We start from the raw sequence: 136,652 nt of genomic DNA on the forward strand, positions 1-136,652 counted from the left end.
ACTTTTGGGATGGGTTAGGAGGTAGTATTGATTCACTTGATCTTCTAGGAGGTTAAAACAGTCTTGGAGTAAAGATGCTGGGGTGTCTGTTAGAGCTGGGACCACTAGCGTCAACATACACATTGACACTAGCAATGTGTCCAATATACTGTTGTAGCACAAGTTAGTGTTGTAATTAACAGGTATCACCTGTTTGCAAGTTGGCCTTCAAAATTTCATCACAGTCCGGAAGAACGGCAAATACATTCTCAATCATAAACTAGGCTGCTGAATCAACTGACATATTGCCGCTTTAAGAGCACTAACGGCCACGACAGGCCTCGCACGTGTCATTATGTACATAGAGACAAGGCCACAAGTGAGAGGTCATTCACAAGGTCAAAAAAGAGAAGAAGGTGGTCAATGCAATAATAGGTCTTGCAGCAACTTCAACTAACATGTTTTGCTTTCTCAAACTGGTGAAGCCTTGCTGTAACAAACTATATACCATACATACTGTAACAAAAGAGTTGTTGTAAGAGTGGGGGACTGAACTGAACACCTCCATACATTTTCAAATATAGCCGTAGCCATTTACTTATGAATGTATTAATGTCTGTGCTGTAGTAGGGGTCATATTAGAATAGGAACACAGAACATGGTCATTTATGATACCCCAGCCCCATCACACCCACCGCCATCTAATTCTCTCTCTCTCTCTCCACCACGCTGAGACCCTTGATTACAGTGTTCCCAGGGGTTGAGATCAACTCCTCAGAGATAGGAACCATTGAAGGTACCAATCACTTAAGATAAAAAAATGGGGGGAAGAAATCACGGCGGACATAAAGCTAAATATATAATTCCTCTCGTGCCGGTAATCACGACGTCCAGACGATTTGGAATGACAGTTTAAACGCTTCAGATTAAAGCAACGCTCTGTTAGAAGGGGATCAGTCTTTCCTTACTGCGATGGGTGCACGGGCAGCCAAGCCCGCGGCGAGACGTGCATGGACCCGCCCAGGGACCCCCCAAACAAGCGCACGTTCCACCTGTGACACTGAAATGGCTCAAAGGCCACAAGGCCAGGTCAACACAGTCATCACAGGCCACAAGGCCAGGTCAACACAGTCATCACAGGCCACAAGGCCAGGTCAACACAGTCATCACAGGCCACAAGGCCAGGTCAACACAGTCATCACAGACCACAAGGCCAGGTCAACACAGTCATCACAGGCCACAAGGCCAGGTCAACACAGTCATCACAGGCCACAAGGCCAGGTCAACACAGTCATCACAGGCCACAAGGCCAGGTCAACACAGTTATCACAGGCCACAAGGCCAGGTCAACACAGTCATCACAGGCCACAAGGCCAGGTCAACACAGTTATCACAGACCACAAGGCCAGGTCAACACAGTCATCACAGGCCACAAGGCCAGGTCAACACAGTCATCACAGGCCACAAGGCCAGATCAATATAGAGGAAAGAAATGAAGCCGTTTTCTTCCCCAGTATTAGTTACCTGATGATTAAGATGACCCACCTCCTGCTAATGGTGTTTCGTATACACAATAACAATTTCCATACTATAATAACTATTTCTGAGTGGGTGGAAAGGCTTACAAGGCCTAGATTTCACCCAGTACAGCATCATATAGGCTCAAAACCCTCTGCATTAATGTATATCAGTCATCCTACATACTCATTTGACCCTATGACCCCAAAGTCACACATTACAGTCTTCAGGTAGACCTCACATGACATTCCATTAGCCCTGAACTGAATGCATAGCAGGCCATCAAGATTGTAGCCTATCACAGTAGACCTACAAGGGCACTCGTTCTTATCTGAGAACCAACTTATTTGTACTGAACAGAAATATAAAAAAAACACAACATGCAACAACTTCAATGATTTTACAGAGTTACAGTTCATATAAGGAAATCAGTAAATTGAAATAAATGAATTAGGCCTATGGCCTAAATCTACGGATTTCACATGAGGGGACAGGAGAGCAGCCATTGGTGGGCCTGGGAGGACATAGGCCCACCCAACCAGAATGAGTTTTCCACACAAAAGGGCTTTATTATAGACAGAAATACTCCTCAGTTTCATCAGCTGTCCAGGTGGCTGGTCTCAGACGATCCCGCAGGTGAAGAAGTTGGATGTGGAGGTCCTGGGCTGGCGTGGTTACGCGTGGTCTGCGGTTGTGAGGCCGGCTGGACGTACCACCAAATTCTCTAAAACAAAGTTAGAGGCGGCTTATGGTAGAGAATTGAACATTAAATTCTCTGGCAGCAACTCTGGTGGACATTCCTGCAGTCAGCTGTGGCATTGTTTTATGTGACAAAACTGCACATTTTAATGGCCTTTTGCCCACAGCACAAGGTGCACCTTTGTAATGATCATGCGGTTTAATCAACTTGTTGATATGCCACACCGGTCAGGTGGATGGATTATCTCGGCAAAGGAGAAATCCTCACTAACAGGGATGTAAACAAATTTGTAAACAATATGAGAGAAATAAGCTTTTTGTGAGTACGGAACATTTCTGGTGATCTTTAAATTCAGCTCATGAAACATGGGACCAACACTTTACATGTTGCGTTTCTATTTTTGTTCAGTATATTTCAAACACCATCACCAAATATGAATTACAGATCAGAAACTGTACAGACCCTATTCTTTTCAGCCCATCTCATGAAAAAGGTCTCCCTCTGTTCCCCCTCCTAACACCTTAAATCTTTCTGAACATCAAATCCATGATAACTTAGTCTGATTTACATAGGGGAAGATTCACTGCATATGACACAAACTGCCGGGCTGAAAGTCTTCCCATCACACCAGAGGTTCTACATCACTGATTGGATTCTGGATGAGATCGTCGGGTGGCTCGTACACTTCACAGGGTGAGGACGCGACAGGCATATGGGACGCATTTCTATGGTCTCTCTCTCTCTCACTCTCTCTCACTCACTCACTCTCTCACTCACCTCTCTCACACACTCACTCTCTCTCACACTCACTCTCTCTCACACTCACTCTCTCTCACCTCTCTCTCTCTCACTCTCTCTCTCTCTCACTCTCTCTCACCGTTCAGGAACATGGGCTGGGTGTTGGGTGTGTAATCAGAGCGGCACTGGCAGGGAGGTTTGATAACTGCACGACCCCTCTGCCAGGCTTTAGTGAAGTACTCTCACCAAACCTAACCGGTATAGCAATGTTACACCATTGTCACAAGCATCTTACAAGACTCCAAAAAAGTATAATTCAAACATGCAAAATCTGCATGTAAAGTACAAAGACAAGGCCCCTGCGAGATACTTACAGTTCCTTGCTCCAACTGAAATAATATGTAACATCAATTCACTACAGGGACTACAGCCAGGTAGTTACAGTACGTCTTACTTTATCCTCCCAGACAGATGGTGTCCAAAGGGAGTGCACCAACACTGTCAATTCAAAAGTTTACTGAGCCAATTTAGACTTGTGCCTCTGGTAAAAATGTACAAGAACATCCACTTCCTCTCTCCTCACCGTCCCTCTATTCCATGGCAGCAGTAGTAAAACAGAGCGAGGCTGCGAGCAGAAGACCAGTAATTCAGTTGATAAATGTCAAATGAAATAAAAGTATTCAGCTGAAAGCAATTTCCAGAGCTGAGTTCGGGGCCAGGGACTTGAGTCTTTCACTCCTCCATCGATCATGTTCTGGGCCAAGGTACACAATGCCCCCAAATTACTGACATATGGACCCAGACTCACAAGAAACACTGCCAGGTACCTCATCTGTGCACTCCTCCTCTAAACTGTTGTTTATCCAATGACCATCTGTGTGTGTGTGTGTGTGTGTGTGTGTAGCGTCTCAGGGTAGGGCCAAGCAAACCCTGCCTAATAGATGAATGGTGTGATACATTATAATTTAGTACAGAGGAAGAAAGTAGACCATTATCACTCACTAATCTAACATCAAAGGTAAAGAAAAAAACTAAACAGATGATGTACAAAGCAGTGTTTCAGTTAATGGCATCCATAAATAATGGTAGTAGCCACTTTATTGTGTTTGCATTGGTAGCTGTAGGATTAATCCTGGACATACTGACAGAACTAATCAGTGAGTTTGGAGTGGCGTTAAAGGGTTGCAGTCACTCAATGTCGAGAGGCTGCTTCCAAGTGTAAGGAAACAAAAATGTAATGTGTAAAATGGCTGAACTATCCCTTTAAGGGTGAATCTGAAACAAATGCTGGCACCACGAACATCTCTTCTTCCTGTCCTCTGGGAGAGTGTCTCGGTGTCTCAGACCAGAAAAGCCACTCCGTTTACATCGAGTGTGGTGCTTTCTACATAAACACAGCTCTCTAGCATCAGTTTGATTAGGAGGAGGCTCCCAGAAGCCATTAAAAGTCAATTTCTCCCCTCTGTGTTTGTTTGAAGACGAGAGTGAGTGAGGAACCCAGCAGCGTCTGTTGTACGATGCTAACTTCTGGAACACACAAACAAGCCCCCAACGAGCGCCAAACAAATCTACAGCGCAGTACGAGACCTCCATATCAACTAGTGTCCAGTACCGTGTCCAGTCATATATACAGGAGGAACCGTTGAAAACGTGACAGTATCAAAATAAAGGTGTGGTGCTGTTCGTCGTCATCACCCCAGCAGCTCTTTTGTCTTGGTAGTTAACTGCTTGTCTACATCTGCTGCAAAGCTGTCTGCCATCTGCCCAATCTGAGAGAGCAGAGAACAGACACATTCTTAGACAACTATTACAGAAATACTGTAAAAGGATAGTGGTTCCACAAAAAACAGTAAGGATTCATCTGAACAATTGTAGCCTTCTGACTATTATAACCATTGTATTTCTGTCCTCCGACAGGACAAGTTGAGGTATCTCAGTACCTGTTTCTCCACCAATCGGATGGTGTCCTCGGAGACAGTGTCCTTGGCCTTCTTCACCTGAGTGATAGCGTTGGACCTCACCTTCCTCAGAGACTCCTTGGCCTTGTTACTGAACTGCTTAGCTAGCTTAGCCAGGTTCTCCCTGTGTTCCCGCGTCACCCTGCATGGACACATTAGCACACAGTGTTACGAGCGATAACACAGTCGCACGCACAAAGCATGAAAACACACACGCACAAACACATTGTTTAATAGAGATAATATGGGAGAAAGAAGGAACAATTCATATTAATGCCCAAAGCATTAAATTCCTTAAAACAATACCTGGCTAAATGCCTGGCTCTGTGCCACAAAAAAAATGTACAAAAATAAAAAAAATTCTCATGGTCACAGAACAGGCAACAACTTTATTTTCTGTAATTGGTATTTCTGCCTGGGACTATTTACAAACAATCCAAGAGTGGTGTCTATTTACTGCAAACAATAATGTGTAATTACTGATTCTGGGCCAATCAAGACGCTCGCTCACTTTGGAAATGCAAATGTTGTTGCGTGCTGAGACTGATTGCAGAGGAAGAAGGCGTCCGTCCGTCTGTCCGTCCCCCTAGCCTGCGCTGCCAGACAAGCACCTGCTGCTGGGCGTACTTATTAATCACACAGCCTGCATCCCAAATGTATTCACTACAGGGTCAAAGCAGCGCACTACATAGGGAGTAGTGTGCCATTTGTGATGTAGCCACATGTTTTTGTGGTTAAGCGAGTGACGGCTGCACGTCAAGCTATTTGATTTGGCAGGGAGCAGAAGACTTCTGACCAAGGTTGGTGTTGTTGAACTGTTACAGTTGGGTGACAGCCAGATAAATGTGTCAAACTCCTAGAAACCACATACAGATCCATGCATTTCTTATCTGTGGCACTTTACAAAGACACGGATGGTCAGGGAAAGGACTGACAAGAGCAAAAGTAGGAGAGGATAAAATATAAAGACATGGAGAGAAAGGTTAAAACAGAGAGATGAGAGAGAGGGAGTGTTCTGGCCCAGCCTGGTTGACTCACTTGGGAATGGCCACCCTGATTATGGTCCCGTCCACCTCAGGGTTGAGTTTCATGCTGCTCTCTCGTAGGGAGCGGGTGGCAGCACCCACGGCCTGAGGACATAAACACACATTAGACCTGTACCTAATGACTGCCAGCTGGGACTGGGGCAGTAGTAGTCTCAGTGCAGACACCGGCGGTCTTAGTCATGCTGGCTTTGATCCATGGCGAGCTGGGTGAACTGTGTAGAATCTCTGGTAGAGGGGGTTGGGGGGACTAGGGGGTGTGTGTATGTGTTGGGGGGGAGCACATGCAGTGGGGAAGTGCTGCGGGGTGCTGTCAGGACGGGGTCTCCTGGGAACAGGGGGGGGGGGGGGGTCTGGCCTGGTACTCACTATGCATTGGAAAAGGATATTCTGAGTAAAGTTTTGTTCCACTATAGAATATATTTCATACAGCACAACGGTCTGGTAGACAACAGTCATTATCTAGGAGATGTATGTTAGAACTAACAGTCTGGTAGACAACAGAGTCATTATCTAGGAGATGTTAAAACTAACGGTCTGGTAGACAACAGTCATTATCTAGGAGATGTATGTTACAACTAACGGTCTGGCAGACAACAGTCATTATCTAGGAGATGTATGTTACAACTAACGGTCTGGTAGACAACAGAGTCATTATCTAGGAGATGTATGTTACAACTAACGGTCTGGTAGACAACAGTCATTATCTAGGAGATGTATGTTAGAACTAAGGGTCTGGTAGACAACAGTCATTATCTAGGAGATGTATGTTAGAACTAACGGTCTGGTAGACAACAGTCATTATCTAGGAGATGTATGTTAGAACTAACGGTCTGGTAGACAACAGAGTCATTATCTAGGAGATGTATGTTACAACTAACGGTCTGGTAGACAACAGAGTCATTATCTAGGAGATGTATGTTACAACTAACGGTCTGGTAGACAACAGAGTCATTATCTAGATTAGAACAGGTCTGGTAGACAACAGTCATCTAGGAGATGTATGTTAGAACTAACGGTCTGGTAGACAACAGTCATTATCTAGGAGATGTATGTTACAACTAACGGTCTGGTAGACAACAGAGTCATTATCTAGGAGATGTATGTTACAACTAACGGTCTGGTAGACAACAGTCATTATCTAGGAGATGTATGTTACAACTAACAGTGGTTGAACTCCAATAGACAATTAATGAGAAGGCTGTAATCTGGATATGTGATTTGTCTGTGGTGGTGGGAGAGGTGCCTGAGGGAGAGCATCAGAAACAGGGAAGACAGAAAGGAGAGGTGCCCGAGGGAGAGCATCAGAAACAGGGAAGACAGAAAGGAGAGGTGCCCGAGGGAGAGCATCAGAAACAGGGAAGACAGAAAGGAGAGGTGCCCGAGGGAGAGCATCAGAAACAGGGAAGACAGAAAGGAGAGGTGCCCGAGGGAGAGCGTCAGAAACAGGGAAGACAGAAAGGAGAGGTGCCCGAGGGAGAGCGTCAGAAACAGGGAAGACAGAAAGGAGAGGTGCCCGAGGGAGAGCGTCAGAAACAGGGAAGACAGAAAGGAGAGGTGCCCGAGGGAGAGCGTCAGAAACAGGGAAGACAGAAAGGAGAGGTGCCCGAGGGAGAGCGTCAGAAACAGGGAAGACAGAAAGGAGAGGTGCCCGAGGGAGAGCATCAGAAACAGGGAAGACAGAAAGGAGAGGTGCCCGAGGGAGAGCGTCAGAAACAGGGAAGACAGAAAGGAGAGGTGCCCGAGGGAGAGCGTCAGAAACAGGGAAGACAGAAAGGAGAGGTGCCTGAGAGTCCGAGACTGGGCCTGTGAAGCTTCCAGTACATGGAGCCTGTTAGACTAACTGACAGTACAGGCCGTGTGGGAACACACTAACGCTGAGTACACCGAATTCAGGTTCAACACTGAGAACCAGTTTGAAACTCAGCACTAAGAGCAACATCACCAGATATGACCATGGAGCGAGAAAGTTCATACAGGAACTCCAAATAGTACATAATGAAATGGACCAAATCCCACTGGTACCAGAGAGAGTTACTGTATATCACACATTCACAAATCTCTGCTGCTGCAACATGACAACTGCTTCAGTCCAAAAGTGTGAATGTGTAATGTGGGAGGAGAGCAGGGCTTTAACCTTTCTTATGGTCTTAACCACCGAGGGGAGAAAGAATTGGCAGCGAGATTGTGAATTAATACAAACAAATAAATCCTTCAGTCTCTTGCCTTGCAAGTTAAATATATAAATAAAAACAGCTTGGGCCTCCCGAGTGGCAGAGCGGTCTGAGGCACAGCGGTCTGAGGCACAGCAGTCTGAGGCACAGCGGTCTGAGGCACAGCGGTCTGAGGCACAGCGGTCTGAGGCACAGCGGTCTGAGGCACAGCGGTCTGAGGCACAGCGGTCTGAGGCACAGCATCTCAGTGTTGCAGCAACACCACAGCCCGGTATTCCCATCCCATGACCGGTATTCCCATCCCATGACCGGTATTCCCATCCCATGACCGGTATTCCCATCCCATGACCGGTATTCCCATCCCATGACCGGTATTCCCATCCCATGACCGGTATTCCCATATGGCGGAGCACAATTGGCCCAGCGTCGTCCGGGTAAGGGGAGGGTTTGGTCGGGGGGGGCTTTACTTGGCTCCCCGCGCTCTAGCGACTCCTTGTGGCGGGCCGGGCGCCTGCAGGCTGACTTCGGTTGCCAGTTGAACGGTATTTCCTCCGACACATTGATGCAGCTGGCTTCCAGGTAAAGTGGTCGGGTGTTAAGAAGCACAACTAGGCGGGTCATGTTTCGGAGGCCTCTCCCGAGCCCGTTGGGGAGTTGCAGCGATGGGACAAGATCGTAATCACGAAATTGGGGAGAAAAAGGGGGTTAAAAATGAATTATTAAATAAACAGCTTCTCCCATTCTCTGGTTCTCTCCTATTCTCTAGGAACTCCAGAGAATCATCCCATAGCTATGTTTGATTGTTCTCAGCATTGAATTCATTACTTCCTACAGCTCTAGCCGTTAGGGAAAAGTGGGGGAATGCTGTGCTCTGTTCTGGCCAGCTCTGTAAACACCAGGCATGTTCTGGTTAATATGTTAAATTGTGGAATTACACTGAGGTTTATGAATAAACAGCCAGTTCAAAGCCACAGCCCAACCCGAGAGGAACGAACAGAGCTAAAGAAAACAGCTGGTTAATGATGTTGAGAATCCCCCACAGACCTTTTACATCCCCTTCTTCCTTCAGATCCAAGTGGTTTAATTCATGCTGCCATCACCACTGCACAACAGCCACTGGGGGTTTGCAGTAACACTGTACTGCAGTACTGAATGGCTGGAAAACAATGGCCTCATTAGGATCATGGGTAATTGATGTGAATAATTATAATCCTATTTGCTCTGGGTGCTGTGCAGTCATCCCTGTGTTGCCTTAGCAGGGCAGTTAAGACTATTAGGTAATGGAAGGTTAGTAACGGGCTGTTAAGACTATTAGGTAATGGGAGGTTAGTAACGGGCTGTTAAGACTATTAGGTAATGGGAGGTTAGTAACGGGCTGTTAAGACTATTAGGTAATGGGAGGTTAGTAACGGGCTGTTAAGACTATTAGGTAATGGGAGTGCTTTTGTCACTTCTAGGTTAGACTACTGCAATGCTCTACTTTCCAGCTATCCGAATAAAGCACTAAATAAACTTCAGTTAGTGCTAACCACGGCTGCTAGAATCTTGACTAGAACCAAAAAATGTGATCATATTACTCCAGTGCTAGCCTCTCTACACTGGCTTCCTGTTAAGGCAAGGGCTGATTAAGGTTTTACTGCTAACCTACAAAGCATTACATGGGCCTGCTCCTACCCATCTTCCCAATTTGGTCCTGCCGTACATACCCTGGGTTCGTGCCATGGGGGAGATCTTCGGCCTCGTCTCAGGATGGTAAGTTGGTGGTTGAAGATATCCCTCTAGTGGTGTGGGGGCTGTGCTTTGGCAAAGTGGGTGGGGTTATAGCCTGCCTGTTTGGCCCTGTCCGGGGGTATCGTCGGACGGGGCCACAGTGTCTCCCGACCCCTCCCGTCAGCCTCCAGTATTTATGCTGCAATAGTTTGTGTGTCGGTGGGGCTCTCTGATAATGACAATATGCTTATCCGTATGAGTTTCACAAAAAAAAGGCTGTGATCTCTCATGAATAATGTATTAGTACACCTACAGTGACAAGAGTACTACGTTCCAGGTTCAGCTGCTCATGTTGAAAAAACAGTACTCTGCAGTACTAAACGGTTCTGAGCCAAGGCCAAAGAGCATCAACCTCCCTTTAAAACTGATCCCAGAATTAGACAGGGACAACCCTCATTAACAACATAGGACACTGGAGGGAGAAAAGACCAGGGGAAGGAGAAACAACAGGGAGAAGAGAAGAATGAAGAGGGAAAGAGTTGTTCCCTTTCAGTGTGTCTGTGAGAAAGAGAGAATCTATTGGCACAGTTAGCTCTCCTCCTTCCCAGAGGGCAAAGCGCGGTCACTTCCTGCTGATGACAGCTGACCAGAGTCTTGGCATTTGTTTCAATCTTATCCCAGAACAAAGAGCTTCCCTGAACCATCAATCACTAACCAACTCAAGTTTCAGACAGAGAAGGAGAAAGGAGTAAGAGAGAGATCGATGGAAGTTGTGTGTCGACACTTGACACTGTTCAACCTTCCATGCACTGGATGAGACAAGAGTAGGAGATTTCAGTCCAGGTTTCTAAAATGACGTGCCAATTTCACAATGTGTTGCCATCAGCCCAGAGTGTGGTTCATACAGTGTGTGTCTGTACTGTGCATATGTGAGCTCACCTCTGGGAAAGCGGTCATGTTGACCATGATGAGCTGAGGGGACTTCATAGAGATCTGACCCAGCTGGTTCAGTGGGAACTTGCCATCTGCCGTGGACACCACGATGTGATCCAGAGCTCCTGAAAACCAAAAGGACCAGGGCCCATATTCATACAGCGTGTCAGAGTAGGAGTGCTGATCTAGGATCAGGTCCCCACTGTCCATGTCTTGTTACTCCTAGTCTGAGATGCCTTATGAACAGAATATAAAAACAAATATAATTCTTGAGTCCCAGCATAAAATAAGACATGACCAAGACAACTGAAGCGTTGTGTGATTACTCAGACTGTTGGCAGAGAGTGAGCTGAAGGTTTTGGCTGGGGTGCAGGAGGTCCCCCCCCCAACCCTCATCTCTCTGGGTCACCCGCAAACAGTGCAGACTGCAGAGCTTCAACATGAGTCTCCTCTCTCATCTGGCTTACCTCAGACGCTGCCGTTTCCTCCCTCGTCGTCCTCTGGCTTACATCACCAACTCTATCCCTCGCTAGTGGAGAAGTGTGGAGGGTGGGGCCATAGAGTAATCTACCTTTTGTAGCCTGCGTTACTCAAGCCCTAACCTCGTCCCCGGGCTAACTGCTCGAGCCGGCTGGTAGACCACAGAGACTACCTGGCTGCCTGGACATCTGCTAGCGCTTCCAGAGGGCACACAGGCATTTCCTAAACGGCATGAGGGATGAGGATCAACTGGAAAGCCATTAGCCAAATGGGCTCTTCCTGGTCAGGGCATGGGCAGCTGACCCAACATGGCAGAAGGTAGACTACGTCAACAATACAGGCCTTCTCCAAAAAACACACATTTACCATGGGTTTTGTTCAGTAGGGCACACTGTAGAAAAACGTTTTCTTACAGGACATATTCAGGTAAGAGCTACCTCCCCTTTTCTCTCTCTAGTTGTCGACCCAACCCTGGGTTCCTCATGATAAAGTCCCATCAGACTTCACACTGGTGATGTTTAGTGGGTGGCTGCCCGCCTGGGCCACCTTATGATCGTGAGGATGACATTAACTAGTTGTTTTGAACTACGGAAGCTAATGCTCTGACCCGTCTCTGGGAGACAGACTGGGGTTGGAAATGTATGTGTGTGGGTTGAGGGTGACTGTTTTCATCTGAATCAGTATACAGAGCTGTTCACGGAGGACTGGATAGTTCCCGTGGACAAGAGAGGTTAGTCTTCTAGCAGAGGAACTGAGAGGTACAGCCTGTAATAGCTCCTCGCTGTCTGTGTGCCCAGATGCCCGGTTCACTGTATTAACCCGTCCAATACAACAGCCCTTCCTTCAGCTAAGCTGACTTTCCTTACAACAAAACACACCACATAATGAGACCCAGATGAGACTATCGAACACACACACACACACAAGAACAAAATGATGTCATGATTCCCCCCATTCCAGAATGTCTCCAGTCAGATTCCCTGTCAGCTCTAAATCCTGCTGCTTCCACAGATTACTGTGCATCTGGACAGAGGGGCAAAGAGGGGGAGGAGGGGGGAAGAGGGTAAGGATGAGGAATGGAAAGAGAATGTAAGAAGGGAGGGAGGGAGAAGGTGAGAGTGGGGGTCAGGGAGGGGTATTTAATCTGTGTATAAATCCTGGTATTACAGTTTCCTCCCCCTGGGGCCCTCCCTTCAGCCCCCCTCTCAGGGTTGGTCTGCCCCGAGGGGAGAGGGGGAGGCTTTGAACTGGATGTAGTTCAGGAAACAGGGTCAACAGGGGTCAAGGTAAAGGGCAGGGATCACTCTTCCCCCCCCCAGGCCATTTGTCAGGGAGAAGGTAAACAGATGGAGATGCACTTTTTCCTCATCTTTTGACCAACAATCAATAGTGAAAACCAACAGTTGACTTTGGTCTTTTAAAGCTTACAAAGAACACTTAAACTTCAGGCCTTCGGAGCTTTGCATCCCGCACTGAGCGGCGGCTACCCTCTACTGACGGGGCTGAGCGGCGGCTACCCTCTACTGACCGGGCTGAGCGGCGGCTACCCTCTACTGACCGGGCTGAGCGGCGGCTACCCTCTACTGACCGGGCTGAGCGGCGGCTACCCTCTACTGACCGGGCTGAGCGGCGGCTACCCTCTACTGACCGGGCTGAGCGGCGGCTACCCTCTACTGACCGGGCTGAGCGGCGGCTACCCTCTACTGACCGGGCTGAGCGGCGGCTACCCTCTACTGACCGGGCTGAGCGGCGGCTACCCTCTACTGACGGGGCTGAGCGGCGGCTACCCTCTACTGACGGGGCTGAGCGGCGGCTACCCTCTACTGACCGGGCTGAGCGGCGGCTACCCTCTACTGACCGGGCTGAGCGGCGGCTACCCTCTACTGACCGGGCTGAGCGCGGCTACCCTCTGCAGACCGGGCTGGCGGCTACCCTCTACTGACCGGGCTGAGCGGCGGCTACCCTCTACTGACCGGGCTGAGCGGCGGCTACCCTCTACTGACCGGGCTGAGCGGCGGCTACCCTCTACTGACCGGGCTGAGCGGCGGCTACCCTCTACTGACCGGGCTGAGCGGCGGCTACCCTCTACTGACCGGGCTGAGCGGCGGCTACCCTCTACTGACCGGGCTGAGCGGCGGCTACCCTCTACTGACCGGGCTGAGCGGCGGCTACCCTCTACTGACCGGGCTGAGCGGCGGCTACCCTCTACTGACCGGGCTGAGCGGCGGCTACCCTCTACTGACCGGGCTGAGCGGGCGGCTACCCTCTACTGACCGGGCTGAGCGGCGGCTACCCTCTACTGACCGGGCTGAGCGGCGGCTACCCTCTACTGACCGGGCTGAGCGGCGGCTACCCTCTACTGACCGGGCTGAGCGGCGGCTACCCTCTACTGACCGGGCTGAGCGGCGGCTACCCTCTACTGACCGGGCTGAGCGGCGGCTACCCTCTACTGACCGGGCTGAGCGGCGGCTACCCTCTACTGACCGGGCTGAGCGGCGGCTACCCTCTACTGACCGGGCTGAGCGGCGGCTACCCTCTACTGACCGGGCTGAGCGGCGGCTACCCTCTACTGACCGGGCTGAGCGGCGGCTACCCTCTACTGACCGGGCTGAGCGGCGGCTACCCTCTACTGACCGGGCTGAGCGGCGGCTACCCTCTACTGACGGGGCTGAGCGGCGGCTACCCTCTACTGACGGGGCTGAGCGGCGGGTACCCTCTACTGACGGGGCTGAGCGGCGGGTACCCTCTACTGACGGGGCTGAGCGGCGGGTACCCTCTACTGACCGGGCTGAGCGGCGGGTACCCTCTACTGACGGGGCTGAGCGGCGGCTACCCTCTACTGACCGGGCTGAGCGGCGGGTACCCTCTACTGACGGGGCTGAGCGGCGGCTACCCTCTACTGACCGGGCTGAGCGGGCGGCTACCCTCTACTGACCGGGCTGAGCGGCGGCTACCCTCTACTGACCGGGCTGAGCGGCGGCTACCCTCTACTGACCGGGCTGAGCGGCGGCTACCCTCTACTGACCGGGACTGAGCGGCGGGTACCCTCTACTGACGGGGCTGAGCGGCGGTACCCTCTACTGACGGGACTGAGCGGCGGTACCCTCTACTGACGGGACTGAGCGGCGGGTACCCTCTACTGACGGGACTGAGCGGCGGGTACCCTCTACTGACGGGACTGAGCGGCGGGTACCCTCTACTGACGGGACTGAGCGGCGGGTACCCTCTACTGACGGGACTGAGCGGCGGGTACCCTCTACTGACGGGACTGAGCGGCGGTACCCTCTACTGACGGGACTGAGCGGCGGGTACCCTCTACTGACGGGACTGAGCGGCGGGTACCCTCTACTGACGGGACTGAGCGGCGGGTACCCTCTACTGACGGGACTGAGCGGCGGGTACCCTCTACTGACGGGACTGAGCGGCGGGTACCCTCTACTGACGGGACTGAGCGGCGGGTACCCTCTACTGACGGGACTGAGCGGCGGGTACCCTCTACTGACCGGGCTGAGCGGCGGGTACCCTCTACTGACGGGACTGAGCGGCGGCTACCCTCTTCATAATCTCAGCACCCAGAACCGAGCGCACTGGCCAGATAATCAACAGTCGGTCATGAGAGACTATCCTCTCCATGGAAACAGCCCCTACCTTACAGTTCAAGTCCCCTACGCACCTGGAGAGGTTCTGATGCTCAGGTTGCGGCTGAAGTCGTCCTTCAGGGTGGTGAGGACGGCGGCCATATCCTCCTTCACTTCCTCCAGACTGATGATGTCCTCCACCAGCGAGGAGTTGATGTTCACTTTGGAAGCCTGGCCCTTTGCTGCCTTAGCTGAGGGAAAAATATAAAAGCAGGCGTTCTTCAGAAAGACTTCAAAAGGGGAAGAACAGAAGGAGAGGATGGAGGGGAGAGGGAGGCCTGCATGCTGGTAGTCTTGTCTATCACTGCTATTACAAATAAAAGCAAGATGAGAAAACACAGCAAAGTGGGGTTTTCAACCTCCTGAATGTTCTGACCACTTCAGTAGGTCTTGATTCCAACCACTATATTTCCTTTGAGGGTAACACTACTAGCTAAATCCTTCAGCTAAAATTAAAAGCTGCTGAGGCAAGCAGCCCTCCACTCACCTTTACTCTTCTTGGTGGCATAGAAGCGTACGCAGGAGGCAGCAGGGGGGACCATGTTTTGATGAAAGATATTTGGGAGCAGCAGTTGGACCCTGGAGATGACTACCAGCTGAGGAGACCTCACCATGGGGACCAGGGCGACGAGGGATCGGCACAAAGCCGGCCGCATTAGGCCCAGCAGACTCAGTGTCATAGCTGTCAGACAGTGACATGGAGAAATAAAAAAAAACCATCAAAGATGAATGGACAAGACATGATTACTGTCTGACGATAAAACATGACTGTCAAGCTAATAAAAACACTAAAGCTATGAAGTGATCATATATCAGTTTGTAGATCTGGTTACAATTCTCTTTTCATAGTGCAGCGATCCTATCGAAGTACTGTACCACGCATACCCAACATCAGTAGTAGCATCTGTAATACTAACCAGCAGGGGGGATACATATGTCTGTCTATCTACATACTGTATGCTACTGCTTCAATTACAACAGTATAAGTCTCAACTAGGGTTGCACATTTTGGGGAATATTCAGAGGTGGAAACTTTCCGTGGGAATTAACGGGAATATGCAAATTAATATTAATATAATTTAAAATGTAGATGTTTCTTGCATTGGACAAATGTCCCATATCATATGGAGACAGAAACCTTTTACCTTGTCTACTTATGATAATCGCAAATGATGAAATCCTTCCAATAGAAATAAAAATGTAGTAACAAACTGAACTTTAAATGAATCAACTCTTCACATGGGATGATTTCACTGAACAAAAGGGAATATGGAATGATCCCCTCGCATCTCCCAAAAATGTTTTCAACATCAGAAATGACAGTCTAGAAACTAAACCTTTGGTTGTCTTCCTCTCAGGCTTCCATGTCTTCTCCCTGCACCTCCTCAATGTCCACCTCTTGAACATCAGACTGAGGCCTCATCTTCACTGTCACTTTCCAACCTTGAGGGTGGCTCGTTGTCAGGCTCCAAAAGCCTCACATTTGCCTGGATGGCCACCAATTTTTCAACCCTCGTATTGGTCAGCCTGTTGCGTGCTTTGGTGTGTGTTCCCAAACAAGGACCAGTTGCGCTCTGAGGCGGTGGGATTTGGAGACAACAGGGGAAAGAGCCTCAGATTCACAAAGTCCCTTCCACCAGGTGGCTGATGAGATATGTTGGCACGACTGCCATATTGCATCTCCATCCCAAAGCCCTTGCTTGGAAGTGTCCTTCGCCAGACTGCCAAGAACCTTGCCCTCATCCAGGCCAAGGTGGCGAGACACGGTAGTGATGACACCATAGGCCTTGTTGAGCTCTGCACCAGACAGGATGCTCTTGCCAACATACTTGGGGTCCAACATGTACGCTGCAGCATGTGTGGGCTTCAGGCAGAAGTCTTCATGCTTTTTGATGCATTTCAGAACTGCAGTTTACTCTGCTTGGAGCAACAGTGAAGTGGGCAGGGCAGTACGGATTTCTTCTCTTACATCTGCAAGCAGAGTCTGAACATCAGACAGGATGGCATTGTCTCCCTCAATCCGTGCAATGGCTACTGCTATAGGTTTCAGGAGTTTCAGGCTGCTTCCCACTCTCTCCCAAAACACATCATCCAGGAGGATCCTCTTGATGGGGCTGTCCATATCGGCAGACTGTGATATGGCCTTTTCTTGGAGAGACTCCTTCCCCTCCAGGAGACTGTCAAACATGATGACAACACCCCCCCAACGGGTGTTGCTGGGCAGCTTCAATGTGGTGCTCTTATTCTTCTCACTTTGCTTGGTGAGGTAGATTGCTGCTATAACTTGATGACCCTTCACATACCTAACCATTTCCTTGGCTCTCTTGTAGAGTGTATTCATTGTTTTCAGTGCCATGATGTCATTGAGGAGCAGATTCAATGCATGAGCAGCACAGCCAATTGGTGTGACGTGAGGGTAGGACTCCTCCGCCAAGCAGCATTGTCGGTCACCAGTGCAAATCCCTTCTGTGGTCCAAGGTCATTGATGACTGTAGTCTTGCATGACGTCTACTTTAATGCTAATTAGCATTTTCGAATCAGAGTAAATAGAGCCGAATATTGATACACGTCCGACAGAAATTCACAGGGTTATCAAAACGTCACGCCAGGGTAAGTCTACACAAACACAGCCTTTATTTTAAATGTTTCTAACATTCCCTATGGTAAAAATGAATTGTGGAAAAATGATTGGAACCATTTCCCTGTTTGACCGCTAGGTTTTATGGGTATGACACCTCCACTGTGGGGCTCTAAACAGTCAAATCAATCTGTTAGGAATTCCCTCCCAGGGACTCTTAAGGGCTATTTATACCCTACGGAGACGGACCCTACAGAGAGTAGCGTCGCAATGTCATTTTTCATCACAAAAGGGGCGGCCCCCAAGTACAGCACTCCAACAATCTACGTACTGCTGTGCCATATTAAAGGTGCAACAAGCCGTATAATGGGGGCAGTGTTGTGTTGGCAATGAAGCTTGCTTGGTTCCTTGATCTGATCTATAGGCTATGCATCAAAGTAACCCATTTTGCAGGTTTCCACACACTTATAAGTGTGTGGAAACCTTAAGCACACCCTCTCATTCTAACAGCCTCTCTCTGGGACACAAACTCTGGAACTTTTCTAACTCCTGCAGTAGGCTCCCCTCCTCCGCTGGAGCTTAGCAGGTTAGGCTATGGGTCGTAAACTGGCCCTTCACACCTCTGGCCATAGCCAAATCGATTGGTCGCTAGGGGTCATGGTTGTCAGGAGCCTTATCACGCCGAGGGGTCAGCCAATCATAGGCAGTCATCTTGGGTCCCAGATCCCAAACTCCTGTCTCCTTTTTATTTCTCCTTTATTTAACCAGGTAGGCTAGTTGAGAACAAGTTCTCATTTACAACTGTGACCTGGCCAAGATAAAGCAAAGTAGTTCGACACATACAACACAGAGTTACATATGGAATAAACAAACATACAGTCAATCAACAGTAGAAAAGGTCTATATACAGTGAGTGCAAATAAGTTAAGATGAGGGAGCTAAGGCAATAAATAGGCCATGGTGGCGAAGTAATTACAATATACCAATTAAACAATGAGGTGGTTGATGTGCAGAAGATGAATGTGCAAGTAGAGATACTGGGGGGCAAAGGAGCAAGATAAATACAAAAATACAGTATGGGGATGAGGTAGTTGGATGGGCTATTTACAGATGAGCTATGTACAGGGGCAGTGATCTGTGAGCTGCTCTGACAGCTGGTGCTTAAAGCTAGTGAGGGAGATATGAATCTCCAGCTTCAGTGATTTTTGCAGTTCGTTCCAGTCATTGGCAGCAAAGAACTGGAAAGAAAGGCAGCCAAAGGAGGAATTGGCTTTGGGGGTGACTAGTGAACTATACCTGCTGGAGCGCATGCTACAGGTGGGTGCTGCTATGGTGACCAGTGAGCTGAGATAAGGCGGGGCTTTACCTAGCAGAGACTTGTAGGTGACCTGGAGCCAGTGGGTTTGTCGATGAATATGTAGCGAGGGCCAGCCAACGAGAGCATACAGGTCGCAATGGTGGGTAGTATATGGGGCTTTGGTGACAAAACAGATGGCACTGTGATAGACTGCATCCAATTTGTTGAGTAGAGTGTTGGAGGCTATTTTGTAAATGACATCGCCGAAGTCGAGGATCGGTAGGATGGTCAGTCCTTCAAGCAGTCAGAGAGAGCAGCAAACTCATCTCTGTCCAGCACAACAACAGCTGGACTCATCTCTCTGGACTTGTGGGATGGTATGCATGCACAAAAACCACTACCTTTCCATGTCCATTTCACCCGTGTGCATGTCTATAAAGTATCCTTGTGTGCAACTTTGAGTTTGCCTTATTCCCCTCTGACGGGGGGAGGTGCTAGTCAGTGGGGCACAGATCAGCCCAAACAAAGAGTCCCCATCTTTCACAACAACAAAAAACCTTAGTTCTGAAAATGGCTCTTTCAAATCTTTAACACACTTCCTGACACAGGGGATCTCCATTCCAGGGTGCAGAACAGAAGAGCCCAGCAGCCACCCACCAAAACTCCCTCAAACTCTACTCATCCATGAGGGTCTTTCTGAACCGTGCCTTTCATTGGCAACGGGTGTGAACAACCAGCCGTGTATCATACCCTGGACGATTTCCTCCATTGTGTGTGATGAACACACCGTTAAGAGAAATGGGGCACTACACTATCACGCAGGTGGATAGACACTGTCAACATCACCCTCGTAAATCACCTCAACAGAATGTTTGCGTCCCATTTCCTACATAGGACTCTGGTTAAAAGTAGTGCACTATATAAGGAATAGGGTGTCATTTGGGACACATCCTGCATCTGGGTGAGGGGCTTGGCTTCTAGTCATAATACCACCTTGCTTTGTGTGTGTGTGTGTGTGTGTGTGTGTGTGTGTATAGAGACTGCCCCTTAAGCAGGCAGGGGGATCCAGCACAGCCTGACCTGAAACGTCTGTGTTGTGTACAGTCTGTAGTTCTTTACTCTATCAATAATATCTGGGCCAGAAGGCAGAGACCATACATGTGCTTTATTCCCTAAACAAACCCAGGTTGGCTGTGATTATATCACTCCCTTCACAAAGCCAGCAGCCGGCCACCTCCCTGAAAAACACGGCTAGCAGTAACACTACAGGAAAATATATATATTTTTTAAACATTACTCTTTTGTGTCTCCACTGAGCCTCAGTGTTTATCATAGATGTAACCATTGGCCGTGCCTCTGAGTCCAGTGGAAGGGATAGAGAGGGATGATGGTTGTCTTTACACGTTAAGTGAAGCAGAAAAACTGTAGCACAGGTGTTCAGTGAGATTTTGTATCTCTTTGATATTTCAGAAACGGCAAGGGGCCAGCTGGCATGCCCACGTTGTATGACACTTCTGAATAATTCAGGTTTATGTTGTTTTAACAGTTTAATTCTGCTTGTAAAAACAATGCACTGTTACACTGGACGGAAGACCTTAAATTCAGAACAACAAAGAACATAAGTGCAGTTAGAATTCTTCCCTTTCATTAAAGGGCACGCCATCTGTCTACTTCCCTAAGGGAACTATTTGGTTAACTTATTATTTAACCTTCATTTGACTAGGCAGTTAATTAAGAACAAATTCTGATTTACAATGACGGCCTACTTCAGTTGGTGATATATCGATAATATCAATATCACTCATGCATGTTACACAATGTTAAACAAAAGCAAGCTAGCTAATGATAGCAATGCCTCCATAGTCTTTGATGTTATTTAACTCAAGTTAGCTAGCTAAACAGTGGTGGCATTTAGCTATAACGTATGAAAGGTCGTTGCGTACGCAGGCGAACTAAAACATAAATAATGGATCGATAAAGGAGCATATTTGGGATTGGAACATGTTTACATTGTAACTACTAGCTATATCAAGAACAATTGTGCTACATTTTAAAGTAGTTACTTACTTATATCTTGTCAAATGTGTCTATTTGCACATGGCTGTGAAGAGCGTAGGAAAAAGCTGAACCTGACGCTTGTGTTCGTCGTCATCATAAATCAAATGCTATGTGTATACTGTCATTAATTTGTGTGCTCTCAATGGGGTGAGGTTGTGCATAACGTCATTGAATAGCGCCTTTGTTTTGCAATCTCGCGGCTAGCAGCTAGCAGCTAGCTTCCCGGTGTACTGTGTACCAAAGTATTTTAACGAAATGATAGATGTCTATTGGCGTACTATATGTACAGTAATCACCAGACGTGGAGTAGTTGAACTGTTCGCTGTCAGGCGAAAGTTTCTACCGAACAGGGTAAGTTAAACGTTTGATACAAACACTTTAGCTCTATGGCAAAGGCTCATGGCAAATCCATATTGTAAAGCGAGCATAAACATCATACTAACAACTGTTTTTTATAGTTTATCGTTAGTCATCTAGTTCGATCCCTTGCTAATAATAGTTAGCTGAATTGCTAACGTCAACTAGCTAGCTAGCGAATGTTTCTGGCCAAACAATGCAGTGACAAGTAGGTTATGATTGCAAAAATTGATAACTTGTGGTTAGGCTACTTGATAGCTGTTTTTATTTTCATAGGGATTTATCAGTATTTATTCTTGTTTTGGGTCACATTATTTTGCCAACGGCTTTGTGAGTATTACTAAAATGTGTGCTCCATCTCTTAGGAGACCCATGGAGTCTGCAGTGGAGAGTTCCCGCATTGGTACAGAAAACAAAGACATCACACTGCCTGAAGTGGAGAGTGCGTCCATTGTTTCAGAAAGCGAGAAACCTGTTCTCTCTGCAGTAGAGACCGTGGAGAGTCCCTCAACCATTTCAGAATGCAAGGAATTCACACCATCAGCAGTGAAGGACAAGGATGTCTCCATAGTTTCAGAATGCAAGAAAACTACCCCTTGTGCAGTGGAGACTAAAGACAATGAGGATGTCACCATTATTTCAGAACGCAAGAAACCCACGAAAGCACCGTCAGCAGTGGAAAATGCCTCTCATTTCAGAAAGTTCGTCACACGAGGGCCATCGCCTGTGGATCGGTAACATCGATCCCAAAATCACAGAGTGAGTGAATCCCTGTGGCCCATGAATCCTGGGCTCACTCTCAATTAGTCTTTCTAATTGTCATTTACATCATTGTCCTTGCATTCTATCTCCTCACATCCTTCTACAATGCGTTTTTGAAAAGGTGAGGAGAGAGGATGCGAAGAATCAAGAAAAGATTGATTGAGACGGAGCACGTCTTGCTTCTTACTCTTCCCAGCCCAGCGGAGTGGCCGCTGTGACTAGCCTGTATGATTGATTAGCTATGTGTCTGTGAGGGCTGGAGAATGAGCAGATGACGTTGGGCGTGTGAAAGAGAGGCACTCGGGCATGGCGACCTGTTCTGCTGAGGGGCTGCCATCATTTCTCACTCATCTGGCCTGTTTACTCTGTCAACCTGTAGCTCGCTGGCTGCTCTCTTTTGTTCAGGCGCAGGGTAGAGGAGGTGTGTGGAGGGGCAGCACAAGGTGGGATTGGCTGGTGGGCTCCTGGAAAATGTACAGCTTGCTTGGGCTGGTGTCTAGACAGGCGTTTCCTTCCAAACTACCTTCTGTTTTTCTTTAAATAACCTGTTGTACCTCCCCAATGGCTACCTATTCCCATAGGGCGCTAGACAAAAGTAGTGCACTGGATTGGGAATAGGGTACCATTTGGGATGCACGCTGCCTGGTAGAAGAAAAACAACAGAATATTCCCACAGGCTGGTGATTGGTAAGATTCATTAGCTCACATGCTCCCAGTGTTTGTTGTAGCAAGACCCACTTCAGGGCTCTCCCTCAGAAAATTAGCGTGTGTGTGTGTGTGTGTGTGTGTGTGTGTGTGTGTGTGTGTGTGTGTGTGTGTGTGTGTGTGTGTGTGTGTGTGTGTGTGTGTGTGTGTTAATCTCGAGCCGGGAGCCCAAATAAGTGGGTAATTGAGATGTGAGGTAAAAAGCTGTGCTGTAATTTCTTATTTTTCTGTATATTCTCTGTCAGAGATTGATTGTGGTGGTGATAAGGAGATGGGTAGGGGCTTAGTCTGCCTCCCAGATCTGTGGTGGGCCCAGGTTAAATATAGGGTGCCATTTGGGACAAAGACTCAGAGCCATTGATCACTCATTTCTCTAAGGAAAGTCCAAACTGGAAGATTCCCCCAGGGCTTCTGGAGCTACAGTAGCACTCAGAAACCTGGCAGGAAATGTTAACTCTTTTAAAACCACCACATGGTTCCTACAACTGCTGCTAAGCTATGTTCTCTTCTGTTTCTCTCTCTGTTTCTCTCTCTGTTTCTCTCTCTACCTCTCTCTTTCTCTCTACCTCTCTCTATCTCCCTACCTCTCTCTTTCTCTCTGTTTCTCTCTCTACCTCTCTCTTTCTCTCTACCTCTCTCTATCTCCCTACCTCTCTCTTTCTCTCTGTTTCTCTCTCTACCTCTCTCTTTCTTTCTGTTTCTCTCTACCTCTCTCTTTCTCTGTTTCTCTCTCTACCTCTCTGTTTCTCTCTCTACCTCTCTGTTTCTCTCTCTACCTCTCTGTTTCTCTCTCTACCTCTCTGTTTCTCTCTGTTTCTCTCTCTACCTCTCTGTTTCTCTCTCTACCTCTCTGTTTCTCTCTCTACCTCTCTGTTTCTCTCTACCTCTCTCTTTCTCTGTTTCTCTCTCTACCTCTCTGTTTCTCTCTCTACCTCTCTGTTTCTCTCTCTGTTTCTCTATGCAATTTTTTATTTTCTCTTGTTATTTTCCATCTGAATGAATCCAGGTCTTAATGATGTCAGACCCTCAGCACCATCACCAGTCATGTTCCCAAGCCCTCCAGATCTCTGAAATGATCGAGTCTCGGGACACAACGCTGAGAGATTGCTCATTTTCTCCTTTTCTCATTCTTTTTGGAGAAACTAAGAGTGGTGGAAAAGCTCAGCTGAAGTTGGGAGATCATCTCAGTTTTACTAGTATCATTCCCAGGTCGCAGTCTGCGTTCTGTCCACACCTTTGAATGACATGGGCTGCATTTCATCCGCGTGTGCTACCTCCCGCTATCTCAGGGAGGTGCATCACAATAGCGTACAGGGCACTACAGTGTGACCATTTTACTCGCATATGCGTCTAAATATTTTGCTCTGCGACCTAGAATTATAATTTAGGAGCACCAGTGCGGCTAGAAAAACATCACCCAGATGATAATGGTTGCAATGATTACTTCACTGTACTGCAGCCCCTGAGTGCCATGGAGAATACACTGAGTGCCATGGAGAATACACTGAGTGCCATGGAGAATACACTGAGTGCCATGGAGAATACACTGAGTGCCATGGAGAATACACTGAGTGCCATGGAGAATACACTGAGTGCCATGGAGAATACACTGAGTGCCATGGAGAATACACTGAGTGCCATGGAGAATACACTGAGTGCCATGGAGAATACACTGAGTGCCATGGAGAATACACTGAGTGCCATGGAGAATACACTGAGTGCCATGGAGAATACACTGAGTGCCATGGAGAATACACTGAGTGCCATGGAGAATACACTGAGTGCAGATTCATGACCGTCATGTTTCACCATTACTATAAAGAAAACGGCTTGTTACCTGCTCCTAAATCTCTTTGTGCTTCTACATTTATCAACTTAAAGGACAATTACACCCAAAACTATATTTTGTTATTTTTTTCATTAGTCCATTGTTGACATAGTCCCAAAATGTTTTGCTTGTCAACAATCACGTTTTCAAAATATGTAACCTTCCAAAATCATCCCTGTATGATGCAAAATACATCATATGAGGCAAAATACATCATACAGGGATGATTTCTCTATTTTGAAAGTTACATATGTTGAAAACTTGATTGCTGACAAGCAAAACATTTTGGGACTATGTCAACAATGGACTAATGAAACAAATACCAAAAGATAGTTTTGGGTTGTGAAAAAGGTCATTTGTTTTTGGAGAGGAAGCTGAGCTGTTGAGCAGCAGATCTGATAGCATATGAAACATGTTGTGCACTGGTCTCCAGCCACCAGCTGCCTTAGCTTCAGCAGTGTGTCTTTACAGATGGTGTCAGTCAACAGGTGACAGAAACAATGAAGAGACCATTCAACAACATCAACACCCCGAGCCGCCTGCTCGAGCCACATGCCCAGGCAGGTTTCCCTCAGACACACACACGGCTCCACCCACTCCATTCACACAATGAGAGTGGCTGCTGCTGCAGTCTTGATTATGCGCTGACATGTTGACCTGTCAGTCCATGCTCTATTGGGGCCCATTCACGGCCAGTGATGGATTCAGCATGTGCTGTCTGAGCTGCAGGTTGTTTGTGGTACTAGACTGGGGGGGGCTACAGACCGGACACAGGGCCATGCCCACACGGTGGAGGTGGAAGTGGAAAAGAAGGAAGGACCTGGCAGTGAGACATCACTGCCCTCTTTAACTTACCCTTTACCAGGAAAGACGTGCTTGGAAAGACTGCCTCTTTTACCTCATGTCCACATGAGATAACCATGAAGCATGGCCTCTGGGTCATGTCAGACATTGGACCAGTGTAACGGATGTTTCGTCCTATCCTTGTCTTGCTTTTCCCCCTGTTTCTTTCTGGTGCCCAGTTTGAGAGTGAGTATTCAGATCCTGCCTTAATGACTCACTCCTCAGTCCTCAAATAGATGGCCTTAGAGTGGAGGATCTGCAAGTGCTGGGCCCTTTGTTGTTCTTTAGACATTTAACAGATGTCTTGCTTGGCTCAGCTTCATGCTTTCACAGAAGAGCACCCTCAAGCAAGGAAATCACTCTTCCCCTCAGCGGACCTATACTCCCCTCCACCTCCCCCTACCACCACCTCCTCCCGCCGGCCGGCACGCTTTATAGCCCCCAGGAGAAGTGCATTGTGGTCTTGTTAAAGGCCAGAAGTGGTCCGTCCCCTCCCGTGGTCCTTCCCGGTGTATCAGTCCACTATCAATTCCTCAATCTGTGCCAGCAGCAGGTCGCAGGAAGACCCACCATTCCAGCCTGCAGAGGGTGGAGTCTGGGAAAGTGAGAAATTCTCCTTGGAGAGAAATCTCCAGGGAGGCTAAGGGAAGACATTAATACATCCAGGGCTGTGGCCCAAATGGCATCCTATACCTTATATAGTGCACTACTTTTGACCAGAGTGGTCCCTGGACAAAGGTAGTGCACTATATAGGGAACCATTTGGGATGCAACCCAGGACCCCCTGTACTCCCCCTCCTAGGCTACATACCTTTCTAGAATTAAATATAACAGTGCTGGACAAAACTATAAAAGTAACTTTGGCCCAAGCTTCTCTGTTGTACACAACACAATTCCCAGGCTGTCTCTCCGGGGGGATTAAGGCTTTTTTATATATATATATATATATATATATATATATCTGTATCTGTGGCTATCAAAGAAACTAAGTGATTAGTCTTCAAAAGGGAACATGTTGTGACATATCAGACTTTGGGTCTAAGCTTGAGATCAATAAATACCTAATGTTAGACCTAGGCTAATGTTAGACCTAGGCTAATGTTAGACCTAGGCTAATGTTAGACCTAGGCTAAGGTTTGACCTAGGCTAATGCCTGACCTGAGGCTCTATTGCACTGTGCGGAATTCAACTTCTGCCAATGTACAGGGAACTTCCAAAATAATGGAAACACTTGAGTAAATGAGGGATACAAAGTATATTGAAAGCAGGTGCTTCCACACAGGTGTGGAGTCAATTAACAAATCATTAGGGCCGTGTATTAAAATGCTGGGCAGGCCATTGTTTTGGCTACCATGGCTATGCCCACATAGGATGACAATGCCCCATCCACAGGGCACAAGTGGTAACTGAATGGTGTCTGGAACTCTATTGTAGGGATGCGACACCATTCTTCCAAAATAAATTCCATCATTTGGTGTTTTGTTGATGGTGGTGGAAAACTCTGTCTCAGGTGCTGCTCCAGAATCTCCCATAAGAGTTCAGTTGGTGTGAGATGTGGTGACTGTGACGGCCATGGCTTCTGGTTTTCATAGTTTTTCTGCTCATCAAACCTGTAGAATCTATGCCAATGGCTCATTGTGTCCCAACACACTATTAAGACACTTGTTAGTGTTTCCTTTATTTTGGCAGTTAGGCTACTTGTGGCTTTATGTCTTGCTTCCAACATACCTGTGATGACTATTAGTGGTGCTGTTTGTACAACCACACCCATCTGCCCTCGCCCGTATATATGTGATATAACCTACTAATATAGAACTTAGGTTAGTTAAGAGAAGGCAGGACGTATATATGTGATATAACCTACTAATATAGAACATAGGTTAGTTAAGAGAAGGCAGGACGTATATATGTGATATAACCTACTAATATAGAACATAGGTTAGTTAAGAGAAGGCAGGACGTATATATGTGATATAACCTACTAATATAGAACATAGGTTAGTTAAGAGAAGGCAGGACGTATATATGTGATATAACCTACTAATATAGAACATAGGTTAGTTAAGAGAAGGCAGGACGTATATATGTGATATAACCTACTAATATAGAACATAGGTTAGTTAAGAGAAGGCAGGACGTATATATGTGATATAACCTACTAATATAGAACATAGGTTAGTTAAGAGAAGGCAGGACGTATATATGTGATATAACCTACTAATATAGAACATAGGTTAGTTAAGAGAAGGCAGGACGTATATATGTGATATAACCTACTAATATAGAACATAGGTTAGTTAAGAGAAGGCAGGACGTATATATGTGATATAACCTACTAATATAGAACATAGGTTAGTTAAGAGAAGGCAGGACGATTTGAGGGGGGGCGCAGGATTCTTTTTGCCTGGTTTTAAATATGTTTCTGCTTATAATTTCCGACATTTTGGTAGACTATTTGTTAGTAAACTTATGTATAATTAGATACTGTAGATGCAGCGTCTCTTCTGTCATTATATGTTGACCTAGAAGACTAAATAAACCTTTTCTCACCAGAATAATGTCATAAATGATAGAATGAATGTTTCAATCTAGTTGACATTGGTAAAGTTTTCCCTGTCGTCTCTGCTTCTTTCTCGGAGCAAAGACTTAAAATAAAAAAGTACAAAAATATTCAGTGCAAAACATGAAAATGACATCAGTTTGACCGGTTGTACGGAAATAGAAAGCTGTGTAAACGACCCAACATGTTTCTGATAAGATTTCAGTTCTGATTGGATGCATATTTAATGTGGTTGAAATACTATCAGCTTTTATGATGCTGATAAATATAGCACCTCTACAGACGGTATCTAACTGACCATTCACGTTCTCTCAAGATACTGAAATAAATCATATTTCTCCACTCCTGTTCCCCAGTAATAATTTAACCTACATTTGGTGTATAATCTTACTGCAATAAATGTTTAGTTCTGCAGGAGTTAACATTAAGGCTATGTGAGAGGTTATAGACCTACAGTCAGTGTCCAGATTTCAGTTTCCATTTTACTCATCTGAACAGTAGGCTACAGTTCCCTTGACGTGCCATTGGCCTATTTGAAGTGCGATCTTGTGACTGTTGAATTTGTATAGCGCCTCACAATCCATAAAACTGTTATCATCCTCTTTTACCGCTTCACCAACTCTTTCCCAAATGTATTTTCTGGCCCTCCCTTCTCTTTACTTACAAACCCTTAACCAACAATGCAGTCCAAGAAATAGAGTTAAGAAAATATTTACTAAATAAAGTAAAAAGTAGCACAAAATATCAAGGCTATATATAGTGGTACCGGTACCGAGTCAATGTGCTGGGTACAGGTTAGTCGAGGTAGTTTGTACGTGTAGGTAGGGGTAAAGTGACTATGCATAGATAATAAACAGCAAGTAGCAGCAGTCTAAAACAAGGGGGGTCAATGTAATAGTCTGGTGGCCATTTGATTAATTGTTCAGCAGTCTTATGGCTTGGTGGTAGAAGCTGATATGGAGCCTTTTGGACCTAGACTTGGCATTCTGGTACCACTTGCCGTGCGGTAGCAGAGAGAACAGTCTATGACTAGGGTGACTGGAGTCATTGACAATTGTTTGGGCCTTCCTCTGACACCGCCTTGTATATAGGTCCTGGATGGCATGAAGCTTGGCCCCAGTGATGTACTGGGCTGTACGCACTACCCTCTGTAGCGCCCTATGGTCGGATGCCGCCATACCAGGCGGTGATGCAACCAGTCAGGATGCTCTCGATGGTGCAGCTGTAGAACTTTTTGAGTATCTGGTGACCCATGCCTGGGGACCCACATCATTTGCTCACATTGTATATAGTCTTATTTTTTTCTACTGTATCATTGATTGTATGTTGTTTTACTCCATGTGTAACTCTGTGTTTTTGTATGTTGTCGAACTGCTTTGCTTTATCTTGGCCAGGTCGCAATTGTAAATGAGAACTTGTTCTCAACTTTCCTACCTGGTTAAATAAAGGTGAAATAAATAAAAATGCCAAATATTTTAAGTCTCCTGAGGGGGAAAGGGTGTGGTGTTGTCGTGTCCTCTTAATGACTGTCTTGGTGAGTTTGGACCATGATAGTTTGTTGGCGATTTGGACAACAAGGAACTTGAAAATCTCAAGCCGCTCCACTACAGCCCCGCTGATGTGAATGGAGATGTGTTCGGCCCTCCTTTTCCTGTAGTCAACGATCAGCTCCTTTGTCTTGCTCACGTTGAGGGAGAGGTTGTTGTCCTGGCACCACACTGGCAGGTTTCTGTCCTCCCTATAGGCTGTCTCATCGTTGTCGGTGATCAGGCATACCACTGTTGTGTTGTCAGCAAACTTTATGATGATGTTGGAGTCATGCTTGGCCACGCAGTCGTGTGTCAACAGAGAGTATAGGAGGGGACTGAGCACTCACCCCTGAGGGGCCCCCGTGTTGAGGATCAGTGTGGCAGATGTGTTGTTACCTACCCTTACCACCTGGGGACGGCCCGTCAGGAAGTCCAAGATCCAGTTGCAGAGGGAGGTGTTTAGTCCCAGGATCCTTAGCTTAGTGATGAGCTTTGAGGACACCATGGTGTTGAACACTGAGCTGTAGTCAGTGAACAGCATTCTCACATAGGTGTTCCTTTTGTCCAGGTGGGAAAGGGCAGTGTGGAGTGCAATAGAGGTTGCATAATCTGTGGATCTGTTAGGGCGGTATGTAAATTGGAGTGGGTCTAGGGTTTCCGGGATGATGGTGTTGATGTGAGCCATGACCAGCCTTTCAAAGCTCTTCATGGCTACCGACGTGAGTGGTCCGGAGCGGTAGTTATTTTGGCAGGTTACCTTCTCTTTCTTCGGCACAGGGACTATGGTGGTCTGCTTGAAACATGTAGGTATTATAGACTCGGTCAGGGAGAGGTTGAAAATGACACTGAAAACACCACTTGCCAGTTGGTCTAGCAAAACAGTCTTGTAGCATAGCATTCACAAGAATGATAGATGAATGGTGGATTAATCATAGATTAATCATAGATTAATGGTGGATTAATCATAGATTAATGGTGGATTAATCATAGATTAATCATAGATTAATGGTGGATTAATCATAGATTAATGGTGGATTAATCATAGATGAATGATAGATGAATGATAGATGAATGATAGATGGATGATAGATGAATGATAGATGAATGGTAGATGAATGGTAGATGAATGATAGATGAATGATAGATTAATCATAGATTAATGGATTTTTTTAAGGCATTGTTGTTTTTATTCAATCCACACAATATTTCCTGACCTTAAACCCGCCCGCCCAGCTGATATAACCTCGAGTGCTGGTTGTGAGTCAACCCGTGCATCACAAACGACTATGACACAACGACTACCCGTTTTAGAATGAGGATTCCATAAGAGATAATGAATATAAAGGTTATATTATGACTGTATGACAAGGTAACCTTTCTATTCCTGATCTGGTCATGCCCAGTCTACGCTGGAGATGTTCTTATAATGACCCCCGTGAATGAGTAGCGTGCAGCATAGACTCATGACGTGCATGGACAGTGATATTTGGCTTGGACAACAGAGAGAATACACTCTCCTATGCACACACTGCATGCTTGGCTGCCCACTAATACAGACAGTCGACATGGACATATGAAATTGGCTGCGTCTTGTTCAGACTGCTCCTCCCCCATCTACATTACAGCTCGGACAACACATACAGTATATCCTTTACTGTTTTCTTAACTTCTCTCTCTGTTCTAGGCTACTGTAGGGATGTTTGAGAGAACTCTCATAATCACTTCTACTTAAAGGGATAATCCACCCCGTAAACCACTACTTCCTATGATTAACAATGTTAAACAATGTAAAATAACACTAATATGTGAAAATATTTTTTTACAAATATTACATTTTGTTATATCAAGGTTGGTAGAAAAAATCGTTATGGAAATCTGTTGGGGCTCAAGTTGACAAAACCCACAATGCAATGCTCTCTCTCTGGGCTCGCTAGCTCGCTAGCTAGCAAACGTAGCTACATACAATAATACCAATGTCAGCATGTGAAGTTGCTAGCTAGCGGTAAAATTGCCATAAACAAACTTTACTATCAATTTAGTAGTCTATCCCACCCAGTTCAACTTGCAGTTGGTCTCTTGCCCAGAGCCAGTTCAACTTGCAGTTGGTCTCTTGCCCAGAGCCAGTTCAACTTGCAGTTGGTCTCTTGCCCAGAGCAAGTGCAGCACTATGTTTTATTTCATCCACTGATACAACATAGGCTTTCACCAAATTGACAGTTTCATGATTTTATTTCTGGGGTATGGATTATCCCTTTAAACGTCACAGTGTGTAGGCTGTGTAGAATGTATGTAGGCCGTAATCTTCTTACAGTGTTGAGACTCTTGTGTCTGGAGGCCCTCTGTATCACTGGCACAACTGTTAGCCATGTTAATGACTAATGAATCCAATTGAGTCTATTGTGTCGTACAAGGCTGGGCTGGTCTAGTACAGCATGTACCACTGTAGAGGACTCCTCCTAGCCTAACGTGTTTACAATGAGGCTATAGTCTAGACCTTCTCACAGTCAGATGGTCAAACAATTCATATTATACTTGCTATCTGGGATCCTTGGGATGTACCAACTCTGACGTTACCACATTGAAGTTGAAATGTTAAATGTTTAAGATAAGGTTTATGGTAGGGGTTTTGCTGAGGGTTATGGTAAGGGTTAGGGTTAAGGTTATGGTAAGGGTAGGGGTTTTGCTGAGGGTTATGGTAAGGGTTAGGGTTAAGGTTATGGTAAGGGTAGGGGTTTTGCTGAGGGTTATGGTAAGGGTCGGGGTTATGGTTTGGGTTATGGTAAGGGTCAGGGTTAGGGTTATGGTAAGGGTAGGGGTTAGGGTAAGTGTTATGGTAGGGGTTAGGGTAAGTGTTATGGTAAGGGTAGGGGTTAAGGTTAGGGTTATGGTAGGGGTTAAGGTAAGGGTAGGGGTTAGGGTTATGGTAAGGGTAGGGGTTAGGGTTATGGTAAGGGTAGGGGTTAGGGTTATGGTAAGGGTAGGGGTTAGGGTAGGGGTTAGGGTTATGGTAAGGGTAGGGGTTAAGGTTAGGGTTATAGTAAGGGTAGGGGTTAGGGTAAGTGTTATGGTAAGGGTAGGGGTTAGGGTTAGGGTTATAAGGGTAGGGGTTAGGGTTAAGGTTAGGGTTATGGTAAGTGTCGGGGTTTTGGTAAGTGTTATGGTAGGGGTTATGGTAAGGGTTAGGGTAAGGGTAGGGGTTAAGGTTAGGGTTAAGGTTAGGGTTATAGTAAGGGTAGGGGTTAGGGTAAGTGTAAGTGTTATGGTAAGGGTAGGGGTTAAGGTTAGGGATGTCCGAAGGATCCCGGATAGCACTAACCATTCATATTATTAATGGTTCCTGGATGTTAGTGAGAATGAATCCCACTGCTAATAACCTTCTGAATGGAAGGTGGACATGTTACATTTCCCACGAATTCTATAGGTTACAGCAGCACGGCAGCTAGCCTGCTGCACGCAGAAGTGGATGTTTTTCTTGAATTAGAGTCTGTTGGGAATTCAGGCTTCCTTTGTTTTAGTTTTTCATTGTCCTGCTGCCGTATCCTCTGCATTGTGTGGATATAAGATTTACTGTGCCTAAAAAGGTGTTAAGAGACCTGTCATTCTAATCAGGCTCAGCTGACCGGGATGCCTAATATACTGTAGTTATGTTACATGGATGAATGATGTATATGTTAAGAATAGGATGCACTGTCTGTGACAAAGGAACGTTAACCAATTATGTTGTCATGTTCTTAGTTGATAGTAGACATTCATAAAGGCATATAGGCCTTCTGCCTGTATTGAGAATGACATTCATTAATGTGTTTGGAGATTACAAAATGTTACTTTAAAGTGACTTACTTTATCTAAGTACTTTGAAACAGCAAATCAAAACCAAGAGACATGATTTTTTGGGGGAAATTTTAGTAATTTAGCAGATGCACTTATCCAGAGTGACTTACAGGAGCAATTAGGGTTAAGTTCCTTGCTCAAGGGCCCATCGACAGATTTTTCACCAATTCACCTCGGGGATTCGAACCAGCAACCGTTCGGTTACTGGCACAATGCTCTAACCTCAGTATTGTTTGTGTTTTTCTCCCTCCCTCCCTCCCTCCCTCCCTCCCTCCCTCCCTCCCTCCCTCCCTCCCTCCCTCCCTCCCACTACAGGTAGAGGTGGAGAGAGGTTGGGAAGGTGAAACAGTTTGACTTCCTGTTCCACAAGTCTGGACCAATGGAGGGCCAGCCCCGAGGATACTGCTTCGTTAACTTCCACACCAAAGAGGTACAACACCAAACCAATAATTTCCCATCTCTCCCGTGAAAATATTGTTTCAAACTTAATAGGGCTCCACCAACGGTAACATGGAGATCTCTTGTTCTCTATTTCTGTCTGAAGTAGAGGTCGACCGATGATGATTTTTCAACGCCGAAGCCGATTTATTGGAGGACCGAAAAAAGCCGATACTGATTAATCGCCGTATTTGTGTATATATATATATATTTGTAATAATGACAATTACAACAATACTGAATGAACAATGAACACTTTTATTTTAACTTAATATAATACATCAATAAAATCAATTTAGTCTCAAATAAATAATGAAACATGTTCAATTTGGTTTAAATAATGCAAAAACACAGTGTTGGAGAAGAAAGTAAAAGTGCAATATGCGCCATGTAAAAAAGCTAACGTTTAAGTTCCTTGCTCAGAACATGAGAACATATGAAAGCTGGTGGTTCCTTTTAACATGAGTCTTCAATATTCCCAGGTAAGAAGTTTTAGGTTGTAGTTATTATAGGAATTATAGCACTATTTCTCTCTATACCATTTGTATTTCATACACCTTTGACTATTGGATGTTCTAATAGGCACTTTAGTATTGCAAGCCTAATCTCGGGAGTTGATAGGCTTGAAGTCATAAACAGCACAATGCTTGAAGCATTGCGAAGAGCTGCTGGCAAACGCAGGAAAGTGCTGTTTGAATGAATGCTTACAAGCCTGCTGCTGCCTACCACCGCTCAGTCAGACTGCTCTATCAAATCATAGACTTAATTATAACATAATAACACACAGAAATACGAGCCTTAGGACATTAATATGGTCGAATCCGGAAACTATCATTTCGAAAACAAAACGTTTATTCTTTCAGTGAAATACGGAGCCGTTCCGTATTTTATCCAACGGGTGGCATCCCTAAGTCTAAATATTCCTGTTACATTGCACAACCTTCAATGTTATGTCATAATTGCGTAAAATTCAGGCAAATTAGTTCGCAACGAGCCAGGCGGCCCAAACTGTTGCATATACCCTGACTCTGCGTTCAATGAACGTAAGAGAAGTGACACAATTTCCCTAGTTTAATATTGCCTGCTAACCTGGATTTCTTTTAGCTAAATATGCAGGTTTAAAAAGATATACTTCTGTGTATTGATTTTATGAAAGGCATTGATGTTTATGGTCAGGTACATTCGTGCAACGATGGTGCTTTTTTCACAAATGCGCTTTTGTTAAATCATCCCCCGTTTGGCGAAGTTGTCTATCTTTGTTAGGAAGAAATGGTCTTCACACAGTTCGCAACGAGCCAGGCGGCCCAAACTGCTGCATATACCCTGACTCTGTTGCACAGAACGCAAGAGAAGTGACACAATTTCCCTAGTTAAAAGAAATTCATGTTAGCAGGCAATATTAACTAAATATGCGGGTTTAAAAATATATACTTGTGTATTGATTTTAAGAAAGGCGTTGATGTTTATGGTTAGGTACACATTGGTGCAACGACAGTGCTTTTTTTCGCGAATGCGCTTGTTAAATCATCACCTGTTTGTCGAAGTAGGCTGTGATTCGATGAGAAATTAACAGGCACCGCATCGATTATATGCAACGCAGGACAAGCTAGATAAACTAGTAATATCATCAACCATGTGTAGTTAACTAGTGATTATGTTAAGATTGATTGTTTTTTTATAAGATACGTTTAATGCTAGCTAGCACCTTACCTTGGCTCCTTGCTGCACTCGCATAACAGGTAGTCAGCCTGCCACGCAGTCTCCTCATGGAGTGCAATGTAATCGGCCATGATCGGTGTCCAAAAATGGCGATTACCGATTGTTATGAAAACTTCATATCGGCCCTAATTAATCGGCCATTCCGATAAATCGGTCTACCTCTAGTCTGAAGTGTGATGGGAGGCAAGTCCCCTGGGTGTTATTCAGAGGAGCTCTATGTGTATTAGCCTCATACACACAGACACACATCATCAGCCATTAATGTCTCTGTTGTCATCACTCTATGAAAAGGAATGATGGTATAATGATTTGTGTAAGAGGTCTTGGATAAGAGTGTCTGCTAAGTGACTACAATGTAATGATACTGACCTAGTTTCTGATGGGGGAAATTATGATTTTCATGAGGATCAAACACGTACTCTTTTTCCAATCTCCAGGAAGCAGAGCGGGCGATCCATTGTCTGAATGGGAAGCTGGCCCTCCAAGAAGCTGGTGGTGCGCTGGGCACACGCACAGGTAAAGGTAAGGGTCCCTCTCTGAAACTTCTCGCCTTTACACACACACACACACACACACACACACACACACACACACACACACACGCATGGCCAGTGATTCATTATGGCTTCCTCTGTTAGGGTGCAAGGCTAGCCCAATACAGGTCATTAAGTTGTACAGAGTTAGCCTGAATGTTAGCGTCCTGCATGCAACTGTGTTTTCCTGTGTTCTGGTCAGTGGTGTGACTGTTGTTGGGTACTGCACGGTAGCAGCATGTAGGACGTTAGCTGAAAGGCAGTAGTGTAGGACGTTAGCTGAAAGGCAGTAGTGTACGACGTTAGCTGAAAGGCAGTAGTGTAGGACGTTAGCTGAAAGGCAGTAGTGTAGGACGTTAACTGAAAGGCAGTAGTGTAGGACGTTAGCTGAAAGGCAGTAGTGTAGGACGTTAGCTGAAAGGCAGTAGTGTAGGACGTTAGCTGAAAGGCAGTAGTGTAGGACGTTAGCTGAAAGGCAGTAGTGTAGGACGTTAGCTGAAAGGCAGTAGTGTAGGACGTTAGCTGAAAGGCAGACGTGTAGGACGTTAGCTGAAAGGCAGACGTGTAGGACGTTAGCTGAAAGGCAGACGTGTAGGACGTTAGCTGAAAGGCAGTAGTGTAGGACGTTAGCTGAAAGGCAGACGTGTAGGACGTTAGCTGAAAGGCAGTCGTGTAGGACGTTAGCTGAAAGGCAGTAGTGTAGGACGTTAGCTGAAAGGCAGTAGTGTAGGACGTTAGCTGAAAGGCAGTAGTGTAGGACGTTAGCTGAAAGGCAGTAGTGTAGGACGTTAGCTGAAAGGCAGTAGTGTAGGACGTTAGCTGAAAGGCAGTAGTGTAGGACGTTAGCTGAAAGGCAGTAGTGTAGGACGTTAGCTGAAAGGCAGTAGTGTAGCCAGCCGGTCTGTCAGTACCTCTAGGCCGGGCCAGGGGAGATCTCTTGGACTCCAGCAACCCTGGTATTTCACTAACAATAGACAGCTGCCGTGTGGACTAAGGAAATCCTGTATAGTCCCAAATCACACCCCTTCTGTGCACACCCTGTCTCCCGTCTCCCACTCCTTGGACAACAACAAGTCTGTGTCCAGACACACACACACACACACATAACATTGATCAAAAATAGGAAAGTAACTAGTATGTTGCCATATTTATTTATTTTTTATCTAATTTAACTTTTATTTAACTAGGCAAGTCAGTTAAGAACAAATTCTTATTTTCAATGACGGCCTAGGAACAGTGGGTTAACTGCCTTGTTCAGGGGCAGAACGACAGATTTTTACCTTGTCAGCTCGGAGATTCGATCTAGCAAGCTTTCGGTTACGAGTCCAACGCTCTAACCACTAGGCTACCTGCCAACATGCCATCCACATGCCATCCACATGCCATCCATATACCATCTACAGTTGAAGTCGGAAGTTTACATACACTTAGGTTTGAGTCATTAAAACGTGTTTTTCAACCACTCCATAAATTTCTTGTTAACAAACTATAGTTTTGGCAAGTCGATTAGGACATCTACTTTGTGCGTAACACAAGTCATTTTTCCAACAATTGTTTACAGACAGATTATTTCACTTATAATTCACTGTATCACAATTCCAGTGGGTCAGAAGTTTACATACACTAAGTTGACTATGCCTTTAAACAGCATGGAAAATTCCAGAAAATGATGTCAAGGCTTTAGAAGCTTCTGATAGGCTAATTGACATAATTTGAGTCAATTGGAGGTGTACCTGTGGACGTATTTCAAGGCCGACCTTCAAACTCAGTGCCTCTTTGCTTGACATCATGTGAAAAATCGAAAGAAAACCTCCACAAGTCTGGTTCATCCTGGGGAGCAATTTCCAAACGCCTGAAGGTACCACGTTCATCTGTACAAACAATAGTACACAAGTATAAACACCATGGCACCACGCAGCCGTCATACCGCTCAGGAAGGAGACGCGTTCTGTCTGCTAGAGATGAACGTACTTTGGTGTGAAAAGTGCAAATCAATCCTAGAACAACAGCAAAGGACCTTGTGAAGATGCTGGAGGAAACGGGTACAAAAGTATCTATATCCACAGTAAAATGAGTCCTATATCGACATAACCTGAAAGGCCGCTCATTAAGGAAGAAGCCACTGCTCCAAAAACCGCCATTAAAAAAGCCAGACTACAGTTTTCAACTGCACATGGGGACAAAGATCGCACTTTTTTGGAGAAATGTCCTCTGGTCTGATGAAACAAAAATAGAACTGTTTGGCCAAATGACCATCGTTATGTTTGGAGGAAAAAGGGGGAGGCTTGCAAGCCGAAGAACACCATCCCAACCGTGAAGCACGAGGGTGGCAGCATCATGTTGTGGGGGTGCTTTGCTGCAGGAGGGACTGGTGCACTTTACAAAATAGATGGCATCATGAGGATAGAAAATGATGTGGATATATTGAAGCAACATCTCAAGACATCAGTCAGGATATTAAAGCTTGGTCACAAATGGGTCTTCCAAATGGACAATGACCCCAAGCATATTTCCAAAGTTGTGGCAAAATGGCTTAAGGACAACAAAGTGAAGGTATTGGAGTGGCCATCACAAAGCCCTGACCTCAATCCTATAGAACATTTGTGGGCAGAACTGAAAAAGCGTGTGCGCGCAAGGAGGCCTACAATCCTGACTCAGTTACACCAGCTCTGTCAGGAGGAATGGGCCAAAATTCACCCAATTTATTGTGGGAAGCTTGTGGAAGGCTACCTGATCCGTTTGACCCAAGTTAAACAATTTAAAGGCAACGGTACCAAATACTAATTGAGTGTATGTAAACTTCTGACCCACTGGGAATGTGATGAAAGAAATGAAAGCTGAAATAAATATTTCTCTCAACTATTATTCTGACATTTCACATTCTTAAAATAAAGTGGTGATCCTAACTGACCTAACAGGGAATTTTTACTAGGATTAAATGTCAGGAATTGTGAAAAACTGAGTTTAAATGTGTTTGGCTAAGGTGTATGTAAACTTCTGACTTCAACTGTATATGCCATCATATACAATCCATATACAATCCATATGCCATCCATATGCCATCCATATGCCATCCATATGCCATCCATATACCATCCATATACCATCCATATGCCATCCATATGCCATCCATATACCATCCATATACCATCCATATGCCATCCATATGCCATCCATATGCCATCCATATACCATCCATATACCATCCATATGCCATCCATATGCCATCCATATGCCATCCATATGCCATCCATATGCCATCCATATACCATCCATATGCCATCCATATGCCATCATATACCATCCATATACCATCCATATGCCATCCATATATCATGTCTGACTCAGTGAGCCATTCTGAGTAGAACCTTTCTAACATGATGATCAAGTAATGGTTCTTCAACGATATGGTCTATTGATTCAACGATATGGTCTATTAATTCAATATTGATTCAATATTGATTCAATGATATGGTCTATTGATTCAACGATATGGTCTATTGATTCAACGATATGGTCTATTGATTCAACGATATGGTCTATCGATTCGACGATATGGTCTATCGATTCGACGATATGGTCTATTGATTCAACGATATGGTCTATTGATTCAATATTGATTCAACGATATGGTCTATTGATTCAACGATATGGTCTATCGATTCGACGATATGGTCTATCGATTCGACGATATGGTCTATCGATTCGACGATATGGTCTATCGATTCGACGATATGGTCTATCGATTCGACGATATGGTCTATTGATTCAATATTGATTCGACGATATGGTCTATTGATTCAATATTGATTCAACGATATGGTCTATTGATTCAATATTGATTCACGATATGGTCTATTGATTCAATATTGATTCAACGATATGGTCTATCGATTCGACGATATGGTCTATCGATTCGACGATATAGTCTATTGATTCGACGATATAGTCTATTGATTTGTATGCAATTGTTGTTCCTTGTGATTGTCATGATCTCTCTTTGTCATGTGAAGTCAAGTGACCTTGACCAAGGCCATGTACTGGAGATCCCCTTCAGCTTGTCTTTAACCGTGGAATCATTTTATTTTTCCATCACTTCAGAGGCTGATTGCCTCATCTCTGAGCCTGACCTCTGAACCTGTGTACTTACAGATAATGGAGGGAAGAGACACTAATCTAAATCATCTGAAGATAGAGATATGAGACAGATCACACATGCAGAAAATAGACCTGTGGCCCTTGCCTATCCGGAACATATAGGATACATTCTAATAGAAAGCCTTGCCAAATAGAGGGAAGGGAGTATTTGAGGGTCATGGTCATAAATGTCTGTCCATTGTCTATTATGACTAGTGTGTTAGGTAGTCTGGCGTGAGAAACAATTATGGGTGTGTGTTTACTTTCAATGTAATACTTATTTCTATGTTACGTTGAGGAATAAAGGTATTCATTCATCCATCCAGCCATCCATTCCAGCCATCCATCCATTCATCCATTCATCCAGCCATCCATCCATCCATCCATCCATCCATCCATCCAGCCAGCCATCCAGCCATCCATCCATCCATCCGCCATCCATCCATCCATCCATCCATCCAGCCAGCCAGCCAGCCATCCATCCATCCATCCATACTGGATCAGAAAGCTAACTTGTGCTTTTTGAAACCAGGACATGGTGATCATGACAGTTTGATCCTAACTGATTACTGAACCTGTTAAGTCTGATATAGGTCATTTGTGCTGTACTGAAGTGTGTGTTGTGGTTCTTCTCTCCACAGGCTCACATTGCATCAGTCATGTGGGTGAAGTTGAGGGGTGGTTTTGAGAGGAATTAATACACAGTTCTATTGCTGTGCCGTTCAGCTTCCCCACAATGCCTTTGGATTTGACCAAAAACAGCACCAGACACAAACAGTGACACGCTACCTGCCTGGTCCATGGTGCGACTGTGAGCTAAACGGGCTCCGCTCTGGTTACCTTTCCCCCTCCTCCCCCCACACTCTCTAGTTTGCTTCCCCACTTACTCGCTCTCTGTAACTCTTTCCTCACAGTAACGCTCTCCTTCTCACAGTCACTCTCTCCTCTCTCTATAACACTCTCCTCATAGTCACTCTCTCCTCAGTCACTCTCTCCCTCTCTAAATAACGCTCTCCTCACAGTCACTCTCTCCTCTCTCTATAACACTCTCCTCATAGTCACTCTCTCCTCAGTCACTCTCTCCCTCTTTAAATAACGCTCTCCTCACAGTCACTATCTCCTCTCTCTATAACGCTCTCCTTCACAGTCACTCTCTCCCTCTAAATAACTCTCTCCTTCTCACAGTCACTCTCTCCTCTCTCTATAACGCTCTCCTTTTCAGTCACTCTCTCCCTCTAACTCTCTCCCTCTCTCTAACTCTCTCCTCACAGTCACTCTCTCCTTGTCTCTAACTCTCTCCTCATAGTCACTCTCTCCTTCTCAGTCACTCTCTCCCTCTCTCTATAGCTCTCTCCCTCTCTCTATAGCTCTCTCCCTCTCTAACTCTCTCTCTCTATAGCTCTCTCCTTCTCACAGTCGCTCTCTCCTTCTCACAGTCACTCTCTCCTTCTCAGTCACTCTCTCTCTTCCCCTCTCTCCCGTACAAAGTACGAGTGTGACGATCCGTGCGATTGAGGCCAAGCTTCAGATGATGGAGAACCCAGATGGAGAGGAGTACCAGGGCCACTCAGCCTACATGTACAACAAGCCCCCAGAGAAGAAATGCCTACAGCCCTACAGCAGACCCTTCCGTAACTTCAGGAGATGACACAAATGGGATGGAGACAGACCATCCAACACCTAGGCTCGAACAATTCCGGTAACTTTCCCAAAATGTCCCCCTTTTCCAGAAATCCCAGTTTGAAGATTCCCAGTATCAGGAGGGAATAAGCAGGAAATCCAGAATCCTCCAACCAGGATTTGTGGAAAATTTGGTAATTTTGGTAAAGTTACTGGAATTTTAGCCATTACTGGAATTTTGGTCAAGTTACTGGAATTTTGGTCAAGTTACTGGAATTTTGGTCAAGTTACTGGAATTTTGGTCAAGTTACTGGAAGTTTGGTCAAGTTACTGGAAGTTGTGGTCAAGTTACTGGAAGTTGTGGTCAAGTTACTGGAATTGTGGTCAAGTTACTGGAATTCTGAATATTGACTAACTGTTAAGGTATTATTCCACTTTGGCACTCAGGCTATTTCCGCTAGTCTGTTTGGACTATCATGTTTGGCTTGGTACTGACCAGTTGGCAAGAGCACAAACAGATCTGGGACCAGGCTACAGTGGGAGAGGTCAGGCCACAAAACCAAACCGCTGTACTGTATTGCTTCAGGTTTGGACAGACAGCACGACAAGCCATTTGACAGGTGAAATCCTCACTCTCTGCTTTATTTTGAGCTAGTGTGTATTCTTACTTGGGAGAGGAGGGTTTTTTATTTGAGGAGTATTGTTTTTCTAATCTTATTTTCAATAACTTTTAACGGCTATATATTGTATGATGTGTACAACATCACACCTTCAATTTATCTTACTGTTGTTTATTTTTGTCATGGTAATGTTTAATTTCTCTCTTTGCTGTTTAGTGTTGGGAGTTTGACATTATTACCCTTAATAATTACCAATTTTCCAGGGCACGTCAGACCAACATAACATGATGAATAAGGATCAGGTCCCCTCTCTCATGCATTGTGATGTGGAAGGGAAGCCTAGATCAGCACTCCTACTCTGAGATGCTTTGTGAATATGGGCCCTGATTTAGTGGATCTATAATGTTTCCTATACATGCTCAGTCTGAGTCCCTTATTCAGCATGTTATGTTGGTCTGTAGTCACAAAAGGGAAGACATGGCATAAAAGTGGCTTTTGAAAACTGAGTAGTTGTCACCTTTCTGTGTTTCTTGTGATCAAAGGTTGTGAAAATGTATTTATTTAATTCATATTTGTTTGTTTGAGTGTGATTTGATGGCAACTTTGTACAATTGGAACTTTTTATTCCTGCTATGACACCCAGTAAACCAAGAAACTACATTGTAACTCAACTCATGCATGGTTCCTTCATTAAATAGTATTTTTTTTTAAATATATATTTGTTCTCCTTCTGATTTAAATGTTATGCCCATATTTTTCTGTATTGTAGCCTACTTGTTGTTTTTTGAAAGTGTTTACAGGGCTGTTTTATTCATCCCACAATTTGTAGATCTGCCAAATGGTTAGAAGAATCTGGTACTACTAGAGTATGAGATTCCCATCGCTATTTACCACTCCTCATCAATGTTGTGCACAGTAGCTCTATCCTCAATGAGGTTTTAATGTAATACCAGTCCTCAGTATAGTCTCGTCAAAAAACACGAATTAGATTTTCTTCAATCAAGAAATGAGTCACTTGATATCACATTTTTGTGCTGCCTCACTGCACTCTATTTAAATGTGTTGCAGGCAGCTGAAATGTAGGTGTCTGTTTGATGCCCATGTGAATGGCGCGTGATAACTCTGTCTGCAACCTGAATGGTAAGAAACGGACATGATTCATTTAGCGATCAAGACCTGTGAGATCATTTCATTCAAACGTAATGAATTACCAGACTGGATCAGTTATTAGGCTTTGCTTTAAAAAAAAATACAAAATAAATGTACAGTGAAATTATAGCTAAACCCTGATGATAGAAACAGTTGCGGTTCTAGACCATTTCAACTGGGGGGGCCAAGCTGGGGCCAGTTGTTCTGTTAGAGGGGCCAGTTACATTAGACGTTATTGTTGTCATATCGTTTTCTTCACTGCATTGCAGGCAAAAGGCCATGTTCATAATCATCATCGTTGCCACTGTCTAATAACGGATGTAAAAAAAAAAGATAGCAAAAATGAGTTATGTAAAAATTATTTCATACTCCACATTTAGGGGTGCCACAAGGGGTCCAAAATTGTTGTCACAGGGGCACTAGAACCGCTAGTGGATCGAAACAGCTTTGGTAAAATCTTAAACTCTTGGTGCTCATTTTCAACGCCTTCATTGCGGTGATGTCCATGACAGTGACAGATTTACCGCCAAAATTCCAGATGCGCGTTGGTCTCTATTTTTTATGCTTGATGCTGCAGGGCTGTGTTCCACTGCCTATCTTGTCTTTTTCATAGCTAGTTGGTATTTTTTATGCTTGATGCTGCAGGGCTGTGTTCCACTGCCTATCTTGTCTTTTTCATAGCTAGTTGGTATTTTTTATGCTTGATGCTGCAGGGCTGTGTTCCACTGCCTATCTTGTCTTTTTCATAGCTAGTTGGTATTTTTTATGCTTGATGCTGCAGGGCTGTGTTCCACTGGCTATGTTGTCTTTTTCATAGCTAAACAAAGCATCTACTGATTCGCCCTCAATATATTATTAGATTATTGGATTAAAAAGCCTATATATTTGGCGTGAGAATGAGAATTTATTTTGTGTCAAATTTGCAATAGATCCTCTTGCAGAATCAAACATGTGCGTTTAGTTTAATCTTTTTCTAATCAGCGATAATAAATTAACACAACAATAATAATCAAATAAGCAACTCATTTAATAATAACAATATTTTGACATTAGGTTGAGGCCTAATAATAAATGTTTGTCTCGTTTGAAATCTTATGTCTATTTAGTCTCACAAACTCCAAGAATGCAATAGAATAAATGTATAACATGAATAATTAAACCTTAACTATTTATGGTGCATAATTGTGTTTTTAATTATGCAAAATGAAAAACAATGATTCGATGATCCACTTTTAAATAAGTTTACAACAAAGATTTAATTAAATCATTTCCAGACAGAAATATATATATTTTTATAATGGATTACTTATCTTGTGATCAAGGGTCATACATGTATTTCATTCATATTTGTTTATGTTTGGGTGTGATTTGATGTCAACTTTGTACAATACTACAAAGTGTATATACAGCCTAACTTATATTGTGAAATTCTAAAAGAATAGGTCTAAATAATAAAAATAAACACCTAAATTAAAAAGCCGTGAACCTGAACCAACATTATCCAGTGTCAGACTTACCTTCATTTTTAAATGGGTTATTTCTCACTAACAAAAATTGCCAATTGAGAAAAAAACCTCCATCATAGCAGTGCTGTCAGAAAGTCAGAAAGAGCCGTATAGCCTATACCTTTGCATGATACAACAAGTTTATCCTCCCCCTCCAAACAAGGGGCGCAACTAAACTTTCACTTCAGATGAGTTGCGCTTGGAGAGACGGTACCCTGCCTTGCTCTAGTTGTCTCGCGTTCTTGCAGATCTGGCGCAAACCTGCCAACCCATCCACTTCCTGTAGACAGCAAGTCCATCCCTAACGGAGGAAAACAAAGAGGAAGGAATAATTTTACTACGTGTTCTAAATAACGCGTTCTGAAGAGCAATCTCCACTTGCCCGTCCGTCCGGGCTAGAATAACGTCTTATGCTTTATATCGCGTGTGTGCTGGGAGGCCGTTGTGTAGAAGGAAAACACGCTGTGGGTGCAAAATAGAACTGTATTAACACCGAAGATCTATGGCACGGATGATACCATTGACGCTCAACTTTTTTGCATGAAAGTGAAATCAGTTCAAGCGCTGAGCTTGGGAAGCGAACGCAACCTACTTTAAGCTATATCAGAATACCAAGTGCTTTCATGTATTGGAAAAATGAGGTCTTGGCCCCTCTACCAGAGGGAGATCAGTTTTTATCCGAAGGAATTCCCGCAAAACAGGTAATGTGACGAAAACTAGGCTATACAATGATACTCTGTGTGTAAATATATATGGTAATAAAACGCATTAGAAGATGCGCGATTGCTTTCTGGTTAACCACACATTGTTCGTTGATATTGTATAGACTACACTGGGATCTTATTGCTAATCTTCTGTCTGCTGTCATCATGTTGCTTTCTTAACTGCAACTGTTTTTGTGTCTTAAAGTGGTGTCAAGAATCACTGGTTGTGTAGAAAGATCAGCTGCGCAAGGAATAGGCACTCGCGTCTATTATGAATAGTGTGATTTGCAGTCCACCCTCTCCAACATGCCAATTCGCCAGAGAAGAATTAGATTTTAATTACTGCCATTACAAATCAAATTTGCAATTATTTGGGTGGCCCGTTGCCTTTTCTGATTGACAGTTGAAATTGACACTTCGGGGTCCCTCTTATCATGAGCATTTCAAGCTATTTGTAATTGCAGGTCGTTTTTTTTTCGTTTCTCTGGATTGCGAGGAAAATACGATTCCTTTAAGAGCCATGGGTTAAGTGAAATAGCTTCATTAAAACTGGGGCTTTTGTTGCAGGGCCCAAAATAGCCTACAACAGTTAAAATCGGGATTATTGTCTGGACGCTTTATATAGCTGCAGGGCTGCAATGTCTCTCAGTGATTTCATGGCTGGAGATGGAAGGAACTTTAGCCGCGAGTTGACGTCTTTCTTGCTGTTAAACCTTGTCTTGTAGGTCATTTCTCCAGGAATGCAGCAGAGTGCACCGGGTGCGTCGCGCTGTGTGGAAGCCGAACACGAACGCGTCATGGTAAGAAGTTATTCCTTATTTTCAATTTCTGCAATTCTGTTATTATTATGGCATCTGGAGCAAAGCGTTTTATTGCGTTGCGCAAATTGGCATGTTATTATTGCTTATTGTCCAACTGCCTGTAAAGTATTATATAAACCATAAAGCATGTGGCCTATGTCCGTTTTTGGTGACCCTGATAGCAAGCCTCAAGATGCTTAGGCTAAACATGTCTCGGGTCATGAAGGCAGCCTATAGGCTGGAATATTTTAAATGTGATGGTCCAGATGTGTTTACAACCTATCCATGTCCTTATTATTGTGTTGTTTATCGTGCAGTCTCACTCTGACGGAGAATCCCACCGATCGAACATGGAGAGAGAGGACACGCGCTCCTCCCCGAGTCCCCCCTCTACTCCGTCTATCTGCTCGCCTACCTCCACCGCCTCCTCGGTGCTGTCCACCCGGAAGAACGTCTGCGCGAGCTGCGGTTTGGAGATCCTGGACAGATATCTTCTCAAGGTGGGAGTGCGTGAGTTTTTGCCTATGCGAGAGTGTGTGCAAATGTAAACAGATCTAAAAAACCTTTTAGCGTTATTTTTTTTTTTTTCACAACTTTCAAATATGTTTGATGTATTTTGCACAAGCGATAGTCTACATCCATGTTGGCCACATTATCTTCCGTAGGACAATGTTTAAATATGAATATTTAAAAAAGCATACTCCAAAATATGATAAGCAAAAATAATGAGGGGTTTGTGAAGAACCAGTTTGGACATACAATGATATTCTAATAGGAGAGGACAGTAGCCTAGATCTATGGACCAGTATTTCACATCAAGACCTCCCAGCCTTGCGTGCCCTCGCGTGCTTCCAAGTCAAAACAACTGCCTGGGTGTGTTTTGCAGAGATGCAGGAAGTGTGTTACTAAACTACGAAGATCATTTAGTCCGCTATCTGTCTCAATTTGTCTATATATGGAAACGAGGCATGTGGAAATGATCTTATCAGGAATCGACGGGATTAAATGCATCAACCATATTAATCTTGAAATAGGTTATTTTCTAGGAGATTTATCTTTCAATTATATAAACATGTCTGCTTGCTTCTCTAAAAAAAAATACTCAGAAAACCTAAAGCAAAATGATATTTGATGCATGTGATTTTTGTCGTAATATTAGCCTATAATATTAGCCTATCATAAAGGTAAACAGACCAAATGGTCCACTCTCCACCAAAGCTCGCTGTAACTTGATTGTCTGTTAAATCATCTATTCTAGACCTAGTGCTCCAAGGTCATACTCCTTTATTTTGAACATTGCCCATTTTCTTACACGGAGAACGAAGTATAGAATCATTTTTGAATAACATAGTGCTGATATTTAACTTAACTTAGTACAGGGACAAACATCGGGAAAAAGCACAATTATAAGATATTGTATTATTTATTACATCTGAATTATCCTTCAACAGAATATACGTTTTAGGAATTATTTTAACTTGAACGGCAATAGTAAAATCAAACAATAGTCAACCATTTCGCATAGTCTGCATGTAGCCTATGTGTGCACAATCTAGCTGAAGTCAAATGGCCGGTTGGCCTATGATATGTGGAATCAAATATCGAATTAAAGGTTACCGGACAGAGGGAAACATCAGAAAAATCATACTGTTTTTGTAGCACCACCAAAATACCAAATCAAATATGGATGTTTTTTACGGGAACAAAATTCATTCATTGCAAAGGGGAGAACAGCCTAAATGAATATATGTTATTTTACTCTTGTTTATTGTGTTATTATTGGCTACAATTGGATTCATTTTTTTAAATGCAAATCCATGGCATAATATTTGAGAAATATTATGAAACGGGTAGTTTGGATACTGGATAGATACCAACAGAATATTAATGTGTTATTGTTATTGTTACTATTGTTATAATTATAATTATTTCAGCGTTTTTTTGTTTTTACCACTGTTTTGTTTTGCAGGTGAATAACTTGATCTGGCACGTGAGGTGTCTGGAGTGTTCTGTCTGCCGGACGTCGTTGCGTCAACACAACAGCTGTTACATCAAAAACAAAGAGATCTTCTGTAAAATGGATTATTTCAGGTAGGGTAAGTTTTTGACTTTGTTTTCAAAATATTATTGAGGTTTGCGGCTGTCTGCCAAATGAACACCTGACTCCTTAACGTGTGGCCATGCACTCACGTGAGATGCGGGTTGTCTCATTGATGGGTCAATGTTTAAAAAGGTATACAAAAGCTTGAACACAATAGGGGTTGGAGTTAACTATGGCTAAGATTTACGAGTACCATTGTTGAGGCTACACCGTTGGCCTAAATATTGAGGTGTTACAAAATCATTTTGATTCTGATTATATAGGCTTAAAATATGCAGGGGTGCAGTGAGATGAGTTTTGAAGGAATTATACATCGCTGGGATATAGAGGCCTACATGCATTCTCAAGATGAAAATTACATCAATGCAGACTACTTCTTTACCTTACAGTTTGGAATTTAAAATATATTAAATCATACAATTTATAAAACAACAACAACAAGACAATTGCAAAATGCCTAATATTATTTTGAAGTAATAGACCTATCAAAAACAACACCGATGCATCATCAATAATAATGATGCTAAGACACTATTATTAAACCACGACTTAATTTGTATAGGTTTACGCGTTTTAAATCAAGTGATTGTACGCCAATATATTATTATTTTTGATTGAACCTTTATTTAACTAGGCAAGTCAGTTAAGAACAAATTGTTATTGTTTTGAATGTATAGTCCATGAATCGTCAGCTCAGCTAGTCTTTTGATTTAAAAAGGAAAGTGAGATCAACTGATTCATCTGATTGTAATATAGGATACGATCTGTTATTCGATTGTTACCTAATCTCTTGTTAGTGTCTTTGGGCCAATAAAGGCCAGTAAATAGATTAACATTATAACTCATAACATGTATGAGTTATGACCAAATAGAAATCCAGACAAATCAATGATTTTGTGAGATTGTCTAATTGTAACAAAAGACAATAAACTATTCACAGTAAATTATAATGATTCTATTTGCTGCTACCTGGAAGACTACCATTTATTTGTCTATTTTCTTATGGCAGTGGTTCCCAACCAGAGGTACTAGGACCCCTGGGGGTACTTGGTCTATCCACAGGCAGTACTTAGGCCTACTGGTAAAATGCACATGAGGGGGGTACAATGGGCAGAGCAAAATTCAGTTGGTGGTACAGTAACTGAAAGATGGGGAACCACTGTCTTATAGCATGCTGTCATACACCCGTTCTGCAGTTTCTACACACAATAACACCATTCATCACTGCTTTCAATGCTATTTGTTCAGTTTCATATTTTACCACATTAATTGACACACATACAATATGTAAAAACATAATTGTTTTCATTGCTTTAAATGCTGTGATATTTTTGATGATATGCTAAATTTGACCAGCTTCATTCATATAACACATTTTACATAATATTTACAAAGGTCTAATACATACATACATGCACTGCAGCATGAGAATAACAGTCCTCGGCTAAACCTAAGAAGTCAAGTCTCATGTTGTATGTATGATTGCAGAGTACTCAACACAGGGCATCAATGGAAGCTGCCAAGGTTTATTTTCAGCGTTAGTCTAATAATGTGAAGTGACGCGTCACAAGATGTTTCATCTAAGCCCCTCACAGAGTCTGGCTGTAGCACAGTGTAGCTATTGAGAATTGAACACCAACAAGACTTGTGTTGTGCCACAGCATGCAGGCATGTAGAGCAGCTATCAAATCAACATCAAGCCTTAAACTACAGAACTAACAGAAGTCAATGTCAACCGAGAATGTGTTACTGGAATTTTTTAACAGATTAACATCATGAAGAATACATCCAGGGATTGTAAACATGAGCTTACAGTGCATTCAGAAAGTATTCCGACCCCTTGTCTTTTTCCACATTTTGTTACATTACAGCCTTATTCTAAAATTGATGAAATAAAACATTTTCCTCATCAATCTACACACAATACCCCATAATGGCAAAGCAAAAACAGGCTTTTAGACATTTGAGCAAATGTATTCAAAATAAAAAACAGAAATACCTTATTTACGTACGTATTCAGACCCTTTGCTATGAGACTCAACATTGAGCTCAGGTGCATCCTGTTTCCATTGATCATCCTTGAGATTTTCTACAACTTGATTGGAGTCCACCTGTAGTAAATGCAATTGATTGGACATGATTTGGAAAGGCACACTCTTGTCTATATAAGGTCCCACAGTTGACAGTGCATGTCAGAGCAAAAACCAAGCCATGAGGTCAAAGGAATTGTCCGTAGAGCTCTGAGACAGGATTGTGTTTACGCACAGATCTGGGGAAGAGTACTAAAACCTTTCTTCAGCATTGAAGGTCCCCAAGAACACAGTGGCCTCCATCATTCTTAAATGGAAGAAGTTTGAAACCACCAAGACTCTTCCTAAAGCTGGCCGCCCAGCCAAACTGAGCAATCGGGGGAGAAGGGCCTTGGTCAGGGTGGTGACCAACAACCCAATGGTCACTCTGACAGAGCTCCAGAGTTCCACTGTAGAGATGGGAGAACCTTCCAGAAGGACAACCATCTCTGCAGCACTCCACCAATCAGGCCTTTATTGTAGAGTGGGCAGACAGAAGACACTCCTCAGTAAAAGGCACATCAATGGGGCTGTAGTGGAGCAGGATGAGAGCTTCAAGTTCCTTGGTGTCCACATCACCAACAAATTAACATGATCCATAATTAATTACCTATGTGTTGAAATATTCACATTTACATATTTGTTCCGATTAATGACAACTTTTCCAGATACATTTTTGTTGTTGCTACCTTTATCTGGTAAAGTTGAATATTTTCAGAAAAACAACCATCTGTTGTATGAAAAAGGAGTCCACCACTGAATACAATACTACTCACAGAACGTCCAGCACCACTGAATACAATACTACTCACAGAACGTCCAGCACCACTGAATACAATACTACTCACAGAACGTCCAGCACCACTGAATACAATACTACTCACAGAACGTCCAGCACCACTGAATACAATACTACTCACAGAACGTCCAGCACCACTGAATACAATACTACTCACAGAACGTCCAGCACCACTGAATACAATACTACTCACAGAACGTCCAGCACCACTGAATACAATACTACTCACAGAACGTCCAGCACCACTGAATACAATACTACTCACAGAACGTCCAGCACCACTGAATACAATACTACTCACAGAACGTCCAGCACCACTGAATACAATACTACTCACAGAACGTCCAGCATTTGTCCTTCATACGTAGTGGCCAATCACGTGACAGCCGGCTTCGTTTTATGGTGTTCAAAAAGATATTCAAAAGCTTTAACAAAAAAGCAGTTGAAGAGAACTGTAGCCAAGTTTTTAAAATGATATTATTGTAAGAGATAGGACCATCTGCTGTTGGAAAGAGTAGTCCAACACTGAACACAATGCAACCCATTTTCCTTGATAATTCCCCTTATTAACGCTGTAAACGGGTCCATTCTAGTTGGATTCATTTTCCTCCGGAATAATTCCACATCATACAGATACACTTTTCCTGGAGACTGATGCAAGAACTGTGTCCCAAATGGCACACTATTCCTTATATAGTGCACTACTTTAGACCAGAGCACTATTCCCTATGTAGTGCACTACTTTTGACCAGAGCACTATTCTGTATATAGTGCACTACTTTTGACCAGAGCCCTATTCCCTATATAGTGCACTACTTTTGACCAGAGCACTATAGGCCCTGGTCTAAAGTAGTGTACTATATAGAGGAATAGGGTTCCATTTGAGAGACAGCCACAGAGTATGGTGGCATGTTGGGAACATAACTAGAGGCAGAATGTGATTGGCTGGCTAATGTATTATTGTGGACATGGTGAAAGGACTTTAATGGTTCCTAGCCTGAGAGGGAGCCTGGTACTAATGTTGAGGCTAGGGATCAGTTTAGCCACAGTCAGTGGACACGTTGGCATATCAGTGTGTGTGTGAACAGTTTAGCCCGACAGGCAGAACCATAGTCAGGGGCACATTGGCATCTGCCTGCTCTGCTCCCATCCCTCAGAGGATGGCAACGGACCCTGCAGAAAAAGGTGTGTGTGTGTGTGTGTGTGTGTCAGGGAAAGGTGAAGGGAGTAGGCCTTGTTGGAGGTGTGTGTGTCCTGGGGTGGGGAGGTTTATGCTGTAAGGGTTCAGCAGCTCAGAGTGGTGAGTTGGGTCTGCCTGGTGTTTTGCTAATGGTAACCTTATACAGAGCCACTGGTCTGAGGTTTATAATCACCCGCAATTAAAGCCCCCAGCCTAGCGCCCAGCATAGCCCAGGTCAACGTGTTTCTGAACGGGATTCCTGTCACACTCCACACACATGCATGCTCGCACATATACTGACACACACACGCACGCACACACACACTCCACAGACACTGACCCACACACCACACACATGTGCGCGCACGCAAACACAGACACACACACACACTCACTATGTGTCTCTGGGCCTCCCGTTCAAACAGGCACTAAGGGGAAAATGTATGTGGTTCTGATCCACATCAGGTACTGTGTGTGTGTGTGTGTGTGCGTGCATGCATGCGTGCGTGTGCGCCATAGGAACCTGCTTATGTAGACCTTTGTTTATTTACTCTTGTCCAGCTGTCAATCATTGAGGTGTTGTTTGTGCTACACAATAATAATGTTCTACGTGACCCATGACATCATAAGGCCCCATTCCCCATGACATCATAAGGCCCCATTCCCCATGACATCATAAGGCCTCGTTCCCCATGACATCATAAGGCCCTGTTCCCCATGACATCATAAGGCCCCATTCCCCCTTTAGCCTCAAACCTCTTCTATTCCCTACAGTGGGAGGATTATAAGAAATATGAAATTCAGGATTTTATATTGTGAAATGTGACATGGTTCAAGGCCGTACAATACCAGTGAGGTATGTCATTGTTCTGGTTGTAATCTCGGCACCCAGAACCAAATCAGCTTTCACAAGAGACTATTGCGGTTGGGACCAAAAGCATCCCCGAATGTGGGGTTGGTTTGTGTACGAGGATCGTAGCCATTGATTGGTCAGGTGTATTCACAGTGGGTTGATTGAATCCCCTCAACCTTACTGGTTTGAACCAGCAACCAACCAACCTGCTATAGAAAAGATTGATGACTGGTGTGAGTTCTGAGAGGACCAGAGCAAACCAGACCCGAGGGCCTCATCCTTACATTCTGGCCCTGGACAGAAAAACAAGGAGATATTTATCGTTTGTGTCAGTCTCTCATCTGGCTCTGGACTGACAGCTTCTGTAATGGGGCGTAATAGCAGGAAATCAGTGTGGGTTTACTCTGCCTGGGGGGGGGGTGGTAGGAGTGAGCAGGGGGTGGAGGGGGTACAGGACAGAGCACACGCTGTAGTACCTAAACCCTCTCTTTTAACCAGGCCCCGAAACAGAAAAACAGCCAGCCAGCCTGCAAGCCGTGAGCAGTTTGCGAGCCGCAGGCCACACAGGAAGTTGCAAAGCACCGCTAATCAGGGGCACCCTGGGATGCTGACATGGTAACCTGAGTGGCCGTCTGCGCTGCCGTGTTGCAGGGGAGGCAGCGGCGAGCATGGGGGTTAGAGGCGACAGTGTGTGTGAGGGGCAAGCTGCCGTATGTATCCAACCCTCCTCATCAGCCCGCCCCGCTGCCCGCCCTCTTCCTGCCAGGCCCTGATGAGGTCTGCCTAGAAACCGAGAGGAGCAAGCCATGAGTGTTACCAGACCTAGTTAGAGGAACGAGAGACTAGCGATGTCAGATTGAATGGCAGGAGAAGTCAGGGAGGTAAGTGAACACAGTGACACTTTCGATGTACCCATTCCATGGCAACAATGGTGTATGAAGTGATACACTAAAACAACACTTTTTCTATTTTAATTATGAAACAAAATTCTTGCCACCAACAGAATGTTATATATATGGGGCAAACAACAATTGCAGCTCTGCAGATTTTGCTGCGAAAAGACAGAATCATTAGATCATTTATTCTGGTATTTGATATTCTGGCCCTATCAAAGATCATTACACAGGTGCACCTTGTGCTGAGGACAATAAAATCTGCAGTTTTGTCACACAACACAATTTCACAGATGTCTTAAGTTTTGAGGGAGCAGGCAATTTGTATGCTGACGGCAGGAATGTCTACCAGAGCTGTTGCCAGAGAATTTAATGTTAATTTCTCTACCATAAGCCGCCTCCAACTTTGTTTTAGAGAATTTGGCAGTATTTACAGCCGGCCTCACAACTGCAGACCACGTGTAACCAGCCAGCCCAGGACCTCCACATCCGGCTTCTTCACCTGCGGGATAGTCTAAGACCAGCCACCTGGACAGCTGATGAAACTGTGGGTTTGCACAACCGTCAGTAACCATCTCAAGGAAGGTCATCTGCGTGCTCGTCTTCCTCACCATGGACTTGACCTGACTGCAGTTCAGCGTTGTAATCGACTTCAGTGGGAAAATGCTCACCTTCGATGGCCACTGGTACACTGGAGAAGTGTGCTCTTCACGGATTAAACCCGGTTTCAATTGTACCGGGCAGATGGCAGACAGCGTGTATGGAGTCGTGTGGGCAGGCGGTTTGCTGATGTCAACGTTGTGAGCAGAGTGCCCAATGCTGGCGGTGGGGTTATGGTATGGGCAGACATAAGATACGGACAATGGACATAATTGCATTTTATCGATGGCAATTTGAATGCACAGAGATACCGTGACGAGAACCTGAGGCCCATTGTAGTGCCATTCATCCGCTGCCATCACCTCATGTTTCGGCATGATAATGTGTAAAAGTATTGCTTCCGTCCCTCTCCTCGCCCCAACCTGGGCTCGAACTAAGGACTCTCTGAACACATCAACAACTGCCTCCCACGAAGCATTGTTACCCATCACTCCACAAAAGCCCCACGACAGAGCAAGGGATACAACTACTTTAAGGTCTCAGAGCGAGTGATGTTGTAACGCGTGTCGTGTGTGGAGGACCAAGACGCAACAGGGAAGTGTATACTCATCTTCTCTTTTTGATATATAAGAAGGAGAAACAAAATAAACACGTATACAATTAACAGAAACGACACTAACAGTTCTGTCAGGTGACAAGCACAAAACAGAATACAACTACCCACAATACAAACACACCCCTAATTATAGGACCTTCAATCAGAGGCAACGATAGACAGCTGCCTCCAACTGAAGGCCCCAACACCAATTAACTAAACATAGAAATACAAATGACTAGACAGAACATAGAAATAAACTAACATAGAACAATAACCAAAACCCTGGACTAATAAATCAAATACCCCTCTCTACATGGACACATACACACAACCACCATGAACCACATAAAACAAATACCCCCTGCCACGTCCTGACCAAACTAAACACTAACAAATAACACCTTTACAGGTCAGAACGTGACAGATGTCACCGATTGAAACGCTATTAGCTAACTAGCTAGCCATTTCACACCGGTTACAAATGCACGGCCCCATGTTGCAAGGATCTGTACATAATTACTGGAGTCTGAGAATGTCCAAGTTCTTCCATTGCCTGCATACTCACTAGACATGTCACCCATTGAGCATGTTTGGGATCCTCTGGCTCGACGTGTACGACAACGTGTTCCAGTTCCCACCAATTTCCAGCAACTTCGCACAGCCATTGAAGAGGAGTGGGACAACATTCCACAGGCCACAATCAACAGCCTGATCCACTCTATGTTAAGGAGATGTGTCGCGCTGCATGAGGGAAATGGTGGTCACACCAGATACTGACTGGTTTCCTGATCCACGCCCCTACCTATTTTTAAAGGTATCTGTGACCAACAGATGCATATCTGTATTCCCAGTCATGTGAAATCCATAGATTAGGACCTAATGAATTTATTTAAATAGACTGATTTCTTTAAATGAACTGTAACTTAGTAAAATATTTGAAATTGTTGCATGTTGCGTTTATATTTTTGTTCAGTATGTGTGTGTGTATATATATATATATATACATTCCACTGATTCTGCTCCAGTCATTACCACAAGCCTGTTCTCCCCAATTAAGGTGCCATCAACCTTCTGTGATTGAAATGTTCATTTTAGACTGGTCCTGGTGACTACAAACAGAGAGTGTTGTTGTAATGCATTGAAGAGTCTATGCTTTGATAGTAGGGTATCTGCTGAAGAAAAAACATGGACATTTAATAAGACTTTTTCCCATGCTCAATAATATGTTTATGTGAAATAATCTTGCAGATGAATATACCCTCTAATCATGCTCAACAGTATAGGCCTCTCAATGACCTAGCTACCTCCCTCCATGAAAAGCACAATCAAACATAGCTCTCTCAGGGACGATCTACCCCAGATTACAGAATTCCCAGAGCATACCGAAATGTATCCACAAAACGTTTAGGGGTGAGACGAGGGCTGAGAGGATGGCTGGTAGGAGGGCTGAGAGGAGGGCTGAAAGAAGGGCTGAGAGGAGGGCTGAGAGGAGGGCTGAGAGGAGGGCTGAGAGGAGGGCTGAGAGGAGGGCTGAGAGGAGGGCTGGGAGGAGGGCTGGGAGGATGGCTGAGAGGAGGGCTGAGAGGAGGGCTGAGAGGAGGGCTGAGAGGAGGGCTGAGAGGAGGGCTGAGAGGAGGGCTGGGAGGATGGCTGAGAGGAGGGCTGAGAGAAGGGCTGAGAGAAGGGCTGAGAGGAAAGCTGGGACCTTCTGAAGAAGATTTTCCTCCTGAAGATAATACGGACTGGAAGATTTACATAAACTACCGTTCAAAAGTTTGGGGTCACTTAGAAATGTCCTTGTTTTTGAAAGAAAAGCACATTTTTTGTCCATTAAAATAACATCAAATTGATCAGTGTAAACATTGTTAATGTTGGTAAATGACTATTGTAGCTGGAAACAGCTGATTTTTTTATGGAATTTTTATGGAATATCTACATAGGCGTACAGAGGCCAATAATCAGCAACCATCACTCTTGTGTTCCAATGGCACGTTGTGTTAGCTAATCCAAGTTTATCATTCTAAAAGGCTAATTGATCATTAGAGTGATGGTTGCTGATAATGGGCCTCTGTACGCCTATGTAGATAATACCATTAAAAATCAACCGTTTCCAGCTACAATAGTCATTTACAACATTAACAATGTCTACACTGTATTTCTGATGTTATTTTAATGGACAAAAAATGTGCTTTTCTTTCAAAAACAAGGACATTTCTAAGTGACCCCAAATTCTGGAACGGTAGTGTAAACAGTATAAACACCAGGTTTTTGGTACAAAGGAATAATTAAATACAAAGCTGGTGTAGAAGAAGAAAGACGATGATATGCACACACACACACACACACACACACACACACACACACACACACACACACACTCCTCTGTGTTGTGTCATAGAGTCTGAGACAGACACGCTGTCATGTTAGATTACAGTTTTGTTCCTCTGTCCTCTACTCAACACACTGTATTGTCATCAAAGAGGGCCATAGATAGTCAGTTTAAATTACCCAATACACTTTGGAATGGTTTCACAGAGGCTTTTGAAAGCATGCTGTGTGTATTTGTGCGTAATGAGTTGTATCCACTTTAGTTGTGTCCATTATCAGCAATATCTGTAAACTGGAGATGCATGAGCTACAGAGTACCAAGCATTTTAAGTGATCAGGGAAGGGAGGTGTGTGTGTGTGTGTGTGTGTGTGTGTGTGTGTGTGTGTGTGTGTGTGTGTGTGTGTGTGTGTGTGTGTGTGTGTGTGTGTGTGTGTGTGTGTGTGTGTGTGTGCACGCTACTATAGCTTATTCATTTAGGTTTGTCAGAGTTGAACACCATTCTTTCCCTGGGAAAAGGCTGAGACATCTTGAAAGCCAGCCAGGCAGGTCTGTAGAGTCAGTCTCAGACCCTCTCTTAACCTCGTCATGTCATTTCTTAGTGGACAAAGCCCAGACTACTTCTCTCTCTGCACTGGAGCCAGTAGAGCTTGGAAGCCAAGCTCATTACAACTAATTCATCTCCATGGTATCATCCTGTAACTGGGATAGGTCGAATTCCAAATAGCACCCTATTCCCTATATAGTACACTACTTTTGACCAGGGGGGCCATTTGGGACAGAACCGTATGCACCTAGAAAAAAAAGGTGCCATCTAGAACCTTAAAGGACTCTTCAGGTGTCCCTATAGGAGAAGCCTTTGAAGAACCCTTTTTGGTTGCAGGTAGAACCCTTTTGGTTCTAGGTAAAACTCTTTTGGATTCAACATTGAACCCAAAAGGGTTCTACCTGGATTCAAAAAGGGTTGGCCTATGGAGACAGCCGAAGAACACTTTTGGGAGATGCTGCCTGCTGCGAAATCAGTCTGCTGCTGCCTGCCTGGTTGGCTATGATTGATGATTGGTCATTACTACAGCCCTTCTCTGTCTGTCTGCCAATTCAAATAAACTAACGCCTGATCTCTCAATACCCTCTTTTATTGTTTATTGTACTTTAGATTGTCATATGTGCCCCTTTTTACATTGTAAAGAAAGGAAATTCATATGAGCACCACAATACATACTTCACCCATGCTCTACCAAGGATTTCCAGCACACAGCTTTGACCTACTACAGTAGCTATGTTGGTCTATTGTACTTGTACTTTTAGGCAGGTTGCTTAGGATTCAAACCTTCTCAAACAGCCTAATTCATACTCTTCATAGGGATAATGGACTTTACAGTGTCCTGCTATTAAAATAATAGTGATTTCATGTATGTTTTCATGGAAAACAAGAACATTTCTAAGTGACCCCAAACTTTTGAACAGTAGTATATGTGTGGGGTCACTTAGAAATGTCCTTGTTTTCCATGAAAACATACATGAAATCAGTTGCAAAATGAATAGGAAATATAGTCAAGACATTGACAAGTTTATAAATAAGGATTTTTAATTTAAATAATAATTGTGTCCTTCGAACTTTGCTTTCGTCAAAGAATCCTCCATTTGCAGCAATTACAGCCTTGCAGACCTTTGGCATTCTAGTTGTCAATTTGTTGAGGTGATCTGATAAGATTTCACCCCATGCTTCCTGAAGCATCTCCCTCAAGTTGGATTGGCTTGATGGGCACTTCTTACGTACCATACAGTCAAGCTGCTCCCACAACAGCTCAATAGGTTCCTGGCCACTCCATTATAGACAGAATACCAGCTGACTGCTTCTTCCCTAAATAGTTCTTGCATAGTTTGGAGCTGTGCTTTGGGTCATTGTCCTGTTGTAGGAGGAAATTGGCTCCAATTAAGCTCTGTCCACAGGGTATGGCATGGCGTTGCAAAATGGAGTGATAGCCTTCCTTCTTCAAGATCCCTTTTACCCTATACAAATCTCCCACTTTACCACCACCAAAGCACCCCCAGACCATCCCATTGCCTCCACCATGCTTGACAGTTGGCGTCAAGCACTCCTCCAGAATCTTTTCATTTTTTCTGCATCTCACAAATGTTCTTCTTTGTGATCCGAACACCTCAAACTTAGAATAGTCTGTCCACAACACTTTTTTCCAATCTTCCTGTGCCCATTTTGAGCCTGTAATCGAACCCACGAATGTTGATGCTCCAGATACTCAACTAGTCTAAAGAAGGCCAGTTTTATTGCTTCTTCAATCAGAACAACAGTTTTCAGCTGTGCTAACATAATTGCAAAGGGGTTTCCAGCTACAATAGTCATTTACAGCATTAACAATGTCTACACTGTATTTCTGTTCAATTTGATGTTATTTTAATGGACAAAAAATTTGCTTTTCTTTCAAAAACAAGGACATTTCTAAGTGACCCCAAACTTTTGAATGGTAGTGTATATATCATTAGTCTGTATGTATTTTTTTTAGATATAAGCCTATTGTAAATATGTATTTATTTCAAAAATAAATAACTTTTAAGCTGCATATTCATTTGCCAGGTAATGAACTGTCCATTGTTCAGAACAGCAATCGATAAAACAGAACCTTGCTTGAAAAAACAAGTGGTTCTGAGCTTATGTCAATATTAACGTTACAGAAATCAGGAATGAAAACAGGTTCTATATGAGTGGCTGTGTCGAACACAACCCCTCCTGTTGTTATGAAATCAGGAATGAAAACAGGCTCTATATGAGTGGCTGTGTCGAACACAACCCCTCCTGTTGTTATGAAATCAGGAATGAAAACAGGCTCTATATGAGTGGCTGTGTCGAACACAACCCCTCCTGTTGTTATGAAATCAGGAATGAAAACAGGCTCTATATGAGTGGCTGTGTCGAACACAACCCCCTCCTGTTGTTATGAAATCAGGAATGAAAACAGGCTCTATATGAGTGGCTGTGTCGAACACAACCCCTCCTGTTGTTATGAAATCAGGAATGAAAACAGGCTCTATATGAGTGGCTGTGTCGAACACAACCCCTCCTGTTGTTATGAAATCAGGAATGAAAACAGGCTCTATATGAGTGGCTGTGTCGAACACAACCCCTCCTGTTGTTATGAAATCAGGAATGAAAACAGGCTCTATATGAGTGGCTGTGTCGAACACAACCCCCTCCTGTTGTTATGAAATCAGGAATGAAAACAGGCTCTATATGAGTGGCTGTGTCGAACACAACCCCTCCTGTTGTTATGAAATCAGGAATGAAAACAGGCTCTATATGAGTGGCTGTGTCGAACACAACCCCTCCTGTTGTTATGAAATCAGGAATGAAAACAGGCTCTATATGAGTGGCTGTGTCGAACACAACCCCTCCTGTTGTTATGAAATCAGGAATGAAAACAGGCTCTATATGAGTGGCTGTGTCGAACACAACCCCTCCTGTTGTTATGAAATCAGGAATGAAAACAGGCTCTATATGAGTGGCTGTGTCGAACACAACCCCCTCCTGTTGTTATGAAATCAGGAATGAAAACAGGCTCTATATGAGTGGCTGTGTCGAACACAACCCCTCCTGTTGTTATGAAATCAGGAATGAAAACAGGCTCTATATGAGTGGCTGTGTCGAACACAACCCCTCCTGTTGTTATGAAATCAGGAATGAAAACAGGCTCTATATGAGTGGCTGTGTCGAACACAACCCCTCCTGTTGTTATGAAATCAGGAATGAAAACAGGCTCTATATGAGTGGCTGTGTCGAACACAACCCCTCCTGTTGTTATGAAATCAGGAATGAAAACAGGCTCTATATGAGTGGCTGTGTCGAACACAACCCCTCCTGTTGTTATGAAATCAGGAATGAAAACAGGCTCTATATGAGTGGCTGTGTCGAACACAACCCCTCCTGTTGTTATGAAATCAGGAATGAAAACAGGCTCTATATGAGTGGCTGTGTCGAACACAACCCCTCCTGTTGTTATGAAATCAGGAATGAAAACAGGCTCTATATGAGTGGCTGTGTCGAACACAACCCCTCCTGTTGTTATGAAATCAGGAATGAAAACAGGCTCTATATGAGTGGCTGTGTCGAACACAACCCCTCCTGTTGTTATGAAATCAGGAATGAAAACAGGCTCTATATGAGTGGCTGTGTCGAACACAACCCCTCCTGTTGTTATGAAATCAGGAATGAAAACAGGCTCTATATGAGTGGCTGTGTCGAACACAACCCCTCCTGTTGTTATGAAATCAGGAATGAAAACAGGCTCTATATGAGTGGCTGTGTCGAACACAACCCCTCCTGTTGTTATGAAATCAGGAATGAAAACAGGCTCTATATGAGTGGCTGTGTCGAACACAACCCCTCCTGTTGTTATGAAATCAGGAATGAAAACAGGCTCTATATGAGTGGCTGTGTCGAACACAACCCCTCCTGTTGTTATGAAATCAGGAATGAAAACAGGCTCTATATGAGTGGCTGTGTCGAACACAACCCCTCCTGTTGTTATGAAATCAGGAATGAAAACAGGCTCTATATGAGTGGCTGTGTCGAACACAACCCCTCCTGTTGTTATGAAATCAGGAATGAAAACAGGCTCTATATGAGTGGCTGTGTCGAACACAACCCCTCCTGTTGTTATGAAATCAGGAATGAAAACAGGCTCTATATGAGTGGCTGTGTCGAACACAACCCCTCCTGTTGTTATGAAATCAGGAATGAAAACAGGCTCTATATGAGTGGCTGTGTCGAACACAACCCCTCCTGTTGTTATGAAATCAGGAATGAAAACAGGCTCTATATGAGTGGCTGTGTCGAACACAACCCCTCCTGTTGTTATGAAATCAGGAATGAAAACAGGCTCTATATGAGTGGCTGTGTCGAACACAACCCCTCCTGTTGTTATGAAATCAGGAATGAAAACAGGCTCTATATGAGTGGCTGTGTCGAACACAACCCCTCCTGTTGTTATGAAATCAGGAATGAAAACAGGCTCTATATGAGTGGCTGTGTCGAACACAACCCCTCCTGTTGTTATGAAATCAGGAATGAAAACAGGCTCTATATGAGTGGCTGTGTCGAACACAACCCCTCCTGTTGTTATGAAATCAGGAATGAAAACAGGCTCTATATGAGTGGCTGTGTCGAACACAACCCCTCCTGTTGTTATGAAATCAGGAATGAAAACAGGCTCTATATGAGTGGCTGTGTCGAACACAACCCCTCCTGTTGTTATGTTGGGTATCTATTGACCTCAAAAAATATTTCTAAAATATATTTATTTTTAAATGAGATGTATTGTTAATGTAAAGGTTTAAGGAAATACAGGCAGGCAACACATTACTACAAGACAAAACAGCTCACTCAATCAAGCCTGATGGTATTCAGTCAGAATGTTGCTTTTAACATTGTGCATCCATTTAAATGCATGGATTTCACTAGTTCAATTCACCTATAAGCGTTGTCATATTCTGTACATAAAGTTGGCATATTTAATAACTTCTGACTGCACTTTGACTGTTTTTTCTGTAGGTTTTTTGTCCTTAGCAGAGTATTAATGCCACAGCCTCTCTCTCTCTCTCTCTCTCTCTCTCTCTCTCTCTCTCTCTCTCTCTCTCTCTCTCTCTCTCTCTCTCTCTCTCTCTCTCTCTCTCTCTCTCTCTCTCTCTCTCTCTCTCTCTCTCACACACACACACACAGTAGGTTCGGTACAAAGTGTGACCGGTGTGGACGCCAGATATATGCCAGCGACTGGGTGCGTCGGGCCAAGGGCAACACCTACCACTTGGCGTGCTTCGCCTGCTTCTCCTGCAAGAGGCAGCTGTCCACGGGGGAGGAGTTTGGCCTGGTGGAGGAGAAGGTGCTCTGCAGGATCCACTACGACACCATGGTGGAGAACCTCAAACGGGCTGCCGAGAATGGTGATTGGGCACTCTTTTACCTAGTCGTGTGTATATATATATATACACACACACACACACACACACACACACACACACACACACACACACCTGAGTGTACAAAACATTGGGAACACCTCCCTAATATTGAGTTGCACCCCTTTTTGTCCTCAGAACAGCCTCAATTCATCAGTGCATAGACTCTACATGGTGTTGAAAGCATTCCACAGGGATGCTGGTCCAAGTTGACTCCAATGCTTCCCACAGTTGTGTCAAGTTGACAGGATGTTCTTTGAGTGGTGATACACACAGGGAACTGTTGAGAGTGAAAACCCAGCAGCGTTGCAGTTCTTGAATTGCACCTACTACCATAACCCGTTCAAAGGCACTTAAATCTGTTGTCTTGCCCATTCACCCTCCGAATGGCACACATACACAATCCATGTCTCAGTGTTCTCAAGGCTTAAAAATCCTCCTTTAACCTGTCTCCTCCCTTTCATCCACAATGATTGAAGTGGATTTAGCAAGTGCCATCAATAAGGGATCATAGCTTTCACCTGGATTCACCTGGTCAGTCTGTGATGTTCTTAATGTTTTGGATACTCAGTGCATTCAGAAAGTATTCAGATCCCTTCCCTTTCCCACATGCTGTTACATTACAGCCTTGTTCTGAAATGGATTAAATGTTTTTTTCCCCTCATCAATCTACACACAATACCCCATAATGGCAAAGCGAAAACAGGTTTTCAGAAATGTTTGCAAATGTTTAAAAACAGAAATACCTTATTTACATAAGTATTCAGACTCTTTGCTATGAGACTCAAAATTGTGCTCGGGTGCATCTTGTTTCCATTGATCATCCTTGAGATGTTTCTACAACTTGATTGGAGTCCACCTGTGGTAAATTCAATTGATTGGACATGATTTGGAAAGGCACACACCTGTAAGGCCCTACAGTTGACAGTGCATGTCAAAGCAAAAACCAAGCCATGAGGTCGAAGGAATTGTCCGTAGAGCTCCGAGACAGGATTGTGTGGAGGCACAGATCTGGGGAATGGTACCAAAATATTTCTGAAGCATTGAGGGTCCCCAAGAACACAGTGGCCACCATCATTCTTAAATGGAAGAAGTTTGGAACCACCAAGACTCTTCCTAGAGCTGGCAACCAAAAACGGCAACCAATGGTCACTCTGACAGAGTTCCTCTGTGGAGATGGGAGAACCTTTCAGAAGGACAACCATCTCCACAGCACTCCACCAATCAGGTATTTTTGGTAGAGTGGCCAGACAGAAGCCACTCCTCAGTAAAAGGCACATGACAGCCTGCTTGGAGTTTGCCAAAAGGCACCTAAAGGACTCTCAGGCCACGAGAAACAAGATTCTCTGGTCTGAAGAAACCGAGATTGAACTCTTTGGCCTGAATGCCAAGCATTACGTCCGGAGGAAACCTGGCACCATCCCTAAGGTGAAGCATGGAGGTTGCAGCATCATGCTGTGGGGATGTTTTTCAGCAGCAGGGACTGGGAGACTTGTCAGAATCAAGGGAAAGATTAATGGACAAAGTACAGAGAGACCCTTGATGAAAACCTGCTCCAGAGTGCTCAGGAACTCAGACTAAGGTTCACGTTCCAACAGGACAACAACCCTAAGCACACAGCCAAGACAACACAGGAGTGGCTTCGGGGCCAAGTCTCTGACTGTCCTTGAGTGGCCCAGCCAGAGCCTGTACTTGAACCCAATCGAACATCTCTGGTGAGACCTGAAAATAGCTGTGCAGCAACGCTCCCCATCCAACCTGGCAGAGCTTGAGAAGATATGCAGAGAAGAATGGGAAACTCCCCAAATACAGGTGTGTCCCAAGAAGACTTGAGGCTGTAATCGCTGCCAAAGGTGCTTCAACAACTTACTGAGTAAAGGGTCTGAATACTTATGTAAATGTAATATTTATTTTCTTTATATATTTGCAAAAATGTCTAAAACCTGTTTTTGCTTTGTCATTATAGGGTATTGTGTGTAGATTGATGATGGGGGAAAAAACAATGAATAAATGTTACAATAAGGCTGTAATGTAACAAAATGTGGAAAAAGTCAAGAGGTCTGAATATTTTCCGAATGCACTGTATATATGTGTATAGAGATACAGTGAGGGAAAAAAGTATTTGATCCCCTGCTGATTTTGTACAGTTGCCCACTGACAAAGAAATGATCAGTCTATAATTTTAATGGTAGGTTTATTTGAACAGTGAGAGACAGAATAACAAGAAAAAAATTCCTGAAAAACTCATGTCAAAAATGTTATAAATTGATTTGCATTTTAATGAGGGAAATAAGTATTTGACCCCTCTGCAAAACATGACTTAGTACTTGGTGGCAAAACCCTTGTTGGCAATCACAGAGGTCAGACGTTTCTTGTAGTCGGCCACCAGGTTTGCACACATCTCAGGAGGGATTTTCTCCAAGTCATTAAGGTTTCGAGGCTGACGTTTGGCAACTCGAACCTTAAGCTCCCTCCACAGATTTTCTATGGGATTAAGGTCTGGAGACTGGCTAGGCCACTCCAGGACCCTAATGTGCTTCTTCTTGTGCCACTCCTTTGTTGCCTTGGCCGTGTGTTTTGGGTCATTGTCATGCTGGAATACCCATCCACGACCCCTTTTCAATGCCCTGGCTGAGGGAAGGAGGTTCTCACCCAAGATTTGACGGTACATGGCCCCGTCCATCGTCACTTTGATGCGGTGAAGTTGTCCTGTTTCCTTAGCAGAAAAACACCCCCAAAGCATAATGTTTCCACCTCCATGTTTGACGATGGGTATGGTGTTCTTGGGGTCATAGGCAGCATTCCTCCTCCTCCAAACACGGCGAGTTGAGTTAATGCCAAAGAGCTCCATTTTGGTCTCATCTGACCACAACACTTTCACCCAGTTGTGCTCTGAATCATTCAGATGTTCATTGGCAAACTTCAGACGGGCGTGTATATGTGCTTTCTTGAGCAGGGGGACCTTGCGGGCGCTGCAGGATTTCAGTCCTTCACGGCGTAGTGTGTTACCAATTGTTTTCTTGGTGACTATGGTCCCAGCTGCCTTGAGATCATTGACAAGATCCTCCCGTGTAGTTCTGGGCTGATTCCTCACCGTTCTCATGATCATTGAAACTCCACGAGGTGAGATCTTGCTTGGAGCCCCAGGCCGAGGGAGATTGACAGTTATTTTGTGTTTCTTCCATTTGCGAATAATCACACCAACTGTTGTCACCTTCTCACCAAGCTGCTTGGCGATGGTCTTGTAGCCCATTCCAGCCTTGTGTAGGTCTACAATCTTGTCCCTGACATCCTTGGAGAGCTGTTTGGTCTTGGCCATGGTGGAGAGTTTGGAATCTGATTGATTGATTGCTTCTGTGGACAGGTTCTTTTATACAGGTAACAAACTGAGATTAGGAGCACTCCCTTTAAGAGTGTGTCATTAAAACTAGTTTTTCAACCACTCCACAAATGTATTGTTAACAAACTATACTGAAACTAAGCTAAGTTGGTTAGGACATCTACATTGTGCATAACACAAGTCATTTTTCCAACAATTTTTTACAGAAAGATTATTTCACTTATAATTCACTGTATCCCAATTCCAGTCGGTCAGAAGTTTACATACACTAAGCTGACTGTGCCTTTAAACAGCTTGGAAAATTCCAGAAAATGATGTCATGGCTTTAGAAGCTTCTGATAGGGTAATTGACATCATTTGAGTCAATTCTAGGTGTACCTGTGGATGTATTTCAAGGCCTACCTTCAAACTCAGTGTTCTTTGCTTGACATCATGGGAAAATCAAAAGAAATCAGCCAAGACCTCAGAAAAAAGATTGTAGACCTCCACAAATCTGGTTCATCCTTGGGAGCAATTTCCAAACACCTGAAGATACCACGTTCATCTATTAAACAATAGTACTCAAGTATAAACTCCATGGGATCACGCAGTCGTCATTCTGCTCAGGAAGGAGACGCGTTCTGTCTCCTAGAGATCAACGTACTTTGGTGCGAAAAGTGCAACTCAATCCTAGAACAACAGCAAAGGACCTTGTGAAGATACTGGAGGAAACAGGTACAAAAGTATCTATATCCACTGTAAAATGAGTCCTATATCGACATAACCTGAAAGGCCGCTAAGCAAGGAAGAAGCCACTGCTCCAAAACCGCCATAAAAAAGCCAGACTACGGTTTGCAACTGTACATGGGGACAAAGATCATACTTTTTGGAGAAATGTCCTCTGGTCTGATGAAACAAAAATAGAACTGTTTGGACATAATGACCATTGTTATGTTTGGAGGAAAAAGGGGGAGGCTTGCAAGCCGAAGAACACCATCCCAACCGTGACGCACTGGGGTGGCAGCATCATGTTGTGGGGGTTCTTTGCTGCAGGAGGGACTGGTGCACTTCACAAAATAGATGGCATCATGAGGTAGGAAAATGATGTGGATATATTGAAGCAACATCTCAAGACATCAGTCAGGATGTTAAAGCTTGGTCGCAAATGGGTCTTCCAATTGGACAACGACCCCAAGCATTTTGTTGTGACAAAATGGCTTAAGGACAACAAAGTCAAGGTATTGGAGTGGCCATCACAAAGCCCTTACCTCCATCCTATAGAAAATTTGTGGGCAGAACTGAAAAAGCGTGTGCGAGCAAGGAGGCCTACAAACCTGACTCAGTTACACCAGCTCTGTCAGGAGGAATGGGCCAAAATTCACCCAACTTATTGTGGGAAGCTTGTGGAAGGCTACCCGAAACATTTGATCCAAGTTAAACAATTTAAAGGCAATGCTACCAAATACTAATTGAGTGTATGTAAACTTCTGACCTACTGGGAATGTGATGAAAGAAATAAAAGCTGAAATAAATCATTCTCTCTACTTTTATTCTGACATTTCACATTCTTAAAATAAAGGTGTGATCCTAACTGACCTAAGACATGGAATATTTACTAGGATTAAATGTCAGGAATTGTGAAAAACTGAGTTTAAATGTATTTGGCTAAGGTGTATGTAAACTTCCGACTTCAACTGTATGTCGTTTTATAACACTCTATATAACCCTGTTAACACTGGTTTTAAATATGGCTTTTGCCTCATGTCCCTTTCTGTTGGTCTCTTTCTTTCTATGTTTCATCCTCTCATTCTCCCCCTCTCTGTGCCGTGGTGTCTCAGGTAGTGGCATCACTCTGGAGGGGGCAGTGCCGTCAGAGCAGGACAGCCAACCCAAGCCTGCCAAGAGAGCACGCACCTCCTTCACTGCTGAGCAGCTGCAGGTTAGTCACAGAGAGGGACGCTCATGTCCCTGTCTCTTCATTTCTCTTTCTAATAATAAGTCAATAGTGAATGACCATGACTTCACAAAGTGATTTCACTATCTTATTAACTTTCTAATGGTCGTTGTTGGTTACATTGTCAGATGTGTTTTGGTGTCTCATTCATTCCAATGGGCTCGCTGTTGTTTATCTCTGCAGTAATATGAAAAATGGAAGCTGATACTTAACAATTTGCTAATATAGAATAAAAATAACTGAGACTGAGGTCATACATTTCTAAAACTCTGTTATAATTCCCAGGTGATGCAGACTCAGTTTTCACAGGACAACAACCCTGATGCACAGACCCTGCAGAAATTGGCGGACATGACGGGTCTAAGCAGGAGAGTCATACAGGTGACTGTCTGTTTTCTCCGTCTCAAAGCAATGCTAGCGATTGCACTGTAAAGCAATTGTGAGTTGCTTTGGATAACAGCGTATGCTAGATGGCATAGTTAATGCATGACTAATGATCCTAAAACATTGAGAATATAGCTGCAGATACATCACGGCTGGTAACATTGCATTTTCATAGGTTTGGTTTCAAAACTGCAGAGCAAGACACAAAAAGCATACCCCCCAGCACAGCGGACCCCCACAAGGCCATCCCCAGTCCCGGATGCCCCCCTCGCTGCCTGACGACCTGCATTACTCCCCCTTTGGAAGTTCTGAGAGGGCGCGCATGGTGGCCCTGCACGGATACATCGACAGTGAGTGTTACATAGGTTAGTCTGTCTACTACATCATCACAAAGCCCTCATCTTCTGGCTGTCTTTTCAGTCCTTTCATCCTTACGTCTCCACTGTTAGAAAATAAAATGATAATGATGAAGACATACAGAGAGATACAGAGGAGGGATTTCAACAGCCTAATAACCCTTTTGGAACCCTTTTTTCTAAGACTTTAACTATTGACCGTGTTTCGCTGTGTCAATAGTTCAAGTTTTCTGTTTATTTGCATTTGTAATGAACACATTGGAAATCTCACTCGAGCGCTAACAATAAAACAAATACTGTGCTTCAGTATGTCCCTCTACTGCTCCTCCATCTTGATATTTTAACTATGTCCCTCTACTGCTCCTCCATCTTGATATTTTAACTATGTCCCTCTACTGCTCCTCCATCTTGATATTTTAACTATGTCCCTCTACTGCTCCTCCATCTTGATATTTTAACTATGTCCCTCTACTGCTCCTCCATCTTGATATTTTAAGTGTGTCCCTCTACTGCTCCTCCATCTTGATATTTTAAGTGTGTCCCTCAACTGCTCCTCCATCTTGATATTTTAACTATGTCCCTCTACTGCTCCTCCATCTTGATATTTTAAGTGTGTCCCTCTACTGCTCCTCCATCTTGATATTTTAAGTATGTCCCTCTACTGCTCCTCCATCTTGATATTTTAACTATGTCCCTCTACTGCTCCTCCATCTTGATATTTTAAGTGTGTCCCTCTACTGCTCCTCCATCTTGATATTTTAAGTATGTCCCTCAACTGCTCCTCCATCTTGATATTTTAACTATGTCCCTCTACTGCTCCTCCATCTTGATATTTTAACTATGTCCCTCTACTGCTCCTCCATCTTGATATTTTAAGTGTGTCCCTCAACTGCCCCTCCATCTTGATATTTTAAGTATGTCCCTCTACTGCTCCTCCATCTTGATATTTTAAGTGTGTCCCTCTACTGCTCCTCCATCTTGATATTTTAAGTATGTCCCTCAACTGCTCCTCCATCTTGATATTTTAAGTATGTCCCTCAACTGCTCCTCCATCTTGATATTTTAAGTATGTCCCTCAACTGCTCCTCCATCTTGATATTTTAAGTGTGTCCCTCTACTGCTCCTCCATCTTGATATTTTAAGTATGTCCTCTCTACTGCCCCTCCATCTTGATATTTTAAGTATGTCCCTCTACTGCTCCTCCATCTTGATATTTTAAGTGTGTCCCTCTCTTCTATTCCACCAGGCCACCCGTTCTCTGTTCTAGCGACACAGAGCCTGAACCCCCATCAAGCAATGTCGCTGTCCCAGCTACCCCTCAGCCGCTAACTAACGGATGCTGCCGCTACACCCCTGACCTCTGACCCATGAACCCTGACCTCCCATCAGCAACCTCCGTTCGCCGACTCGACCCGAGAGGTCAAACATGATGACTTACGGAGAGGATCAAGATTCAAGATGCCTGAGAGACCGAGGCAGAGAGAGACCGAGGCAGAGAGAGACCGAGGCAGAGAGAGACAGAGAGACAGAGAGACAGAGAGACAGAGAGACAGAGAGACAGAGAGACAGAGAGACAGACAGACAGACAGACAGACAGACAGACAGACAGACAGACAGACAGACAGAGAACTCTTTTTCTATGAACAGGATCATGATTATATATCCCACCTATTGTTGTCATGGAGGACATGAGCCCTTCCTTTTGCTAACTGGGACTTATTCACTGTCAAGACACATTCAACACGACTATGAGCTCTCTGTGCGTGCAGAAATGGACTGAAAGGACTCTTCTCTCCATCCTCTGAAGGGAGTGATGGGACCAGGCTAACAGGAATACAGCCTCATGTGTGCTGTCAGATTTACTCATGAGGAGAAAAAAACAGCAAGGGTTTGGGCTTGTGGGCTGGGCAAGAGACACTGAGGTAAGAAACCTCCCCTTTCGCTCTGTGATGATACCATGAAGGAATGCAAAATAACTGATAGTTTTGGTGTGGAATCTGCTACGAACTAAAAACGAATACGAATTTTTAAATCACAGTTGTTAGTATTGATGTTGTATGAAATCATCAGGTAATCAGCTCTTCGTTAAAGGGAAATGTAAAAAAAAAAATGAAACTACATATTCATTTTCTCCAGCACCAGCCCAACATCAATATACAGTCGAACTCTGAAGTTTACATAAACTTAGGTTGGAGTCATTAAAACTTGTTTTTCAACCACTCCACAAATGTCTTGTTAACAAACTATACTTTTGTAAAGTCAGTTATGATATCTAATTGTGCATGACACAAGTCATTTTACCAACAATTGTTTGCAGACAGATTGTTTCACTGTAACACAATTCCAGTGGGTCAGAAGTTTACATACACTAAGCTGACTGTGCCTTTAAACAGCTTGGAAAATTCCAGAAAATGATGTCATGGCTTTAGAAGCTTCTGATAGGCTAATTGACATCATTTGAGTCAGTTGGAGGTGTACCTGTGGATGTATTTCAAGGCCTACTTTCATACTCAGTGCCTCTTTGCTTGACATCATGGGAAAATCAAAAGAAATCAGCCAAGACCTCAGAAAAAAAATTGTAGACCTCCACAAGTCTGGTTCATCCTTGGGAGCAATTTCCAAACGCCTGAAAGTACCACGTTAATCTGTACAAACAATAGTACGCAAGTATATGTTTGGAAGAAAAATGGGGAGCCTTGCAAGCCGAAGAACACCATCCCAACCGTGAAGCACTGGGGGTGGCAGCATCATGTTGTGGGGGTGCTTTGCTGCAGGAGGGACTGGTGCACTTTACAAAATAGATGGCATCATGAGGAAAGAAAATTATGTGGATATATTGAAGCAACATCTCAAGACATCAGTCAGGATGTTAAAGCTTGGTCACAAATGGGTCTTCCAAATGGACAATGACCCCAAGCATACTTCAAAAGTTGTGACAAAATGGCTTAAGGACAGCAAAGTCAAGGTATTGGAGTGGCCATCACAAAGCCCTTACCTCCATCCTATAGAAAATTTGTGGGCAGAACTGAAAAAGCGTGTGCGAGCAAGGAGGCCTACAAACCTGACTCAGTTTCACCAGCTCTGTCAGGAGGAATTGGCCAAAATTCACCCAACTTATTGTGGGAAGCTTGTGGAAGGCTACCCGAAACATTTGACCCAAGTTAAACAATTTAAAGGCAATGCTACCAAATACTAATTGAGTGTATGTGAACTTCTGACCCACTGGGAATGTGATGAAAGAAATAAAAGCTGAAATAAATCATTCTTTCTACTATTATTCTGACATTTCACATTCTTAAAATAAAGTGGTGATCCTAACTGACCTAAAACAGGAAGTTTTACTACGATTAAAAGTCAGCAATTGTGAAAAACTGAGTTTAAATGTATTTGGTTAAGGTGTATGTAAACTTCCGACTTCAACTGTATGTGAAAATGGCACGTTTCTATGTTTTGTAGTAAAAACTGTAGAGGAAGATAAGTGTTTCCAATGACATCATCAACCAATTAGTAGACGATTAGTGGGCAATGCCTACTCATAATTGGTTAAAATCACACCATGCACACTGATGATGTCATTGGAAACACTTAACTTCCTCTATATTTTTTTTACTACAAAACATAGAAATGTGCAATTTTAACATGTGCTGGAGACGATGGAATATACATTTTAAATGTCCCTTTAATACATTGTGATCAGCAGCCTTCTGTAAAGGATATGAGCCTCAGATGAGGATAGATTGTGTGCCTTATCTTCTACATGCTGAGAAAACCGTCAGTTGGTTGTTTTGAGTTATCCATCATTTTCAGGCAGCTGAGGTAAAACACTCAAATTCACAGAGAGAAAAAAAACTCACATTTATTAGGATGATTTTTTTATTACACCTTTTTTTGGAAAGGTGTAACTTTCAATCTGTACTGGTGAAAATATTGAAATGTGATTTATTTGGTGTGATTTGAATTTCCAATGCTCATGTGCAAGTATACATTACAATCTATTGTTATGGACATTTCAATCATTTGAAGCTCCAAATTGTAGTTGTCTAAAATCATGATTTACTACTGTAACACCCTTGTGAGACTTTTGAAATTGACATAACTCTTTTAAATGTTGAACAATCACATGGTGTATGAGACAGGGAGGTCTGCAGTGTATAAACAGATAGTCTTCCTCCAGTGGTTAAGGACTGAAAGACCGATACATGTCACATTACATGTAATACCTTTTTAAACAGCTGTTTTGTCAGCAATTTAGTGTTTATGTCTGTGCAGGATCCATGTCCGAGAGTTTGTGTCTTCTACAGTGGTCCAGCCTGTGTGCTTCACTTCTATGGGTTGAAATGGAGATGTGGTACACTGACAGTTAGCGGACTGGGGATATGATATGTATAGACTGTGGCTGGCCAGCCTGACTGGCAGGGTAGAGGGAGGTTGTGTGAAACTGGAACTTTGTGTCTTGGCTGTGGACTGGAGTCAGTGAGGAATAGGATCCTGTGTTTACGAAGGGACTAAAGGAGACAAGACTTCAATGTTCTTGTATTTATTGAGACAATAGTCTGTAAGCACTTTTTTTCTCCGAAAATGTCAAAATGGTATTGTTTTATAAAAAATGAAACAAAGGTTTATTTGTTTGACTGTGTTTTGTGTACTAAATGCAATAAAATTGACTTTAAAATGTGAAATTTGTATTTTTTTAAATTATTCTGTTGGACCACAACAATTTGATGCAAGAAGCACTTTAACCTCCTTATCCCAAACAATCACTAAAGGACGCACGTACACACACACACAGCGGAGCCAATTTAAGAATAGATCTTGAAATATGAAATCCGTGGTAAAACCTAAGTGTGTCTGCACATGCTACGCTATATGCATCATGCATTGTACATTTTTATAGGCCTCAGAGTTATTCTGGTGTGTTTGAATTTTCCTTAAGCCTGGGTTTGCCTGGTCGTGTGTGTGTGCGTGCGAGTGTGCCCGGCGCGGGAAGCAATCACAGGCCGTTGGCTGTGCTAGTGAGCACTTCATGGGTCAGTGTGTGCAGTAATAACTACTCTCCTCTCCTTCTTTTCTCCACCGCTCTGCTGCTGATTCCTCCCGCGAGCCCAGCGGAGCGCCATCACAGACAGGAAGTCACTGTCAGGCTGCATCATGAGATTGATCCCCTATTCTGGGTTCTGTTTCAAAGGGCAGCTCTCGCTGAGGCAGACATAACGTCTCAGAATATATGCTTGTCTGTCTGTACAAAAACACGCAAAAATTCACTATAGAAATATGCCCCCCCAAAATACAGCATTATAGTACAAAATACAATTACCGGAGCCAAAGCCTTATACGGAGATTTCATTCCATATTTCTATACTTGAATGCATGTTCGATTTTCGGGGTTTAGAATTTTGGTGTGTTTTTGTAGACAGACAGACAAGATATATCTCAATATAAGACTACAACTGGAACAAAGCCTATAGCAACTGTATATTATGCTGGTGGATATATTGCACGTATAACAGGAAGTCATCTCTCATGTTGATTTGCATCCATTAGGCTGCTACCTGCAGAGTCTTTCAGGACACTTGAGAGAACAATCTGACACTGATTACACTGGCAGCACAAACATTTTAGCACCATGCAGAGAATTAAAAGGACAAACATTACACGTAAACAAATGGCTTTACAAGTTAAAAATCCCAAATGTTTTTCCCCCCTCATTCTGCATTAAAATGTTTGAAGCATTCGCATCTTTTTCGATCTAGACTTTATCATATTTCATTTCAGTATAGGCTGGCTACATTACATGCGCTTCGCTGTGTTTTTGTGCATCTGAAATAAACCTATCGATGTTTTTTATGCATCTGTTAAAATCATATATTTATAATAATAACGAAAATGTGGAATATTCCATATTTCACAAAATATGATTCACATGTAGCCTATACACACCCACAGTTAAACATTCCATAAATTAGCTGCCTTTAAAATCAGCAGCTTCTCAGGCCCCTCAACTCAATGTCCAGTTGTGAAATTCAGCCTAGTTGTCAGGTGAATGTCCAACGACCTCATCCCAGCTCTTCCGACAAGTGGACACAATCCACTCCCGTTCATAGTCATCTGCAGGAAAATAAATAGATTTTCAGAATAATCAAGTAAGACAATGAAGGTCAGAATAAAGCAACAACTTTTTAAAAACACGTTTTAAAACAATTATTCTAACTGAAAGGGTATAAAGAAATTACTTATTCTAATAGTTCATTAAATAAAATTGTAATGTGATCGAGGAAGACGAAAAAAAGACACTGGACTGGATGCATATAATTATATCAGAGCTTTTGAAATGGACACATTCAACTCAATAACCATTTACATCTCAGTGAAAAATCAGGGTAACAATTAGGAGAAAATACCTTCTTAGTGGTACTTCAACCACCAATAAATCACCCCAAAAAATGAACGACAATTTTAACAAGGATGACTCGACTACCAAAACTGCGGATAATAGTGTTTTTCATAGTTAAAACTGAAATGACTTAATAATTGCAGAGCAAGAGGTAGCTTCTCTGCTGGGACTGAATCGGAGCGTCGCAGCTGCACACACTTGAGAGCTCATCTGGGGGAACAGTGTGCGCTGGGCCCATTGTTGGGCACAGGTCTGAAGCTGTAGCCTGATTGTTTGTAATTGCCTGCGATAGCCGCAGCCACTCCAAGTCGCCTCTCTCGCCACTCTACCTGGCGCGCGCGTTCAGAAATACAAATCACGGTCTGCTCCATGCACCACGGTAACAGCATGCGAGAAACAGCCTATCCACCCTTTATGTCGCGTTGTGTTGCCTCCCCCTTCTCAACAAACGGAGGTCAGCGTCAAGAAGGTCATTTCATCACTATTTTAAACCAATTAATACCACTGCACCGGTTTCTGCCTGTTGCGAGGTCGTATAGAACTACAATTAGACCTTCCGTTTCTCCGAGCACGTATGGTAATGAGACAGAATTCACACATTTTCATATTCTGTAATTTCCCCTGGATTGTGATCGTTCACAGTGTTTAAAAGTCACTCCTACTTTAATACAATTCTATTTGAGGGCACAGGTGGCCACCATGGTTCGGAAGCAATCTGAAATAAAATGTAAATTGTGAACACTTAACATACACTTCATGTGTTTTTAAAATGTTACTGTGGACGTCTTATTTAAACCCTGCAATAAAGCCTTCTATAATGAGCGTTTAGGGGCGTTTAGGGACATTCATTTGGAATGTATTAATTCTTAATTCTTGGAGAAAAATTATTTAGCCTACACACTTTAGTTTTTTAGAAGAAAATAAAATCCTAAATGTGTTCTGAAAAATATTATCAACCAGATCCAAATAATTGTAGGATGCATGGTTGTATTGTTAGATTCATTTATCTACACATGGCTGTCATGAAATAAAATATGATAAAAGTAAAACAAACTGATTGGGAACACTGTACACCAGCTGTAGGCTCTACTGCCTGTTACAAAGAACTTGTTGAATAGACACCGGCTGGAATGCACTTTTAACCAATCAGCATTCAGGATTAGACCCACCCGTTGTATAATGCATATCAATTAGCACATCATAAACATGACATTGTTGCTACAAATATTGTCTTGTTGGTGAATCACTTTTCTCTTACTGACTCTGCCTTTCCCTCTAGCCCCCCAGGACGGTTTGCTGCTGGCCATTAACTGGATATCAACTAATTCCCTAAACTCTCTCACAAAAAGGCTCCGACTCACCCAGGAGCAGTGGTGTACATGGTGCTGGGGAAACGATAATGGCTCCTTGTTAAAACATGTTTATCTTAAATCCTTAAAATACACTCCAAGGGAAAAGTGTTTCCTGCCAACTAATGCAGAAGCAACACTTTAAAGTGTTAAATTAAGTTAATGGCTGTCAGATCACCTTGACCAATAGACTTAACATGACTTAATGCTGCCAGTGGGTTACTTGGGCTAATGCTGGAGTATGGTTGACATTGGAGTTGTCATGATTCTGGGGGAGTCTATTTGTTGAAATGTAAATAATTATTGATTCATGTACTGCATTGTTGAGTGACCTGGCACATAAGCATTAAGCTGTACCTTTTATACCTGCTGTAAACTGTGTATGTGATGAATACATTTGTTTCAATTACGATTGTAGAAAAGAAGGTTTCAGGAAAGAACAATGCGATATTATAGTAAACATGAACACGATGACCTGAACCCAGTGATATTACAGTAAATATGAAGACACTGACCTGAACCCAGTGCTATTACAGTAAATATGAAGACACTGACCTGAACCCAGTGATATTACAGTAAATATGAAGACACTGACCTGAACCCAGTGCTATTACAGTAAATATGAACACGATGACCTGAACCCAGTGATATTACAGTAAATATGAACACGATGACCTGAACCCAGTGCTATTACAGTAAATATGAACACGATGACCTGAACCCAGTGATATTACAGTAAATATGAACACGATGACCTGAACCCATTGATATTACAGTAAATATGAACACGATGACCTGAACCCATTGATATTACAGTAAATATGAAGACACTGACCTGAACCCAGTGATATTACAGTAAATATGAACACGATGACCTGAACCCAGTGCTATTACAGTAAATATGAACACGATGACCTGATCCCAGTGCTATTACAGTAAATATGAACACGATGACCTGAACCCAGTGCTATTACAGTAAATATGAACACGATGACCTGAACCCAGTGATATTACAGTAAATATGAACACGATGACCTGAACCCATTGATATTACAGTAAATATGAACACGATGACCTGAACCCATTGATATTACAGTAAATATGAAGACACTGACCTGAACCCAGTGATATTACAGTAAATATGAACACGATGACCTGAACCCAGTGCTATTACAGTAAATATGAACACGATGACCTGATCCCAGTGCTATTACAGTAAATATGAACACGATGACCTGAACCCAGTGCTATTACAGTAAATATGAACACGATGACCTGAACCCAGTGATATTACAGTAAATATGAACACGATGACCTGAACCCAGTGATATTACAGTAAATATGAACACGATGACCTGAACCCAGTGATATTACGGTAAATATGAACACGATGACCTGAACCCAGTGATATTACAGTAAATATGAACACGATGACCTGAACCCAGTGCTATTACAGTAAATATGAACACGATGACCTGAACCCAGTGATATTACAGTAAATATGAACACGATGACCTGAACCCAGTGCTATTACAGTAAATATGAACACGATGACCTGAACCCAGTGATATTACAGTAAATATGAACACGATGACCTGAACCCAGTGATATTACAGTAAATATGAAGACACTGACCTGAACCCAGTGATATTACAGTAAATATGAAGACACTGACCTGAACCCAGTGATATTACAGTAAATATGAAGACACTGACCTGAACCCAGTGATATTACAGTAAATATGAAGACACTGACCTGAACCCAGTGATATTACAGTAAATATGAAGACACTGACCTGAACCCAGTGATATTACAGTAAATATGAAGACACTGACCTGAACCCAGTGATATTACAGTAAACATGAACACGCTGATTGTATCTGTTTGAAAAGGCTTCAGCTTGTCTGCGTCCCAAATGGCACAAGCCCCCCATTAGGCTCCAGTCAAAAGTAGTGCACTATATAGTGAATAGGGGTGCCATTTTGGGAACACACCTCGACTCACAACCAAGTGGCCGTAGCTCAAACCAGCGCTGTTTTCCTTGGCAGAGGGAGGCTTTGAATGTCAAACCTTACGACTTTCAAAAGAAGTTATTCCAGAAACAGGAAACTGCAACAAACAATGTGGCAATAGGGTTCCTGACCACTTGTAGGGCTCCTGCTCGATGCCAGGGCGAACAACAGAAAATTACAGACAGACAAATAAATACCAGTGGTGGAAAAAGTACTCAATTGTCATACTTGAGTAAAGGTCAAGATAGCTAAATAGAAAATTACTCAAGTAAAAGGGTAGTCAACCAGTAAAATACTACTTGAGTAAAAGTCTAAAAGTATTTGGTTTTAAATATACTTAAGTATCAAAAGTAAATGTAAAATTGCTAAAACATACTTAAGTATTGAAAGTAAAAGTATAAATCATTTCAAATGCTCTATATTAAACAAACCAGACGGTACCATTTTATTTATGGATAGCCAGGGGCATACTCCAACACACAATTTACAAACAAAGCATTTGTGTTACGTGAGATCAGAGGCAATTGAGATGACCAGGGATGTTCTCTTTTTAAATGAGTGAATTGGACCATTTTCCTGCTAGCCATGCAAAACGTAATGAGTACTTTTGGGTGTCAGGGAAAATGTGTGGATTATAAAGTACATTATTTTCTTTAGGGATGTAGAAAAAGTTGTCAAAAATATAAATAGTAAAGTAAAGTACATCAGTTGATCAGGCAGCATGTGGCGTTGGTTGGCAGGAAGGTGGTGGAAGTAAGACACACCTTACTTCCACCCGCGCCACTACTCCCCTCCCCCGACTGGACCGACCTCAGAGGGGTTGGGTCTAGTCCAGATGACCCGTTTCACCTCACCTCTCCTCAGCTGGGCTGCTGCTGTGAAGACTCAGAGATTCTTCCTCAGGGCTTCTTCCTTCCATCTGCTTTTGTGCTTCTTTTCATGTCTTGGCCCAAAGCCTGGGCATTTCCCTGACCCTTCCTGCCTGGCCCAGCATCGCTCTGGTCTGAGGGCCCTGCTCCGCTCCCCCATCCCCCCGCACACATCCCTTCTTCTGTCCTCTTCCACAGTGGTGACTGCACTCTTTCCTCTCCTCCTCAAAACACATGGTCCCCACAGGGAGAGCAGTTCCTCTCAATGTCCAGTTAGTGCCGGGACCCTCTGCTCTTCTCCTTCCTGGATGGAAGCCATTGGCATTAAATTCTGTCTTCACACCCATTTTGACAGACATACCTTCAACCTCTCAGAGATGAACATAGATCAGAGGACACAGTGTGACGAGGCCCAATGATCCTTCTTGTGCGTGCGGTTCCTCACACACACACACACACACACACACACACACACACACACACACACACACACACACACACACACACACACACACACACACACACACACACACACACACACACACACACACACACACACACACACACACACACACAGTCTATTGAAAGCTTATATGCATATTTCATTTAAAATTCTTCACTATATTAGTTCCTAGGTAAGGGCTAACAGAAATAGAGCATCAAGGGTATGATAATGGATCTGAGAGGTATATTAAAGCAATAAATATACAGCCAATATACCACGGTTAAGTGCTGTTCTTAGGCACGACGCAATGTGGAAAAGGAATGTCTTTCCACAAACCCCTGAGGTGCCTTATTGCTATTATAAACTGGTTACCAACATAATTACAACAGTAAAAATACATGTTTTGCCATACCCATGGTATGCTTTCAGACAATCAGCATTCAGGGCTCGAACCACCCAGTTTATAAGGGTGGTTTTGAATGGCTGACATTTCATCCCTGATAGTAGCTGTAATACACAAGGCCGTCTGCGGTATATTGCTAAATCAATCAAAGGTTTCCTGTAGAAAAATGCCCTACCAATACGCAGTACAAACAGCAGACACCAAATTAATCTGAATCCAATGATTGGAACAACTCTATTTTACAGCTCCTCCTCTTTTCTCCTTCAACACTACCTTCCTCCCCTTCGTTTCATTGGTCAATACCAGAACTGTTATGAAGGAAAAAATCTGAACATATTTCTTATTGCACATGTTCAGGACATCTGTTCAGGATATGCATCTCTTTGTCTGTTTTTGTCTGTCTGTTGTCTAAATACATAAATGAGATTTGCATGCTCCGGATCAAGCAGTGATTAATATGAGGACACTCATCTGTATCATGTTGCGTATAGTTACTCTAGACAGGGTTTACCAAACTATAGTCTGGCTAGTAAATCATACACCACTGCCTGCCTGTCATGGTCTGGCTGGAACCACTAGTAAATCCTACACCACTGCCTGCCTGTCATGGTCTGGCTGGAACCACTAGTAAATCCTAAACCACTGCCTGCCTGTCATGGTCTGGCTGGAACCACTAGTAAATCCTACACCACTGCCTGCCTGTCATGGTCTGGCTGGAACCACTAGTAAATCCTAAACCACTGCCTGCCTGTCATGGTCTGGCTGGAACCACTAGTAAATCCTACACCACTGCCTGCCTGTCATGGTCTGGCTGGAACCACTAGTAAATCATACACCACTGCCTGCCTGTCATGGTCTGGCTGGAACCACTAGTAAATCCTACACCACTGCCTGCCTGTCATGGTCTGGCTGGAACCACTAGTAAATCCTAAACCACTGCCTGCCTGTCATGGTCTGGCTGGAACCACTAGTAAATCCTAAACCACTGCCTGCCTGTCATGGTCTGGCTGGAACCACTAGTAAATCCTAAACCACTGCCTGCCTGTCATGGTCTGGCTGGAACCACTAGTAAATCCTACACCACTGCCTGCCTGTCATGGTCTGGCTGGAACCACTAGTAAATCTGGGACCACTAGTAAATCCTAAACCACTGCCTGCCTGTCATGGTCTGGCTGGAACCACTAGTAAATCCTAAACCACTGCCTGCCTGTCATGGTCTGGCTGGAACCACTAGTAAATCCTACACCACTGCCTGCCTGTCATGGTCTGGCTGGAACCACTAGTAAATCCTAAACCACTGCCTGCCTGTCATGGTCTGGCTGGAACCACTAGTAAATCCTAAACCACTGCCTGCCTGTCATGGTCTGGCTGGAACCACTAGTAAATCCTAAACCACTGCCTGCCTGTCATGGTCTGGCTGGAACCACTAGTAAATCCTAAACCACTGCCTGCCTGTCATGGTCTGGCTGGAACCACTAGTAAATCCTAAACCACTGCCTGCCTGTCATGGTCTGGCTGGAACCACTAGTAAATCCTAAACCACTGCCTGCCTGTCATGGTCTGGCTGGAACCACTAGTAAATCCTAAACCACTGCTTGCCTGTCATGGTCTGGCTGGAACCACTAGTAAATCCTACACCACTGCCTGCCTGTCATGGTCTGGCTGGAACCACTAGTAAATCCTACACCACTGCCTGCCTGTCATGGTCTGGCTGGAACCACTAGTAAATCATACACCACTGCCTGCCTGTCATGGTCTGGCTGGAACCACTAGTAAATCCTACACCACTGCCTGCCTGTCATGGTCTGGCTGGAACCACTAGTAAATCCTACACCACTGCCTGCCTGTCATGGTCTGGCTGGAACCACTAGTAAATCCTAAACCACTGCCTGCCTGTCATGGTCTGGCTGGAACCACTAGTAAATCCTAAACCACTGCCTGCCTGTCATGGTCTGGCTGGAACCACTAGTAAATCCTAAACCACTGCCTGCCTGTCATGGTCTGGCTGGAACCACTAGTAAATCCTACACCACTGCCTGCCTGTCATGGTCTGGCTGGAACCACTAGTAAATCCTACACCACTGCCTGCCTGTCATGGTCTGGCTGGAACCACTAGTAAATCCTAAACCACTGCCTGCCTGTCATGGTCTGGCTGGAACCACTAGTAAATCCTACACCACTGCCTGCCTGTCATGGTCTGGCTGGAACCACTAGTAAATCCTACACCACTGCCTGCCTGTCATGGTCTGGCTGGAACCACTAGTAAATCCTACACCACTGCCTGCCTGTCATGGTCTGGCTGGAACCACTAGTAAATCCTACACCACTGCCTGCCTGTCATGGTCTGGCTGGAACCACTAGTAAATCCTACACCACTGCCTGCCTGTCATGGTCTGGCTGGAACCACTAGTAAATCCTACACCACTGCCTGCCTGTCATGGTCTGGCTGGAACCACTAGTAAATCCTACACCACTGCCTGCCTGTCATGGTCTGGCTGGAACCACTAGTAAATCCTAAACCACTGCCTGCCTGTCATGGTCTGGCTGGAACCACTAGTAAATCCTAAACCACTGCCTGCCTGTCATGGTCTGGCTGGAACCACTAGTAAATCCTAAACCACTGCCTGCCTGTCATGGTCTGGCTGGAACCACTAGTAAATCCTAAACCACTGCCTGCCTGTCATGGTCTGGCTGGAACCACTAGTAAATCCTAAACCACTGCCTGCCTGTCATGGTCTGGCTGGAACCACTAGTAAATCCTAAACCACTGCCTGCCTGTCATGGTCTGGCTGGAACCACTAGTAAATCTGGGACCACTAGTAAGTCCTAAACCACTGCCTGCCTGTCAGTCAGTGATCATCCACATACACACACCTGTGTTTGTGGCAGTCTGATCAAAGACAATAAGAAATATACACTTTCATATCATATTTAGTATTTTATTTTGTGTATGTGTATATAGTCTAAGCCTATACACTCACGGTTTCCAAATAATACCGGCTTAGCTGCAACCTATGGCAAGAGATTGAATATAGTGTGGCTATTATTTCACAAGACAGACTATGACATCACAGCTGGGCTGTCTCCCATAGATACACCCCCGTCCATCCCATTCACAGAGAGACGATTAGATCCATAACCGTTCGTAATCCATGACATTGTCTGGTGATGCAAAAACTATGAAAAACTGGCACGGCTATTGGAATTCCTATCGCAAAACCTGACAGACCTCGTTGCCTTCAAATCAAAGATCCCACATCGAGCACTCAATGGGTGGAAAAAAATGTGTTTAAAATGTTCCCTTTGAAAACAAAACTAAAATGACTGCAGTGGAGAGGCATGCTTGGCTGAGAGGACTACAGATGATGAGTTATAGGGTAATAAGGCTGCCTCAGCAAAGTATCTGCCTGCAATAATCTTACATTAGAGAATATGGGTAATCTGTTTATAGTATTTTATCAGTTTTTAATATAAAATGTTTCCCAGGTGGCCAGAGGGATAATAATTGCCCTGAACATTATAATAAAGCAGGGGTGCAACTTTCACTGGGGACGAGGCACACAATTGGCTCGTTTTGTACTACATTCCAAAATGGCAATTTTTGTCCCCCCCCCCAGTTTCATAATTGGAATGTGATACAAAACAAGGAAACTGTGTGCTTTAGGACCATGTGGACGCCTCTGAGCGGTCGGGTAGCCTGTTTCGGATGTTTATCCAATTGGATTAAAATATATATAAATAAATAAAAGTTATGTCCCCCCCACTTCTAAAACCAAAGTTGCACCCCTGTGATAAAGGAATGAGGCCCAAAAATATGATAAGTTAAGATAAAAGACAAAGTCAAACTCAGTACTGGAAAATTGGAGGTTACTGCGCACTCTAATGAGCCGGAGGTCAGAAATATATGTGATTCAATACGCCTGGATCTGTTTTCACACTCTGTGTCAAAACCTTGAAGTGAGCTCCAACAGTCTCTGCTCACCTGCGTTCCTCAGGAAGTGATGCTCATAGTCAGTGATAACCCTGGTGTTGGGGTCGTAGAAGCCGTCCCCACAGTCATAGCAGCCATCTGGGATGACACGCGGTGGGTCCAGGTCTGTCAGCTGAGACTCCCCTGCCAGGACAGATAGAGTCAGTGACTGGTCAAGTCTTGAGTCAAACAACAAAAAGCAAGGTGACTAAATTTGACAAAAAAAATACAGATTGTGGTGAAAACCATTGAGATAATATGTTCTATTCCATTGCTATGGTATTGAGGACTGAATAGATTATTATCCTAATACCTTAGGATTTAGTCTGCTTGTAAAAAAAAGGTAGATTTTCATAAAAAAAAGAAGTGCATGTTTTACCTGCAGGTTTGAGTCCATTGCACCTCTCAGTGTAGAACTGTCTGTCATAACCATCACAGAACTCCCAGTCCTTCTCCTGGTACTCCAGCCCATCAGAGAAGGTATACTTTCCCTGCGGATGAAACACTTTGTAGTTTCAGTGATGAAACATTGTAGTATTCTGCAACAAACTGTCTTTATTTAGTCATAAACTTGAAACCTGTATCTAATGGCAAATAAGGGATATTAGGGGGGGGGGGACTTTTCACCACTTCAATTCTGTTTGGATTGGGAATTACATTTCACCACAACATAGACCTAAGTATGCCAATATGGTTGAATAGTCTTTAATCGTGCATCCTTTGTTGAGAGATCTATATTCCATATCCTGTGGAGTTTTTACCATGAAACAAAGAGGTCTGAGTTGGATGGGAGTGAGGTGTGTTTGGTCATGGGCTTGCTAAACCTAGATCATGTCTAATGGACCGCAGTAATCATGATAATAATCGAACTGGTTACTATTATGGCTGAGATACGCATGAATGAACAGTTGACCAAAAAGGAATGTCTTTCCTGTGTGGAACATGCAGAGAGCACATGTTGGAGGAGAAGTATGGAAACGTAATAACTGCGACAATGAATGTGAATGATTGCTAAAGGGGACCAGATGTAATGCCCACTATAACCAATGCGAAACACACACACAGAAAGTATGTTGCACACCTGTTTGGATATCCCCTTCTCCCAAGTTCCTTCATATTTGCTTCCATTTGGAAAATAGAGAACACCTTTTCCATGGAACATGCCATCCTTCATATCCCCAACATATCTTGTCTCTGTGGGGAATTTATACTCTCCTTCTCCCTCCATCCTGAGGAACAGAGCAAAGGACATAGCTAATTCACCAGTGGTGAGATGATAAGAACATTGGACTTTAACTTGTGCCAGAACTGGTGCAAGCTAGCTAGCTACCCACTACTGCTAAAGTAAGCTAGCTAACGTTATGTCACTACACTTTGACACATAGAAGTTTTGCAAACTGGCATATGTCAAAGAATAGTTATTACTTTACCTGCCATTCTTGAAGGCTCCAGTGTAACTGCTACCTGTGAACTCCATATTTGCTATTTTATGAAGTTACAATGAAAAACAGAGGTTAGCTTAGCTAACAGCTGTCTGGTTTCTGCAGCAAGCAGGTTGTTTGACAACGTAGCCATGGAAACGGGAAGCTAGTGCCGTGTCTCTTTTTTTTCTCCAAATTTCACCGCATGAAGTGTATTATGATAAAAGAAGCCTAGCATGTTGTCTCTTGTCTTAGAAAATAATAAGCCCTGTAAACACAATACTTTAATCCAATGTTCCCTCTAAACTGCCGGCGGCTGCGCAGCTCCCCATGGACTGCACCGCAGAAGAAAAACCAGCCAGCACAGATTGAATTTTACTCAACTTTCTTGAGTTTTCCCCATTAGTTAACACTATCAAGTCAACGTTTCCCTTTAATGTGGGAATAGTGATCGAATCAACGCAATATTAGCCACTTTCATCGCAACATACCGAAAGAAACCCAACTATGCAAAACGAACTATATGCAAATAGACCATTTCCATATATGGATTTGTGTCGTTCACTTGGAACTGGACTGTTTTACAGCATGAGTGTCAGGATTATAATGGCTTGTTTTGAAATCAAAGCAAGAGTTGCATGTAGCCAGGTTCATATTCTTTGCTAGTTAGTAAGTTATTAGCCCAGTTAAAACTAATTTGTAGTCAGCATTGTGGGAGTGATTGCTTCCTACAAGAGCACAAACCTTGTACATTTCTAGACATATTTGAAAAGTGAGTCCATTAATTAAGGAGCTTTTTTTTTTGTCTTAAAAGGGCAATGTTGTATTTTGAGAAAGGCTTGAATAAGCTAAAGTAGCCAATAGGCAGAGGGTAGCATAATTTGTCTGGTTCTCTGTAATAATGGTATGGGAATAATAATGAATTTTATAAAGGGATTTCTTGCATCAAACAACAACATTTTCAGTCACCTTGTCTGAAGGACAAGTGCATTAACAGGTTAATGTCAAGCTCTGCGTGTTTTTTCAAAAGTCTCATGGAATGTAAGCCTACATTGAACACCACACATTGGTTGCTACTGTAGGCTGAATGATAGGAACCGCTATTTTTATATTAAAATGTAATGTGAAGCATTTTCTCCATTGTTTTTTATGGTAGGCCACTCTGGTAGGGCTACCTACATTATGATCAAATAGCCACAGTAGCCTAATTGGCCACAGTTAAAACAATACATTAAAGTGGGTACAACCTCAGTGTTCACAGTAAATGTGCCGGAAGTTGCATAGAAATCTCACAAGGTTCAAGTTTGCGCTCAGCAGACCGGAAATGTGCTCAGTGCTTGAGACAATACAAATATTGGCGTACAACAACGTGGGGAGCTCTAGGGGTCTGCCTCCCATCAAGTTGTTGTTGTAAATTAATCATTTTGAAAGTAACCCTCCCAAGTCCTTCATAAAACTTTTAGAATTTCCACCTGTAGCAAGCCAAGTGTTTCTGTTGTCCAATTGACATGGGTAGGTAGGTCAGACCATATCGTTTTTGGTTAGGCTTAGCTAAAATGCTGTACTCCATCTAGCTTCAACTAAAAGCCATCAGTTCCCAGAAACCATCATTGTCACCACACCGGGCCTCCAGCCATACCAATTCAGGCTCGGGCCCTACCTTTTGTGGGGTCAACATTCTAACAGCCTTATAATAAATACATTTAATATATGCTATCTCAAAAAGTATTTGGTTGTGTTTATGAAGGTCTTAACATTAATACGAAAGAAAATGTATTTCAAAGAACACAATAGGATTGTATATATACAGTTTATATATATAGTATATATACAGTGTACTATCTATAGTTATATACAGTTTTTAGCTGGTATTTATACACTTTCAAATTCTACTTACTTTGTGATTGAGTGGCTGACGCATTAAATCTGTTCGGTTTTTTTTTAGGTTGGGAGGGGCACGATCTCCGATCTTGCAGGGGGTCCACAGAAACTGCAGTACACCACTGAATACAAATTGCTATATTTCATGCAAAATCGAGCAATAAAGAGCTGAAATGGCTCGTGTTTTCTTTGTTTCTTTTAAACAGTGAGGATTTCTACACTCTTGTATAAAATGAAGTCATCTAATAAAACAAATGATGAGAGATTTCTGTTTGAAGCCACTGCGCATACATTTCTGAACCTGTCCATTGTAAAATAAACACACTTTAATGCAGGGGTGTCAAACTCATTCCATGGAGGGCCTAGTGTCTGTTGGTTTTTCCTTTCAGTTAAGACCTAGACAACCAGGTGAGGGGAGTTCCTTACTAATTAGTGACATTAATTCATCAATCAAGTACAAGGGAGGAGAGAAATCCTGAAAACACTCGGCCCTCCGTGAAATGATTTTGACAAATGTGCCTTAATGCCAGGGGCGGAAATCCCGGGGGCGACGGGGGACACACGACCCCCCCATCCTGGGAAAAATATGATTTGTCCCCCCCAATATACCACTGAAACATAACTATGTAATTTAAATAATATTAATAATACGCAATGAAAGCAATTGAGCTGATTATAGACACTTAATAGCGCGTTTTTAAGTTTCAAAAGATTGCAACCCCCCCACCCTTTGCCTCACAATGGTTTGATCCACTGCCAGTTCCTTAGCTTGCTAGGTAACAGAGAGGTTGTATCTACTGTCTGAAAGGCACTCAATGCACGTAACTGACGTGAGGTTAATCCAGTCAATCGCGCACACACACTAGCTGAATATGCAGAGCTAGCGCGGAAATATTAACTATTAAGCTAGCTAGTGCCTATTCCATTTATGTGGCGTCGTCAAAAATGGAATCAGCATGCAGATGATGTAAGTTAGTGCTTCAAAGTCCCTGTGATAAGGTTAGCGATAAACTGAAATCCAAACTGAACAGAACTACACTCTCTTCTACCATTGTCTTAAATATATTTAATGGTCTCGTTGCAAAAGCTAAATTGTCGCAAGTGAACTTTTATTTATTTATTTTATTTCACCTTTATTTAACCCGGGTAGCAAAGATTATAGCAAACACCACTGAAACTGAATTGGTGCTCGCTAGCTTTGCAAATTCAGCTATTGATGGAAGCCAGCCAATATGAAACAAACTATTAAAATTACAAAAGGTTGCAGCATATGTTGTGTAAATGGTGAACTCATACAGCTGTCAACTCTTGTCATTTTAATCCGTTTCACATTTGCTAGCTACCTTTTAGATCGAAGCCCAAATAGAATGATTGAAGATGATAGAAGCCTATCTCCTACTGTAAATAACCTACACACTGTGTGTGTGTAGCCAGCCAGCCAGGTAGAAAAATGGCAGAAAAATAAAAGACGGACATCAGAGTATTTTTCAATACACCAAAATGCATAGTAAGAACCCTAGTAGCCTAATATCTCAAAGACTAGTTGATAAAATGTTCATAAGAAAGAAATGAAATTCTAATGGAAATGTTTCACAATGATGTCATTAGGCAGAGCAGGCAACAGATGGCACACAGACAGCAGAGTTGGGGACAGATATGCAGGGACAGACTGGCAGAGACAGGGAGTCTCAGGTAAGTTTGTTTGTCTTTGTTTGGCAACATTATGAAAGGTTCTCAATTTTTTTGACTTGTAAAATAGGAACATAATTGGAAAATGCCATGGATACCCCCACTCTCAACTTAAACTGGTGACTGAACTAAGATTTGTTAAAGGCAATAGTATTGCTGTTGTGATTAGTTGTGTAGTTTTGGGTACCGGTAGTTAGGAGTACGGCAAACACCTTATTTCTTTGGTTCCTCAATATACATTTACCATATTACAATGTAGGCTATGTGTTACAGCACTACTTTTGGGCTCCCCCTCAGGAATTGCTCTTGAGAAAATGTCATGTAATTGTCCCCTCCAAAGTTGATATCAGATTTTCGCCAATGCTTAATGCATACTTTTAAATGATATTTTGTGAACTTAACAAACACAAAATCTTATATATATATATAAAGATTTTCCTTAAAGTATAATTACTAATGTTACGGCCCCCACTACAACAAATACTGTACATACTTAATTAAATACATGTAATTTAAACAATTTATTTGAATACTGTAGGATTTCATTCATTCCTATGGAGGACTGCTCCTAGTGGTCAGAAAGGAAAAACGTTTTTCCACCATTCATTTTTCCCAAAGGGGATTTTAGGAACTCGTAAAATAAGGGCTGTGATTCGTGTAGGCTTACACTGACGTGACGTTTCGATAACCGTGTAAATCTCTCTCAGACAAGGTGACTTTCATCAATATATTTGCCTGTAGTTACCCCCCAAAAATGAAACGCTAGTTAGCTGCTAATGTGGCTATCATACATAACTACAAATGCCATGATGCTCTGGATGAGACTGCGAATCGAGGCAAAGGTAAGAATCTCTGGATTAACTATCTAATGTTAACTAAATTTAGTAATTCAAAAATTGGCTAAATTGACAATTCTGTGAACTGTCTTGGGAAAGTTTTAAATTGACACAGGGCTCTGTTCTTGGCCCACTCCTATTCTCGCTATACACCAAGTCACTTGGCTCTGTCATATCCTCACATGGTCTCTCATATCATTGCTATGCAGATGACACACAATTAATCTTCTCCTTTCCCCCTTCTGACAACCAGGTGGCGAATCGCATCTCTGCATGTCTGGCAGACATATCAGTGTGGATGACGGATCACCACCTCAAGCTGAACCTCGGCAAGACGGAGCTGCTCTTCCTCCCGGGGAAGGACTGCCCGTTCCATGATCTCGCCATCACGGTTGACAACTCCCTTGTGTCCTCCTCCCAGAGTGCTAAGAGCCTTGGCGTGACCCTGGACAACACCCTGTCGTTCTCCACCAACATCAAGGTCGGTGACCCGATCCTGTAGGTTCATGCTCTACAACATTCGCAGAGTACGACCCTGCCTCACACAGGAAGCGGCGCAGGTCCTAATCCAGGCACTTGTCATCTCCCGTCTGGATTATTGCAACTCGCTGTTGGCTGGGCTCCCTGCCTGTGCCATTAAACCCCTACAACTCATCCAGAACGCCGCAGCCCGTCTGGTGTTCAACCTTCCCAAGTTCTCTCACGTCACCCCGCTCCTCCGCTCTCTCCACTGGCTTCCAGTCGAAGCTCGCATCCGCTACAAGACCATGGTGCTTGCCTACGGAGCTGTGAGGGGAACGGCACCTCCGTACCTTCAGGCTCTGATCAGGCCCTACACCCAAACAAGGGCACTCCGTTCATCCACCTCTGGCCTGCTCGCCTCCCTACCTCTGAGGAAGCACAGTTCCCGCTCAGCCCAGTCAAAACTGTTCGCTGCTCTGGCACCCCAATGGTGGAACAAGCTCCTTCACGACGCCAGGACAGCGGAGTCAATCACCACCTTCCGGAGACACCCGAAACCCCACCTCTTCAAGGAATACCTGGGATAGGATAAAGTAATCCTTCTAACCCCCCCCTTAAAAGATTTAGATGCACTATTGTAAAGTGGTTGTTCCACTGGATATTATAGGTGAATGCACCAATTTGTAAGTCGCTCTGGATAAGAGCGTCTGCTAAATGACTAAAATGTAAAATGAGACACAATACCTGTTAGCAAATGAGTCAGCTAAAGATGAGGTGCAGGAGTTTGCAGTGATTTGTAGTCTTGCATGATGTCTACTTTTATGCTAACTAGCATTTTCAAATCTGAGCGTAAATAGAACAAAATATATTGATAAAAATCACCTTGTCATAGAGATTTACATGGTTATCAAAACATCACGCCAGGGTAAGCTTACACAAAACACAGCTCTTATTTTAAGTGTTTCTAAAATCCCTGATGGTGAAAAAATTATTGGAACCGTTAGGTTTTATACCCACAAAACCTAGCGGTTCCAATCGTTTTTTCACCATTCATTTTTTTGTTCTAGGTATTATGACACGTACACTGTGGGGCTCTATATGGCAGCTTCAAAGCCTCTCATTAGCCAACACACAGCATCAGCAAAGCAGGGTTTATATAAACTCAGCAAAAAAAGAAACATCCCTTTATGGAACATTTCTGGGATCTATATATATATATTTTTTAATGTTTCACACATTTCTGGAATTTATACAATTGTAGAAGCTAAAAAATAAAATAAAATCCCACAGCATTTGCATTTATGAATATACAATTTGGCCAAGTGAATAAATTACATTTTATTTTTATGGAATTACTGCATTCAGGTTAGCACCAGCCTGGGCTGGGTTGCATTGCCTGCTGGGTAGGCTCTCTGTGCAAGGTTACGAGCAGCTAAAAACTGTCTTCCTTCAAGTCGAAACGGTCTGCTAGTTTTTAATTAAACTGCCTTTGTCATCAACGTGCTAGGCTAGCTAATGCTAAAGCAGCCCATTGGATTCAATGAAAATGTGATACATAGCGTTGGGGAGTAGCTGCCGGAAGTGTTGTGGAATCCAATAGGCTGCTTTAGCATTCACTAGCATAGCATGCTGACGAAAAAGGCAGTTTAATTAAAAACTAAAAGGCCATGGGTGCAATTCTCCAACAGAGCATTCATCTGGGGCGGGGTTAGCGTGTTGGCCCCAGAGAAATAAACATTTTGGTTGATTCACGTATAATGGTCAGCTTATCACTAATAAGGTTTAATGATGCTATTCCCATCCTAGTATCAGGATCACGTATGATACCTTGTTGAATCCTCCGTCCTCGGATCAACAGGTGTCCTCCAGGTCCACGCAGGCGATTGAAACGACTGCCTGCTCCTCCAATTAACCTGTTCAAGGCGACAAAACTAAATGGATTAACGCCACCGGGGTGTTCTATCTCCAATGAAGAAGGAAACCAATCGTAAGACAAACAAGTTAATAACTCAGCGTTTAAATCAGTGTAAATCACAGTATCTTTGGTGTTATTCTTTCGGTTCCTACACGTCATTGAAATGCGTTTCAAACCTGTGGACATGCGCAATGCACTCACTGACCTTCCTTGTGCGGCCTCGTCCTGTAGCTAGACGAGGACCTTGAGTGTGTTGGGGGAATTTATCACATCGTTTTTTCATTTTGATTAATCTGACAGAAACCGGACCATGCCGGGTTCGGTGGAGGTTCCCACTTTTAATGACTTGAATGTTGAGGAGGTAAGAACGAATCGTAACGTTGACAAACAATCTGGTTAGCAATGCTAGCAAAGTTAGCTAGATAAAGCAGCAATCCAATTGGAGCTAGCATAGCAGGCTATTGTTAGCTAGCAAGCTTGTTAAATACTGGCTTTCCAGCAAGGTTACTAGCTTTCGTTTGCTAGGTGTCGTGTTGATTGCAAAGTATTGCATAGGTAGTGATACCGTCAGCTAACGTTACTTGCTGTGATCTGGAAGTAAAAAGTTAAGGTTTGCTAGCAAATGTTCGCTATGTACTATAACTTAGGTAGCGTTTAATTTATGTACAGCAGTCCCTGTTTGGGACAGCTACAGCTGTTATTAAAAAACATGTTGTGATACCGTACAATGCAAGATACCTAGCAAGCTTACTAACTATTATCATGGGAAGTGATTTTATGCGTTCTAGCTAGCTAGCTACTTGGTTTAATTGAATTCCCCTCCCTCAAGTTGTCTCACATCAAAATGTATATTTGGCTAGCTGTCAATCGGTTATGATATTTAGCCTGTCCTTGAGTGCATTTGCAGGGCAACTTCAGTTGGCCTACAACAACAATACAGTTGATGTTTGTGGTGCATCTAAAGACATCGATATAATGTTGTGATTTGTATTCTGAGCAATACGTTTTGAACTAAATAAAATGAGACCTGTAAGAAATAGGAACTTTTGCCCCTCTGATTGCCATTATCAAAAACACTGATGTACTTAAACTGATCTCCCCACTCCAAATACTAGTACACCAGATTTATGCTCTCAAAAAGTAATATTTTATTTCAAAGATAGCATAGCTGACAATGTTCACCTTTGGCTTTTGTCATTATATTCGGCTGTTTAGGGTTTGATATTGAAGTAGGCTATACACTTGTCTATACAGTATGTGTGTCTGTGTTGAGTAGTGTCTGTAGAGTCTCATTCTGGCCTCGCCCCTGTGTAGATCAGTGTGTCATCTGCAGTGCTGAAGGGAGCTGCCCACCACTATGGCTCACAGTGTGACAAGGCCAACAAGGAGTTCATGCTCTGTCGCTGGGAGGAGAAGGACCCTAGGAAGTGTCTGAACGAAGGGAGGAAAGTCAACGAGTGTGCACTTAACTTCTTCAGGTAGGTAATCATAGTGTTGACTGACTATTAAACACCCACATGAAAAATGTTGGTCTGTTTCACATGAGCCACTTTAAGGCTGTTTTAGCATCATTAAGGACCAGTAATAGTTGTGATGATATAAGATCTTAAGCCTGCATGTGTTTTTACAACAGAAATTGAAAAGATGTGAACCCTTGCCAGGACTCTGCTGTATGTTTACTGTATGAAACGGCTGATCCACATCAGCAGCTTTTGCTGAACTGTCTGCCGTTTTGATTCATGGTTTTGTCAACAGTTTTCAGCCGAAAGCCTCAACCTGGGTGTTTTTTGTTATACGGCCTTTACAACAGGGTGAATAGATTAACTTAAAGCATACATGTTCCATTTCACTTCTGTTCTGCAACTGACCAATAAGAGTCAAGAGAGTGGTAGGCTAACTATATGCTGTCTGTCTGTCAGACATGGGATATACAGGTAACTGACAAAATAAAGGAAACACCAACCTAGTGTCTTAATATGGCGTTGGGCCACAACGAGCCAGAACGGCTTTAATGGAACTCTTGGAGGGACGCGACATCATTCTTCCATAACAAATTCCATCATTTGGTGTTTCGTTGATGGTGGTGGAAAAAGTTATCATGCGCCGCTTCTGAATCTTCCATAAGTGTTCAATTGGGTTGATATCTGGTGACTGAGATGGCCATGGCTTCTGGTTTTCATGGGTTGTCTCACTGTGGGGCATGACGGGCGGCTTTGTTTACAGAAGGCCGCTGTGCACTAATAACCCCTATTAATGCCGGACACACAGGCACATACCTCTGCAGTGACTGGTATCTGTCTGTGAATTGGGCTGGGTTTGACATGCAGGCTTGCTCTGTGTAAGGTCCACAAATAAAACCCCACTTCCAAAGCAGGAACAAATAAACAGTTCTGCTCCCAGATGTAAACATAGGCTGAGTGGTAAAAGATGGCATTATTGTAATAGTACAAGGTTTTGTCAAACTTCTAATTACAACTGGTTGTTTATTCTTTTGGAGGTCCTACACCTACCTTGAAGTGGTACCTTGCCCACATTAAAAAGGTCAATAAACATAGGGCTAGCTAGATAGTTAAAAAAAACAAGTTTTATCCAGGATCATAATAGTAGTGTTAATTTGACCATAAGAAAGCCAACTCTTGTCCAGCATGTAGGGAAAGTGCTACATTTAGAACTCACTTCAGTTGCCTGGGTGAAATGGGGGACATTTGTCAACAGCCTATGCTCCTTAAAAGAACCGAGGGCTTAAGTAAGTAAATAGATGCCTGGGGAAGGGATTCTGTCTGAATTGTCACGTTAGTGGCACAGTGGTCTAAGGCGCAGCGTCTCAGTGTCACTACAGACCCTGGTTCGATCCCGGGCTGTATCACAACCGGCCGTGATTGGGAGTCCCATAGGGCAGTGCACAATTCATCCAGCGTCGTCCTGGTTAGGGGAGGGTTTGGCCAGGGTAGGCAGTCATCGTAAAATAAGAATTTGTTCTTAAATGACTTGCCTAGTTAAATAAAGGTTAAATTAAACAACAACAGTTTGCTAATCAGATGATTCCGTGATGTTTCCTCCAGGCAGATAAAGGGGAGCTGTGCTGAGTCCTTCACAGAGTACTGGACCTGCCTGGACTACTCCAACCTGGCAGAGCTGCGTCAGTGCCGCAAACAGCAGCAGGCCTTTGACAGTTGTGTGCAGGACAAGCTGGGCTGGGAGAGACCCAACCTGGGAGAACTGTCCAAGGTGAGGCCCTTTAAACTATTACCAGAAGGAGCTGGGCTGGGAGAGACCCAACCTGGGAGAACTGTCCAAGGTGAGGCCCTTTAAACTATTACCAGAAGGAGCTGGGCTGGGAGAGACCCAACCTGGGAGAACTGTCCAAGGTGAGGCCCTTTAAACTATTACCAGAAGGAGCTGGGCTGGGAGAGACCCAACCTGGGAGAACTGTCCAAGGTGAGGCCCTTTAAACTATTACCAGAAGGAGCTGGGCTGGGAGAGACCCAACCTGGGAGAACTGTCCAAGGTGAGGCCCTTTAAACTATTACCAGAAGGAGCTGGGCTGGGAGAGACCCAACCTGGGAGAACTGTCCAAGGTGAGGCCCTTTAAACTATTACCAGAAGGAGAAGTCTGCTCATTTAGTAGACGCAGAGCGACATAACAGTATTGAGTCCACACATTTTTCATACGTGTTTTTTTTTCACTGGTCCCTCGTGGGATTTGAAGCCACAACCCTGGTGTTATAAGCGCCATGCTCTACCAACTGAGCCACACGGGACCTCTCTGCTACTCCCAGACATCATCTTTCAATAAAGCTTTGGGCAATACTATTAAAAGATCACGATTGGGAACAACAAAACAATGATTGAACATTCTCTATGTATTGGATTGGACCTTCATTTTGTCCAACTCCTGTTATTATGAATGTTCAAAACCCTCTCCCATTCTCTTACCTATACTACCTGCGGGTTGGTTCTCTCCATTTGCCTCTGTCCTCCATCAGCGGTGCAAATGCTAGGTAAACAGTACTCTCTCACATTTAAAAACAGCTTTGTGCCTGTTAACACAGATCTTCATTGAACCAATATGCTTTCTCTTTTACCAGCAAAACCTTCACTTGTGTTCTTAGTACAGGCCTACAAACCAGTCAGCCTGCTCCCCGTCTCCTCTTCTCTGTGGATTTATTTAACATTTCGGCTCATGTGTTTCCCTCCAGGTGACAAAGGTGGACACCTCTCGTCCCCTTCCTGAGAATGCTTACCACTCGAGACCCCGGCCGGAGCCCAACCCTGTGATCGAGGGCCAGCTGCAGCCAGCCAAGCACGGCAGCAGACTCTTCTTCTGGAGCTGGTAAAGGGTAATCTTCCCAGCCTCCGCCCCAATCCTCACCTTAACCATTAGTGGGGGCGGAATGCAAAACTAGGGGCAACTTCACCCTACACCGGAAGGCAGTCCTCCAGAGCCTCTCCCATCATGCCTGCTGTCCAGTACAGCACACACACCATCATCAGACCTGGTTGGACAGGAAGGGACGTCTGTGTGCACCAGCCATCGTCACATCTCCTGTCCCTATGTTGTAGAAATGATAATGAATGAACAAAAACTACTTGTGTTTATTGTTGTGAAATAAATACTAAATATTGAACTTGTTTAGAAATCTCCTGTCTGGTAGTTAGAATGTTACACATGTTCACATGTTTTTGCGTTTGGTTCAAAAGACTCAAGGAAATGCGTTTTCTACAAACTGTAGGAGATCATTGCTTTAAGTTATGATTTTGCAGACAGGAACAGTGTCTGTGTCTCCCACTTGAAATCCTGGAGTGTAGTCATCATCAACTGTATTGTTGGGTTCAGGGTCAGTACCCATGAGCCCCGTCCAGTTTCCTCCTGTTCTCCCTGCTCACTTCCTCCCTGAGACCTGGAGGATGGTCCTGGGAAGACAGACGGGGTCAGTTCAAAGACAGGCTGCATCCCAAATTTCACCCTATTCCCTATATAGTGCACTACTTTTGACCAGATCCCTGAAGTGCCATTTGGGACGAAGCCTCAGAGTGGTATAGAGAGAAGGCTGTTGATATCCACACGCTGTCTGACAAAGAAACTGTCTAACGAGTATTGGAACTGGCCTCAAAGGTTCTCAATTAAACTTTATTGTCCCCACAGGGAAATCACCATATTACTCTGACCTGTAGTGTTCTCTTCACTAAAATGTTAACAAGCATAAGGCCTTTGTTTGTTTAGTGATTCCTGATGTATTTTTATATTATAAAGGGTTAGGGTTATAAAGGTGTAAATATGTAAAGCTTAAAACAAATCAAATTGTATCTGTCACATGCGCTAAATACGTTACAGTGAAATGCTTACTTACAAGCCCTTAAACAACAATGCAGTTTTAAGAAAAAGTCTTAAGTAAAAAATAATTCCAAACAGGAATGGAGTCTGAGAGGACTGATGTCAGTGCAGTGTGGAGTCTGAGGTCTGTCAGTGTGGAGTCTGAGGTCTGTTAGTGCAGTGTGGAGTCTGAGGTCTGTTAGTGCAGTGTGGAGTCTGAGGTCTGCCAGTGTATAGTCTGAGGTCTGTTAGTGCAGTGTGGGGTCTGAGGTCTGTTAGTGTGGAGTCTGAGGTCTGTTAGTGTATAGTCTGAGGTCTGTTAGTGCAGTGTGGAGTCTGAGGTCTGTTAGTGCAGTGTATAGTCTGAGGTCTGTTAGTGCAGTGTGGAGTCAGGTCTGTTAGTGCAGTGTATAGTCTGAGGTCTGCCAGTGCAGTGTATAGTCTGAGGTCTGTTAGTGTGGCATCTGAAGTCTGTCAGTGCAGTGTATAGTCTGAGGTCTGCCAGTGCAGTGTATAGTCTGAGGTCTGTTAGTGTGGCATCTGAAGTCTGTCAGTGCAGTGTATAGTCTGAGGTATGCCAGTGCAGTGTATAGTCTGAGGTCTGTTAGTGTGGCATCTGAGGTCTGTTAGTGCAGTGTATAGTCAGAGGTCCTTGGCAGGGGGAGAGGCAGGGCTGCCTGTTGCTGCCAGGAATACAGAAGCTGTATCCCAAATAGCAATATATTTCCTCGGTAGTGCACTACTGTTTCTTTTGTATTTGATCATCAGTTTTAAGTAGTGAGGACATCCAGTCACTGGACATTCTGGACATTTTTCTCACAGCCTCTTCATCCTCTATAAAACAGCCTCTATAAAACAGCCTCTTCATCCTCTATAAAACAGGCTCTTCATCCTCTATAAAACAGCCTCTATAAAACAGCCTCTTCATCCTCTATAAAACAGGCTCTTTGTCCTCTATAAAACAGCATCTCTGTCCTCTATAAAACAGCCTCTGTCCTCTATAAAACAGCCTCTCTGTGCTCTGTAAAACAGCGTCTCTGTCCTCTATAAAACAGTCTCTGTCCTCTATAAAACACCCTCTCCGTTCTCTATAAAACAGCCTCCGTTCTCTATAAAACAGCCTCTCCGTCCTCTATAAAACAGCCTCTCCGTCCTCTATAAAACAGCGTCTCTGTCCTCTATAAACCAGCCTCTCTGTCCTCTATAAACCAGCCTCTTCATCCTCTATAAAACAGCCTCTCTGTGTATAAAACAGCGTCTCCGTCCTCTATAAAACAGCCTCTCTGTGCTCTATAAAACAGCGTCTCCGTCCTCTATAAAACAGCCTCTCTGTGCTCTATAAAACAGCGTCTCTGTCCTCTATAAAACAGCCTCTTTGTCCTCTAAAACAGCCTCTCCGTCCTCTATAAAACAGTCTCTCTGTCCTCTATAAAACAGCCTCTCTGTCCTCTAAAACAGCCTCTCCGTCCTCTATAAAACAGTCTCTCTGTCCTCTATAAAACAGCCTCTCTGTCCTCTATAAAACAGCCTCTCTGTCCTCTAAAACAGCCTCTCCGTCCTCTATAAAACAGTCTCTCTGTCCTCTATAAAACAGCCTCTCTGTCCTCTATAAAACAGCCTCTCTGTCCTCTAAAACAGCCTCTCCGTCCTCTATAAAACAGTCTCTCTGTCCTCTATAAAACAGCCTCTCTGTCCTCTATAAAACAGCCTCTCTGTCCTCTAAAACAGCCTCTCTGTCCTCTAAAACAGCCTCTCCGTCCTCTATAAAACAGTCTCTCTGTCCTCTATAAAACAGCCTCTCTGTCCTCTATAAAACAGCCTCTCTGTCCTCTAAAACAGCCTCTCCGTCCTCTATAAAACAGTCTCTCTGTCCTCTATAAAACAGCCTCTCTGTCCTCTATAAAACAGCCTCTCTGTCCTCTAAAACAGCCTCTCCGTCCTCTATAAAACAGTCTCTCTGTCCTCTATAAAACAGCCTCTCTGTCCTCTATAAAACAGTCTCTCTGTCCTCTATAAAACAGCCTCTCTGTCCTCTATAAAACAGCCTCTCTGTCCTCTATAAAACAGCCTCTCTGTCCTCTAAAACAGCCTCTCTGTGCTCTGTAAAACAGTCTCTCTGTCCTCTATAAAACAGCCTCTCTGTCCTCTATAAAACAGCCTCTCTGTCCTCTATAAAACAGCCTCTCTGTCCTCTAAAACAGCCTCTCCGTCCTCTATAAAACAGCCTCCGTCCTCTATAAAACAGCCTCTCTGTACTCTATAAAACAGCCTCTCTGTCCTCTAAAACCAAATCACAGATGAGGTTGATCCCATTGAATTCAGAAGACTTCTTCAACAGGAGACATTACTGTGATAGCTACATTCCTATCCTCTCCTGAAAAGAGAAACTCAATTGTTGTCAGAGGGCTGATTGTCTTCTGCTGAAATCCCCTGAGATGTGGTCTCTGGTCTGTACCGGTGGCTCGTGCAGGAAGCGTCTGACAGCGGTGGTCCTGACCTGGGTGATGTGCAGCGGGATGGAGGGGACGAAACGGGGATGAAGGGGAAGGGGTTCGAGAGGTGATGGAGTGGCACAAGGCAGGGCCTGCCTGCGTGTGGTGGGCAGAGGAGTTGAGGGGGGAGTCCAGTGGCTCTAGTAGAGGGGGGTGGGTCTAGTGGCTCGTGGCAGGCCCGGCTCAGAGCCCCTCAGGAAAAGGGGAGGCCACCAACAGTTGAATTTGACCTGCTGCAGGAAGCCCACTCTTGCAGAGGAAAGAAATACAACACAGGATTTTCTCAAAGCAACAGCTCACTCGGGACAGTAGACCGCAGTGCTAAAACACTTAAACTAATTCACGTTCCCCAACTGTCAATATTCCCATTGTTCAGTCCACCACTTTGACAGAATCAAATTAAATATTTGAAGTGGCGGTGGCTCGTGGGTACAAACAGTCAGTTTCTGCCCAAATTGTTTTAATCTCACAGTCATCAGGTCCTCTTATGTTGAAGAACAGGGATGGAATTCTATGAGGTGTCAAAGGAAGTATTTTCATAAGCACTGTGTCTTTTCCCTATTTAGTGTTTGCTATAGCTGAATATCCTTCATTGTTAGTTGTAGTAATGCTCCCTCAAAATACTTCTTAAATCAAGGCAATCATCTAGATTTTTTGTCAGTTCTTGATTGCTTTTAGCTATGAGGGTGTTGAATCAATCAAAATGCAAATTAGTTTGTCTAACAAATCTGTCTTGTCTCGCAAATATGCCAAAAAAGTATCATGTCATTATGAACCTCGTCAAGCAGACCTATTTGATTTGTTTATCCTCTAGTCCTCTGTGGAGCTCTCTGTTCCGTACATGGTTTGACTTCTGCTTTAATGTTTCTTCTCAACATGTACTTGCCTGCTTTGAACTCCCATGCAGGTTGTACTTAATACCCAGTCTGACTCTGCCACTCATGGGAATTGTCATTTTGTAGAGTACAAAGAGATCTGGGACTGGAAGTCACTCCCCAGATCTCCACCAATCTACTCTAAATAATCCCTGGACTAGTCTTCTCTCTCTCGTTAAACACAGACCTGGGTTCAAATAATATTTGAAATAATGTCATATACCTACACTGTGCTTGATTAAGCTTGTCTGTTGTAATGAAGCCAATAGAAAAGTCCTAAAAGGGCAAATCCTGCCAATCAGGTACTCCAGTAAGGCTAAAGCCAAACTCTCCGTATTTTAAATAGTATCTGAACCCAGGTCTGGTTAAGCCAACAGAGAGAGAGTTGCATTGCTCTCCTCCCAATGTCTTTCAACTGAAGTTGGAAAAATCCTGGCACATTTCTGGAGTAATGCAAAACATGTTCCATAACATGAACATGATTAGCAGTGGAAGAATTCTTGCATTTTAATGGGATTACTGTCATGTGTTTGACATGAGGGACGTATTCTACAAACCCCACACAACCACCACAACCTCTGGTGTCCTGCCTGAGCAATTATAGAAATCAGGGCACCAAGGAACAGTTTAGGCCAACATAGAAAGCTGTTTCTTTCCCTAGTTTCCCTCCCACCTTCTCTAATGTCTACCCGGAGGCCTCTAGGAATGAATTCATTTGGCAAGTTAATGCTTTTCAGACAGATATCAACATTTCAAAGTATTGTTATTTCAGGATCCTTTAAAGGTGTCTGAATATGCAGATTCATATTGTGTCTAAATGCCGCATAAATTAAATAATTACTCAGAAAAATAATATTCTCATGTTATCACAAAGGGAGATACCTAGTCAGTCACACAACTGAATGCCTACAACTGAAATGTGTTTTCCACATTTAACCCAACCCCTCTGAATCAGAGAGGTGTGGGGGGGGGCTGCCTTATCCATGGCGCCCAGACAGCAGTTGTTATTGGGGGTTAACTGCCTTGGTCAAGGGCAGAACGGCTGATTTTTCCACCTTGATGGCTCAGGGTCCACTGCTCTTAACCACTAGGCTACCTGCCACCCTGTAAACAGGGAATCATAGAGGATGACAGAACCTTTTTAAAGTGACAGAATCATTGTTTGCGTTCCAGTGGCTTTACACTTCAAATACGCCTTTTCAAATGCTTATGAATGGTTTGGTTAAGCTAACATTTAATAACTGCTGTGTGTGTGTGTTTCAGTGACAGAGGTGTTAGCAGGGCAAAGACAAGACAGCGCATGTGAGCTCTCTCTCACCCCACAGCACTCTGATGACGCAGCCAGGTGACCCTCTGATGACGCAGCCAAGTGACTCTCTGATGACGCAGCCAGGTGACCCTCTGATGACGCAGCCAAGTGACTCTCTGATGACGTAGCCAGGTGACTCTCTGATGACGCAGCCAGGTGACTCTCTGATGACGCCGCCAGGTGGCTCTCTGATGACGCAGCCAGGTGACTCTCTGATGATGCAGCCAGGTGACTCTCTGATGACGCAGCCAGGTGACCCTCTGATGATGCAGCCAGGTGACTCTCTGATGATGCAGCCAGGTGACTCTCTGATGACGCAGCCAGGTGACCCTCTGATGATGCAGCCAGGTGACTCTCTGATGACGCAGCCAGGTGACTCTCTGATGATGCAGCCAGGTGGCACTCTGATGATGTAGCCAGGTGACTCTGATGACGCAGCCAGGTGACTCTCTGATGACGCAGCCAGGTGACTCTCTGATGACGCAGCCAGGTGACTCTCTGATGACGCAGCCAGGTGGCACTCTGATGATGTAGCCAGGTGACTCTGATGACGCAGCCAGGTGACTCTCTGATGACGCAGCCAGGTGACTCTCTGATGATGCAGCCAGGTGACTCTCTGATGATGCAGCCAGGTGACCCTCTGATGATGCAGCCAGGTGACTCTCTGATGATGCAGCCAGGTGACTCTCTGATGACGCAGCCAGGTTCTGATGATGCAGCCAGGTGACTCTCTGATGACGCAGCCAGGTGACTCTCTGATGACGCAGCCAGGTGACTCTCTGATGACGCAGCCAGGTGACTCTCTGATGACGCAGCCAGGTGACTCTCTGATGACGCAGCCAGGTGACTCTCTGATGATGTAGCCAGGTGACTCTCTGATGACGCAGCCAGGTGACTCTCTGATGACGCAGCCAGGTGACTCTCTGATGACGCAGCCAGGTGACTCTCTGATGACGCAGCCAGGTGCACCTCGGTAGATCTACTGTATGTGCAAATGGGAATCCCCAAAAATGATCACTTTCAACTTGTTCAGTTTCTCTATGTGTTCCCTGGTCTGATATCTGTCCAGGAACATTTGTTCATTTTTATACAAAATATATTGTTTGTATTATTTCATTTTGTCACCTTGAATAGTGCTGTGCTAGTAAGGTAAATATATCTGTAAAGAGTTTACACCTGTCTTCTTCAGGAACAATAGAACGTGCTTTTTAATAAGTGCTAACAGCCTAATGTGACGACTGTGTGTGTTGACATGATATGTTTAAAGGATTCCTATTTCTCCTATTTCTCATATATATATAGGGAATAGGATGCCATTTAGGACTCAGTGTGGTCTTGTTAAACTCTTTCTATATCCCCTGGGTATTGTTATACACTGGCAGGAGGATTTGTATTTATTTGTCCATGTCAAGGATTGACTAATATTAGGTCTAGAATTACAGTACTAACAGATGAGTACTTGGGGGTTAGGTCCAAAACACAGGATACAAAATGGTTGTGTCTGTTGTTTGACAATTATTTGAGTCAGTGAGGGGAAGACCCAGCTGTTGAATGATGGATGGATGCGTGTGTGTGTGTGTTACGCAGATGAGCACATGCATGTATGTCTGTGTATGCCTGCCCACACATGACTGTGTGTGTGTGTGGGCACAGTGGAGCGGTGCTGCGGATCCTTCTGGGCCGGCTCCGGCTTGTGTTTGTGTTGGCTCCATCCCAGGCCTTCATTACTCCTCCTGAGATACAGCCCTGGGTTCAGTCCCAAAAGGCACCCTTTTCCCTATAGGGCCCTGGTCAAAGTAGGGAATAGGGTTCCATTTGGGACATAACCCTAGCCTCAGGACTATTTACAGCTTCGCTGTTCCACCGTGGCGTGCAAGATAAAAATCCTCTCTCCTCTCCTCTCCTCTCCTCTCCTCTCCTCTCCTCTCCTCTCCTCTCCTCTCCTCTCCTCTCCTCTCCTCTCCTCTCCTCTCCTCTCCTCTCCTCTCTTCTCCTCTCCTCTCCTCTCCTCTCCTCTGCTCTCCACGCAGAAGAGCTGGAGAGATGGAGACAGCCCCCCTGTCATGTACGCCGTTGTTTGTTGAAACTCCTGCCGATACATCGTTTTCTCTCAGTGGGGAGAGTTAGAATTCCAAAAAGTTATTTCTCTCCACGGTCTTCTCAGCCAAGCCGATGGTCAAGATAGAGTGCTTCTACATGTCCATCTTCCACTTACTCTCTCCCTCATCCCCTCCTCCCCCCCTTCTCTCCTCCCTTCCTCGCCACGGCGTCTCTCTATTCTCTTATCTTAGGATGCCCCTTATTCATTTTCATGTTTACTAGTCAATGCAAATCTTCTTAAGTCGTTGTTAAAGCCACTTTGCTGTTGTCTATCCTTATTAACTCGTTTTCACACACATATAGAATCAAAGCTCAGTGAGAGAACTTGAGTTGGCAGCGCTACATGTTTGCTATATGTTTGCGCAGTTGCCAATACCCAATTCCCATTCATTTTGTCCGATGTCATTTTAATGCAGTTGTGTGTGGTTTCCAGGAGGTATATGGAGGCATTCCTCTTTACTGCGCTCATCTAAACAGATTTAGTTGAAAGGGACGCATTACGACGCAGCACAGCGACGCAGCGCATCTCGGCTCCTCCGGTGGTTCCTATCTGACTGCTAGCTCAGCCTGCTAGGGTTTCCTACACATGTCAAGGTGGGTTAGTCTTTCCCCCGTCTCCGCTTGCTGAGGCCTTGGTGGGCTATCAGTCACACCGCCGGCCGGGCCTAGGCCACCTCCCTCCCCTAACTGGATGCCCTAACCCTGGCTACTCTAACCCTCCCCTAACCCTAACCCTAACCCTGGCTACTCTAACCCTCCCCTAACCCTAACCCTAACCCTGGCTCCTCTAACCCTCCCTCCCTCCCCTAACCCTCCTCTAACCCTCCCTCCCTCCCCTAACCCTCCTCTAACCCTCCCTCCCCTAACCCTGGCTCCTCTAACCCTCCCTCCTCTAACACTCCCTCCCCTAACCCTCCCTCCTCGAACCCTCCCTCCTCTAACCCTCCCTCCTCTAACCCTGGCTCCTCTAACCCTCCCTCCCTCCCTCCCCTAACCCTCCCTCCCTCCCCTAACCCTCCCTCCCCCCTAACCCTCCCTCCCCTAACCCTCCCTCCTCTAACCCTCCCTCCCCTAACCCTCCCTCCTCTAACCCTCCCTCCCCTAACCCTCCCTCCCCTAACCCTCCCTCCTCTAACCCTCCCTCCCCTAACCCTCCCTCCCCTAACCCTCCCTCCTCTAACCCTCCCTCCTCTAACCCTCCCTCCCTCCCCTAACCCTCCCTCCCCTAACCCTCCCTCCTCTAACCCTCCCTCCCTCCCCTAACCCTCCCTCCTCTAACCCTCCCTCCCCTTACCCTCCCTCCCCTTACCCTCCCTCCTCTAACCCTCCCTCCAATAAACCCTCCCTCCTCTAATCCTCCCTCCCCTAACCCTGGCTCCTCTAACCCTCCCTCCTCTAACCCTCCCTCCTCTAACCCTCCCTCCCTCCCCTAACCCTCCCTCCTCTAACCCTCCCTCCTCTAACCCTCCCTCCCCTAACCCTCCCTCCTCTAACCCTCCCTCCCCTAACCCTCCCTCCTCTAACCCTCCCTCCTCTAACCCTCCCTCCTCTAACCCTCCCTCCTCTAACACTCCCTCCCCTAACCCTGGCTCCTCTAACCCTCCCTCCTCTAACCCTCCCTCCTCTAACACTCCCTCCCCTAACCCTGGCTCCTCTAACACTCCCTCCTCTAACCCTCCCTCCTCTAACCCTCCCTCCTCTAACACTCCCTCCTCTAACACTCCCTCCCCTAACCCTCCCTCCTCTAACCCTCCCTCCCCTAACCCTCCCTCCTCTAACACTCCCTCCCCTAACCCTCCCTCCCCTAACCCTGGCTCCTCTAACACTCCCTCCCCTAACCCTGGCTCCTCTAACCCTCCCTCCTCGAACCCTCCCTCCCCTTACCCTCCCTCCTCTAACCCTCCCTCCTCTAACCCTCCCTCCTCAAACCCTCCCTCCTCTAACCCTCCCTCCCCTAACCCTCCCTCCTCTAACCCTCCCTCCTCTAACCCTCCCTCCTCTAACCCTCCCTCCCCTAACCCTCCCTCCCCTTACCCTCCCTCCTCTAACCCTCCCTCCTCTAACCCTCCCTCCTCTAACCCTCCCTCCTCTAACCCTCCTTCCCCTAACCCTCCCTCCTCGAACCCTCCCTCCCCTAACCCTGGCTCCTCTAACCCTCCCTCCTCGAACCCTCCCTCCTCTAACCCTCCCTCCTCTAACCCTCCCTCCCCTAACCCTCCCTCCCCTTACCCTCCCTCCTCTAACCCTGCCTCCCCTTACCCTCCCTCCTCTAACCCTCCCTCCCCTTACCCTCCCTCCTCTAACCCTCCCTCCCCTAACCCTCCCTCCTCTAACCCTCCCTCCTCTAACCCTCCCTCCTCTAACCCTCCCTCCTCTAACCCTCCCTCAACCCTCCCTCCTCTAACCCTGCCTCCCCTTACCCTCCCTCCTCTAACCCTCCCTCCTCAAACCCTCCCTCAACCCTCCCTCCTCTAACCCTCCCTCCTCTAATCCTCCCTCCTCTAACCCTCCCTCCTCTAACCCTCCCTCCTCTAACCCTCCCTCCTCTAACCCTGGCTCCTCTAACCCTCCCTCCTCTAACCCTCCCTCCTCTAACCCTCCCTCCTCTAACCCTCCCTCAACCCTCCCTCCTCTAACCCTGCCTCCCCTTACCCTCCCTCCTCTAACCCTCCCTCCTCAAACCCTCCCTCAACCCTCCCTCCTCTAACCCTGCCTCCCCTTACCCTCCCTCCTCTAACCCTCCCTCCTCTAACCCTCCCTCCTCTAACCCTCCCTCCTCTAACCCTCCCTCAACCCTCCCTCCTCTAACCCTGCCTCCCCTTACCCTCCCTCCTCTAACCCTCCCTCCTCAAACCCTCCCTCAACCCTCCCTCCTCTAACCCTGCCTCCCCTTACCCTCCCTCCTCTAACCCTCCCTCCTCAAACCCTCCCTCAACCCTCCCTCCTCTAACCCTGCCTCCCCTTACCCTCCCTCCTCTAACCCTCCCTCCTCTAACCCTCCCTCCTCTAACCCTCCCTCCTCTAACCCTCCCTCCTCTAACCCTCCCTCCTCTAACCCTCCCTCCTCTAACCCTCCTCTAACCCTCCCTCCTCTAACCCTCCCTCCTCTAACCCTCCCTCCTCTAACCCTCCCTCCTCTAACCCTCCCTCAACCCCTCCCTCCTCTAACCCTCCCTCCTCTAACCCTCCCTCCTCTAACCCTCCCTCCTCTAACCCTCCCTCAACCCTCCCTCCTCTAACCCTCCCTCCTCTAACCCTCCCTCCTCTAACCCTCCCTCCTCAAACCCTCCCTCCTCTAACCCTCCCTCCCCTAACCCTCCCTCCTCTAACCCTCCCTCCCTCCCTCCCCTAACCCTCCCTCCTCTAACCCTCCTTCCCCTAACCCTGGCTCCTCTAACACTCCCTCCTCTAACACTCCCTCCTCTAACACTCCCTCCTCTAACACTCCCTCCTCTAACCCTCCCTCCTCTAACACTCCCTCCTCTAACCCTCCCTCCTCTAACCCTCCCTCCCCATACCCTCCCTCCCCTTACCCTCCACATCACTTTCCCTCCATCTCCTCTCTCTTCTTCTCTCTTGTCTTTAGTTGCTCCCTGGAGGCTTTCTCTCAACTGTCACCTTTCATCCTCTTCCCTATGACCTATGACCTGTGTCTAAACACAAAGCAATGGATTTCCTCCTAATACTGGTCAGTCCCCCCGCCCCCGCCAGGGCACACCTAACGTGTTCCGGATACATGATTGTGTCCAGAATCTGTCTCTTTTAGGATTCCTTTCCCTCAGCTCCCCCTTAACTATCAAGCCACAAGTGAAACAAGTTGAGATGGAGATATTTATTCAGGTAACCACAGCAGGATAGTGTGGGACGTTACAAATCCTGTTTACTGAATGGGCCCATGGGGCTGCAGCTGCTCTTGTCTGTTGGTGGAATAAACACACACCATCAGGCTGATATAGAAGGAAGTCCAGCATTCCTCAGACACACACACACACACACACACACACACACACACACACACACACACACACACACACACACACACACACACACACACTGCATCCACGTTTGGCAGGGATGCAAGAGGATTCTGCCCCTCTGAAACATTATTGTCCGTAGTGGAAATGCCTTCACACACCCCCAGGTGCTTTCTGCTACATTCTCTCCACTATGACATCACTTGTTATCCAGGAAGTTTGTAGAATAGAATGTGTGGACTGGTTCCAGGTCATTCTGATGGTTGGAGTGTGTAGATGATTTTACAGGATGCACTTGTATTAGCCTCTGGGGAATAGTGCAGGTGTCATTCCAGATTCCAATATGGCAGCCAAGGAACATGATGTAACATCTCCATGTTATGTCAGTCCATTGCCACTCCACAGGAACACGTTGATGCTCTTTCATCAGGGCTGGAACCAACAGTTAAGAAATAGCACCACATGCCAGAGCAGGTTATACAGTGCTTTTGGAAAGTATTCAGACCCCTTGACTTTTTCCACATTTTGTTACGTTTCAGCCTTATTCTAAAATTGATTACATAGTTTTTTCCCCTCATCAATCTACACACAATAACCCATAATGACAAGGCAAAAACAGGTTTTTAGAAATGTATTAAACATAAAAAACAGAAATTTCACATTTAATTATTTTTGTTTGTTTGTTAATTTTACCTTTATTTAACTAGGCAAGTCAATTAAGAACAAATTGTTATATACAATGACGGCCTACCCCGGCCAAACCCGGGCGACGCTGGGACAGTTGTATGCCGCCCTATGGGACTCCCAATCACGGCCGGATGTGATACAGCCTGGAATCAAACCTGGGACTGTAGTGATGCCTCTTAGACCACTGCGCCACTCAGGAGTATTCAGACCCTTTACTCAGTACTTTGTTGAAGCACCTTTGGCAGCGATTACAGCATTGAGTCTTCTTGGGTATGACGCTACAAGCTTGGCACACCTGTATTTGTGGAGTTTCCCATTCTTCTCTGCAGATCCTCTCAAGCTCTATCAGGTTGGATGGGGAGCGTCGCTGCACAGCTATATTCAGCTCTCTCCAGAGATGTTCGATAGGGTTCAAGTCCGGGCTCTGGCTGTGCCACTCAAGGACATTCACAGACTTGTCCCGAAGCCACTCCTGCGTTGTCCTGTTGGAAGGTGAACCTTCGCCCCAGTCTGAGGTCCTGAGCACTCTGGAGCAGGTTTTCATCAAGGATCTTTTTGTACTTTGCTCCGTTCATCTTTGCCTCGATCCTGACTAGTTTCCCAGTCCCTGCCGCTGAAAAACATCCCCACAGCATGATGCTGCACCACCATGCTTCACCGTAGGGATGGTGCCAGGTTTCCTTCAGACGTAACGCTTGGTGACGCTTGGCATTCAGGCCAAAGAGTTCAATCTTGGTTTCATCAGACCAGAGAATCTTGTTTCTAATGGTCTGAGAGTCTTTAGGTGCCTTTAGGCAAACTCCAAGCGGCTGTCATGTGCCTTTTACTGAGGAGTGGCTTCCGTCTGGCCACTCTACCATAAAGGCCTGATTGGTGGAGTGCTGCAGAGATGGTTGTCCTTCTGGAAGGTTCTCCCATCTCCACAGAGGAACTCTCTAGGTTCTTGGTCACCTCCCTGACCAAGGCCCTTCTACCCCAATTGCTCTGTTTGGCCGGGCCGCCAGCTCTAGGAAGAGTCTTGGTGGTTCCAAACATTTTCCATTTAAGAATGATGGAGGCCACTGTGTTCTTGGGGACTTTCAATGCTGCAGATATTTTTTGGTACCCTTCCCCAGATCTGTGCCTCGACACAATCCTGTCTCTGAGCTCTACGGACAATTCCTTTGACCTTATGGCTTGGTTTTTGCTCTGTCAACTGTGGGACCTTATATAGACAGCTGTGTGCCCTTCCAAATCATGTCCAATCAATTGAATTTACCACAGGTGGACTCCAATCAAGTTGTAGAAACAGCTCAAGGATGATCAATGGAAACGTGATGCACCTGAGCTCAATTTCGAGCAAAGGTCTCCTAGCAAAGGTATGAAAACGTATGTAAATAAGGTATTTCATTTTTTTTCTAAAAACCTGTTTTCGCATTGTCATTATGGGGTATAAAGTATGTAGATTGCTGAGGATTTTTTTTTTATTTAATCAATTTTAGAATAAGGCCGTAACGTAACAAAATGTGGAAAAAGTCAAGGGGTCTCAATACTTTCCGAAGGCACTGTATACTTTCACTATGACTTGAGTTTTCATACCACTCTGTGTGTCTGTGAACTATTACAGAGAGGGACCTTGTTGAAAACAGTCACACCTTGTCACGGTGTTTCCTCTGTCAGGCTAGTCTGTGCTGTGTTGTTGTTCAGATACTCGGTGAGAGAGAGACAGTCCAGGCCAGGGCACCGGTCCACAGCCATCTACAGCTTCAACCTGCCCACAGTGTGTTCCAAACGGCACCCTATTCCCCATATAGTGCACTACTTTTGACCAGAGGCCTGTCGTCTCTGGTCAAAAGTAGTGCACTAAATAGGGAATAGTGTGCCATTTAGGACGTATCCACAGACAAATAATCCCAGCACTTCCACGTTTTCCTTGCCTGTTAGTGTCCCACGTGGAGCCTGTACACAACCCAATTACAACACCACTGCTTAATTGTGATCTGCCAGTCAGTTTGTGAGTCAAAACTAAAATAACTTTTTGCAAAGAATAATAAACAGGACAGGGATTTTTCGTGGGAGGAAACCTTTAGTTTACTGTATGACATGTTTCTTAATAGTGCTAAAGTGTTCTGTGTTCTTTAGATAAACAGTTGGGAGTTTTGCATTCTGGGGCATGGAAGAATGCAGAGTTCCTCTGCCCCTTACACACACATGTCAGCAATTTGGCCGCCTTGTGTATTTTGGATGTAAAAAAACCCTGCAGCATTTCAAAGTAAACGAAAGAAGGAAAGTCTTATCCGCCTGGCAGCTGTGCTCGGCACCAAATTGCTTTCAGCTGATGCACTGCAGCTCAAACTTGCTTGGGTAATGTCAAGTGATGCATTGCAATACTGAAAAAACAACACAGACAAAAAAATAATGAGGAAAGAAACGGTGGAAAGTTCCTATGCTTGTCCGGGCAAACCTCCCTACTCACCACCCAAAATCTCCAAACCCCCAACCTTCACCCACATCCTCCTCAGCTCTCTGAAAAAGAGGATCGTGGTACCTAAGATACAATCCATTGCCAGGTCATCATTGTAAATAACAATTTGTTCTATACTGACTCTCCTGGTTAAATAAAGGTTAATAATAATAAAAGGTTCATTAAATATAAAATTCACCTCTAAATCAGCTACTAATCAATCTTCTCATCAGGTCCTTAGTAGGGGTCCTTAGTAGGGGTTTGATACACAGAACTACTGTTAAGCCTCTCTCCACTGCACATTGTGCCCTCAGGCAACAGAAAACCTTTTTGCCCCTCAACCCCCCATATGAATAAAAATAAATAAATCCTACAGATGATAATATGTGATGATGACATGTCTGTAAACAATCCAATGAGGTGCAGAAGTTGGTATGATCATATATCAGTTGGAGGAAGGAACTTCTTTCATGAAGCAGAGCTACGTGAGCACATGGTGTGAGAGGAGAGTAAGATACATTTCATTATTTTGCCTGTTTAAATAAAGATAACTTGACAATACAAAATATGTACTTGTGTAGGAACCTCTAAAGAAGCATATTTCATAAGTTTTGAACATATTTTTATTTTATATATATTCAAAAACTGTAGTTGTGCAGGGAAACATTGTGCAGTTAGGCTATGTTTCAGGACAATGTCATGCTCAATGAAAGACGTTTGTTTTAAAATGGTCAATATCCACTGACATTCACAGGCGATGGACACAGGGACCTTCTATGGGCCAAAGGAGCCTAATCAGGCAGTTAGGATCATACCCTCTGATAGTGAGGACAGTCAGCTTGAGGACAGTGACAGCGAGGAAGAATGGATCCCAGAAGGAGGTTTGATAGGCAGTGAAATACTAGTTTATGCCCCCTTTATGCCCATTTTGGTATGAAAATAGTGATTGTTTCTACTATAGTTCACTTAATAAATTGTCTGAAAATATCTGATTTTACTTGGTGTTTTAGTACCCTTATGGCACAGCGTTGCTCTGAGGCACTGAGGCAACCAAAAAATGTCTGGGTGTGGCGGGTAAAAGTGATCTTTTAAATTATTGATACATTATCAGAAAGCATCAATCTTCCAAAAAATGGAAAAAATGTTACAATGGAAAAACCAAAATGTGTGCAGTAGAGGATTAACACCTAACTTTATCCGTTATTCTACATTACAATGCAACAGCCCTGAAGGTGAAATCTATGTTATATAACTGTTACACACTGCTACATAAGTGATGTGTGTATGACTTCATGGTATTATCTCAACCCTGTAGGCATATGTATGTGATCTCTTGACTGATATAATCATGACTTTCTCTCTTTAACAACAGTTAGGCAACGCCCCAAATGGCACCATGTTCCCTATAGAGTGCACTACTTTAGACCAGGGTTCACAGGTTTCTGGTAAAGAGTAATGCACTTTGTAGGACTGCCATTTGGAACACAGTTAGTTCTCTTGCTACAAATCCCCCTCTAAGCACATCTCAATAGGTTACAATCCAAACCTCCAAGTACATCAGTAGATCTTTAACTGCCTAAGTGCACCTTTCAACGGCTCGGGGAGTATAATGGATTTGAACCACTAACAGCCGTAAGTTGGATAGTGTGTGCCGTTTTCATAAATCCTTTTTTATAAGCTTATATTAACCGTAGTCTTACTGTTACTATGTGCCTTTTTTTATGGTACTGTTTCCACCGTTAACTACCTGGCCGCTACCAAATGGTACCAGGTGGTGCTACTTGTTTAAAAAACAAACAAACACAAAGAAAGGGATTCATAGAGTATTACTCTGTATTTACTGTCTCAATATGCCATCTCTAAGTAAATATATGATCATTGCTGTGCTCTATTTACAGTCTCAATATGTCATCTCTAAGTAAATATATGATCATTGCTGTGCTCTATTTACAGTCTCAATATGCCATCTCTAAGTAAATATATGATCATTGCTGTGCTCTATTTACAGTCTCAATATGTCATCTCTAAGTAAATATATGATCATTGCTGTACTCTATTTACAGTCTCAATATGCCATCTCTAAGTAAATATATGATCATTGCTGTACTCTATTTACAGTCTCAATATGTCATCTCTAAGTAAATATATGATCATTGCTGTACTCTATTTACAGTCTCAATATGTCATCTCTAAGTAAATATATGATCATTGCTGTACTCTATTTACAATCTCAATATGTCATCTCTAAGTAAATATATGATCATTGCTGTGCTCTATTTACAGTCTCAATATGTCATCTCTAAGTAAATATATGATCATTGCTGTACTCTATTTACAATCTCAATATGCCATCTCTAAGTAAATATATGATCATTGCTGTACTCTATTTACAATCTCAATATGCCATCTCTAAGTAAATATATGATCATTGCTGTACTCTATTTACAGTCTCAATATGTCATCTCTAAGTAAATATATGATCATTGCTGTACCGTAACATAAAGTGCTACCCTGATATGAATTTTGAGATTTAGTTTTCACCCCAAAAAAGCACAAACACAAATATTCGATCAGTCTCTGGGGTGGAGTTCAATGAAGTGGTTACTTCCTGTACAGTCATGGTTATTATGTACAGCTCTGCTGTGGTGGAGCCTAAACATACATACAACCTTGAGCTGTGTCCTCTGTCTGGAGCAAAGCCTAACAACATACAGAACATATATACAATACAAACATATTGCACATATTATACTCCTTTTGTTGATGAGAATTGCTTTAAAATGCTGACTGAATCGGAAATATTCCAGCACGTCTGTTATGTGATGGTAACCTCGTTCCACATTTGTTTGGGTTGTCTCGCCAACTCCTATGGTCATTCTCATATCATAGTATCTTGGCAAGAGGGCACAAACAGGTCTGGAATCAGGTAAATGTAATGGTTCTCTGTGTGTGTAACCAGGTGACCTGCAGGACTACCCAGTGGTGTGGAACCCCTTCAGTTGCGAGGCAGGGGGACACAACAGGTTCACTACTCTCTGTCACTCTACCATTTTCCCCGCCAGCGTTGCTAGTTTGTTTACATTTTCCTTCTAGGAGAATCTGGAAGTGTTTTGCCAGCTCAGCTCGCTGGGAACTATCAGAACGATTCCTTTTTGATATTAACTCTGTGAAGGGTTCTGTCTGAGACGCTGCTGCTCTGGGCCTGGAACCTGGCCGAGCTGCAAATAGTATAAGCAGACAGAGAAACAGGACGGGACAGGAGGAAGGGACAGGAGGAAGGGACAGGAGACGGGACAGGAGGAAGGGACAGGAAAACGGGACAGGAGGAAGGGACAGGAGGTCGGGACAGGAGGAAGGGACAGGAGGAAGGGACAGGACGACGGGACAGGAGGAAGGGACAGGAGGAAGGGACAGGAAAACGGGACAGGAGAAAGGGACAGGAAAACGGGACAGGAGGAAGGGACAGGAGGAAGGGACAGGAAAACGGGACAGGAGGAAGGGACAGGAGGAAGGGACAGGAGGAAAGGACAGGAGGAAGGGACAGGAGGAAGGGACAGGAAAACGGGACAGGAGGAAGGGACAGGAGGAAGGGACAGGAGGAAGGGACAGGAGGGAGGGACAGGAAAACGGGACAGGAGGAAGGGACAGGAGGAAGGGACAGGAGGAAAGGACAGGAGGAAGGGACAGGAGGAAGGGACAGGACGACGGGACCGGAAAACGGGACAGGGACAAGGGACAGGGGGAAGGGACAGGAGTACGGGACAGGACGACGGGACAGGACGACGGGACAGGAAGAAGGGACAGGAGGAAGGGACAGGAGGGAGGGACAGGAAAACGGGACAGGAGGAAGGGACAGGAGGGAGGGACAGGAAAACGGGACAGGAGGAAGGGACAGGAGGAAGGGACAGGAGGAAGGGACAGGACGACGGGACAGGACGACGGGACAGGAGGAAGGGACAGGAGGACGGGACAGGACGATGGGACAGGACGATGGGACAGGACAGAAGGGACAGGAGGAAGGGACAGGAAAACGAGACAGGAGGAAGGGACAGGAGGTCGGGACAGGAGGAAGGGACAGGAGGAAGGGACAGGACGATGGGACAGGAGGAAGGGACAGGAGGAAGGGACAGGAAAACGGGACAGGAGGAAGGGACAGGAGGAAGGGACAGCAAAACGGGACAGGAGGAAGGGACAGGAGGAAGGGACAGGAGGAAAGGACAGGAGGAAGGGACAGGACGACGGGACCGGAAAACGGGACAGGGACAAGGGACAGGGGGAAGGGACAGGAGTACGGGACAGGACGACGGGACAGGACGACGGGACAGGAAGAAGGGACAGGAGGACGGGACAGGACGATGGGACAGGACGATGGGACAGGAGAGAAGGGACAGGAGGAGGGGCAGGAGGAAGGGACAGGTGTACGGAACAGGAGGAAGGGACATTGGGACAGGAAAACGGGACATGAAGAGGGGCAGGAGGATGGGACAGGTGTATGGAACAGGAGGAAGGGACATTGGGACAGGAAAACGGGACATGAAGAGGGGCAGGAGGATGGGACAGGAGAATGGGACAGGAGGAAGGGACAGGACGAAGGGACAGGAGGAAGGGACAGGAAGAAGGGACAGGAGGAAGGGACATTGGGACAGGAGCTGGGACAGGAGGAGAAGGGCAGGAGAATGGGACAGGAGAAGGGACAGGAGGAAGGGACAGGAGTATGGGACAGGACGACGGGACAGGAGGAGGGGACAGGAGGGAGGGACAGGAGGATGGGACAGGAGGACGGGACAGGAGGAAGGGACAGGAGGAAGGGACAGGAGGGAGGGACAGGAGGATGGGACAGGACGACGGGACAGGAGGAAGGGACAGGAGGAAGGGACAGGAGGAAGGGACAGGAGGGAGGGACAGGAGGAAGGGACAGGAGGGAGGGACAGGAGGATGGGACAGGAAGAAGGGACAGGAGGAAGGGACAGGAGGAAGGGACAGGAGGGAGGGACAGGACGACGGGACAGGAGGAAGGGACAGGAGGAAGGGACAGGAGGACGGGACAGGAAGAAGGGACAGGAGGGAGGGACAGGAGGGAGGGACAGGAGGATGGGACAGGACGACGGGACAGGAGGAAGGGACAGGAGGAAGGGACAGGAGGACGGGACAGGAAGAAGGGACAGGAGGAAGGGACATTGGGACAGGCCGACTGATCCAGTCCACAGGCTTGGAGCTACAGGCCAAGGCTACGTCATATGACCCTGAGATTAGGGCACCACAAGGCACATTTCCCCTTTTCACACTACTGAGGCAAGTTGAGTCAAGCTGAGCTGTACGTACTGCACTTACCAGACCGTCATTAAATAACCTCTTTCACACCAGTGACCCAACCCACACTGCCCTGGCCTGACTTGGTTATTTTGCCTTTCACCTCGTCTTTTTCAGCATGGTTTCAGCAGCTACCGTATGGTGGATGTTCAGCTCGGCTTGGTTTGGTTTGGTTTGGTTTGGCAGAGTTCAGCAGTGTGAAGAGGGTACAAGGTACATTCAGTCCCTCTCTAATCGCTTCTTAGTTCAAGTATGTGCTTCAGGACAGAGGCAGTTAGCCAGGTCATCCAGGACTGTGTTATCTCAAAGGAATTTCTGTTTTGAGGCATTGTGTTTGCAACAGCGCTGCTACTGCCATTGGGGGGTATGGTTTATAGCAGGCACTTCATCAAGGGTCAAAGGTCATGGAAGTAGGGGGAGACTCTTTGACCTCTGTTAATTACGGGTGATTTGAGTCTCGCTCTGCCACACGCATGGTGAGTGTAGGCTAGCTACCCTAGAGCAACACCTCCCCTCCCCTTAACCTTCCTATAACCACTTCACCTCTCTAACCCTCTAACCCAGAGCTCAGTCCCTAATGTTAACCTTCCTATAACCACTTCACCTCTCTAACCCTCTAACCCAGAGCTCAGTCCCTAATGTTAACCTTCCTATAACCACTTCACCTCTCTAACCCAGGGCTCAGTCCCTAATGTTAACCTTCCTATAACCACTTCACCTCTCTAACCCAGAGCTCAGTCCCTAATGTTAACCTTCCTATAACCACTTCACCTCTCTAACCCAGGGCTCAGTCCCTAATGTTAACCTTCCTATAACCACTTCACCTCTCTAACCCTCTAACCCAGAGCTCAGTCCCTAATGTTAACCTTCCTATAACCACTTCACCTCTCTAACCCTCTAACCCAGAGCTCAGTCCCTAATGTTAACCTTCCTATAACCACTTCACCTCTCTAACCCTCTAACCCAGAGCTCAGTCCCTAATGTTAACCTTCCTATAACCACTTCACCTCTCTAACCCAGAGCTCAGTCCCTAATGTTAACCTTCCTATAACCACTTCACCTCTCTAACCCTCTAACCCAGAGCTCAGTCCCTAATGTTATACTTCCTATAACCACTTCACCTCTCTAACCCAGAGCTCAGTCCCTAATGTTAACCTTCCTATAACCACTTCACCTCTCTAACCCAGAGCTCAGTCCCTAATGTTAACCTTCCTATAACCACTTCACCTCTCTAACCCTCTAACCCAGGGCTCAGTCCCTAATGTTAACCTTCCTATAACCACTTCACCTCTCTAACCCAGGGCTCAGTCCCTAATGTTAACCTTCCTATAACCACTTCACCTCTCTAACCCTCTAACCCAGGGCTCAGTCCCTAATGTTAACCTTCCTATAACCACTTCACCTCTCTAACCCAGGGCTCAGTCCCTAATGTTAACCTTCCTATAACCACTTCACCTCTCTAACCCAGAGCTCAGTCCCTAATGTTAACCTTCCTATAACCACTTCACCTCTCTAACCCCCAGGGCTCAGTCCCTAATGTTAACCTTCCTATAACCACTTCACCTCTCTAACCCAGAGCTCAGTCCCTAATGTTAACCTTCCTATAACCACTTCACCTCTCTAACCCAGAGCTCAGTCCCTAATGTTAACCTTCCTATAACCACTTCACCTCTCTAACCCTCTAACCCAGAGCTCAGTCCCTAATGTTAACCTTCCTATAACCACTTCACCTCTCTAACACAGAGCTCAGTCCCTAATGTTAACCTTCCTATAACCACTTCACCTCTCTAACCCTCTAACCCAGAGCTCAGTCCCTAATGTTAACCTTCCTATAACCACTTCACCTCTCTAACCCTCTAACCCAGGGCTCAGTCCCTAATGTTAACCTTCCTATAACCACTTCACCTCTCTAACCCTCTAACCCAGAGCTCAGTCCCTAATGTTAACCTTCCTATAACCACTTCACCTCTCTAACCCAGAGCTCAGTCCCTAATGTTAACCTTCCTATAACCACTTCACCTCTCTAAACCTCTAACCCAGAGCGCAGTCCCTAATGTTAACCTTCCTATAACCACTTCACCTCTCTAACCCTCTAACCCAGAGCTCAGTCCCTAATGTTAACCTTCCTATAACCACTTCACCTCTCTAACCCTCTAACCCAGGGCTCAGTCCCTAATGTTAACCTTCCTATAACCACTTCACCTCTCTAACCCAGAGCTCAGTCCCTAATGTTAACCTTCCTATAACCACTTCACCTCTCTAACCCTCTAACCCAGGGCTCAGTCCCTAATGTTAACCTTCCTATAACCACTTCACCTCTCTAACCCAGGGCTCAGTCCCTAATGTTAACCTTCCTATAACCACTTCACCTCTCTAACCCTCTAACCCAGGGCTCAGTCCCTAATGTTAACCTTCCTATAACCACTTCACCTCTCTAACCCAGGGCTCAGTCCCTAATGTTAACCTTCCTATAACCACTTCACCTCTCTAACCCTCTAACCCAGAGCTCAGTCCCTAATGTTAACCTTCCTATAACCACTTCACCTCTCTAACCCAGAGCTCAGTCCCTAATGTTAACCTTCCTATAACCACTTCACCTCTCTAACCCAGAGCTCAGTCCCTAATGTTAACCTTCCTATAACCACTTCACCTCTCTAACCCTCTAACCCAGGGCTCAGTCCCTAATGTTAACCTTCCTATAACCACTTCACCTCTCTAACCCTCTAACCCAGAGCTCAGTCCCTAATGTTAACCTTCCTATAACCACTTCATCTCTCTAACCCTCTAACCCAGAGCTCAGTCCCTAATGTTAACCTTCCTATAACCACTTCACCTCTCTAACCCAGAGCTCAGTCCCTAATGTTAACCTTCCTATAACCACTTCACCTCTCTAACCCCAGAGCTCAGTCCCTAATGTTAACCTTCCTATAACCACTTCACCTCTCTAACCCAGAGCTCAGTCCCTAATGTTAACCTTCCTATAACCACTTCACCTCTCTAACCCAGAGCTCAGTCCCTAATGTTAACCTTCCTATAACCACTTCACCTCTCTAACCCTCTAACCCAGAGCTCAGTCCCTAATGTTAACCTTCCTATAACCACTTCACCTCTCTAACCCTCTAACCCAGAGCTCAGTCCCTAATGTTAACCTTCCTATAACCACTTCACCTCTCTAACCCAGAGCTCAGTCCCTAATGTTAACCTTCCTATAACCACTTCACCTCTCTAACCCTCTAACCCAGGGCTCAGTCCCTAATGTTAACCTTCCTATAACCACTTCACCTCTCTAACCCAGAGCTCAGTCCCTAATGTTAACCTTCCTATAACCACTTCACCTCTCTAACCCTCTAACCCAGGGCTCAGTCCCTAATGTTAACCTTCCTATAACCACTTCACCTCTCTAACCCAGGGCTCAGTCCCTAATGTTAACCTTCCTATAACCACTTCACCTCTCTAACCCTCTAACCCAGAGCTCAGTCCCTAATGTTAACCTTCCTATAACCACTTCACCTCTCTAACCCTCTAACCCAGAGCTCAGTCCCTAATGTTAACCTTCCTATAACCACTTCACCTCTCTAACCCTCTAACCCAGAGCTCAGTCCCTAATGTTAACCTTCCTATAACCACTTCACCTCTCTAACCCTCTAACCCAGGGCTCAGTCCCTAATGTTAACCTTCCTATAACCACTTCACCTCTCTAACCCAGAGCTCAGTCCCTAATGTTAACCTTCCTATAACCACTTCACCTCTCTAACCCTCTAACCCAGAGCTCAGTCCCTAATGTTAACCTTCCTATAACCACTTCACCTCTCTAACCCTCTAACCCAGAGCTCAGTCCCTAATGTTAACCTTCCTATAACCACTTCACCTCTCTAACCCTCTAACCCAGGGCTCAGTCCCTAATGTTAACCTTCCTATAACCACTTCACCTCTCTAACCCAGAGCTCAGTCCCTAATGTTAACCTTCCTATAACCACTTCACCTCTCTAACCCTCTAACCCAGGGCTCAGTCCCTAATGTTAACCTTCCTATAACCACTTCACCTCTCTAACCCAGAGCTCAGTCCCTAATGTTAACCTTCCTATAACCACTTCACCTCTCTAACCCTCTAACCCAGGGCTCAGTCCCTAATGTTAACCTTCCTATAACCACTTCACCTCTCTAACCCAGAGCTCAGTCCCTAATGTTAACCTTCCTATAACCACTTCACCTCTCTAACCCTCTAACCCAGGGCTCAGTCCCTAATGTTAACCTTCCTATAACCACTTCACCTCTCTAACCCAGGGCTCAGTCCCTAATGTTAACCTTCCTATAACCACTTCACCTCTCTAACCCCAGAGCTCAGTCCCTAATGTTAACCTTCCTATAACCACTTCACCTCTCTAACCCTCTAACCCAGAGCTCAGTCCCTAATGTTAACCTTCCTATAACCACTTCACCTCTCTAACCCAGGACTCAGTCCCTAATGTTAACCTTCCTATAACCACTTCACCTCTCTAACCCCCCAGAGCTCAGTCCCTAATGTTAACCTTCCTATAACCACTTCACCTCTCTAACCCAGGGCTCAGTCCCTAATGTTAACCTTCCTATAACCACTTCACCTCTCTAACACCCAGAGCTCAGTCCCTAATGTTAACCTTCCTATAACCACTTCACCTCTCTAACCCAGGGCTCAGTCCCTAATGTTAACCTTCCTATAACCACTTCACCTCTCTAACCCAGAGCTCAGTCCCTAATGTTAACCTTCCTATAACCACTTCACCTCTCTAACCCAGAGCTCAGTCCCTAATGTTAACCTTCCTATAACCACTTCACCTCTCTAACCCAGAGCTCAGTCCCTAATGTTAACCTTCCTATAACCACTTCACCTCTCTAACCCAGAGCTCAGTCCCTAATGTTAACCTTCCTATAACCACTTCACCTCTCTAACCCTCTAACCCAGAGCTCAGTCCCTAATGTTAACCTTCCTATAACCACTTCACCTCTCTAACCCAGAGCTCAGTCCCTAATGTTAACCTTCCTATAACCACTTCACCTCTCTAACCCAGAGCTCAGTCCCTAATGTTAACCTTCCTATAACCACTTCACCTCTCTAACCCAGAGCTCAGTCCCTAATGTTAACCTTCCTATAACCACTTCACCTCTCTAACCCAGAGCTCAGTCCCTAATGTTAACCTTCCTATAACCACTTCACCTCTCTAACCCAGAGCTCAGTCCCTAATGTTAACCTTCCTATAACCACTTCACCTCTCTAACCCAGAGCTCAGTCCCTAATGTTAACCTTCCTATAACCACTTCACCTCTCTAACCCAGGGCTCAGTCCCTAATGTTAACCTTCCTATAACCACTTCACCTCTCTAACCCAGAGCTCAGTCCCTAATGTTAACCTTCCTATAACCACTTCACCTCTCTAACCCTCTAACCCAGAGCTCAGTCCCTAATGTTAACCTTCCTATAACCACTTCACCTCTCTAACCCAGAGCTCAGTCCCTAATGTTAACCTTCCTATAACCACTTCACCTCTCTAACCCTCTAACCCAGAGCTCAGTCCCTAATGTTAACCTTCCTATAACCACTTCACCTCTCTAACCCTCTAACCCAGAGCTCAGTCCCTAATGTTAACCTTCCTATAACCACTTCACCTCTCTAACCCAGGGCTCAGTCCCTAATGTTAACCTTCCTATAACCACTTCACCTCTCTAACCCAGAGCTCAGTCCCTAATGTTAACCTTCCTATAACCACTTCACCTCTCTAACCCAGAGCTCAGTCCCTAATGTTAACCTTCCTATAACCACTTCACCTCTCTAACCCTCTAACCCAGAGCTCAGTCCCTAATGTTAACCTTCCTATAACCACTTCACCTCTCTAACCCTCTAACCAGAGCTCAGTCCCTAATGTTAACCTTCCTATAACCACTTCACCTCTCTAACCCAGAGCTCAGTCCCTAATGTTAACCTTCCTATAACCACTTCACCTCTCTAACCCTCTAACCCAGAGCTCAGTCCCTAATGTTAACCTTCCTATAACCACTTCACCTCTCTAACCCAGAGCTCAGTCCCTAATGTTAACCTTCCTATAACCACTTCACCTCTCTAACCCTCTAACCCAGAGCTCAGTCCCTAATGTTAACCTTCCTATAACCACTTCACCTCTCTAACCCAGAGCTCAGTCCCTAATGTTAACCTTCCTATAACCACTTCACCTCTCTAACCCTCTAACCCAGAGCTCAGTCCCTAATGTTAACCTTCCTATAACCACTTCACCTCTCTAACCCTCTAACCCAGAGCTCAGTCCCTAATGTTAACCTTCCTATAACCACTTCACCTCTCTAACTCTCTAACCCAGAGCGCAGTCCCTAATGTTAACCTTCCTATAACCACTTCACCTCTCTAACCCTCTAACCCAGAGCTCAGTCCCTAATGTTAACCTTCCTATAACCACTTCACCTCTCTAACCCTCTAACCCAGAGCTCAGTCCCTAATGTTAACCTTCCTATAACCACTTCACCTCTCTAACCCAGGGCTCAGTCCCTAATGTTAACCTTCCTATAACCACTTCACCTCTCTAACCCAGAGCTCAGTCCCTAATGTTAACCTTCCTATAACCACTTCACCTCTCTAACCCTCTAACCCAGGGCTCAGTCCCTAATGTTAACCTTCCTATAACCACTTCACCTCTCTAACCCAGAGCTCAGTCCCTAATGTTAACCTTCCTATAACCACTTCACCTCTCTAACCCTCTAACCCAGGGCTCAGTCCCTAATGTTAACCTTCCTATAAACCACTTCATCTCTCTAACCCTCTAACCCAGAGCTCAGTCCCTAATGTTAACCTTCCTATAACCACTTCACCTCTCTAACCCTCTAACCCAGGGCTCAGTCCCTAATGTTAACCTTCCTATAACCACTTCACCTCTCTAACCCAGAGCTCAGTCCCTAATGTTAACCTTCCTATAACCACTTCACCTCTCTAACCCTCTAACCCAGAGCTCAGTCCCTAATGTTAACCTTCCTATAACCACTTCACCTCTCTAACCCAGGGCTCAGTCCCTAATGTTAACCTTCCTATAACCACTTCACCTCTCTAACCCTTAACCAGAGCTCAGTCCCTAATGTTAACCTTCCTATAACCACTTCACCTCTCTAACCCAGGGCTCAGTCCCTAATGTTAACCTTCCTATAACCACTTCACCTCTCTAACCCAGGGCTCAGTCCCTAATGTTAACCTTCCTATAACCACTTCACCTCTCTAACCCAGGGCTCAGTCCCTAATGTTAACCTTCCTATAACCACTTCACCTCTCTAACCCAGAGCTCAGTCCCTAATGTTAACCTTCCTATAACCACTTCACCTCTCTAACCCAGAGCTCAGTCCCTAATGTTAACCTTCCTATAACCACTTCAACTCTCTAACCCTCTAACCCAGGGCTCAGTCCCTAATGTTAACCTTCCTATAACCACTTCACCTCTCTAACCCTCTAACCCAGGGCTCAGTCCCTAATGTTAACCTTCCTATAACCACTTCACCTCTCTAACCCAGGGCTCAGTCCCTAATGTTAACCTTCCTATAACCATTTCACCTCTCTAACCCTCTAACCCAGAGCTCAGTCCCTAATGGAACCCTATTCCCAATATACACTGAGTGTATGAAACATTAGGCACCCTATTCCCTATATACACGTAGTGTATGAAACATTAGGCACCCTATTCCCTATATACACGTAGTGTACGAAACATTAGGCACCCTATTCCCTATATACACTGAGTGTATGAAACATTAGGCACCCTATTCCCTATATACACTGAGTGTATGAAACATTAGGCACCCTATTCCCTATATACACGTAGTGTATGAAACATTAGGCACCCTATTCCCTATATACACGTAGTGTATGAAACATTAGGCACCCTATTCCCTATATACACTGAGTGTATGAAACATTAGAAATGCCTTAATATTGCATTTCACCCCCCTTTTCCCTCAGAACATCCTCAATTCATCAGGGCATAGACTCTACAAGGTGTCAAAAGCGTTCCACAGGGATGCTGGCCCATGTTGACTCCAACGCTTCCCACAGTTGTGTCAAGTTGGCTGGATGTTCTTTGGCTGGTGGACCTTTCTTGATACACTTGGGAAACTGTTGAGCATGAAAAGCCCAGCACCGTTGCAGTTCTTGACACACTCCAACCGGTGTGCCTGGCACCCACTATCATACCCCATTCAAAGGCACGTAAATATTTTGTCTTGCCCATTCACCCTCTGAATAGAACAAATACACAATCCATGTCTCAATTGTCTCAAGGCTTAAAACTCCTTCTATAACCTGTCTCCTCCCCTTCATCTACACTGATTGAAGTGGATTTAACAGGTGACATCAATAATGGATCATTGCTTTCACCTGGATTCACCTGGTCAGTCTATTGCATTGAAAGAGCCGGTGTTCCTAATGTTTTGTATACTCGGTGTAGTGCACTACTTTTGACCAGACCAGTGCACTATAGGGAATAGGGTGTCATTTGAGACACAGACGATCCTGGTGACCTGTTAGCCAAATGTGTTTATTCTGTGAGGTTGCTATTACCCCCAGCATGATCCCAAGCTCTGGGAGCTAATGGCTCCACAGATTTCCTTCTCCTAGGAGTTTTTGTGAAATAATTGATCGCATATGAGTGGTTTGGCGCACGTTTCCTTTCCATCCTCTTGCGTTTTAGAAGGTGATATCATGCAGTGGTTAGACTGTTCTTGCGATACCGTGATTGCTTCCGGAATCGGAAGACGGAGGTAGATTCTGCAAGGTTTTACATCATTAAATCATCTGCACACACATATTGAAGCATGGTGTTATCGCTAGCCAATCACAAACTACCCCTGGATGTGAGCCACCTGGACAATAGCATTCTACAAACCTGTGGTTTTAAGTCATTTACATTATGAGACCAGTTAATTGCACTATATTACACATGGCAAGAGCACATATTTTTCAGATAACTCAATGGGAGTGTGGTTTGTTGGCATTTCCAAACATTTCCAAGGATGAGCAAGGTTCCATGTAGCAGTACTGAACAGAAAGGATGAGAAAGGTTCCATGTAGCAGTACTAAACAGAAAGGATGAGAAAGGTTCCATGTAGCAGTACTAAACAGAAAGGATGAGAAAGGTTCCATGTAGCAGTACTGAACAGAAAGGATGAGAAAGGTTCCATGTAGCAGTACTGAACAGAAAGGATGAGCAAGGTTCCATGTAGCAGTACTGAACAGAAAGGATGAGAAAGGTTCCATGTAGCAGTACTGAACAGAAAGGATGAGCAAGGTTCCATGTAGCAGTACTAAACAGAAAGGATGAGAAAGGTTCCATGTAGCAGTACTAAACAGAAAGGATGAGAAAGGTTCCATGTAGCAGTACTAAACAGAAAGGATGAGAAAGGTTCCATGTAGCAGTACTGAACAGAAAGGATGAGAAAGGTTCCATGTAGCAGTACTGAACAGAAAGGATGAGCAAGGTTCCATGTAGCAGTACTGAACAGAAAGGATGAGAAAGGTTCCATGTAGCAGTACTGAACAGAAAGGATGAGCAAGGTTCCATGTAGCAGTACTGAACAGAAAGGATGAGAAAGGTTCCATGTAGCAGTACTGAACAGAAAGGATGAGCAAGGTTCCATGTAGCACTACTGAACAGAAAGGATGAGAAAGGTTCCATGTAGCAGTACTGAACAGAAAGGATGAGCAAGGTTCCATGTAGCAGTACTGAACAGAAAGGGTCCCAGAAGGAGCTGGTCCTAAAGTAAAGGGCTCTGATATCTCTATCCTAACAGTCCAGTTTATCCTAACAGTTCAGTTTAGTGCGTCTGGATCTTTCACACTTAGTACCACTTGGGAGAAATGTAGCTACGTGTCAAGTTAAACCTACACAACACAGGACTGCTGTGACGTGGCCCTGCTCATAAACCCTGACTCTGAAAGGGAGTCTCAGCCTGGACTGACTGTGTGAACTCTAACTGTTCCCCTTGTTTCTCTCTCATTTTGACAAATTTGCGTTTCCAGGAAGCGACTGAGGTCAGCGCTACATCGGCATCTGTTGGTACTTACATCTCTGAGTCAAGACGCAAACGAGGCAGGGGCTAGCTGCTTAGCTTTGTGTGGGTTGTCCAGGCAACTGAGCCCCGCAATCAGATGTGAATGTCTGCTCAGGTCACGTGACTGTCTGTAGTAGTAGGCCTCAGAACTTTGGAACCTCAGAACATCAGAACGTTCAAATTAACTATTTAGGATGTCCCTGAGTAACGCTGGCGAGACATTTTCGTTTACAGGCTAGTGAGCCCTTCAAGGCTTCAACCACCAATCCCTCACATCCCTGTGTTTTACAGTGTGATTGTCCATTCATCCTTAGTGGTGTTGACAGAAAGTGGATGTTTCTGGTTTTCAGGGATACAATATTTTCAACTTAACTTCCGTTTCCCCTGCTACACCTGCTACATAAGATTACATTATGTCCCGTGTGGCTCAGTTGGTACAGCATGGCACTTACAATGCCAGAGTTGTGGGTTTAATTCCCATGGGGGACCAGTACGAACAAATACGAAAATGTATGCACTCACTACTGTAAGTCGCTCTGGATAAGAGCGTCTGCTAAATGATAAAAATGTTACTGTCCATTACCTTTCAGACTTTCTTTGCAAAGTCGGCCTGCATTAATGACCAAACATGGAGTTGCCTGCCCTCATCAATGTCTCGAGTACCTCTGCAATTTTCATCAATGAAAAAGGAATCAGAAATGTGTCTCATAATTACGGGAATTCGAAAATACATTGAATACCTAAGATGAAAGAAGCCAGACATGATCGGGAACTTTCAAGGAATGTTTTCTCCGGTCCAAACCAACAGCAACCCGTCTTCACAGCCAAGTCCCAAAGCCAGACAGACTCTCAGGTCGAAGAGACCTTCTAAAGAATCCGACTCTGTCCAGTGGTGTAGAGGAATGTACAGCTAGAGAACTGTGTGCTTCAGACAGATGATTGGGAGCAGAGGATGGACTATAGAAGCCGGAATGGAACTGTTAACCTGAAATGAACCATCAGCATTAGTATCAGCTGGGTTCTGTGTCAGTTGCCCTGTCTAGTAGTGTCAATTTTACGCACTTTAACATTATTCTGTATAATGAAAAGCGTTTTACAAATGTAATACATTATTATCATTTTTTTTTGCCTTAAAGCTCAAGCCTTGGAGATCACCTTTTATTGGTAACGGGTAGAATATACCGTATCATCAGCCTTCAAAACCACAGCTCCATTGTACAATAGTCTCCCAGGTTTAATGTTCTGGCTGGAAATAGCGCAGTATTGTGGCCTTGCAGTGGTCCCAAATGTAACTTTATAATACTCAGTGAAACTGCCCAGACACATACCGTAGCACCCAAGTCAACCTCAGTTTATAAACTCCAAAGGAACTCATTCAACAACGAAGAAGTTGGGTTTTCGACATAGCAGAAATGTTCCCAATTTCTTACATCATAGATAATTTAGAGTTCAATGCAGAGAATGTGATTTAGCCCACCAGTACCTTGCCATTTGATTGACTTCCAGAGCCCTGTTGTGTTAACAGGGCAGACGTGTCGTACAGCGAGGAATCGAAGACCACCCCACAAAGGTTTCCCTCCCAAAACTTAACCAGATGTGTAATGAGCTTCTCCTCGGTGTAATTCTGTTCACCTGTCCTGATACAATCCCCTGTGTCTGAAGATAGATGCTAATATGAGCAGCAACCCTGTCAGCACACACACGCACGCACGCACGCACGCACATACGCACGCACGCACGCACATACTCATGTTCTAGTTCCGTGGGGTTTTTGGCCCTGAGCTACGATACATCTCACTGGCAGCTAGGCAGGGTCCAATGTGAGGTCTCCCCCCCTTTCTATCGCTCTCTCCCCCCCTCTCTCTCTCCCCCCTCTCTCTCTCCCCCCTCTCTCTCTCCCCCCCTTTCTCTCTCTCTCTCTCTCTCTCTCTCCCCCCCTCTTTCTCTCTCTCCCTCTCCCCCCTCTCTGTCTCTCCCCCCTTCTGTCTCTCCCCCCTCTCTCTCCCTCCTTCTCCCCCCTTCTACCCCTCTCTGTCTCTCTCTCTCTCCCCCTCTCTGTCTCTCTCCCCCTCTCTCTCCTCTCCTCTCTCTCCCTCTCTCTCTCTCAGCCCCCCCAGAACTTACTTCACATACATTTTATTTTCTTCCTCCGCCCTGACCATGTTCTTATACAAGTGTCAGGTTCTATACCCCTCAGGCCCAGGCCTACATGCATCGCCTCCCCGTACCTCACCCCTCTAACTCCCCCTCATATCGCCCTCTCCCCTACCTCACCCACTCATTTCTACCTTACAGCTGTTGTTTTGGATTAGTGAAATAGCTGCTGTCAAATGAAATGATCTTTTTCCACTGCCACCCACCATGCCGGGCGAGAATGACAGTTAGGTGTCAGGATGTGTCAGTGGGAGGGGCCTAGGGCTAGTGGTTTGCCATGAGAATGCTGGTGGACTCGACAGGTGCTCTCTTTCACTTCCAGGTACCGCGACGGAGCTGGCATACTGTTCACACCTTTCAGTACCATTTGTTGTTTCACGAGGACAAAGAATGTCATAAATTCCCACTTTTCTGGAATTCACCTCTCCTCTCTCGTGTGGAGGGAGTCTTTTGAAAATGCCTTCTTCCCCCTCCTCTTATTGTAGAGTTCTGACAGCTGCAAGTCTGGTCAATCACACTGACAACTGACAGTCTGGTCAATAACAAAGACAACTGAAGTGGTTCACTAACATGATGGAGATGGGAGTGATGTTTTTCAATGGTTTGTAGAACGAGTTACGAACTTTGCATGTGTGGTGTCCAGTGGCAATGTCAGAGTCAATGGGATATAGGAACACACACAATGGGGGGGTCCACCCACAATCACCTCACATAATAACTGTTATAATTCACAACAGACAGATTCAACAAACAGGCTACTGAATTGTAAGCCGCAGGCCCCACACGCACGCCATTCAAACAGTAAATATCAGGCATGTTGCTCATCAATTCCTACTACAATAAACATCTGCGTTTCACAAATCAAAACAATCGAATTTAAGTGGCCGCTTTAATCAGCTACAACCGATAATGAGGGACAAGTCCTTTCCGTCCACAGAAAGACAACATTCATAACACATTTATAAACCCTCTATCACAAAACAGAACTTTAGTTGACATCGACCTCAACAACTCCGTAAAAACCCTAGTTAGTGTTGTAATAGGTTTTCATTCCTTCCTGCCTGTCTGTCGGTCTGAGGCCTACCAACCTCTACTGCGAGCATTCTAGTTCAGCGTTAATGAGTGTATCGTTTGCTTTGAGTTAGTAGTGGGAGGTCCCGGTGGCTCCAGCACGGTGACGTGGAACAAGGGCATGATTTAGAGGATGATTCAGGGGCCCGGCCCTCGTTGATGGTTTCCAGAGGGGAGCCATGATTAGACTGTAACACTGTACCCTGGCTGGTAGAGAGGTACAGCAGGAGGACTGGGTGGGTTAGACTAACACTGTAGCCTGGCTGGTAGAGAGGTACAGCAGGAGTCTAACCCACCCAGTCCTCCTGTACCATACCTCTGGCTGGCTGGCTGGTAGAGAGGTACAGCAGGAGTCTAACCCACCCAGTCCTCCTGTACCATACCTCTGGCTGGCTGGCTGGCTGGTAGAGAGGTACAGCAGGAGTCTAACCCACCCAGTCCTCCTGTACCATACCTCTGGCTGGCTGGCTGGTAGAGAGGTACAGCAGGAGTCTAACCCACCCAGTCCTCCTGTACCATACCTCTGGCTGGCTGGCTGGTAGAGAGGTACAGCAGGAGTCTAACCCACCCAGTCCTCCTGTACCATACCTCTGGCTGGCTGGCTGGTAGAGAGGTACAGCAGGAGTCTAACCCACCCAGTCCTCCTGTACCATACCTCTGGCTGGCTGGCTGGCTGGTAGAGAGGTACAGCAGGAGTCTAACCCACCCAGTCCTCCTGTACCATACCTCTGGCTGGCTGGCTGGTAGAGAGGTACAGCAGGAGTCTAACCCACCCAGTCCTCCTGTACCATACCTCTGGCTGGCTGGCTGGTAGAGAGGTACAGCAGGAGTCTAACCCACCCAGTACTCCTGTACCATACCTCTGGCTGGCTGGCTGGTAGAGAGGTACAGCAGGAGTCTAACCCACCCAGTCCTCCTGTACCATACCTCTGGCTGGCTGGCTGGTTGAGAGGTACAGCAGGAGTCTAACCCACCCAGTCCTCCTGTACCATACCTCTGGCTGGCTGGCTGGCTGGTAGAGAGGTACAGCAGGAGTCTAAACCACCCAGTCCTCCTGTACCATACCTCTGGCTGGCTGGCTGGCTGGTTGAGAGGTACAGCAGGAGTCTAACCCACCCAGTCCTCCTGTACCATAACTCTGGCTGGCTGGCTGGTTGAGAGGTACAGCAGGAGTCTAACCCACCCAGTCCTCCTGTACCATACCTCTGGCTGGCTGGCTGGTAGAGAGGTACAGCAGGAGTCTAACCCACCCAGTCCTCCTGTACCATACCTCTGGCTGGCTGGCTGGTTGAGAGGTACAGCAGGAGTCTAACCCACCCAGTCCTCCTGTACCATACCTCTGGCTGGCTGGCTGGCTGGTAGAGAGGTACAGCAGGAGTCTAACCCACCCAGTCCTCCTGTACCATACCTCTGGCTGGCTGGCTGGCTGGCTGGTAGAGAGGTACAGCAGGAGTCTAACCCACCCAGTCCTCCTGTACCATACCTCTGGCTGGCTGGCTGGTTGAGAGGTACAGCAGGAGTCTAACCCACCCAGTCCTCCTGTACCATACCTCTGGCTGGCTGGCTGGCTGGTAGAGAGGTACAGCAGGAGTCTAACCCACCCAGTCCTCCTGTACCATACCTCTGGCTGGCTGGCTGGTAGAGAGGTACAGCAGGAGTCTAACCCACCCAGTCCTCCTGTACCATACCTCTGGCTGGCTGGCTGGCTGGTTGAGAGGTACAGCAGGAGTCTAACCCACCCAGTCCTCCTGTACCATACCTCTGGCTGGCTGGCTGGCTGGCTGGTTGAGCGGTACAGCAGGAGTCTAACCCACCCAGTCCTCCTGTACCATACCTCTGGCTGGCTGGCTGGTTGAGAGGTACAGCAGGAGTCTAACCCACCCAGTCCTCCTGTACCATACCTCTGGCTGGCTGGCTGGCTGGTAGAGAGGTACAGCAGGAGGACTGGGTTAGGAGAGGCTGTAAGCATGTCCGAGTAGGAGTGCTGATCTAGGATCAGGTCCCCCCTGTCATTGTGTTCTAAAAGGCAAAACCGATCCTAAAATCAGCACTTCTACTCTGAGACATTTGATATCAGCTGATGGAAGAAAGGCTATATAAATAAATGTCATATATATGGTGCAAGGGCTCTGTCTAAAAATCCATCCAGTCCTCAGATAATCTAATCTCAGGGTAGTGATCTGTGACATCTGCAAGGTGACAACTCAATCTGATAACAGCAGTCAGTTGCTTTATTAAATGACTGAGTCAACAGTGATGTGTCTGATCTCATTCAGAGAAGGCTCCACCTGCAAGTCACTTCTCCTGTGCTGTTTTTCCTCTCCAGCATATAGCTTGTTCACCGTCTTCTTTTTAATCGTGAGTAAACGTGTTGTCACGCTTTTATTTCTCTCTTGCAGCAGAGATATAGTGAGCAATATGTTTGGAACATCAAATCGCAATACATATTCACTGAGTATACCAAACTGCTCCCCTGCCCTTTGACCCGGCTGAAGACGAGTACATCCAGGCCGCCTCCTCCACTACAGGTTTCCTCTTCAGAGACAATGGGGGTGTGACACCTCCTGGGGCAGATTTATGACAGAGGAAACGGCGGGCTGGTGTCAGCGGAGAGGGAACAATAGAGGATTCACAGCGCGCCCAGCGGCCCCTGGACAGGAGCTCACTCTCCTACAGACCCCTCTCTTCCTCTCCTACCGCTGGCCGCTGGGAGGAAACTCCCTTCCTGACCTGCTGCAGGTTTGGCAGAAAAAAATGACAGGTCGACTTCCTCCCTCTCTCCCTCTCTCCCTCTCTCTCTCTCTCTCTCTCTCTCTCTCTCTCTCTCTCTCTCTCTCTCTCTCTCTCTCTCTCTCTTCAATTTAACGGACTTTATTTGCATGAGAAACATGTTTACATTGCCAAAGCAAGTGAAAAAAATCTATTAAAAAATGAAAAAGTAAACATTACACTCACAAAAGTATAAAGACATTCCCTTTATCTCTTTTCTCTCCTTTATATGTCTCTCTCACTCTGCCTCTCCTTAATTTCGCTCCTTTTCTCACTGCGCCTCTTTCTCTGTCTCACCTTTATCTCTCTCTCTCTGTCTCTCTGCCTCTCTCTCTCTGTCTCATCTCTCTCTCCTTTTTCTGTATTTTTATGTTACTAGGCAAGTCAGTTAAGAACAAATTCTTATTTACAATGACGGCCTAGGAACAGTGGGTTAACTGCCTTGTTCAGGGGCAGAACGACAGCTTGGGGATTCGATCCAGCAACCTTTTGGTTACTGGCCCAACGTTCTAACCACTAGGCTACCTGCCGCCCCAAGAATACAGTATATGTATATACTGGATTATATACTATTCTATGGTATCTTAGTAACTTACAGTGGGGGAAAAAAGTATTTGATCCCCTGCTGATTTTGTACGTTTGCCCACTGACAAAGAAATGATCAGTCTATAATTTTAATGGTAGGTTTATTTGAACAGTGAGAGACAGAATAACAACAAAAATATCCAGAAAAACGCATGTCAAAAATGTTATAAATTGATTTGCATTTTAAAAATAAGTATTTGACCCCCTCTCTATCAGAAAGATTTCTGGCTCCCAGGTGTCTTTTATACAGGTAACGAGCTGAGATTAGGAGCACACTCTTAAAGGGAGTGCTCCTAACCGCAGCTTGTTACCTGTAAAAAAGCCACCTGTCCACAGAAGCAATCAATCAGATTCCAAACTCTCCACCATGGCCAAGACCAAAGAGCTCTCCAAGGATGTCAGGGACAAGATTGTAGACCTACACAAGGCTGGAATGGGCTACAAGACCATCGCCAATCAGCTTGGTGAGAAGGTGACAACATTTGGTGCGATTATTCGCAAATGGAAGAAACACAAAAGAACTGTCAATCTCCCTCGGCCTGGGGCTCCATGCAAGATCTCACCTAGTGGAGTTGCAATGATCATGAGAACGGTGAGGAATAAGCCCAGAACTACACAGGAGGATCTTGTCAATGATCTCAAGGCAGCTGGGACCATAGTCACCAAGAAAACAATTGGTAACACACTACGCCGTGAAGGACTGAAATCCTGCAGCACCCGCAAGGTCCCCCTGCTCAAGAATACATATACATGCCCGTCTGAAGTCTGCCAATGAACATCTGAATGACTCAGAGGACAACTGGGTGAAAGTGTTGTGGTCAGATGAGACCAAAATGGAGCTCTTTGACATCAACTCAACTCGCCGTGTTTGGAGGAGGAGGAATGCTGCCTATGACCCCAAGAACACCATCTCCACCGTCAAACATGGAAGTGGAAACATTATGCTTTAGGGGTGTTTTTCTGCTAAGGGGACAGGACAACTTCACCGCATCAAAGGGACGATGGACGGGGCCATGTACCGTCAAATCTTGGGTGGAAACCTCCTTCCCTCAGCCAGGGCATTGAAAATGGGTCGTGGATGGGTATTCCAGCATGACAATGACCCAAAACACACGGCCAAGGCAACAAAGGAGTGGCTCAAGAAGAAGCACATTAAGGTCCTGGAGTGGCCTAGCCAGTCTCCAGACCTTAATCCCATAGGAAATCTGTGGAGGGAGCTGAAGATTCGAGTTGCCAAACGTCAGCCTCGAAACCTTAATGACTTGGAGAAGATCTGCAAAGAGGAGTGGGACAAAATCCCTCCTGAGATGTGTGCAAACCTGGTGGCCAACTACAAGAAACGTCTGACCTCTGTGATTGCCAACAAGGGTTTTGCCACCAAGTACTAAGTCATGTTTTGCAGAGGGGTCAAATACTTATTTCCCTCATTAAAATGCAAATAATTTTATAACATTTTTTACATGCGTTTTTCTGGATTTTTTTGTTGTTATTCTGTCTCTCACTGCTCAAATAAACCTACTATTAAAATTATAGACTGATAATTTCTTTGTAAGTGGGCAAACGTACAAAATCAGCAGGGGATGAAATACTTTTTTCCCTCACTGTAATGTTTACATATCTGGCATTACTCATCTCTTATGTATATACTGTGTTCTATACTATTCTACGGTATCTCATTCACTCAATAATGTTTACATATCTTGCTTTACTCATCTCTTATGTATATACTGTGTTCTATACTATTCTACGGTATCTTAGTCCGTTCCGCTCTGACATTGCTCGTCCATATGTTTAAAGTCTTAATTCATTCCTGCTTAGATGTGTGTGTATTGGGTATATGTTGTGTAATTTGTTAGATATTACTTGTTAGATATTACTGCACTGTCACAGCTAGAAGCCAAGCATTTCGCTACACCCACAATAACATCTGTGACCAATACAATTTGATTTGATTTATCTCTCTCTGTCTCACTCTGTCCTTCTCTCTCTCTTTATCTCTCTCTGTCTCAC

At 44.7% G+C, this 136,652-nt stretch overlaps 4 protein-coding genes and 1 pseudogene across 9 annotated transcripts; 3 read left to right on the plus strand and 2 right to left on the minus strand.

Moving 5' to 3' along the window:
• Positions 1 to 3,127: 3,127 nt before the first annotated feature.
• LOC106568386 (ribosome-recycling factor, mitochondrial) lies at positions 3,128 to 20,918 on the minus strand. Its single transcript, XM_014138692.2, has 7 exons — positions 20,814 to 20,918; positions 15,359 to 15,553; positions 14,907 to 15,062; positions 10,760 to 10,878; positions 5,932 to 6,023; positions 4,876 to 5,035; positions 3,128 to 4,704 (listed from the first exon to the last, which is right to left on the minus strand). The coding sequence occupies exons 2-7, from the start codon at positions 15,549 to 15,551 to the stop codon at positions 4,627 to 4,629; spliced, it is 798 nt and encodes a 265-aa protein (XP_013994167.1). The 5' UTR covers positions 15,552 to 15,553; positions 20,814 to 20,918; the 3' UTR covers positions 3,128 to 4,626.
• A 24-nt stretch (positions 20,919 to 20,942) lies between these two features.
• On the plus strand, positions 20,943 to 41,694 carry LOC106568415 (probable RNA-binding protein 18; annotated as a pseudogene).
• Positions 41,695 to 45,101: 3,407 nt separating this feature from the next.
• LOC106568385 (LIM/homeobox protein Lhx6) lies at positions 45,102 to 72,254 on the plus strand. 5 transcript variants are annotated; one of them, XR_001320276.2, is made up of 9 exons: positions 45,102 to 45,641; positions 46,370 to 46,444; positions 46,762 to 46,944; positions 48,414 to 48,535; positions 63,598 to 63,818; positions 68,991 to 69,091; positions 69,392 to 69,487; positions 69,686 to 69,840; positions 71,093 to 71,216. XR_001320276.2 is itself a non-coding variant. In XM_014138690.2 (9 exons), the coding sequence occupies exons 1-9, from the start codon at positions 45,564 to 45,566 to the stop codon at positions 71,173 to 71,175; spliced, it is 1,134 nt and encodes a 377-aa protein (XP_013994165.1). In that variant the 5' UTR covers positions 45,104 to 45,563; the 3' UTR covers positions 71,176 to 72,254. The 5 variants fall into 5 exon arrangements, 3 of the variants coding, with proteins under 3 accessions (XP_013994165.1, XP_013994164.1, XP_013994163.1); XR_001320275.2 differs by having other exon boundaries at positions 45,103 to 45,641; positions 69,686 to 69,855; positions 71,093 to 72,254; XM_014138690.2 differs by having other exon boundaries at positions 45,104 to 45,641; positions 69,666 to 69,840; positions 71,093 to 72,254.
• Positions 72,255 to 74,367: 2,113 nt separating this feature from the next.
• On the minus strand, positions 74,368 to 93,676 carry LOC106568383 (MORN repeat-containing protein 5). Of its 2 annotated transcripts, none has more exons than XM_014138686.2 (5): positions 93,402 to 93,676; positions 86,367 to 86,514; positions 85,665 to 85,776; positions 85,298 to 85,429; positions 74,368 to 75,951 (listed from the first exon to the last, which is right to left on the minus strand). In XM_014138686.2, exons 2-5 carry the CDS (start codon positions 86,511 to 86,513, stop codon positions 75,872 to 75,874), a joined length of 471 nt encoding a protein of 156 aa, XP_013994161.1. In that variant the 5' UTR covers position 86,514; positions 93,402 to 93,676; the 3' UTR covers positions 74,368 to 75,871. The 2 variants fall into 2 exon arrangements, with proteins under 2 accessions (XP_013994161.1, XP_013994159.1); XM_014138684.2 differs by lacking the exon at positions 93,402 to 93,676 and adding an exon at positions 86,716 to 87,223.
• On the plus strand, positions 93,590 to 98,117 carry LOC106568384 (NADH dehydrogenase [ubiquinone] 1 alpha subcomplex subunit 8). Its single transcript, XM_045692522.1, has 4 exons — positions 93,590 to 93,850; positions 94,804 to 94,967; positions 96,552 to 96,717; positions 97,689 to 98,117. The coding sequence occupies exons 1-4, from the start codon at positions 93,800 to 93,802 to the stop codon at positions 97,824 to 97,826; spliced, it is 519 nt and encodes a 172-aa protein (XP_045548478.1). The 5' UTR covers positions 93,590 to 93,799; the 3' UTR covers positions 97,827 to 98,117.
• Positions 98,118 to 136,652: the final 38,535 nt, after the last annotated feature.

Source organism: Salmo salar, chromosome ssa13 (assembly GCF_905237065.1).
Source record: "Salmo salar chromosome ssa13, Ssal_v3.1, whole genome shotgun sequence".
NCBI lineage: Eukaryota > Metazoa > Chordata > Actinopteri > Salmoniformes > Salmonidae > Salmo > Salmo salar.

What these genes read in the sequence shown, in the direction of transcription:
- LOC106568383 (XM_014138684.2), bottom strand. Translation starts at nt 86,762, where the DNA reads ATGGAGTTCACAGGTAGCAGTTACACTGGAGCCTTCAAGAATGGCAG. An exon ending in GGAGCCTTCAAGAATGGCAG is followed by an intron (nt 86,515 to 86,715) that starts GTAAAGTAATAA and finishes TCTGTTCCTCAG; the next exon opens with GATGGAGGGAGAAGGAGAGT. An exon ending in AGAAGGGGATATCCAAACAG is followed by an intron (nt 85,777 to 86,366) that starts GTGTGCAACATA and finishes TTTCATCCGCAG; the next exon opens with GGAAAGTATACCTTCTCTGA.
- LOC106568384 (XM_045692522.1), top strand. Translation starts at nt 93,800, where the DNA reads ATGCCGGGTTCGGTGGAGGTTCCCACTTTTAATGACTTGAATGTTGAG. An exon ending in TGTGCACTTAACTTCTTCAG is followed by an intron (nt 94,968 to 96,551) that starts GTAGGTAATCAT and finishes TGTTTCCTCCAG; the next exon opens with GCAGATAAAGGGGAGCTGTG. An exon ending in ACCTGGGAGAACTGTCCAAG is followed by an intron (nt 96,718 to 97,688) that starts GTGAGGCCCTTT and finishes GTTTCCCTCCAG; the next exon opens with GTGACAAAGGTGGACACCTC.
- LOC106568386 (XM_014138692.2), bottom strand. Translation starts at nt 15,551, where the DNA reads ATGACACTGAGTCTGCTGGGCCTAATGCGGCCGGCTTTGTGCCGATCC. An exon ending in ACATGACCGCTTTCCCAGAG is followed by an intron (nt 6,024 to 10,759) that starts GTGAGCTCACAT and finishes TTATGTCCTCAG; the next exon opens with GCCGTGGGTGCTGCCACCCG. An exon ending in ATCAGGGTGGCCATTCCCAA is followed by an intron (nt 5,036 to 5,931) that starts GTGAGTCAACCA and finishes GTGTCCATGCAG; the next exon opens with GGTGACGCGGGAACACAGGG.
- LOC106568385 (XM_014138688.2), top strand. Translation starts at nt 45,564, where the DNA reads ATGTATTGGAAAAATGAGGTCTTGGCCCCTCTACCAGAGGGAGATCAG. An exon ending in AAGGAATTCCCGCAAAACAG is followed by an intron (nt 45,642 to 46,369) that starts GTAATGTGACGA and finishes CTTGTCTTGTAG; the next exon opens with GTCATTTCTCCAGGAATGCA. An exon ending in CGACAGTGAGTGTTACATAG is followed by an intron (nt 69,856 to 71,092) that starts GTTAGTCTGTCT and finishes CTATTCCACCAG; the next exon opens with GCCACCCGTTCTCTGTTCTA.